The following is a 110,883-nucleotide window of genomic DNA, read 5'->3' as shown; positions in this document are numbered from 1 at the left end:
TTCACAATATAACAGTTTTTATCTTTAAGCCAGTCATAGATGTCTGCAGTTATAGACCAGTTTTCCTACTGTTGTGATTTTTAGTAGTCCCATAAACTCAGTTTTCCCTCCTTATTTCTCCAGTGGATACAACCTCTATCCTTAACCTAAATATTAACAGGATTATATGGATGTTTTTTGTTGCTTCAAGTGTTTCTGGAATATTCTGAGTTGCTTTGTGACGCTAGAATAAAGAATTTTTTAGCAGATCAGACCAAGGCAGCATTTGGAGAGAGTTCCCACGCGCGTGAACTGCTCTGCAGTAACCACACTTTTGGAACCAGCAGCTAAAGGACCTATTTTTTGGTCACAGTAGCTGTGTGTCGTGGCCACTTAGCCCTGGTTGTTCAGGGAAGAACTGTTACTAACTAACATTGTGCGAGGGAAAAACGCGCAGCACAGGATTGAAGAGCTTTCCCCACTCAGCAGGAGCGGGGCCTGCCCTCACGAGGTTGTGCAAAGACCATCTGCCGGTTGCCTTCCGAGCGCAAATACAATCTGTTACTTTGTCAAAATAAACAACAGATCCATCGGAGGAGCATTTACAGAGCGCTGACTGCCTGACTCCCCAGCTATGGGAAACCCAGCCTGTTTATGGCACCCTCATTTTGGGCCAGAAGCTGTTACATCTCAAACACTGTAATGAATATTTCATAGCTCTGGCACCAGGAGTTACAGCTTCACTCTCGCTCAGGCTGGCAGGTGTCCAGGGTCGCCCTGGCAGGGCAGGAACGTCAAGTGTTCCAGAAGCTCTGTTTCACGGGAGTATATAATCCAGGAATTTGATCAACCAGTGTAAGCGCTGCCCTGTCACTGGGATAACCAAACACGATCAAAGCTGATGTGTGTCAATATTGTGGCAGCAGAGCACAGATGTAATAACCAAGTTCTGCAAATACTCTGTACTTCTGTAAGGAGTTCTTTGAGCCCTTTTTAACCCTTCCTCCACCCTCCATACTGCTTATGGGGTTGTTATGCTGCTAGGTTGGGTACAATGAGCCAGAAAAGCTAAATCCCAACTTTCTGGAGAACTCTCTTTTAAGTAGCATTTTTTAAATTAGACCATCCCACATACTTCAGAATTTAACATTTTTGTGTGTGTCAGATTCTAGCATATGGTGTATAAAGTAGGCTCACTAGCTGCAGTCACAGATTAGTTATAATGTGTAAGCGATGAGAGAGGTCTTTCCTGCCCAAACACCAACTGATTCTAAAGGTTTAATGCTGGTTATTAGCTTAAAAAAATTATCAAAAATGCGTTTTCATCCTTGTTATTTAAAAACAGGTTTTAATCCTTGTTACTTGTCCTTAAATGCAGCAATGCAGACTGCAGAGATCATTGTCTTAATTATTCCTTAGTCATATAAGTAAAAATATTAATTGAATACTAATATCTGAGTCATGTTTAATCACAATAATCATGACCTTTTTTTTTTTTTTTGTCTAATGGAGATTTACAAATATATCTTTCAGAATTATGGAAACTCCAGATCTGTGCTGCAGGGGACATCCTTAGCAAACTGGCATTTCACATACGAAATATGTCATATTTCCCACTTCTCACAGTTGTTGCAAAGGGGTCTTATATCTGATTGATTTTTCTGTGCCAGCAGAGATGTCTGTCCCCTCGCAGTTACACTCTTTGGTGCAGTTTGGAGCAGTGACACACATTTCCTTTCTCCTCTGGTGGCACAAACAAGCACATCCTCTCCTTGGATGGGACCATTAAGCTCCAAGTTCTTTTCGGAGAAGCTTCACAGGTCAGGACTGCACAGCACTGCTTGTTTGTCTGCTTTCATAATTGATCCTGAGTTTGATTTAAAACAAGACAATTTACTTCATTAACTACTTTTCCTGCTAACTGCAGAGCCCTTAGGGGGGGGGAAAAAAAATCTCAACTGTGACATCTAAATAAATGAAAATGCCTTGAAACAAGCCTACCCTTGGGTCTGAGGCAGCACACAGCAAACCTCCAGAATGTTTATTTATTGCACCAGTGCAAGGTTTCACTACTCTCCCAGGGTACAGCAATACACATCCAGGAGCCATCATTTTTATAAAGCAAGAGTGACCTTGAAGCCTTCAGGAATGGTAAAAGCCATAAGTTTCAAACACATTCTCCATTCCAAGCTGGAGCATCGAAACATGTCCGTTTTCCTAAATAACTTGATGCATCAATCACTGCTAAACATCCAGATCCTTGAGGGTTTTGCCTTACGCTCCAAGGCCCACTGTATCTGTACCCAGAGGAGGTCAGGAGCAAAGCACACACTTTTGCTGTCTGCTCAGGAGCTAATGGTCATTCAGCACATGGCTTTCATTCCAAGGAACCACCACTGTGATCTGGGCTCACACAGATACACAGCCGGGCACACAGGAGAGCAGGAGGGGAGGGAGAGGATGTACACCTAAGCTGAGGGCAACGGAGAGATGGATGGACACCTTCTCTTTGGTTCTGTCTGCTTTGAGGAAAGACAGACAATACCCAGGGCTGATAATTATGATCATTTTAGAGTGGGCATGACTAGAGAGTCAGTCTCTACTTTCCTCTGGTCTTCCCTCTCTCCCCTCTTTGCCCTTGCCCTCTCAGTTCCACAATTAGTGTGGCTTTGTGTTTTATGACTGATTAATTAACACTGTAAGAGTGGGCTCCAGTAAAGCTGTTCATGCCATAGGAGGGCTCAGACTGCCTTTCTCCCAAGCACATTCCCCAGTGTCCAGCACTGTGTCTCAGCTGGGGTTGCTGCCTTTCCCTTTGCCCAGGCACTGGGAAGGACTCTGTCCTCTCTCCAGCTGTCCAGTTTCATAGTGACAACAGTACTTTGGAGAATTCTGCCCTGCTAAATCGGTTGACGTTTCCCACCGAGTTCCATAGTTCCCGGGCCTGATGGCAAACAGCAGATGGCGCGGTTGTCTCAGGAGATGAGCCTAAAACCCCAAATGGGAAGTGAATTCACCTGTATGTGCATTTATGGATTATGATCTGCATGTGGTGTCATTTACAAAAGACAGAAACTAGTTGTACATAAACAGGGATTTTTATAAAAGGGAGAAAAAGGTATGTACATCACAGGTAACAAATGCAGACTGTACTGGAATATGTATGTATGTATTTAATTTATAAATTAAAACAGAAACCTCACTAAAACATTGACACAAAGGAGTAAAGCTTCAACAGAAGGCACGGGCAATTCATCAGGCTCCTCTTGGAAAACAATAGGATGACACTTCACATATTATGTTTACCATTACAACAACTACCCAGCCAGAGACATTTTTCATTGCCTCCTGCTTGTTTTTTAGCCCTCCTTTGATTTTCCAAAAGTCCGTTCCCCAAACTAACTTGCTCCTGGAATCTTTGTTCTCCCGATGTCATTACTAGGCTGAGGTATTTAAAATAGCAACATACAGCTCTGCAGAGCAGTTTTTATCGCAGTGTAAACCAGCACCTCTGAACAACATCAGCACTAGTTTCTTTATCTGATAAATCACTCTACTGAGGAGTGATTCAGTGAGTCCTGTAAGTGTGCCCTTAGTTTCCAGGCCAGGTGTGGTTTCATTGAAATCACTGGATTAATTAATGGACACAGGAAATGGGTAACTGAAGCCCAGCATTTGTTCTGACATTAAAATTCCTAAGCTATTTTTCATTCATATGGATGGAAATCATTTACCTGAATCCCTTTCCTCATGTTGAGTGCTTAGTCCTTTAGTGTCTTTTTAATATTTTATCACACTGTGAAAAGATTTGCTTAAAAACTTAATAGTGGAAAAAATACTTACTAACAACCCCAAAATAGTTACAGTATTTCAATTCTGTTATGATCAGTAACTCCTTATGGCACAGCTATCTCTGTTTTTCTAAAATATTGCTAGAAATGGCCAATATGGAATTCAGAATTCCCAGGATTGAAAACCAAAACAAAAGAATGTTGTCATATTAACCAGGAAAAAGTGAAAGAAGAAAATCAAAAGCTCATTTTGGCTGAAGAAGCTCCTGCTGAGGTTGAAAAGCTTGTGGGAAAGAACAGCCCTTTGTTCTCTTCATTCTAGCAATTACTTAGTGTAGAATTGTCTGGAAGGCCAAAAAATTCCAAATAGCTAAACTATGTCAAAAGGAGTTGAAACAATGTCTTAGAAACAGCACAATGACAGTAAAAATTCCTGGTATCACAAAGTATACACAGCACACACATTAATGAATGCCAAATAACATTGGATATTCAATACATAGGCTGAAAAGTTCAATGTAAAAACAAAAAAAAAAGTGTAAAAAGTGTATTCAGATTTAAACATCTTAATTAATCAGTGTTTGTAAGAGAAACACAGAAACAATGCCCTGTCAAGGTCTACTCATAAATCATCACTTTACTACAGCTATAATAAATATTCTACAGTCTATGCCACCAAAGGGAAAACGAAAGTAAAATCTCTGTTGTAAAATTCAAGGAAACCAGATATGTAACAACATAAAGTTGCTTCAGAAATCATTCTCCTGCAGGGATTAGGTCAATTTGGTGTCCAGCTGATGTACAGATGAGAAACAGGAGCAGTGCCAATGACACAAGCATTCTAGGTGGAGTCAGGGAGGGGTTTTCCATTGCTCTGAGGACCCTGTCAAGGGGACAACAGCTTGACTTCTTGGTGAAGCAAACTGCCCTGGATGGGGGACACTCCCGCAAGCCAGGGCATCAGGAGCAATATCTCCACACACACAGTGGGAGTGTGGCCTGGAACTTGGGCACTGCCAGTGGGAGAGCCCATGACACCTGCAGGCCATCCCCCAGGATCAGGAACTCCCTCCAGTCCCTGCACTGCCCAACGTCTGCAGCAATGGTTCCTCCCCGCATCCAGGGGGTCATCTCAGTCCTTCTGGGGCTGGGCTGAACATGACCATGACAATGTTTTCTCTGCCTTTGACTGGTGAGGGAGAACAAGGAATAACACAGCGAAGGGAGTGGTAACGGGGCAGGTCGTGAGTGAATGGTGAGGGACGAGGCTCGGAGAAGGAGTCTCCTTATGATGGCCTGCTGCCTCTCTCCTTTTCATGGATATCAACCCACTGCAGAAAAGGCTGTGGAGTTTAGGAAGATGACACACTTCCTTTGGAAGGCTCAAAAAACAGGTGAAACTGCTCGGTCTGTGGCACTGCTGGCAGGGTGCAACATCAGAGTAAATGCAAATCTTTGCAGGAGAGCAAAAGGGAAGATTTACTGAAGCAACACTTTGAAACACAAATGTGGAAAAAAAACCCCAGTGGAATTATCACAAAATGGAATTTCACACTCCCAGCAAACCCCCACCAGAGACAACAGACCGACAAACGGTGTACAATGGAAAGCAAGCGTGTAAGCTGCACTCCACAGGCTCCACAACCAGTCCTCTCATACCTGTCAATAATGTCTTACCTACTAAACCTTGCAACAGCAGTTCAACAAACTCACGTTTTGCAGGAAAAACAAAAGTTTAGCAGGTTTTTCGTGAAAAAAAATTTTGCAATATTCGGACTCAGAATGAGTCTGTTAAAAAAAAACAAACAAAGATCATAAGAAAGCTACAAAGCTACACTGGTTTTGTTGCCGTGTGTTTTAAACAGTAGAAGCTTTACAGTCAACTCTTAAGAAATATCAACAAACATCTACAATCTTAATTCATGTTTTGCCATGATGTTCTCATCAGATCGAAATGTTTAACAAAGCAGGCCTACACGGAGGGCAGAAGGATAGCAGGAAGGATTGATAATAGAAGTGAGTGGAAAATGATCAAAATGTGACCAACAGAGATTTTCTGAAAATGTGTGTGTGGGGGGGAAACTACTTTGTCCAGGACAGAAACATCTGGAAGCAATAGGGACACAAACAAGAGAAGGGGGAAAAAAAACCACAAAAAAATATGGAAAAGAAGGGGAAACCCTCATCCAGTGAAGCATTTGCAGATAGGCTCAGGGTAAGCACAGCCTAAAGCTAAGCTTCAGCCTGAGTGTGTTGCTGGATTCCGAGGAGGGAAAACAATAACAAGAGACAGCAATACCGTAGCAGGTACCCTCCAAGAACTTGCCATCTTCAAATAAACGTGACTTTTTAATTTAATTTTAACGAGCTTTCTAGCCCAGCTGTAGAATGCAGCTGAAGGGGACACAGCGGCTCGTGCTAGACCAGCTGCCTCCCGACAGACCCCCGAGGTGGGAAGGGACCATTTCCAGTCGGCTGGTCCCTCACATAGCCCTTTTCATCTTTGTAAATGTAAATGGAGAGTGTGGAGAGAGCTGTTTTGTCTGGGAGAGGTCACTGCTACCTGGTGCCTCGGTGTGGCCTGTGGGAGTATGTTTATCCCCACTGAAAACTGGTTTGCCTGTGGAAAGCACCATTTTACTACTGAACTTAGGGAGAAAAAAAAAAAAAAAAAGACGATAGAAATGTCCTTAGGATGTTTTTGGTGAGGAACTTTTACACACTTATTCTAAAAGCCCATTAAAAATATAACTAGAAGAAAACACAACAGAGCAAACAAATTGCCCCCAAAAATCATTAATAAAAAGAACAGTAAAAGTAACATTATCAAATTATATATATAAATGTTTTCAATAAAAAAGAAGGAAAAAAGCACACCTACCGCCTGCAGTTCTGGTCAGGTTCTCCCTCCAACCCCCTCCCCCCCCCGAAAAAGTAAAAATAAAAAAATACAAATAAAATAAATTAACCTTTCCACCAGTCTAGTTCCTAACTGAAACACTTTCTTCCCCTGTTACTCTATGCACTAAATACATCTGTTAGAAGCTTTAAGAAAAAACCCTGCAATTCTTCAGATGAAACTGAAAGTAGGACTTTCCCCCCAATCTTTGTAAACCTGGAATTATTTTAACAGTAGACTTCCTGTGCGTTGGCAGGAGGAGGTGGGTGTCAGGTACAGGTGTCCTTATCAGAGGGTCAGGATGATTCCAGTGCTAACAAAGGGCGTTCGAATATGGGATTGCTCCGGTTTAAATACATCCCTTTGAGCCTGAAATCAGCTCTTTCTTTCTGAACTGTAACATGAATTGCTTATCGTTTAATTCTGCCTAATGACTCAGATAACATCATTCATTAGCTCTAATAACAATGACCCTGGCTCACCAGAGTACTTCAGTATGCAAATGGCATCATTTAGGCCAGCGGGAATCACAGGCTCAAAGTTAAATGTGTGTTTTAGTGCTTGGGCAAACGGGATTCCCAATGCACTCAGGGAAGTAGCAATGAGTCATGTTCATAAGATACATACTTAATTATTTATTTTAGGTTTGGGGGTTTTTTAATAAATTGCAAGAGCTGTGGTGGCAAGACACTAGAGCTTACATGTGAACAGAATTTAATCTTCAGCAGCAGGGGCTGAGGAAGGGATGCCAGGTTTGCAGTTGGTAGGAGGTATCCAGGATTGCATATTCTGCCCTTCAGGCAGCTGGGAAACATCCTCCGAAGCCCTCAGTACTTGGCCAAATCTTTATTTCCCTTCAGTGAATGTATTAAAACATGTAACAGTGGAATTGAACCTCTGTGATCCTTATTTTCCATCTGGAAGTACGTCTGCAGAGAGATACCCACAAAAGGGCCTTAATGGGCCAGCAGAAAACATTTCCGGAGGGCTCCAGACAAAGTACATCCAGTGTGTGCAGTGGAGACCAAAGCACAAGTACAGGAAGCAAAGGAATTAGTCAGTGAAACCAGACTTTTTCCACACTCCACAATTGCCTCCTTTGAACACACAGTTCACGCCTTCAAAATCCAGAGCAGTTAAAAAAAATACCCAAAAAACAATGTCATTTCCTCATAATTTCACAGGAGAAGAAAGTTTGTGATGAAAAGGTTAAAGATGGAATCATCAGTGATATACAGGTGGAAGTCTGTCACCTGGTAACCAGAAACAAAAGCAAAAAGTGTGATCGTGTCCTCTCTGAGCAGCACTCTGAGCTGAACACAGGGGGTTCTCTGCTTCTCCTAAAGAGAACCGTTCAAGAAAGATTTCTCTCAGATCAAAGGATCCCCCCCCACCCCAGAAATATTGTCTATGTCTTGCACTCATTTATGCAGCCGCTGCTGGAAAACGAGCCTAATTCTTCATCTGAAGAGTCTGACCACAAAAGTCGAATGAAGTGAAAATGACCAAAGGAAAAGAATATAAATGGTGTCATTTTCGACCCCTGCCTCTGGCCTCTGGGAGAAGGGAGAGCAAAGCAGAAAGCGCTGGCATGCCGAGCTCCCGCAGCCCCAAGCAGGCACATTCCTGGTGCGCAGCTCAACAACTCTTCCCAGGCTCCAGGGAGGCAACTTGCAAAACATCTCCAGCAAATCTTCAGGAAGGTCCTCCTTCTCCTTTCACTCTGCTGCCATTTCTCAAGCTTCTCCACCCTCAGACTCACTTTCTGGCTATCAGCCAAGGAGTTTGACCCTTGAAGTGGCAGACAAAGTGTTTCATGTGAAAACAGCCAGGCAGAATCAACAGTAATCAGGTTACAGGTTTTAGTAGGGACAGACCCTGAAAGGAAACTGTCACACTCAGGGTGGTGCAAACCCCGCTGCCACCGTTTGGGTTTCTCTTGACATGCAAAGTGCTCAGGTTTGGGAAGAGCAGCGGATCAGTGTGGTGTCACTGACCCTCGGTCTATCCCAGTGGCTGATGGGATTGTGTTAGTACGGGGGCTGTAGGAAGAGCAATCCAAAATGTTCACTCATCTACTTCAGTTAAAATCCCAGGCTGTGGCTGCAGCAACCACAGGGAACATTTGTCACCATGTTCCCGCCTTTAGGACGGGTGAGTGGGTGCCTTACACATTTCCCCCAGAAACAGGTAAGTCTTTGCTGACCCAAGTCAGGTACTTTCAAGAGTTCTGGCAACTACATTTCAAGGCCTCCTGCACCTCAGGCAAGAGCTTTCTCACAAATGTATCAGTCAAAAAACAGCTCAAGAAATAAAACAGGTACAGTATCACCTCAGAAGTCCTTGATCTTTCAGTAGCTGTGCCAGGGCAAGGTTACAGATGTGCACTTTGCTTTTGGATCAGATAAAACCAAGCAACAACAACCCCATGCAGTGCAATCACAAATACCAGCTACAAAACAAAAACACTCTACAGAGACCAAAGAGGACAGGAAGCATTGGCACATTCTCCTAGGGATCTGTAAGTTGTCGAGGATTAAGGATAGCCAGCATTTTTAGAAGGGGTGAAGCATTCAAACCTTCTACCTTGCAGCTGAATGCTTCAAGATCAGAGTAGAAATTCACTGCTGCTACGAACTCCCAAACCCAAAGTACCCCCAGTGTACCCATCTGGGTCTTTAGGAATTGCCTTGTTTAACAGGTGAGCAATTAAAACACGACTGGAACACTGGCTGTTCCAATTAGCTCAGCTCCACAGCTGCAAAGCCTTGTAACAGGGAGCTGGGGCTTATATTAATGATAGCTATTACTGAGAAAACCAACAAGAATCCCTCATGGCTCTGTGGTTCATTTTCCTTCTGTGCCATTTCAGCTCCAGAACCCCAAGCATCTCACGAAAACATCATGCATGGAAAAGTTCCATCCCAAAGACAATGTTGGCACGAGAAGAAATGGCTGTAAATACCATGAATTAGTTTAGGTTGAAAGTTGCAAGGAGTTTCCTAACCGCGAGAGCACTTGAGTCGGAACAGCCTGCGGGGTGGGGAGGGAGGGGACCTCACTGGTTTTTAGATGAAATTCAATAAATTTCTGAAAGGGTGAGGTGACAGATGGGTTGCAGCAGTCAGGGGCTGCACTGGGTTCCTTGGGCAGTCCCTGTGTACCAGGGAAGTTCATCCCTTATACCCCGTCACTTGACTCTGATGGTGCTAAAAGACTGTATGGAATCATCTGGAAAATAACTAACGAACGGTTTATGAACAGATGAATAATTGAGCAGCGTAGCCGAGTACAGAAGGGGTGGTGGTGGGGACCACTCCAGCTGGCACAGCTGCAGCCAGGAGAAGGCCAACTCCTGTCTCAGTGGCAGCATCATGCAAAGAGCAGGACTTGAGTGGATCAGGCTCACTAATGAACCACCACTCACGTTTCTCCCTTGGGATCGTTAAACATGGTGGCTTCCCCCTGAATCTCCCGGGTTGCCCACTGCCCTTCCCCCTACGTGAAGGGCCAATGCCAGTGGACATGTTTTAGGGAATGGATTTAGGCTTCCACTCGTTTTCTAAGGAAAGCATATTGCAATAGTCACTTTAGCCTGGCAGTACTTTCCTTTCTGGGTAGTTTAGACTTGAGACATCAACAAGGGTAGGTCAGGACGGATAATTAAGATGTACAGATGCAAATTGTAATGGCACACTGCAAATCTGCATGTGACCTTTGGTTAATGTTTTGAAAAGCCACGTGGATTGATTTCTCTAACAAGCATTCATTAGGATATCATCGAGGAATGCTGCGTTATGCTTAATTTTAAATGAGGTTTTCACTGAGCTACTTGCACGCCTACAATTTAGAAAGGGGTTAGAATTTCTTGCCAGCCAGGGCTCATTGTCATGAGCGTTATTCCAGCCCATAGGAGGATAATTATAAATCATGGAGTCTTTACGTTCCCAGTGCACGGTGACTACCAGTAGGTTTTTCAGCAACACTTTAATTCAGTCGCAACAAAACTGTTTATATTTCACTTTAATAAAAAATACATAATATTTTGAAATATTCTTGATTGACCCAGCTTGGAAAATGAAAATGACCTTTAAATCTATACAGGGCAGTTCCTTCGGGCATCTTTAATGCAATAATTTATTAAGTTCCTATATTCATCATGTGTGCACAAGTATCATGTAAATATTACAGCTGTACTCCATGACAAAACAAGCAAAATGCAGACATAGAATCATACGGAGAACTGACAAACAGGGGGGAAAAAATCTAGTATTTTCTGTACAAAAAAATATGCGGCTTTTTGATAATTTGTAAAAATGCATAACTTTTGGCATTTTGGAGAAGAACACTGTATAAAAATAAATATCCTATGTACAGTAACACACACAGGCCAGTCCAGGTTAGAATCATCACTGCAAAAGAAAACACAAACGAGTGTTAGTGACAACTCAATACCAAGTGTTAATGCCAGCTCACAAGGCGTGGAGGGAAGGACAGCATTAGGGAAGCTGGCTCCAGGAGGAAGAGCAATGGGAATCTCAGCAGGGATCCTTCCCACTTCCCTGAGTGAGGGCGGGAGGTTCAGCTTGGGCTCACTCTGCCTCCACCATCTTCCCACCATTGCAGCTTGAGGACCTGGCATTTACACCCACAACAGGTGCTGAAGGTGGGCCAGACCCCAGGGGGTCTGAGGGAATCCATGTGGAAATCTCATCTTTGTGCAAGGATTAGAGCACTTTGGGGCCAGGCAGCTCAAAGGCCACACATATAGTTCTCTCCTTTGTAGCAGATAGAGCTGTACCGTGATACGCAAACAAGGAGGAGTTTTGGTTGCTGCTTTTCAGGGGTTGTCCTAGTTAGAACAGCTGGGACCAGTTCATCACTGTATGGGTGTAACCCAAAACTGTGTATTCTAGAGCCTTCCATGCCATCTCCCAGAAACTGTTATCAATAGACCATTTACACCACCTGCCCAGAGCAGCCGTGACTCCTCAGGCTATAAACTGGGTGTTAAGAGGCCTGCGAGACAGGAGGATGCTCCTGTCCTCACACCCATTGTGGAACTCCCCGCCCTGAGGGATGTACTGGGCATTCCTGCCTGAACTGGAGGATATATAATCTTGGAGTCTTGGGACTCTTTTAACCACTCGTGGGATCCAGAGGAAGACTGCAGATCACCACTCAACTGGACTGCAATCACCACGCTTGACCAGACTGCAACAGCACCCCCACCAACAGGTTTTTCCCTCTCCTTTCACTTTGGACTCAGGGGGCCCAACGAACACCACTCTGTTCATGCCCCAGGGTGCTGGGTTATACATTTGGGTTTTGTGGGTTAAAACCAACTGTTTGTCTGTATAATCGTAGTTATTGCAGTATTTTATTAAATTGTTATTCTGATTTATAATCTCTCCTTTGAGTTGAGTTCATTTCCCCTGCCAGTTTACCTTTAAACCAGCACAGGGGTACAGTCCTGGAAATCCCATCCACGCCTCCACACCTCTTTTGCTCTTAACCAGACTCATTGGAAAACACTAGCAGAACACACGGCACTGCCAACTCAGCACAGCAGCATTTCCAAGATTATTTTACCTTATTCCAGCAGCCTTGAACTGGAAGCCCATCTTCCCCCTGAAAAAGAGATGGATGAAATAGCAGTTTAGACACAGACAGTAGGGCAGAGATGGAGGAAAAAAGGCGTGGGTTAACTATAACAGCTGCAACAAACAGTGTGAATCAGGGCTGGAGGAATAGTCTGAGATATTCCTCAGCCTTTTGGAGTGACCTGGACTTCTGGCTCAAAGAACCTGAAGCAAGGGCTGGGGCTGAAGAGGGCAGAGGCCTCAGGCTATGCAAGGGACTTACGCACATGAGATCTGTAGGCTTGTTCTCGTTCTTCCTCAAGGAATAGTTTATCCAGGCTTCCGTGAAGGAAGGAGGAAGGAAGGCAGTGGAAAGTGCGAGGTGGTGGGTCTGTGTCCTAATGCTTGGCTCTGTAGTGCTGAGGTTATAAGCAAACCCCAGAGTCAGCACTAACCTCTGATCCTGAGGAAGGTCTATAAAAAACCTCCATTTCCTTTCTGCCCTGTTTGCTAAAGGGTTTGCTTTGTCATGTGAGATCCTGCCCAGCTGTCCCCTCTTGCCTCTGAGGAGATCCCACTCCAGAGAAATTAAGAAGGCAAGCAGCTGGGCAGTGCCTGTGCTGGTTCAGGATGTCTCAGCTGACTCCCTGAAAAGGGTCTTGGGCTTCAATAACAGCAGTGGGATTTCCGTGAATATTCCCCAGCATCTCTGCAACCCCAATGTCTTGGGCTGCACAGCCCCAGGGGGGTGTGTTATTGTCATTATTATTTTTTAATTTTTGTTTAATGTTGAAGAAGGTTGGACACTTTAAGGGCCGTGCTACTAAAAGATGGAGACCCCATGGTTGGGAAAGGCTTTTGTGAGTGGCTGCCATTCATATCATCTCTGTGAAGCCCTGTTTGACAGGAGAAAACAGGATGTTATGTCAGTGCTAAGGTGCTCTTGAGCAGGAGGTGAAGTCAGAGGTAAGGAGATACATCTCTGACATGAGAAATCAAACACCTGTGCTGTGTCCATGTGGCCCATTTATAGGCTATCTCACTCTTCCCCAGGAAAACCAAAACCAATACAAACAGAAAAGCAAATGCACAGTAGTATACTGAGAAACAAACTATTTAACAGAGATGCACTTTCAGGGGCCTGATGAACTGAACATTGCCACAACAATATTGCTTTTCAAATGCATTTTTTGGACTGTGGTCTCCGTGTGCTGTCTCCTCCTCTTCCCTCCCCATGTGGAAATATGGAGTTACCAGTTAATTACTGGGCATATTGCGGTGTTCCCATTGGTACACTGATGGTGGTAAGAATGACTGGTGTAGTGCAGCGCAGGAGGAGATGGGAAGTTAGGTGTATGAAGGAATGGGAGGCCAGGGAGTTACAGCTTAGGGATCAAAGGAAGACCAGGGTCACGAGGAAGTGTTTGTTGCAGGCGAATGTGCTGAGAACGGAAACGTGACATGCGTATTAGCATCAAGGATCTCCTTCCACATATCTCAGATGTGCAAAGCGTTAGTTCACAGCCTCCATAAGTTACATACGTGGATGTGTCAGCTGGATGCTAAGCTTTTAACCTAGTTGGATCCAAAAACATGCTTATTCACGTTCCCAAGCTAGCTCGCATGCCAGAACACTATATATAAAAAAATAATGGCATCTGTATTTCATCAGATTTTCTGGCAAGTTTCCCTTAACAAAAATAGGAATGACAAGAAGTGTGTGTTCCAACATGGCCATGTGGGGTGAATCCTCATGGGGAGCAGTGACACAAACAGAGGGGTGGTCTGCCAGGCACCCGTGGAATCCTTACAGGGATTGGGAATCAGGTGCCTTACTCAGCCAAAACTTACTCCATAGAAACCTGGCTATGACCACCAGGAGGCAGAACACATGGCTCTGTGGTTTTCCTCCTTTCTGGGCAGGTCTGGTTTCACCTGTGGGACTGGCAGAAGTTTCTTTCTACTACCCAGAATTTACAGAGCAGCAACTGAGACTTCACCAGTGGCCACTGCTAGAGTCAATGCTCCAAAGAGGACACAGCAGTGCCCAATGGAGGGGGTGGTGGGAGGAAAACTGGTTAGCTCTTCACAAAGCTCAAATAACAAAGGCTTTTAATGGCAATTTCACAGCTTTTTTTTCTCCCCGGGAGAACTAAGAAAACCTTCCAAACTAAATGTGGCTTTTTGCTTTGGGAGCATTTTTCCAGCTAGCTGAACTAACAGACCTTCCATCCCTTGTAAATGGCATCAAACATCCTTAAGGGAGCTTAGACGGACCATCCTCAAGCAAACTTTGTCATGCCAAGTAGGCCAGAAGGGCAGTAGTTTCTGTGTATCATGGAGATGTTGAGACTGTTGTAGGGAGCAAAAACCTCACCTGAACGACACATCTCCAGAAAATCTCAGAGAAAATTAATAAATGGGTGATGTTTAGGGGGACACTTTGAAATCAGTTGAGATTAAGTGTTCCTGAAGACCTTTGACTTACAGCACTTGGGCTAGATCAGGCACTAGTACAATAATCATTTTATGACTTAAGTTGGATGTTGGGAAACACGCAAGTTTTTTTGCCACTATGAGTACAATTTGGACTTCTGGGGAGAGTCATAAATAGGAATTATCTCGCAGGGAGGCTAAGTGTCCCGTTAATATGTTTCACATGGGCTTGCTAACAGGATAACTATTATTTTCAGTCATCTTATTGTAGGGGGTGACTGAGGCAATACAGAGCCACATCAGGCCGTGCCTACCACACACAAGCACTTAGAGTTAATGAAGGACACGAGCATCACAGCTCCTCGCAAGGAAGCAAAGCCAGTGCAGAGCTGGGTCTGCATAGGCTGATTTAGTGGAAGTTGCCAAAGGGAAGGCAAAGGAAGAAGTGAAGCAGTTGTAAATAAATCTGCATTCCCACTGTTTTTCCTCATGCCACAAAGTAGTGCTGGCAGCAGCTGGGAATCACAGCATGAAGGGAAGGGCCTGGTTCTAACAGCAGCAATGTGAGGAAGGGAGGATGGAGACAGGTAAGGAAGGAGCTGCCAGGTGTTTCTAGGGCATGCAGCTATTTGGAGGTATCAGAAATAGCACCCAAGACCCAAAAAGCAAACGAGCATGCAGGAAAGGGAAGGTAGGCCATACCAATGGGCATGGGGCATCCAGGCCGTCCAGCCCAGGTAACCCCGGCTCACCCTTCTCGCCTTTAAAACCTCGGAGACCCTGTTCATGAAATCAACCACTGTTGTTATTTCAGTCACTGCCAGCTCCGTGTCACGGGGGGCGGCCGAGCCCCCACCGGGACCCTCACAGGGCACTCTGCTGCACACCCAGCACACGGCTGTCTGCACACTTAGATAATCAGCAGCACCAGCAGTTTCCTTTTGGGTTTTCCATGATCTGTGAGCCAGGAGATGCTTCTCTGAGCTGAAGCTGAGAGGATGGGAATGGCGTTTCCTCAGTTTCAGAATCGTCCCTTCCTCTGATCCTCACTAGGAAACCCAGCAGCTGGATTTCTAGCTGCGTGATCCACAGGTACTCCTGGGATTTGTGGCACTGATACAGATTTTTGGCAGAATTTGCTGCAGCATATGAGTTTAGATAAAAGTGTACACATATTCCTATATTCATTAATTTGCCTAGATTTATAGCCAATCTGTTTTGACAGACACACATCCCATTTAGGATAAGTGAGATTTGTTTTTCCTCTGGGTGCTGCAGCTCAAGTGCCCCGTGTGCTCTCAGGCCGTCCCATCAGCTGGCCGTTATTCCGAGGCAGGGGAACCAGCATTCCAGTTTTGCCATCTCGTAGACAGGATCACACTGACCATCTCAGAGAAGAGCTGCAACTGGCAGCAAAGGAGACAGGGCTCTATCCACAAAGGAGAAAGCCCTGGGTTTCCAGCACATGGGACACCCCCATGTACCCCAAACCTCAGTGGGCTCTGGAAGAGGAAGGAACATAACTGTGGTCACTCAGCAGATCAGGGGTTCTCCCCCTGGAGAAAGCAGCTTTGCCACAGGCTGAGGTGGGAACCCAGCCAGGCCTTATCCAAGTGTTGTACTTTTGCAAGACCACTATTTATGTTATGATTTCCTTCTGTCTTCCCCATCAACACATCTTAAAACAATACATTTGATGAAACAGAACATACCAACGGACAGGGTGCATCTAATCCAGGTGCTCCTTGGTCTCCCTTATCCCCTTTAGACCCTCTAGAGCCTTTCTTGCCCCTCTCCCCCTGTAAATAATAGTTTAGTCCGAGAAAAAAAGAATACACAAAAGCTTTAGGATCATCCATTTCAAATAAATGTCAGCGACAGTTTAAAAAAAAGATAAACATTTAGGAAACATTTTAAAAGAAGAAAAATCTCCATTTGAGATGTTAAGTGAAAAGCTGCTGAGCTGGAACTGAGCTGCATAAACACACTGGCTGTGGCTGCAGTCCCACATTGACAGACTGGGAGGGCTCAGCATCAAAGGGATCATCAGAGGACTTCTTGGGGCTTCCCACACTCCAGAGAGAGGTACATCAGGGAACATGCTGACCCCAGACACACAGGATGGGCAAACACCCCTCTGGCCAGCAGTGTGCCACCCCATCTCAATCTGCAGCTGGCTGGGAAGGTCCCTCCTCTGCCACTCCAGCTCGGGGATGGCACTAAGATGCTTTTCTTACCACTCTGAATTCTCATTCTTAATGAAAGTCTCACTCAGAGAACTCTCTGCCAGGGAATAAAGGAAGTACTCAGCCCTGAGAGTCCATACAACCTGGATGCCCCTTAGGATGCTCTGAGTGGTGTTCTCCCAAAAAACCTGTTAGACCAGGGACTAGCACAGCCACAGGGCAGCAGCTGCTCCCTGACCCTCTTACCTGGCAGCACAAGGGTATAGCATGGTATTTGCCAGTTACATCTATACCAAATCTTTCTGTATAACACAAAATCCTCAGAGCTGCTGAGCATGAAACAGGGGAAGGAGCTGCTGCACAGGGAACTGAACTCTGAACTTGTAGCGAGCACTTAAGGAATTAAGGGATAAAGTCAGACAGCATGGGATGCTGTTTCTTGGGGAAAAAAAAAAAAAAGGCATTAAACCCAAAGCAAGAGAAATGGATGGGAGAGGAGAGGCAATGAGGAGAAGTCACCCAGAGCCAAGAGCAGGAATGGAGAGGATAATCCAGGAAAAGTGCGCCATGGGTTGCTCTGGAGGAAGGAGGAAGGAACCAGGAAGAAAGGCGGAACAGGACGGAGGGATAAAGGGGACAAAGGTGGACCTGGAGGAGCAAGGAAGAGGCACATACACACAAGAAAAAAAAAAACCACACGCATTAAAATAAGAGTGAAGGCATCAGGTTGGCAGCATGAGTTCAGGGGTCCCACTTTTTCAGCTGGGTTACACAAAACTCTGCCTGTTCCCACCCCTACCCAGGGCACAACCACAGCCCGAGGCACGGCTACGCTCATCTCCCACTCGGAGCAGAGGGTAGCAGGAACATTTCTGGAGTTTAAAGAGCCCTGCTCTGCCTAAAGGAACAGGCAGGATTTTGGCAAATTGCCTGGGACTTTTGGAGGAGTAAGGGGAATCCCCTCTACTCAGTGGGAAAAGGGGTATTTTCTAGGATCCCATCTGCTAAAATATCACACTTGCCCATTTACACTCTCAAGTTTCTCACACTTTTTCATCATTGCAAATTATGGGTTGCAGTGATGCAAAGTGCATGCACATTTGAAGGGGCCAGCACAACCTCCCACTCGTGCTTTCAAACTCATCCTCTACAAGGAGTTGCAATTTCTCCCAGTTTCACTTGTTTTTATGCCAGAGCTCAGAAAAATTCCATCTACAGCTAATGACAGATCCTGCTGTAACTGAGACACCCAGTTTAAAAACCAACTGAAAAAGTCTAGGAATTAAAAGTTACTTTTTGTTTAGAAGCCACACAAATGAAACAAAACAAAACAAAACACATGTTAGGGAAGAGGAAGTTAAGAAGCAAAGCCAGAAATGCAATGATTAAAAAAGGGGAGAACTTTGGGGTTCCCTTGAACCTTTCTCCCCTAGTTTAAGATGCCAGTTGGCTGCTTCTTTACAAAACTGCCCTTTCTGTGCAAAGTAAGGTCAGAGATCCATTGCAGATGGAGGACTCACTATGTATCAAAAGCAAACCCATATAATGAAATCACCACATGGGCACATGCACTATCAAAATTTACGTTTTCAGATAAATTCAGGTGATACCAGAGTCATATGAAGAGTTGTGTGAGTACACACACTTGTACTATATTGAACTGCTTGACATTAAGACAATTGTTATCCTACAAAAACTCGAATCCAGAAGGCATTTGTATTTCTAAATATAAATTATATTCAACTATAGCTCTCAAGTGTCTTTATCAAAAAGATTCAGAGCTTTAACAGGCAAGAAAACCTGATGAAAAAGAAGGAGCTTCTCAACATACACTTCTTGGTAATATTTATCTTTCTATTAACACGGGTGGTACAATGGAAAGGCTGCCATTCATGTTACTGGTTTTGACCCAACTCTTCACCATCATATCTATCTATTCAGGGTAATCCCTGAAGAGATTTCATGTCTGACTCTTTAAGGCAGGCAAATTTAATTTATCTTTTCCAAATTTCCATCTTCCAAATTCTCTGGAGGAGTGTTTGCTAGAGGACAACCTTCTTTTTCATGCTTCAGGGGGAATTTAAAAGTACCAAAATAAGATTTGTGGCTGCACCTCAGCTAATTCTCACGGGAATTCACACACATCAGTAAGTAGATAAGTAGGATTTCCTAAAGCACACCACACTGGCCTAACTGAACTACACATGAAGTCCCATGCTTCGGTGAGAACAGAGCTGTGACAGCAATGAACACACTAGAAAATCCCTCCTTCAGCCTTCAGACAGATGTGCCACAATGTCCCAGGTGATGGGACAAGCTACAGGTATCACCTTCTAAAATCCAGGTATGCAAAGTCACTTGTGTGAAGGTCTAGCAGACAAACACATGCTGGCTACTAGAGGTGCTCAGAGTTAACTGGGCTGTCCCTGTGTAAAGGTGTTAGTAATTAAGTACAAGAAGTTTGCCTGGTAACTTACCCGGATTCCTTTGTCACCAGGCAGGCCTTGTAAACCCTGAAATGCATCAACATAAAATATTTTAAAACAAGTAGGTCCCACTGTTTTCCCACTCAAAAAGAAAAATGTGTGCTCAGGGGTTTGGGGTTTTTTCCACTTATGTTACAAACAAACAAAACTTTTCCAGCAGACAACCTCTGCTCCATCAGACCATCCAGGCTGTAACAGCACTACTCCTCTAAGGGTTCTTCAGATAAAAAACAAACTAGTTTAGAGAAGGCAGTCCTTGATAAAAGCAGCAAACTTCCTTTTTTGTGTTAACCACTAAAGCAGCTTCATGATTACATTACACTAGAGTTCCAACACTGGCCCCATTTTTCCAAAAGCAATCCCAAACAGTGGAATTTGTTAACCTCACTGGAGGCAGCTTTTGTCCCTGCAATGACAGGACAGGGCTCTCCCAGCCAGGCTGTGAAAGCAGATGTGCTCCAAAGCAGCATTTTGGACTAAAATACCTGTCCTGGGAGCCCCACTCAGCTTCTTTTGGTAGCTTGAAGACCAGGGTGAATTAACAATTTCCCTTCAGCTTCCTCCTCCTCCCCCCTCTGAGTCACTGCTCTTGAGCTCTTTCTGTCACTCCCCTGTTAGCAAAGGTTTGCAACTGGAGCTACACTCAACCCAGCTGTGATTGCAAACACTGGATTTCTGCAGCATCTTCAGCTGTCAGTGGTACAGGCTCTGTAGATAAATCCCTTGTATGCCCATACTTACAGGAAGCCCTGCTGGCCCCATTGGTCCCACAACTCCAGGATCTCCTTTACTGCCCTGAAATGGAGACAAAAGAGTAGAAATTGCTATGTTCCTACTCAGTACAAATAGGGAGCAAAGCACTGGAGAAGAAAAAGCAAAGGATGCAATTCAAAGCACCTAAAACCCCCAAGGATGAGGTACTCAAAGATCAAAGAGGTCCAGCTGAGAGTCTTGTATGCACAGGGAGAGGGCAGTTCCATCTCTGGAAAAGCCTAGATCTCCTCTATTCCTCAGAGCTGTCACATCTGCAGAGAAGTTACAGAACATCAGTCAGTTCTGAAGCAAACTCACCCTTTCTCCTTTTGGTCCTGCTGGTCCTGAAACCCCAATTGGTCCTGGAGTACCCTGCAGTTGTAGGAAGGAAAACACATCAGGATGCTTTTATTCAAGGGCCTCATTAAAGCCAGGACACACCGCTGCTCCCTGAGGAAAAGCACAGCTTGGAAGGACAGTCTGGTGGTGGAAGGCACCTTGCACCACTACAGCTTTCAGTGTTGGTGGTGATCTGAAGTTGTTGGTACAGGCAGTTTGAACAACATGGGAACTGCTAAGTTAGATCACACCAGCACCACTGTACAGAGCCTTATTTTTAATTTTGAAGCTTTCCTTGACAATTGTTTCAGCAGGCATTTCTACCAACTCCACAGACAGGATTTCTTTCTCTCTAGTTTATACCAGACAAGGCTGAAAGCTGTAGCAGAATAAAGGCCATTTAGAATTATGTTAGGCAATTCTCCTTTCCTTTATTTCCTTATTTTCCCTTTGCCCCCCCCGCCCTGAATCAGCAGAGTTGAGCAAAATGGAAAGCATCCGGTTATGTGGTGGCAGGCAGCCAGTGAGTTGTGCATGCAAGGTGACAGACCCCGTGGTGCAGCGAGGAATGCAGGGGTGCACAGGCAGAGATGTGAACTGAGGGGTACCCTTCAGTCCCTCTGTTCCCTCTATGCCATTCCTGTCACTCCACCAGGCTCCCAGTAGTGCCAATAGGAAAACCCAGTGGTGTTCCTAACCCTTTGACACAGGGGCCATCTCCCACCAGCATACCGAACTTCTTTCCCAGTGCTCCTGAAACTTGCTGGAGCTTTGGGAAATGAATCAGCCATAGCTGATCTTCAATGTGGGCAGTGCAGCAGTTCAGCAATAGTCCTTCTGGCTAAAACCAGGATTTGGGCACTTCCAACTTTTATAGACCCCTTGAACTCCATCCACACTTTGCTAACCACACAGGTATGGATCTACACTTCCATCATGGAGCCTCAATAAAGGGATACTTTTGAGGCATATTACCTGCCTCCTAAGAAGAACCAAGGCTTGAGAAGTCTTTTTCTAAAAGCCTTAAGGCAAAGGGGTTTGCATTTTTTAATGTCAGCCTGCAATCCTTAGTCACTGAAGTAACCCCTCCGATGTGAGCAGGATGATTCATGTGAATCAGGAGAGGTTTTCAGACAAGTTAAGATCCGCAGAATACAAGTGGAGGAGTAGCTCATGCAGCACACAACTTCAGTGCAGTGAAGGAAGTAAGAAAAATCAGGCTCTCCTTGAATTCATACAATCATGGAAATCTTAATTGCCTGCACTTCAGCATCACTCAGTGTCTTGGAATACACTGAGGTCTCCCTTGCACATCTATAAAATTAAATCTACAATATCCCCAAACAAGTGAGTGTATAAGCTGCCATTCAGGTTCTGTTCTGAAGTCAGAGCAGCTGACTCAAACGTTCCTGCTCACAGGACAGAACGCTCCGGCGTTATTACACCTCAGACAAAACTGAAGAGCTCCTGTTGTGTAAAGGCAGCAAGCAAGGCTACCATGGAGAACTACAGGACAGAGACCCCTCAGGACAGAGAGGACAGGAGAACAAGAACATCATGGAACCATGCAGAGGTTTCATTCATCTTGTTACTGAGGCAAAGTGGAACAAGGCAGCTGTGATCCCAGGATCCAGACAGACTCATAGCATCAAAAAAGACAAGTGTGTGACATCACTCCCCAGTCTAAGTTTAGCCACCCTCCCAAGCCTGCTTTGGAACAAATTAAGGTTATTCCTGGTGTAAACTAGAACTGGGCTGGAAGACACAAAACAAATCATGGAACTGGGGAGGAGGAACATAGGGCAATGGAGAAATGGAACTCACCGGTGGTCCAGGCCTGCCGTCTAAACCTGAAGCACCCTGAACAGACGGGGAGGGTTCACAAAAACAAGGCAGGAGGAGAGGGGAGGGGAGAGGTGAGTGAAGCAGTGACTTGAGACAAACATATGCTTGTAATTAACAAAAATTAAGATCTCAAGGACAGGTGATGGTACTTACAAGAAAACCAACAAAAACACAGAAACACTGAATACATATAACATTGACCTGCAACTTTTAGATCCTCTTAAAGTGGGTAAATTTCCTTTTCTCAATGCCACCAAGAAAACTCCTGGGGAAGCAGCTGTTCTGTGACAGATCGCAAAAAGGACAATGTGACAGCAGAGTTGGAACCTGCATTGCCATAGATCGCCCGCATGTTGCAGACAATCAGGGCTGAAATTCTGGCATCATGTCAAGCCCTTAGTCACAGAGGAAAAGGCAACAGATCCAGCTGCAGGATTTTACAGAGTCTGAAATAGTTCAGTACCTGTCTGGCACTGCATTTAGTTTTACAGGCTGAAGACACACAGGATCAGGCATGGCAAAGCTTAGGAACAGAGTTCAGTGGCTCTGAGGAGGGACACAAGGTCCACAGCGTCTGATCTTACCAGCAGCTCAGTAACTGTGCTTCCTGGTTGGCCAGCTGATAGTGCTGATCCAAACACAAAATATTTCCCAGAGGACACTTCTGAGCCTTCCCCCCTCCACAGCTCAGGAAGAGTGACACAAGAAGCCAAGGGACCCTGGGGACTAGTGGGGCTCTAGGAGAAGCAGCCAGCACATTCCCTGCCATGCTGGTGAGCTTCTCAGGACAATTGCTGGGGCATCTTCTTCTCAGACTGTCACAAGGATCTCCTTCCCCTGTCCAGATACCCCACAGCCTTGAGGGAATAACCATCTACACAGAAAGCTTCTGTTTCTATTTCTCATGGGACTGGGCTCTGCCTTCTCACTGCAGCACAATCCTCTGCATTTGATCATAGAATCACGGAATCAGCTGGGTTGGAAGGGACCTCCCAGACCATCAAGTCCAACCCTTGATCCACTACCACTGTGGTTCCCAGACCATGGCACTGATGCCACAGCCAGTCTCACCTTAAAAACCTCCAGGGATGGAGAATCTACCACTTCCCTTGGCAGCCATTCCAATGCCTGATTACCCTCTCTGTAAAGAATTTCTTCCTAATATCCAACCTAAACCTCCCCTGGCACAGCTTAAGACCATGCCCTCATGTCTTGCTGATCGCTGCGTGGGAGAAGAGACCAATCCCCACCTGGCTACAACCTCCTGTCAGGGAGCTGTAGAGTGATGAGGTCTCCCCTGAGTCTCCTCTTCTCCAGGCTCAACAACCCCACCTCCCTCGGTCTCTCCTCATAGGACTTGTGCTCAAGTCCCTTCCCCAGCCTCACTGCTGTTCTCTGAACGTGCTCCAGCCCCTCAATATCCTTCCTGAACTGGTGTGACCTCACCAGTGCTGAGTACTGGGGAAGAATCACTTCCCTGGACCTGTTGGCCACACTGTTCCTGATCCAGGCCAGGATGCCATTGGCCTTCTTGGCCACCTGGGCACACTGCTGGCTCATGTTCAGCTTCTTGTCAATCCAGATTCCCAGGTCCCTTTCTGCCTGGCTGCTCTCCAGCCACTCTGTCCCCAGCCTGTAGTGCTGCATGGGGTTGTTGTGGCCTTCCCAAAGTACTGCTTTCTCCCCACTGGCTCTGCCTGGAGCCACAGGAATACAGTCATGTGAGTTCACTTGGGGGCCTAGACTCAGTGGGGATGCATTCAGGCTTTGGAAGGGAATTGCTACAACACAACTAAAGGAGGAAAACATTTTACAAACAAAGACACGCACGTTTCAGCCAAAGTCAGGGACAAGGGATCTGGGTGTCAAACACAGGACAACAAAGTCACACAGTACATGAGATGCACTCTGCAGTGCTCATTCCAGGGCATTCAGGAAAGGGAGAGGGTGTACTGTGCCACCAGTGCTTTTTATGAGGAGAGGGCTTTGGGGCCAGTGGAGCAACTGGGTGGGACTAACTCATTATCAGCTGTCAGCTCACACAGCGGGCTTTAGCAGATGTGAGCCAAGAGCTTCACCAAGTCCCCAGGTTTGTATCTAAAGCTCCTGCAGTTTCTCTGTAATGTATTGAGCCACAATTCCTTTGGCTGCCAAGCAGTGCACTAACACAGGCTAAAAGGACTGAGTTCACACACAGCAGGGACACGCCAGGGCAGGGAAGGCACTGATTCCGCAGCAGAAGTGACAGGAATGTTTTGGCTATTGAAGAAGTTGGGTGCACTGAGAACCACCACGCTTTGTACAAAGCTTGGCCCAGGTGACAAGTGGCTGGGAAGGCATTTACTTTTCCACATCTCTGACTTCTGTTTCTGGCCTTGTCCCTTTGCCCTGAAGTGCAGAGAACCCCCCAGGAAAGTTACTGCTTGTTTTTCCCAATCCTCCCAGAAGCAGGAAGAAATAAAGTGATGGCTGATCTATTCAACAGATCTCAAAGTTGAAGGCTCTGTACAGAGTAAAGGCACAGTTATTTATAGACCATCTCTCTCTCTGTCTTTACATATCAAATCCCCGCATGCGTCTCCTATTGAGGGATCTTTTTACAGCTGACACAAGTTTGGCTCACAAAGTGCTGTTTGCTTCCTGGATACTTACGGGTAATCCCAGTGGCCCTCTGTCTCCTTTTTCACCCTGGGCACCCTTCTCTCCTTTCACTCCATCAATCCCTGCTTCCCCCTAAAGGAAGGATGGAGCAGAAAATAAACTCACCAAAACAGCACTTATATAACAAACATTCCTCCCTTCAGAGAGCCCCGGAGCAGCAGGGGGGATACAAGAGGCACCAGAGTAATGCTTTAGCCCAATTCTCAGCCCAATTTGAAGAAAACCACTGTCAGTCAAATTCCCCCTGTGTGAGCACCTGTTCTAAGTTAATGGCAGATGGGGGAGATTCAGGCCCTGTGAGTAAAGATGTTGAAAGGGGAACTGGGCTCACTCCTGTGCTGCTCTCCCTGCTGTTGTTGCTGTATATATATTTATAGACAAATAACCAGAAGTTATCTGATAGGGTGGGTTTACATTTTAAGATGTGGATTCATTGAAAGTGAATGAGAGGTGTCTACAAGCTTCAAAGAAAAATCATGCAGAAGTCATCTTTGTAAAGATTTTTGTAAATGTAAAGGCATCAGTTTAAACATTTGGGGAAAATAATTTCATCATTCCTTTCCCAACTATATTTTTAAAATTCTGTATTATGAACTATATAGCAATATTAAACAAAACACAATACATTAAATAATTTTTTTCTCACAAACTCGAAGTGTAACCCAAAGCTTCTTTCCCCTCATTCCTTTTCATGAGGCATTTTAAGACGTTATTTTGGCAGCATTTTGAGACAGAAGTGTCAGAAGAACCAAGTTTGCACAGTCTCTTACACAAGTCTCCCAGCCACCTGATAGCAGTGGCTACTGAGTTATAGACCAGACAGATTACTGTCTGTAATAACACCTGGAGGAAAGGAGAATCAGCATAAGGACACCATCCCCTTCAGCGCCCAAACAGTGCTGGTGGCCAAATTCTGAGGATAACCAGAAGAATTAAGATGTTTGCCACATTTTCCAATCTTTGCCCAGAATGTCAGAGGAAAGATGCAGCTCTCCTTAAACTATTTTTTGTCTAGGAGCTGTTTTACAGCAGGTAAAGCAATAGTGTGGGCTGAGCATTTAGACGGAGATTAAAAAGATTCTCACCACCAAGGACAGGGAAGTTCTCGAGTGCTTTACAGCAGAACGTACAGGGTAATTTTAAGGCTCCTTTCAAGCTACAGGTCAGTTACTTAGGGATGTATGATGTATGTTCATCCTGCTGTACAGATCTTGACCCTTCAGGTAAAGATTTCAACTGTGTTCTCATGGGAAGATTTCCACAGACCAGTGACTTCCCACTTCTCTGGGTGAAAACTGGAGGGAACGATCAGTCCTTTGGGCCCTAAAGTGAGAGCTTCTAATCCATTTCCTTCAAGAAAACATCCGGGATTTGTCCTCTTACAAAGATGGAAGAAAAGTACTATTTGAACACTAGGAAGTTGTTACTGAAGGGAATTCTAACACCTAGGACAACTTCAGTTAAATTTCAGGATGTAATATTTTGCAGCCTTACCTTAGGTCCTGGGAGGCCCTGAAGACCCTGTATTTGGGATGAGAGACAAGACATGAGTAACGTTTCAGGATGGGCTTTAAACTCCAGGAATCCCAGCTCAGTGTTCAGTACAGAGCTTTCGCTTTCTGAGGGCACAGAGGCCTCTTTATTTGTGTCACGGGCACTTCATGTACTGTTCTCATCTGGTAACAAGAAGGCTCTTGCCAAGCACACCCTGGCAGGGGGCCAGGTGTGCTATTAAGACCATTTCTGCAGTTGATCCCTTTAATCCCATCATCCCATCTTACTACTGTCTTCCCTTTCATCTGAGACTAACATAACCCCCTCTCTTTGCCCACCCAGCCCATCATAGCTCTGACCTACCCTGCGGGTGGGTTTGGAAGTGAAACTTGTTCCCATTTCAACAGTGCACTGGTTCTGCCTGTTTTCTCCACACAGAATCCCCCCCAGCCACTTCCCACTCTATCCCCCCCATTCCCAGTGCCTTGCTCCTGAGGTGAATCACTCAAAACTTACTGGAGGTCCAGGAGGACCTTGGGGTCCGGGGGGGCCAGATATCTAGAAAGCAAACCAGGAGAAGTCACCGTCAATGTGCTGCCCTAGAGACAAAGGCAGACAGGGCGCAAGGTGCAGCAGAGCTCTGCCAGGCTGGGAAACCTGGACTCCCCCTAAGGACTGCATTTGGAAGCAGCAGCAATCCAGGACAGAGTGACTGGGAAGCAGCAGCAGGACGCTGGGGAGGGTTATGCAGCAGTTGCAAATATTTAGGAGGAGAGAAAGCAGTGAGGTTTTTGCCAAAGAAACGTCCGCTTTCACTACTCTACCACAGTTCACGCAAGGAGGCACAGGGTCAAAGAGCAAAAGATAGGGAAGAAGGTGGCTGGCTCCACACATGTCAACAGCCTGTGGGACTCCTTGCTGCAGGACATTCTAAAACCTAGGGGTGAGTTCTGAGGGAAGAGTGGGCAAATTCAAGAACCCTAAAATCTACTGAAAAAAACCTAAACATATATGTGTGTGTATATATATATATATATGCAAGTATTGCTAGGAAACCCCTATACTGCAAATGCTGAGGAAAATATTTGTTACACTTTCCAAGATCATCTGTTCTACCCCAGGCAGTCCTTATTGACTGCTGGTTGTGAGATAGATTGTTCTTGTGTCAGCGAAAGGGGGGCATCAGGAGCTAGAGGTGGCTGGTGATCCAATCCCAAGAGATGAGGCCTTGCTGTCCTCAGTGAGGGGGTGTCACCAGAGGGTGGGACGTGCCTGTTTCCAGCAGCTCTGCTGACAAATCACCCCTCCCTGGCTGCCCAGATTGCAGAAAAAACATGAGAAAGGTGACCTACCGATTCTCCTGGATTTCCTTTGTCTCCATGTTCCCCAGGCTCACCCTTCTCTCCCTGCACACAACAACAGACCCTGTCACCACTGGCTGTGCTCTGGAGTCTCCCTCCATCAGAAGCCATCTGTGAACCACCCATGTGCTGGCCAGCAGCAGCTCCTTCAGGGAGGAGTGTGAGCAGACCATGTATTCCACATTCCCTGCCTGCTGCTGGAGACCAGAGGGACATTCTGTGACACCTAATTAAGGGCAGGGCTCTGAGTCTCCTGGGATACTCAGCACTTTGGGAAATGAACCCTTGTGTGCTGCTCTGTGCAGCTCTGTTTTCTCTTTACCAAGCAGGAAAGAGCAGTCTGTCTTTCCCATTCTTACTGTCAATCCTGGAAGTCCAATGGGACCTGGCAATCCTGACGGTCCTGGCATTCCTTGGTCACCTCGTTCGCCTTTCTCTCCAGTGGGGCCATCTAGACCCTATGGATCAAGAAAGATTTGTGGATTTTTTGCAAGACTAAGTCAGGCAGACACACAAGACATCATTGTAGGAGTCAAGACTGGCTCTGGCCATCCCAAGAGCTCCCTGAAAACCCCAGACATCTATCAGGTGCCCAGGGAAATGCTGGGCTTCACTAGTATTGGAAGTGGACAAGCAAATGCCTCCATGTTCTGCTCGTGGTTATGCAGTTTGCTGGAGTCCATGCTAGGAATCACTCCCCAACAGCCAGCTGTTGAGACAGCAGGAGTTTTATCCTAGTGATCTTATAGAGGCAGGAAGTCGTTGTCCTTGAGCAGTGCTGGGGACACAGAAGCTGTGACAGACAAGCTGGGAGCCAGGGCACTGTGCCCCTGTTAGTGGTCAGGATGTCAGGGTTACCCCATGCAGGTGCCCTCCCAGGATGGGGCGTACTGGTGCCTCAGCCTCCTTGCTCAGAGTCAGTGCCAGCAACGTGCCAGGCAGCAAGCTGAGGCAGTGACACAGGGCCCAGAGAGCAGGGCAGGCAGCGGGGACAGCACATCTGCCAGAGGCCAGGATCTCACTTCTGTAGTGTCACACTTCACACAGCAGTACCCACCTCAGAGGGGCTCCGAGGTGCCCAAGGAGTCCCAGGGCCTTGCCCATAACCTGGGTAGCCACCAGTAGTCTGGGAGGCCTTGGTTTACTCACCGGTGAGCCCGTTTGTCCTGGCTCTCCCTTATCGCCCTTCTCTCCTCTGACCCCGACATGGCCTGGTTCTCCCTTTATTCCAGGGGGTCCATCTTTTCCTGGCAGTCCGTGAGGGCCAGGGGGGCCCATTTCTCCAGGCTTGCCACGTGGTCCCTAAAAAAAAATTCACACAACGTAAAATGAAGTTTTTACAGATAAGAGAAAGTTTGCTCCTGCCTGGCCCAGAGCCTCTCCCAGCGCTCATCCTCTCCCTCATGGCTATGCCCTTTGGAGACAGGACAAAGTAGCATTGCCATGACAAATGTTAGGACATTGATAAACCATTAATGCTTACTTTTGTCAAGCAAAATACTGTTTTCCCCTGTGGGAAAAGCAACTGTGCTCTGTCGGTGACAGAGGTGGAACACACTGACTCCAGGTAAGGCCACTGAAGGGAAGAGCATCATGCCTTACCTTTTCTCCATCATGGCCTGGAGGACCTGGCAAGCCAATTTCACCCTGAAACACAGAATTGTTACTCTGGCAGTTTGAAAGTAGCTGTTGTGACTCCTTCATTGTGACAATGAAGGACAGGCATTGCAGAAATGACTGCAGGGACTAGTCACAGGAAAAAAGTGTGGGAAAATCTGGGGTTTTTATATTTTTTACAGAAAATAAAGCATGGAAGCCTCTGCTGAAACAATACATTGTGTGACTGTCTGAGCATTCCACGTCTTGTTGATCCTGACTGCCAGTTCACAGCCCCAGTACTGTAACACAGTCCCCAGCCGACACGATCCCACAGAATACAGTTCCCACAAGTTGCTCTCTGAAGGGGAGGGAAAGTAGAAAGGATCCTTCATCTTTCGGATAAGGCATTATCATTGTGGGAAAAGAGATTTTCAGGATATAGTGCATGAGGAGGAGTGGTAGAGGCCAGCAGGACAGTTCAAGAGTGCTGGACAGGGAGATAGGAGCACAGGGAAGAGTTGTGGGTGGGAATTCTTCCTGGGCTACTCCTGTGTTTCCTTAAGCTTTGCAAGTGCTAAACTGAGCCAGTACCTTCTGTCCTGGTGGCCCTGGAGGTCCAGCCACACCTGGAAGTCCTGGGGGCCCCTAGATAAAGAAAAAGTTCATTTTCATATTATCAACAGGGCTTTTATTTTTGTGTTTTGAAACCCAAAGGCTCTCTGGAGTTTAAAGGGAAATCACAGGGAATTTTTCAAGGGATTCCTAAAATCATATTTGGCTGGGAAGCCAAGCAGTGGAGAGTCCTCAGAGTTGCTCTTCCCTGCTCCTTCTGAGCACTCCCTGTTCTCAGCAGCATGTATTAAGTCTTAAAGCAAAGAGATCAAAGTCCTGATTAGAATTCAAGATCAGAAGGCAAGATGAGCTCCCCCTTCAGCTGTCAGCTGCCCCAGCTTTATCTCCCAAGAGCAAAGGCCAAACATTTTAGCTGCATCTAAATTGTCAGGCCTTCTGCCTAGGATGGGCATAAGGCTACTCGTGCAAAACCCCACAGCAAAGACCAGAACTCACCATCAAGGCCAAAGTTCTTATTTCCTAGGAAAATACAGGAAAAAAATAAAATTAAAAACCAAAACAGTTATCAGAAAACTAAGCTTTTTCCTGGAGGTAGTTTCTTCTCCACAATGTAACGCTGGCCTAAGTGAGCAAGGAACCTACAGAATTAACAAGAGCAAAAAACCCTTACTCTGAGTCCCACAGAGCTGTTATTCTACAATTTCCCCTTTTCCAAAGTGGAACGCAGGCTAACTCAGAGCTGAGCACAACCACTCACTCACTGCTCATCCTCAGTGCACACTTCCCAGGAAGCTTTGGTGACCTTCACTCACCACCTATCCCACACCATAGGCCACTCCTGAGGGGATTCACATGACCTCTACACCCACTGCTGTTAATCTATCAGCCCAGCAAGGTGCCCAGGTATTGATAAAAACACTACATGCAGGGAGCTGTGCGATGGAGGGGACTATGGCACATAGTCCAAGTGCTTCCCTTTGCTGCTACTGCTGAGGAAGCAGATCTACCTTGTTCCCAGCTATCCGCATCCCCTGGAAAATTGTAAAGCATCCAGTAGTCACCTCACAGGACAGGAGGGTAGTTGCTCACCTGGAGAGCTTCACTGATGTTCCCATCATAGTCCATCATTTCGTCCTTCCCAGGCTCTCCTTTGGGGCCCTGCAAAGTACCACCTCTTTAGCCAGGGGTTGGGACTGCCCTTCCCTTGGGGTGCTCAGAGCTGTGGTTCACCCTGAAAAAGGGGGCTCAGAGGGACCCATTTCATGAGTGTCCAGTTCTTCATTTATTACAGAAAGCTTCTGCAGGGTAGGAAACACTACAGAAGTGCAGTCAGCCCAGCCCAGATCACCATGCCTTGACCATCAAAGCTGGCAGGTCCGGGAAGAGGTGCAGTTGAAGCCAGAATCCAGGAACTGGATTTTTTGACGAGTTGTTGGACTCAGGCACACACCAAGCACCCTCTTGCTGCCCTTCTCTCATAGCCCAAGGGCCTGAGTTCAGACGGGGATGTCCAAACCCACCTCCTCCTACAAACGAGCCACCCTGAGATGGCTTGGAAGACTTTTTCCTTCTAATGTGGAGGTGGGACACGGAGTGGAGAAATAAATGGCCTGTCTCAAACTTAGCCATTGCCCAGCTATGAGCATTTTAGTGACAGGAAGACCCAATCTGGACTGTCAGTATGGCCCCACTATCCTCAGAACCCTCTGAAGGGCCCAAACTCCTCATTAGTGAAGGAACACCTACCCTTGGGCCCATGGGTCCCTGGTCTCCTGGTGAACCACGTTCCCCCTGTAACAAGAAGAACATGCTGTCAACAGAGCCTGCCCCTTCACTTACTCAAACTCCAGGAATCATTCTGTGCTGGTCCTTTGGAACAGTCTGGGCTTGACAGCTTAATTTAAAAATTCTCCTCTTCCAGTAAATTTTGTACATGTAGGAACAAACTTGCAGCTACTGAACCTCTGAACCTGGAGTTGGTTTATGCAGAAACTCTGTACCTTTTCTCCCTGTGACCCTGCAGCACCAGGCCGGCCAACATCACCAGCTTCTCCCTGGCAGAAAGAGAAAGGGAAAGGAATGGGTTTGTGTTGAGTGGACCAGGGGTGACTTGACTTTGGCTTTGCATTTCTAGGAGGAAGAACTGCACCAGCCAAGAGCCCCTGCTGTGCCCCCTTCTCCTTGGGAAGCCCAAATCTCCTGCCACAACTTCCCACCAGGAGCCCTTCTGTTCCACCCAGTGCAGAGGGATTGTTCAGACTGGTTTCTCACAGAGCCTAGAGGGGAGTTACTTGAGCACAAGGAGGGTATTTTCCTTCCAGAAACACAGTTCACAAATCACCTTCAGCATTTAGAACAACAGTACTAAAACACTCTGCAGCACCTGATATCCCTTCAGCAGGTAATCAGAGGTGGGCACAGATGAATGCAACCTTTGCTCCTTTCTACACACCTTTTGCTGGGCACAATCCCTCACAACACACAAGTCCCTGAAGGAAAAAAAAATAAAAAAATCACTCACCTTTGGTCCAGGGGGTCCAGGCAGACCTGGAGGGCCAGGTTCTCCTTTAGCTCCCACCAAGGCATTCTCAGCAATTCCCTTCTCTCCCTGTTTGCAAAGAAGAACAAGGCATGTGTCACAGATCAGATTCTTCACCTCTGTAATTTCACTTGCCAAACTGCTGGCTTCAAGAGCCATGGCCCAAGACAAGGTCCATCAGCTGGACTCTTGATAGCACAGAAAGGTACTGCTCCAGAAGCAGGAGCTGGCCAGGAACCAGGCCAGTCCTGCCAGGGGTCCATGTCAAGCCCTGCCAGCAGCCACAGGTATCCTCATCCCTGCAGTTGCTCAGCACTTGCTGCCCAGGGCCTGTGCACAGACCTCATCCCTGGCCTCCAGCCTGAACACAACTGTGTTGTATTGTTAAAACTGAGCTGGTAAAACCACCTGAGAGTGGCTTCCTTTGCAATGTCTCTCTCAGGAACTGTAGTCATTAGCCAGTCAGACCTGCACACCACATCCTTTGCACACAGCAGATAAAAAGGCAGCAACAGGAAACCTTTGCCATTACATCGCTTCCTGAAATGGCCACTGTCATTCCATGCACCGTCCCCTTGCCCAAAGGAAAAGCACTTTGTGAAAGTCTGATTTGAAAGGTGTGATTTCTATCTAGAAACCTCAGAGCACCGGGAAAAAGCCAGTTTGAAGGCTTAGCTTTAACTGACCTCTCCAAGCACAAGGCTACTCCTCCAACTCAGAGCACAGCAGTGCAGCTCCCAAAAAGCCCATCTCCTCATTACACAAGGACCTTGGAGCTGGAGGGAGGCTGAAATGCCACGTTACATCTGAGGTCATGCTTTTAACATGGAGTTACTGGAATGTGGTTCCACGGTCCCATTCCCAGGACCACAACCTCTCCCCCATGCATGAGCGCATGGAATTCCTCACCAAAAGGCATCCTTTGTGTGCCCCCTCACATCCCCGGGGCACGAACATCCAGCTGAGTGCTGTGGAACACGCTGCCACAGTCACCTAAGAGTGCGAGAGCTGCGCCACACAGGAGGGAGGAAGGAAAGGGGAGGAGAGTGGTCCCACCAAAAACAAAATATCAGGGAAGAGACAAACCTTTGGCCCAGGGAGTCCAGGAAGCCCAGGGTCACCAGCTCGTCCCTTCTCGCCCTGTTGGCAAAGCAGACACAGTCAGGGCTGCCCCTGCAGACTCTTCATCCTGGAGGAGCAGCCAAAGGGTGAACTGCTCCTGGGTTCAAACCCTCCTTCCCCTCCCCAGCCATTTTATTTTAGGCACAGCCAGGACATCCTCCAGCAGTGAATGTTTTCTTCTGTCCTGTTGACTATCTCTACACATCATTGTCATTTCTCTCCAAAGGAAGGCAAGTAGGAAAGGGATCCAGGGTCTCCCCGAGAATCTTCCTTATTGCTCTAGTCTGCTAAACCCATTTCCCTGACAGTTCTTCAGCCCAGGATCTCCCTGTTCTATACTTACAGAGAAGCTGTTGCCCAGGGCAAATTTTATTTGGCACACAGGACTTTCTCCATGCCTTGCTCCTCTTCCCTAGCTCCAAATCTCAGTCTCATCATGCTCTTACAAAAAACAGGCAGTGCAGCATCTCAGTTGGCAGCCAAGCTCTGTGACACACACTGGTCGTGAAAAGCAGTGAAGACAAGAGCGGCAAAAGTGGCTAAGACAGCAGCTGATGGTGTAAGATGATGCCTGGAGAGCAAGGGCTGCAGGCTGGGCCGTGTGAGGCACCACGGAGGATGCCACAGGCAGTGAACAATGGAGGGCACCCAGCACTCCCTTGGTGAAGTGGCTTTGCTTAGTTCACCGTGACAGCTGGGCCATATTTTCAATATTGGAACTCAATTAGTGGTCTTTATGCTGAAGTTAAGTTCTATTCAGCCCCATTCCATCCAGCTGCTAAATCCATGGTTTCCAGGCACAGTGTCCTGTTTGGGAGTGTGAATTTTGCCAGGACAGAGAGAGAGATCAGAAGTTTCTGTTACCCTGAAAAGATGTTTCAAATGCATCACCAGGGAAAGGTGTGTTCTTACCTTCAACCCTCACACCTCCAAGACTTAGCAACTTGTACAGATTACACAGAACAATTCAAACCCTCTTTCCCCCCACACATTGCCCAGCTCTCTCCACAATGGCTCCTGGAGCCCTGTCTCTGCCTGCAGAGGCTGGTGCTGCTTATCAGAACTCAAGGGCACCCATCTGACATGCAGGGGACTCAGTGAGACTCCTAGAGCATCAACGCTCCAGGAACAGACATGCACTGGTGGCTCCGTGGAAAATAATTAACTAGCAGCAATCTTTTTTTCAGGCAATCCTAGGGGTCCCAGTGACCCCTTTCTCCAAGGTAATTTGGCCTCCAGCCACCTGTAAGACCCCCACAGCTTCCTCCCCTGCTGGAACATGCACATTGCTGCCATAAATTAATGCTTCTATCCCTGGAAAGAGCAAAAACATTTGCAGAACCCAAAGAAAAGGCTGGGCATTTGGGGTTTTTGTAGAGATATAATGGCTAATCCTGTCCCAGGCCTCTGTGAATCCCCAATTCTGCCTCAGTATCCCACTTTTCATTCAAGGACTAATTTTGAATACACATGGCCATAAGGGCTACTGAAAACATCCTGTGCTGCCAGAACTAAGGTGCAAAACAGTAGATTTCTTGAGGAGGGAGGTCAGATTACTGAATCCCTCTGTAGAGTGTTATTTCTGGAGTCAAAAAGAGGCGGTACTGTCCTTAATCATTCCCAGGACAAGACTACATCCCAGGCATCTCATGCTGCCCTGCCTGCCACCAGCCCCCCACTCCTGCAAGCGGGAACATGCAAACACACTTCACCAAGGGGGTAAGAGCCAGCAAAGGACACATAATCCCCTGCAAGCACAATAATTCAAACACACAGCAGGCTCCCGCCAGCTCCCGCTCGCAGGGAACACAGCACGGCACTGCCAGGACACCCAGCCCAAACACACAATGTCCTACCCGCTGCCCCCTCTTCCCTGGCAAACCTGGGGGGCCCATCCTCCCTGGGACTCCAGGATCTCCCTTTGTGGGGAAGAAAAGAGACAGAGAATGTGTCTGTTACGTGGCTGTCACACAACCCAGCCAGCCTCAAACCAGAGGGGCCAGCTGCTCCCAAGCCAAAGTGGCTGCTGAGGGATGGAGAGCTCATGGATGAGGTACTTTTGTACTGTGCTTGCCCCAGGAACTCAAACCAGGTCAGGCTACACTGAGAACATGGGCAGACACTGCACAGCAGAACAGCCCCCTGAAGGGACAGGGGAAAGCTGCTGGTGGGATCAGAAGTCCTGGGAGGTAGAAGGGGATGGGGAAGGGACAGAGGGAACATATTCACTAAGCAAAGCGTGCTGTGCATATTTTGTGGAGTAGGGAGGAGAGGAGGAAGGCAGCTGGAGGAGGGTATTCCCATCCACACAGACAGAAGTGGGAGGGAGGGAATGTTTGCAATACAGTCCCTCTCTCACTTGGCATCCCTGTATCCTATTACCATTTTGCTTACACCAGCAGGTGCCATTTGGGTCTGGATTTGGGCACTGGGAAGTACAGAGCCATCCCTCAGCTGCTCCGGGAGGGAAAAAAAAAAATTAAGATACACAAACCAACTAGAAGTGCAGGCTCACAGTAAAGCCTTCTGAGAGTACCTTTTCTCCTGGAGTCCCAGGCTCGCCCTGGTGAGGAAGAGACAGAAAAATAAAGTGAAAAGCCAGAGGAGAGAGTACAAATCCTCCTAGAGCTATCAGAGTAGAGAAAAGAACCTTCATCTGTGGGGCCTTGGGGCTTGTAAATAAGGGCATAAGAATGCTTTAGGTGCAGACTTTTGTGCCTGGAGTTTGTTTTATCTTCATTAGCCAGTGTCCAGGCTGCTGGAAGAAACTAGCAAACTTGAGAGTAATGGCTTCTACAAAACTGAGTAATCACCTTGCAGTACTCCAAGAGGCTTACCAGGTACCAGGGAGCATAGTAAGACAAGACTCATCTCCTGGAATTTGCCTGCTCCCAGCTGTGCGTGCAGAGGGGCAGAGCAAGGCTGCGGGTGCAGCTGGGGCTGAGGGAGGTTGTGATGATCCGAGTTCACCAATCTCTGCGAGAGCAGTGCCGGGTAGCAGGGCTGCTGCTGGAGACAGGTCCAGTACCTCTGCCAAAGGCACGGCAGTTCTGATATTTCCCTTTAGTGGGAGCTCTCCGACCATTTTCCAGCGCCTTGCGCTCTCCCAGCCCCAGCCCGTGCCCTACTCAAGGCACTGCAGTGTAAAACTGACCTTCATCCCTGCAGCGGCCATCCCAGGAGCGCCCTGGCAGAGAAGAAAGACAGGAACACCTTGTTTGAAAATTAATCAGACACAAAATTTTAAAAAGCAAACCAGTATCAGTCAGGTGGAACTAAAAAGGCAAAAATCCACATCTTTTCCTTTCCACAACTCAGAAGTAATGCTGTAACACCACACAGCACACACTCTCCTTCCCTGCGCAGGTCATTCACCTATGGCAGTAGCTCTGCATTCCAGAAAGCTCCTCCAAAGCACAACCCAGTCAAGACAACCAGATTTCCACCCCCATCCTGGTTTTAGTCTTGCAAGTGAAGCAAAGGCCAACAAGATGAACAGTGTCAAACAACTGAGGAATGCAAAGACAGACCAAGGACCAAACCCCCAGTTCAGTGCTTGAGCCCAGACACATCAGCTCGAGCATCTCGAGAAAGGCCAGCTCGTACCCCAGAGCCTTGGCCTTGCTATTTCCCGTCATTCTGTTTTTATCACAGAAGACAAACCCTGCAGTAAAACATTTTCAGGAGAGCTCTGAAGCCACACATCTGCCGTTCAGGTGTCATTCTGCAGTGCAGAGTGAGGCACTGCCACAGGACAGTGGGGTCCAGCCTGCCCTGCCATCCCAGACAGGAGCCTCGGAGCCCCCGGTAGCTGCTCCCATAGGCACTGCCACATCGCCCTCGACAGCACTAATGCAAAAAGCAGGTCTCCCTATCAACCCTCTGCTCTGAAATCTCTGAATGCCCTGTATTAGTAGTAGTTAGGTCCTGGCAAAAAGGTCAAGCTACAAAAACAAATATGAGGGTCAGCTAAGGAGAGGGCAGGGAGTGAAGTGGTGTTAGAAGTCAGGAAACGTGAGGGATTGGGATGTAGCACAGGGCAGAGAGTAGGACTGGGAGCCAAGTTGAAAGTGAAAAGAGCTTGGAAAAGTTCAAACAAGGAGGAGTGGGGAGCCAGAGAGCAGCAGGATCATACCTCTCAGCTTTCTGAAACAGAAATCGGGGACAAAAGCTAAAAAACACAAGGACAGAAGATGGAGATCAGGGATTCTATGCAATAAACGGGGGGGGAAAAGCATTCCAGATTGTCTCAGAGTCAGTAGGTTTCAGTGAATACAGGCCAGAGCCATGAAAGGGATAACATGCAGCAAGTAGCTTTGGGTTAGGCTTTTGCAGTGCAGGTAGGATGCCTGTTCCTCACTCTTTGGCCTTCAGATGGCAGTGAGTGTGGATGAGGTTATTCTCTAGTACTTATCCTTAAACTGCAAGGCACAGACATGCAGGGTTGCTCACACACTGACCCTGATTCACCATTGCATTAGTCTGGGTTGGCCCTGCTGATCCCACATTTGCTGCAGTCACCTGGGACCCCCAATTTACAAAACACCAATTCCCTACTGGCACTGGCCGCTCTCACTGGCGTAAAGCATTAAGATCCTGATGCTGCAAGTCAGCCTTGGACTGGGCATGCCATTTGCTTGCTAAAACACTTCTTCCCCCACCATCCCAGGCCCTATATTTTGCAATTTAGAAGCAGAAATAATTCAGCTGAGGACAGTCACTAACTAACGGACACACACACAACTCCAGGCGATGCTTGTGCATCAGGGACAGGCGAGTGCTAAGGGTGAGATCAAGCAGACAAGCATCACTCCTCTGGTTACAAGGTACCTTAGAGCCATGTCTTCCTGGCAGCCCTGGCATGCCTCTCTCCCCCTGGAAGCAGAGCAAGACACACAGAGAAAGAGAGCAGGAGACAGGAGATGAGTCCTCTCAGGGCTCTGTGCAGAGTGCCCAGGGCACAGGTGATGAGAAACCCTCCTGGGTGAGATGAGACACGGCCCGTTCTCCCCACCTGACTCTCACCCAACCAACTGTCCTAACCAGAGACCTTTCCCTTCAGTGGCACCTCTCAAGCCTGTTGCTTATAGCATGACCAACCCCACTAGAGTGCCACAGTCTCTGTATCCTGCTGCCACATGGCATGGCATGCTGCAGGGGCACAGGGAGTCAGTCTGCAGTGACTACAGGATAAACAAACTTATCTGGAGAAGCAGAGAATCCAAGGCTTGCCTTCATACTGTTAACCTGAATTTTGTCTGGTGATAACTGGAAAATAAAACCTCTTCAGGCAATCTCCATGCTGTTGTTGTTTTGTTCTGGGTGTTTAGTCCTTGCTTGGAAAGACTATTCAGCAGGGATATATGTGTATGCTTTTTTAAAAAGCACTGTTTGTAATTGTGCCATCCTGTGAACTATATTTTGTAAAATACCTTCTAATATCATAATACACATAACTGAGGCAGTGTGAGCACCTCCTGCCCTACACAACATACTTAACTACCCTATTTTCAGCTGTAAAGCAATAATTATGAATGCTTTGTAATGGAAAATGGGGACCACTCTCTCACTCTCCTTCCCAATTATGCTCCCTGGTTTTTTTAAGTGAGACCAAGCAAAGAAGACCAATACTTTCTGCTGGGAGGCACCCACGCTGTTTGCAGAGACCATTCCCACAGGGCAGCCCTGGCTGTGACAGTAATTCCTCATCCCAGAGACTTTCCTGGAGAAACTGCCTGCATGAAGAGATGCTTAATTATTTAGCTCTGCACAAGCAAAGCCCCCTCAGCGAGAGGCAGTAGGGTAACGCCCCCCAGGGGGCAAGTTACAGAGCAACCACCCCACCCTGTGTTTTCTGAAGATGGCCTCAGCCCGCTGGCACTGCCCCGGCACCGGCAGGATCACACAGGCACTAGAGCTAATTAGAGAGTGGGAGCAGTAAACGTGACACTGCACCACTGAAGAGCAGAATGGAATCCCAGAGCCAGAGAAAAACATCTCCAAAACATCTTTAAACCCTTATGTGTTTGAAAGCCATTGTAGCGCAGCGAGCACCCGCTGGGCTGATCCCTCTGTGATCCCCCGGTGCCCTCCGAGCTGCACAGGGCGCTGTAGCCAGACAACAGCAGCCCATCAAAAGCAGCACTGGAACGGTGCAGCCAAGCCAAGAGCTCGGAAACATCACCAAAGGTGGGTACAAAAGGCAAAACACCCACCAGAAGTCCCCAGTAGGCTCCAGGAAGGCAATCAGCAGCATCTCTCAGCTCTCGCAAGCTTCACGCCGATTTAGGAAACACCTCCCCCACGTCTCCCGAAAAGTTAGGCTACACCTCTCTCCTCACACTCGCTTACCCTCCACCTGGTGTCGGCAGCTTTATCCCCACGGGGTGCCAGTGACGCCCCAGGCTGATTAGCTCGTTAGCTCCCAATTAAAGCAGACACCCTTCCTTATTGCTCCTTGAGGGGAGAGGCAGATTATGAGGGGGTTATATAGCAAGGCTGTGGGCACTTTATTTATTGCTCCTTCCTCAGAGCACAAAAAGCCTCATCGTACAGACCTTTCAGAAAAAAGAAAACATCAGTGAAACTGCATGTGACAGGCTGGGGGCAGTGAGTCAAATGCTCATTCAAGAGGCCCAGGTGATCACAATCACTGGCTAATGACCTTTATGGGACACAGATTTAGGTCCTTACATGATCAAAGTACGAATCGAATCGTGGCCATAGCTGAGAGAATCTAAGCTGTGCTGCATCTGTCACTGGGTGGGGAGAGGCGGTTAAATTAGCACCGGGTCTGTGTTATACTAGCAAACCTCTTCGGGCCTGAGATGGTCTTCACTGCCAGCCAAAGCAGTGATATCCCATGCAAAATTGGTCATGACAGCTAAACCATGAATAATAGCGTTTGTCCAGGGCTCCTCAAAGCTAAGAGAAGCTAGAATCTAGCCCAGATAATTGGATCCAACACTGGAAGCATTAAAAGTCTTCTAGAATCTAAATCAATCCTCTTAGGTGGGAGACAACAGAAAGAAGCAATTTCCGAAGACAACAAATGCACGTGCTGTCGGACGCTCAAGAGCTGCTACTGGGTGAGGTCTGGCTGCTGATTTAAGGGTACCTCTGCACTTCCCTTTCAACTCCTCTGAGCAAAAAGAAAGGAAGTCGAGAGAAAAGTGATCCTGACAATACCAAATTAAAGTCTGTGTGTGAAAGAAGATGCCACTTTGGGTCTGGGGAGGTGCCCCTTTGGAGCAGCAATTTAGTATCACAAAAAAGTGTCTCCGGTTTCATCTCTGCTCTTTGTGACATGGGATGAATAAGGAGCCAAGTAGAAAGAGTGTGTCTCCAGCATGACCCTGAGTGAGGGAAGGCTTTTGCCTGTGGATGGCCCTGAGACATCACTGTAATACCTGGAGACTTCCCTTTGCCAGAGATCTAGTGAAGGGCTGGTTAGATGTGCACAAGCAGAGCAAATGTCTGCTGGCAGTGAAACATGGCAGTATAAGCAGGGGTGAAACACGACTGCCCCTTCCTGCCTTTCCTTCCCCCCGGGCTACACTCAACTTCAGTCCTCCAGTTCTGCTTAACAGGAGAGATGAAAACAAACTCTGAGCCCCAAAACATCAGTTCTGGGTGCAATTTCACCTTTATTCACACTGGCACAAACAGGAGCGATGCCTTTGTGCTTGATGGAATTACACTGATGTGGAGATGGACACAGGGAGCCTTTGGACTGTACATGCATCTCAGTATTTCTGAGGAGGTATAGTTTTCTTGTAGGAAGACAATTGCTGTTGTTCTATTCAACTATGGACCCAGATCTTGCATTCCCTAAGAACATTTCTTTAAACTCCATGTTACACATCCCTGGTAACCTCTGAAGGGGCCTTTTCTCCCTTCAAACAATAATCCACCCAGATGGAAAAGATATAGAAAGTGTATGTGCTGCACGATAAATGAGCTGCATGCCACGCACTAGATACTTGAAATGTACGTGTCACAGCTAATGCTTTTCCAAGTATTACAGGACCGGTCTTTCCTCGTGATGTTTAAGATGTATGGAATGACACAGTGTGCTCTGACTGCCATGAACACTAGTCAATGTTGTAATGTTTTAAGCACAGCCTACATTGAGTAATATACTTTAAATATATGGGTACAGTAAATTTCAGTCAAATAGATAACATCTGGGCACAGACCATATGAGCCTGTAAAAAGTGTCCAGAAACAGACAGAAATGCCTGGTGCCAAACCTCAGCCTGAGTTGCAGAGTTTGAGCGGATTTGATGCGTCAGCTAACCAGATTTTATGAGGAAACCCCAACCTAGCCCATCAAATAGAGAGATGTAACAAATCACTAGCAAGCTTCATAGTCAGAGAAATGCCTTTGGTAAGAATCGAATTCCACCGAACGGATAAAGGCTGCTTTTATTGCCTGAGCTCAGAGTGCCTGTCTGTGGTTAATCAGAGCACAGATGTGCACTCCATTAAATACCCCACAGAGCTGCCTCGGACCCAACTTCCCCTTGCAATCCATCAGCCCAAGGAGCAGTATCTATCTCCCAGGTGATCTACCGCGCCTTAGAGAAACATATTCCTCATGCCTACCTTTATGCCAGCGTCCCCTTTTTCACCCTGCCCAGCAAAAGAGAGAGAAGGGGGGGGAAGAGAGAGAGGGACAGTGAACATAAAGAGAAACTGAGCAAGCAATCATAACAGTGAGGGACAGAGAGAAAGCAGCCAAAAGAGAGGTGTGATAATGCAACCCCAGGCCTCTGGTTCTCCCGAGAGCAACACGGTACCAGCCCAAGCACTGGCTGCAGCCCACCCCTCCCAGGGAATGCAAGGCAGTTTAGGTTTCTGGAGTAGATGCTGGAGGTCACCCATACTAATGTTCTTCCACATGATTTGGGTGTAGAAACCGTCAAAATGTTTCGTGGCTCATTCCCTCATTCCCTCAACCCTGGTGCAAAAGCCTCTAAAGGCTGGGTCAGTTTTATTCTATAATGAAGCCCTGTGCAGGTACTGGTTCAGATAGCATGAAGTCACCTTGGCCAACAATTGCCCAGGCTCCCCACTCAGGAGCAAGTGTTCCTGGTTACATGGCTCATTACAGGCTCTAGAGAACTGCCTCCAGTCCCCAGCCTTTGACATCCTTTAGTGTGTCTCTAGCCTTGTGGGCCAGTTATCTGCCCTTGGGAGATGCCCCCACTGACTCGAGTTTAAGGGTTACCTTGGGGCCAGAGGCTCCAGGGAGGCCACGGGCACCGGGCAGGCCTGACTCACCCACCTCACCCTGAGGAAGAGAAGAAAATGGAGGAAGGAGCAAACACAGCAGCAAGAAAAGGAATTGTGGGTTGCCAGGAAGATCAGCAGAGGTGTGAGAGGGATGTCCCACACTGAGGTGTCTCCCACACACCGACCTACCACCTGGGTCTCTCTGGGAGAGGAGCACCATTCTGCATCAAAAAAGATGTGTGTGAAATGTCGGGAAGGGAGTGGTCCCATATCCTGTATTATATCTGAGTTAACAATTTTCCCCTACATTTTACTTTCTTTTCCCTTTTCTTAGGATTTGCTCCCCTACTTTCATCTATTCCTTCCACCTTTCCCAGAGAAAGGTCACAACCTTGGGCTCATTCCTCCAAGATCAGTGCAGGCTCTTTGCTCGGAAGTAAATTAGCCAGACAAGTGGTTTTGTGTAAGAGGAGCTGGTAGCAGAGGCCCTCGCTGTGAGGTCGCTGCCGGGACCGCCCGCCCAGCGCACACAGAACAGGATGGGCTCCTAATGGAAAATCCAACGGTTCACCGGGAGAAGGGGCAATAAATTGTGTCTGTCTGCAGGAGTGGGCTGTGGTCTGCAGGGGCTATAATTTCCACTTCCTGACATAACAAAAACTTCTCAGTTTATACAGATCTAATTAAAAAGCTCTCAGGTCTTGCCATTTTACTCGCAGAGCACCCATAAAGCAAGGTGGAGATAACAGGGGACACAGGACTCCTGCCTGCTGGGAACGTTCACCTTCCCCTTCTCCAGCTAACATCTCTTTATTCTCTCTCTCCCCTTTGATCTTCCTTTGTGTCTTTCCCCTGTCTCTCTTTCTGTCTCTTCATTACACCCTCCGGCCTTGACAACCCTGCTGCTGATCAGCTGCTGCTGAAGGCATTCGGACGTGTCCAGCTTCTGCCTCTTAACCTGGAGGAGGTTAAGGACTCTTTCCTGTATTCCAGAAAGCAGTACACAGCCAGGGATTTGGCCCTTTCCAGCCTCCTGTTCAGGTCTGGATAAACAAGACCTGCATTTCAGCCTGGAAGTGGGTGTAGAGGGGCACACACACAGGGAGTCTGTTCCATAGCTGCTGGAGAGTTAAAGACACCTCTGGGCCCAGGCTCTCCTGATGTGGGTGACAGGAGGAGATCTGTGGGCCTGCCAGAGCCCCATGTCCAGTGGGAGCAGAGCTCCACAGAGGGCTCCAGAGTAGTCCACTGATTTGCAGCCATGATTCCACAGGGCATCAGTGCACTTAATTCATTTAACAGCACTGGAGCTCCCCTTCTTACCTTTCTGCCAGGGTATCCCTGAATCCCAGCCTCTCCCTGCAAAAGGCAAAAAGACAAAAGAAAGTGAGGCTTGGCCTGAGAAGGACAAATCTCTGCTCTTTTCCCTGAGTTACTGCTGGGATGGGAGGGCATTCCAGGGGAGGAAATTCCTCTTTTGCTCAGAGCAACTCCACTGAGCTCCTGACCCTTCAAACCTATGGGTCACCATTTCTTGCACTGGGCTGAGTCCTGGCAGGAAAGGCACAGTAAGCCCTGGCAGCCGGATAACACGTGCCAGCTCTGTGCCCCAGCTCCATGGTTCCCATCTCCTCACCCTGGCTACATATCTTAGATAAAAACTAATTAGGGTGGGTGGCTGCAGCTGAAAAACAACAACAACCACCCCCCTCCTCGCACTTTGGCAAGTGAATAAATGGGAACCCGTGGCGGAGTTAACAATAGCATTGCAAAATCCATTCCTGAAGCGCTGGGAAATGCTTTGAGAATGGAAGAAGCCAATAAAGCTGTGTGTGGCAAACAATTTTGCAAGAGGGGCTGATGAGGCGTGCCTGGCTCAGTCAAGATGCAACTCAGACGTGTCGCCTGGACAAAACCCATGAATCAGCACACGGGCTGGGCCCCAAAGGCAATGCTGAGCTGGGTCAGAAATCTTTCTCAGCGATTTGATGTAACCTCCTTTCCCCTCCTCCATCCGTCAAAATGTACACATCTGTCCTCACCAGGAGTATCCATCCCTGTTTATCACCATGCTACACCTCTAAATGAGGTGAGATGTCTCACCTTTGGTCCAGGAGGCCCAGGTAAGCCCTGTGGATAAAATCAAAACAGACACTGGGGTTGGCAAACGTAGACATTACATGGACTGCAGGGTGATGGGAGACGTTGGCTGCTTTGGTTTGAAATGAGATGATTTACAGGGATGATTTATGCTGGTGAGCTCAAACACCCCCAATCTATTCTTCATGTAGATGAATACTGTCTTAACCCATAGACTCAAATAAATCCATGTCTGTAGCGCTCCATCCCCCCGGGTTTGATCTAGCTGAATCTGAAAACCAAAGAGCTGCTTTGCCTTACGCTCTAGAACCTTTTGTGCTTCTCTGGCTTGCCTGGGAAATTTGTACCCACTGTGCAGCTCTGGAGTAAATCAGGCATTTGCAGCTTCCTCTGACAAGCTAAATAGAGAGAATATATTAACAAACAAACCACTCATGTCTTTAAATGAGAAATAACCAAACAATTTACCTGATATGAACCATGAAACATACTAGATATGTGTGTATGTAAATATAAATAAACAAAATATCAGTGGGAGAGCTGTATGTGAGTAGACAGAAGGGGGAAACTACTCTAGATATGCTCTGATGCCTATACCACCCTTGATGTTGCCTGCTTATGGCAATTCAAGTGTTCAGCCATCCTATCCTTGGCTCCTCAGAGCTCAGAGAGAAATAGGATGCTTACAGGATCCCTGACGCCGGTACTACGTGTGGAGAGGTGCTTTTGCCTCTGGGGAAAAGACCTGCTTGTCCTGCTAGCAGGCCTTGAAAACTCTTTGAGATGGAAACTCCTTTCATTCCGCAGAGGCTGCAGAGCCAGTGTGCCATGTCTCCCCCTGCAGCTCCCAGGAACGGAGCTGGTTCCTGGTACCCACCTTTCCATCTCTGCCAGGCTTCCCAGGTTCTCCCGCTCTGCCCTGTTACAAGAGAGAGGTACATTAGCAGGGTTTTCTGCCCTGTCCCCTGCCATTTAGCAATGGTATGACTTTATAAATGGTGCTTCTGTCCTCTCCCTCCTTGGCTGCTTGCTAGAGCAGGGACAGGACTTCAAAGGGGTGGCAGGGATTCTTATCAGTCAGGTTTCTGTTCTGAGCACAACAATTACACCCTTCGTGTTACTTCCTCTCCAGGGCCCCCTGCAGGGTCTGAGAAGGAGGAAATGAGCCTTGTGTGCCCAGATAGCAGCAGTGCCCTGTGCACACCTCCGCCTTCCCTCTCGTTCCCCTCCTTCCTGGGAACTTCATCCGCTCCACACATCCACATCCTCTGCAAGTCTCTTGTCCGTGACTATCTCAGCTTCAGCAGAGGCAAGAGAGGTCAGAGGAAATTGCCTGTGCCCCAGGGGAAGGGGAAGCAGAAGAATTTGTTTTTCAGTAATTGGACTTACAGGGGGTCCAGCTGGCCCAGGACGTCCTGGGGTTCCTTCAGGTCCAGCCGGTCCAGTGGGCCCTGGTGGTCCAGGGGGCCCCGGGGGACCTTGGATCCCCGCTTGTCCTTGTTCACCCTGTGGTTTGTAAAGCAAGAGGTTATCAGCTGGCAGAGCAAACCCTTCACACCGTCACCCCAAGGGCTCAAGGCAGACCAGCCTGGCTGAAGCAGATGAGGTAGAAGCAAGTCACAGGTTAGTGCCAGGAGAAGTTTCCAAGAGTGATGGAGAGCCCTGCTGAGGATGGCTGGGCTGCCTGGGTGGCAGGAGCCAGCACCCTACGGTTTGCAAAGACATCTGAAGCCGCCTGGTCAGACCTCTCTTCTAAAGGCATCTATAGATGACAGAGCAGTCCAAAGAGACCTTTTTCTTCATTGAGTCGGTCAAGTACAATATTTATGCGAAAGACCGACGTCTCTTGAGCCTCTGAGGAGGCTTTCCAAAGCACTTGACAGTCACATGTGAAGCAAAGCCTCCCATGACCACACTGGCACTTCCAGGCAAACCCGCAGTGTCTTACCTCAGCCTATTTTTTTCCCCCATGCTATATTTGTTGGACAACACTCCCTCTGTTTTGCCAAGGACCAAAAGTAGAAATGCCACAAACCCAAAAGAAAATAACACGATCATCATGGCATTTCTGGAGCCCACCCAAAGCAGGCCCACGTGCACCAGGCATAGCCAGTTTTTCTAAGATTTAACAAGGCAGTGCGTGCCGAGCCACCTGCCATTTTAAGCTCTCTGCCACGGGGCCGTTTGAGCCGGTTCCTCCCCAGGCCCTCAGTAGCCGTTCGGGGGCTGTGGCTCATGCCTCAGCAATGTCATCTGGCCCCAAGGACCTGGACGTGGGACCCAGCGGCGCTGAGGAGACAGTGGGTTGGAAGCGCCACGTTTGAATACCAGACTGCTGATCCATAATTGATGAATCCAGCGAGATCCTGAGGCACCGTGGCACCCGCGCTGCTCTGTTCGTCTCACAGGCTCCCCTCCCTGGATAAAGTATCATGACAGTGATCACTGTTAGTGATCCAATTTAAATTTGAAAAACGCTACTTGGTGGATCCATGGGAAGCCAGAAATCAAACATGGCTGTTTCTCAGTTAAAAATCACTAGGTGTGCAGTTGGGTCTCCACTGCATTTATCCTTTCTACAGCCTTATACACTGCAGGAGGATGCATGAAATCTGTCCCCTGCATGTGTTCCTACCAAGTGTGCTGTTTATCCTGGCTGCCTTTAGTAAAACATGCAGATACAGGGATGTTTGCTTTATTTAGAATGATAGATGAAAGTAATAAGCTGCAAATTTCATCCCTTCTTCCATGAGCTTTATTTGAAAGAAAATTTCCAACACGTGGGCCAGGCTCATAAGCTCAGTCATGTGTAGAGCCACAGCCCTTCTCCTGCTCCTCACCACTGGACCCACAGCCCACACTGGGAAGCCTGCTGGGCCAGGCAGGAGGGGCGTCCTCACTTTCCCCCATTTTTTAAGTGTATCCTATGACCCATGCAAGGGAACACAGGATCTTTCCTAAGCTTCACTATCCTCCACACTATTCAACTGTCCTGTAAATGGTCTCATAGCTTTTAAATGTGAAAGGTAATTTGGATCTAATGAAGATGTTGGGAGGATGCTGGAGTATATTCCTAGATTTCCTCATGCCTTGACCTCTCATTCCAACTTCAGAGACTTCCCTCCCACTCCATCTTACAGCATGGGTGCACCATGGGAAGGCAAAAGGGGCTTTTTGCCCATCTCACTTTGGCTCTCCCTCCTGTTCCCACCTCAGCTGCTCTCTGCCAGCCCAGTCCATGCTCCAGATTTAGGGCACTAAAATTCAGCATGGTGCTGGGAAGGGGTGCTGGCAGGGGACAAGGTGCTGGGAAGAGCAGCAGCCCTGCCCCAGCATGGGGAGCAGCTGGAAGGAGCTCACCCAAACTCCCATTCACATCACCCTTGCTTTGCTGTCTTAGAGCGTGTTTTGTTGAGGAGAGTGCCCGTCCACGCAGATCCCTAAACACACAAAGCATTATTACCACATCATTATAGTCTTATTAATGTGTTCAGCACAAAAGGACCCCCACAGAGCTAACCAGACAGTAAGTGGATACAGTAAGTGGGAGATCAGGTGTCATTTTCATCAGTTGTCATTCTATATTTTTAGCCATCGACTGTAGCCACTTTTCAGTTCTTTTAAACGCCAGGCAGCCACCCTGACTGTGCCCCAGCACTGCAATTCTTGCTCAGCCTCCTCACACAGGACCCTGCTCAGCCCCTCTCTCGGCTAAGCCCCAGCCCTTGGGCAGAGCACTCCTGCTGATGTGCTCAGAGGCAGGAGCATGGTTTTCCTCTCTTCCAGGCGCTGGCACTACATTCATTTTGCGGCCTCACTTTTTTTCTTAGTATTCATACGCTGGGCTCCTGGAATTGCCTGGTGCTGGCAGACCTGTAGGAGCAGATTACACTCTGTTGCACTTAGAGAACGAAACAGCAAAACAGATCATGGCAAAACTCTCCGGTGAAGTTAAAGCCTCTGCGGACAGAGGGAATTTGCAGCCCTGGCTGACGACAGGACGTAGGGCAGCTATTCAAGTTTCCCACTTCATCCTGGAGAGGAACTTCAGCTTTCAAAGCCTTCCCAAGAGGTCAGTCCTTGGCCTGGCTCTCCACACTGTCACTTTAAAGGGCAAACAGTGCAAGCCATGGGGCTCTGTGTGGTGCAAATGCTGAATCAATAGAAACTGAACTGAAAGCATAGGCTCAACTGGTCAGGTCAAGATTTGTCCAGTACTGGGCAAGGACCAGGCACCTCATGATAAAGGTCTCTAATTGCATCCTACAGTTCCCTGCTAGCATCCAACTGTCTAGACAGGCAGCAGGGTGACAAAACCCAGCAACTTAATAGAGTGCCCAGCACACTTCACGGGGTAAGTACAGCGGTTTGTCCACACGGAGAGTTAATCCCAATTGATGGAATGAGGGAGCTTAAAGTGGGCTCATTAAAAGCCACATGAACTCTGACTATGGACACTCTTACTCACTATTCATATGTCTGTAATTCACTTTATGAATTAATTCCCAAAATAAACTAAACATGAATTATGGTCCTGGAAACAAAAATAAATGTGTTTACACAAAGATTTAATGCAATTTAATGAAACCATTCTAAGAGCTTATTTAAACACATTTCCCAAGTGCCTCAGACTAGACTAGTCCTCAGAAGAAGCATTTGCCTATTCATTCATCTCAGTTAAATTTCACAGACATTAGCTGCATTTCAGCAAGAGGTTTCTAACCTTTTCTGGAGATTGAATATGCAGGAACTGACTCCTTTAGGGAGGAGGCTGCTTGTCGACAGCCCTAAGAACAGTTTCATGGCCCATTTCTTTCAGTTTAAAAAACTGGCTTCACTGCTTTTCTTTTTAGCAACATTATCACATCAAAGATTTCCTCTGCTTCAAAGAAAGTCCCTCAGCTCTGCCTGAAACTCTTGGAAACCCCTCTGTAGGGGAAGAAAGACAGGTAGCAAGCTGATTAATGGCAAGCATCAGGATAAGCTTAGAAACAGGCAATGAGGAGGAGAAGTCTACCTGGAAAGTGCGTCTCTTTATGACCGGAGGTGGAGCCAGCCGCACTGAATTGAGGAGAGGCAACAGCTGAAGAAGATCAAACCAGAAGGTCACAGGGCAAAGGAGGCCATTAGGGCACCGAGAGTCAGAGAGTAGCCAGGGGAGAGAACAGAGAAGAGGGGAACAGAGAGATTGCCATGAAAATAAAGCCCAGCATGAGCACAGCACAGGGACCTGTGGGCAGACCTCTGAGCTCCCCACGCTGCTCACAGAGGGACTGGCAGTGCCAGCCTGGCAGGTGCAGGGTGGCCACTCACCATCTTGGTGCTCCCACTGTACAGAGCTTTTACAGCTTCCTCTGCTCAGAAACAGAACTTACCCAGGGGTTTTTTAACTCAGCTCCACTGATATCCTTAGGCACTGTTCACTTCAAGACGTACCCCCACTGGCTCTGCTAACATGTGCAGTGCTGAAACTGTTTCTCTCAATTTCTCATCATCAGATTTGGGGCAACTATCCAAATGGCAGTTTTCTGCAGAAGGACATTGCCTTGGTAGCCAGTGCTTTGCTTTTTCTGCTCAACAGTATCACCCTCTGACTGCTTATAGCCAGGAATGCTGTCTTAGGGTACAAAGCTGACCCGGACACACAGAAATCAAATGCACTAAAGCTCAGGAGCATTTGTTCATCCTTCTGCTGTATCCAGTTTCCACTTGCATGCACACTGCTGTCAGCCTGGCACCCACCGTGCCGGCTCCAGGCCCAGGAATGCTCCTCTGGCCTGATCCACTTTCCTGTTGCTATCAGTTTTCCATTGAAGCTGCTCTTGATTTACACAGGGAGAGGCTTTCTGTGCTCAGACACAAAATCGTGCCCGCGTGCGCCATTCCCTGTGTGAGCTGTGCTCAGATCCCAGAGGTGTGCCCACGGGTCTCCCACCACAGCCACCGTACGCTTCCAAGCAGCGCACTTTATTCCCGTTGAACATTGTCCTTCTTGTGCGCAGTGAAAGCAAGGATCCAGTCCTGTTGCAAAGAGAAGAGGCAACCCAATATTGCAGCATTGTGATCAAGTGGTTGTGTTTGAATGCTTCGATCCAGACAGCCACAAGCTATCGCTCCAGAAGCAGTGCTGCTGGAAACTCAGCTGGGCTGATTTTATCCAAAGGCAATTCTATTCCTTTCTAAAAGACAGTGCAGGAGGCCCCATAGCTTAGGAGAGCCAGCTGAGCTGGCTTTGACTGGCTCCTCAAGTGCTGAAGGGTATCTGAAATATTATGCAGCTTACAGAGAAGCAGAAGGAGGATGCTGAAAAGGATAAGGAGGAAAAAAACAGAGGCAAGACAAGACCCAGCAATGGATTCAGGTGCAAGTGGGAGAGTTTAGTGAAGAAATCTGAAGGCTCTCCCACCCAGCTCCTGCCCTGCCTCCTCTGAGTCCCAATGGGAAGTTTTTTCAGAAGGCAATGTGCAATATTGGAGTCACATCCTCATGCCTTTGCTTCAGAACTGGGTCACATCAGACTATTACCCACAAACCTTCAGCGTAAGGATCTGGTTAGAGCGCAGGGCTGCAAGGGTGGTACTTAGGTATTCCTGGGGAACAGTGAAGACACGTGAGACAAACGGGGTCAGTTAGACACACACGGCATTTCTGAGAGCAGACAGAGCACAGCTCGTCCCCCCTTCCCCCAAGCAGCACTTCGAGCAGCTCGAGTGGCCATCTCACCCCACATGTGTAGCCCCAGTGCCTGGGCTCGTCCCTCACAGCAGTGCAGGCCATACAGACTTATACAGAAAAAAAAATAGGAAACTACAACAAGAGCCAAGGCATATAGCCTGACTTTGTATTTCCTTCCTACAAAAACAAAGATGAAACAAAACTGAAACAACATCCCTGGTTTTTCAGGATGCTGGTTTTCATTTCCTCACCCAGAACATCTGACAAAGAACCTTGTCAAACAGAAAAGCAAGAATAAATTGCAATTCAGTCAGCTGTGTAGCATTTTTACAACATCCTAATTTTCATTCAGGGAGGAAGAAAGAGAACTGCACCTCTGTTGACTGGTCTGTGCCTCTGGCTCCCTGAGCTTGCACAGTCTGTGACCAGAGCCTTCAGCACAGCCCATTCTTGAGTTGATCTGAGGACAGTCACCCTTTCCATGAGCATGTCTCTGCCTTGGAACAACTCATAGGCTTTTGAAAATGTTGAACTTGCTGCCTCATGCAACCAAAAGTATCTCCATGAGAGCCAAGGAAACACTGCTAAGATGTCAAGCTTTGCACCCACCCCTTTCCCGCTGTCACAGTCCTGCAGCGTGTCACCCTACAACCCTGGCCCACCAAACCAGCGTGCCTTTGCCCCCAAGCCCAAGCCTAGGCTACTTCCAGGGATGCAGCAGCTGCATCTCCCTTCCCAGTATTGCTTTGGGTCTGCCACTGCTTTTCACCTTGAGCGCTGGGGACGGTGGGAGCCAAGGGCTGTAACATGACCCAGGAGCTGCTCGGTGAACACTGTTGTTAGCTTCTTTTTAACATAACAATCTAGTGAGCCCGCTCGCTAAATAAACACAGCTGACCAGCTGTTATTGCACGGGGACTGGCACATACCCACAGCTCCCTTCTCCCTTGCTGCCAGCCAAGCTCTCTCTCCAGTGGCTCTGCTGCTCCGAGCATCCCAGCCCTGCTCCCTCGGGGCCAGGGACCAGAGCCCAGCTAATTATCCAGAGGCCCGTCAAAAATAAACAGAAAGCTCTTAAGCCTGTCTCCCTGTACACCCAGATTACAAATTCCAGCCACTTCATATGATGTCGTTCCAATGCATTTCCAGTGGATTTTCAGCACTCTGGTTGTTTTTAGAACTGGTTAAATCCTCTCAAACCCTATGATGTACTCTCTCTGCTCTTGGCTGTGGATGCCGGCCAGGCCAGGATGAGGGGGCAAGTGGGGCAACATCCTGGCTTTCATTAAATGGTTGCTGGCATCGACCCTCCCTCTCAGCCTCTTCTTTACAGGCAGAAAGTCCACCAGGCTTGGGGACCGGCACAGGGACCAGCCAGAGCACTGTGGGTGGGTCAGGGAGCACAGCCTCTTGCCTCTATGCAGGGGTGAAACCACCATGAGGGAGAAGAAAAAACAAAGGGATGATGATAGTTTCCCTCAGGTCTGCAAACCCCACACTGCTCCTGGCCACGCAACCACCGCAGAGGCTGTGGAAGGAGCACGGAGCTGGTGCAGCAGCACAAGATGTGAGTGACCCCTACTTCTCCAGAAACCTCAGGTTTCACTGGGTTTTGGGGTGAGGACACAGACCTTCCCTTCTCCAGCACAAATCTCCAGGAAGCAGCAATGACAGCAGATATCTAGGGGTCAGCCCCAGTGGGCAGGAACAGACCGGAGAACCAACATCCCTCCTGGAAAACGTTATCTGCTGCTTTTCTGTGAAACACATCAATCAGCCGAGCGCTGCCCTCAGGGCCCAGATGACGCATCTTGTTAATGAGACGATCTCTACTTACAACAAAAAGCCATTCAAACGAGGGAGGATTAACATGCAGGAAGGCACGGGACAGAGGATAATAACACTAATGACTTACCCTGTGCGGGTACTCTGCACACTGACCCTGTGAAAGAACAGGATTAAAAGGAAAGAGTTTAAACCACAAACAGAGGGGACTGAAATAGGCACACGGGGTCAGATCCGGAAGGTGTAAATCATTGTGACTATATCAAATTCAGTGCAGTTATACCAATTTTCACCCGACAAGCAGCCTGCCTCCTGTCACCTATCCCCTGAGCCCTCTGCTCTCGCTGTACTCCTCAGCCACTCAAAGTCAGACCGAGCAGCACCAAGTCCACTGAGTCCCTTCCGCTCTTTACATTTAATTCTTAACACGTCTCCCATTGAATTTACCTTTTCTCCTTTTTGTCCTGGGGGTCCCTATAAAAGAAAAGTGATGAAATAGGCCTCAGTAAATTAAAGAGTTCAGTGAATGCCAAGGGAGAGGGATTAGGGGGAGACATGGGATAGGGATGAGATGGGATACTTGGATACTTACAGGTTGTCCCCTGGGACCTGCAGCACCCTTTAAAGAAATACATATGTGAGCATGAGATGGTTTCCCATTTACAGTGACAAGAAGACAACAACTCTCAGTGTATGAAGTAGGTGAAAAACTCAGCTTTTAAAAACAATTGTGGAGAAAACTCCCAAAAGAAGTCTGGGCTCCCTTTGTTACTCTGGAGGAGTAAAAATGCACACATGTTCTGGCTGCACTGCAGGGGGGAATTATTAAAAGGAGAGGGGAAAAATCATCAGGAAAACACACCCTTATTGTTCCCAGGACCTCAGTTGACAGCGCGGCTCCTCGGCCGACGCACTGGGATGGAACCAGAAGCAGCCAGGACTGAAGCCTGAGCTAGGATTGCACAATGGGAGTGGGGAGCAGGGATCTTCAACATGTGCTTGCCAGAGGGTTGTACTGACACTTGGGCTCAAAAAACAGAATTAGCAGAAGAAAACATTCAGCACTCCAGTGAGCGAAGGTGACTACAGAGCTGCTAGCTCGGCATACTCATGTTTGGGATTTCATCATCAGAGATGTCAAGAGGAACAAGACCGCATTTGGGCTTCCATCAAGTGCAGCCTAAGTTTATCATTTTCAACCAAATGCATTTTAAGTATGATGCACATATGAAACAGAGCTTCAAGGGGGAGGAGGGGGAACACATTTAATACAAAAAATATGGGGGTTTTGGTTGTTGTTAGATAAGTTGAAAGCTGCCAGATGGGTTTTGAGAAATCTTTCCATCAACTTTTACTTTTGCTATGAGGCCAACCACGAAAAATGTCAGCTCCCAGAATATATTTAAAGAACATAATTGCTAAGTGCAAGGAAAACACATCCCAGGCATAACTAGAGAGTTGCTGTTGTGACATGATGAATCTGATAGCCATAATGTAAAAATTACAGCCGTGCATCCCAGCACTGCTATTATGAAGTTACAGAATTAGGGATGCAGCTCGTGCATCAGCTGAACGAAGATTGCTACCCTGCCTATGAGCTTGTTTCCAGCTGAGAGGCAACATCATTTCAAACCTACCCATCACCTGCAGACAAACATGTATATTTTTACCGTCTCTCCCTTCTGTCCAGGATGACCCTGCAAAAGAAAGAAAATATGCATCAGCTTCAGCCACCACAGTCACTAGAAGATGTTGATTTACCCCACTTCCCCCTTACCTTGGGAGGTACCTCCAAAGGGGGATGCAGCGCCGAGCTTTGCTCACACAACTAAGAGGACACCACTCCCTGCTACGCAGAATGCTCAGAACAAAGCTCTGGGGGCTGAATACAGGGTGAAAAGGCTCTGCAGGGCATGGTTGGGACAAAGTTCAGCCCCCCTCGGGCTGGCAGAGCAGCTTCTGCTGAGTGCAGTGTGTGCCCACAGAGCAGTACAAGAGAGAGGCTGCTCGGTCTCTCTTGGAGATCATGTTCCTCATGGCAAAAACAGGATCCTGCTGCAGGAACTTAGATACCAGAGGTATGAGCTACCAGCTCCTTTTCCATTGCAGCATGGCTAGAGGAAGTTGGTGGGGAACCTGGCTGTGTGGCTGCTACATGGAGCTGTGGGTTTCATATCTGCTGGGTTCATGGGGAAGTAGCTGTGTTTGCACCTGGCTCTACAAAGGATGGGAAGAACTTCAGTCTCTCTACTACAAAGCTGGTTATGAGGAGGCTCTAAGGAAAGCATGGAGGTCTCATGGAGACCTTTAGGATCCTTCCCTCTTCTACTGCAGCTCTTTTCAGCAAAGCAGTGAAGAGAAAGACGCTGTAGGGTCAATTTCAAAGGAAGCTGTTGGCTGAGGCAGAGGGCTGCTGCCTTGGGGACCTGCTCTGCCTGTCTGATTCGGGCTGAGAGTGCCTGCTAAGGCTTTCCCTGTGACGTGCTATTTTATACATCTGCCTAGAAGGGAAGAGGCCACACTCTGCCTTCCCGAGTTCTCCTGGCTCCTGCATCTCCCCCCAAGGCATCTGTGGTATCCTCCTACCTGCCAATCTCCTAATTTTCTTTTAATTCATGCACGTGCATGACTTTGCAAAATAATCCCCTTAAAAACATACTGTATAAGACACAGGTTGGCAGGGCAGTGGGACTTAGCAGGAGGCAGGACAGGAAGCCTGCAGAGAAGTTGTTTGCTTACCGGTTTGCCATCCAAGCCAATAGGGCCCTGAAATAAAAAAGGAAAAATGATGAGAAGTGCTTTTCCCGGGGTGTCTGTCCATCTGCCCTAGGAAGCACCATGTGCCACAAGACTGCACAGACTGGGGTGAGGTGAGGTGACTCCCCCTGCCCTCCGGCCAGGTCCTGGCAGGTCCCTGGCCCACTGAGTACAAGCCCAGATTCCCAATTGCTCCAGCAGGGACCTGCTCACTGTCAGCCCATTTCAGCAGCAATGCTGGACACAAGAAGGGAAGAGAGGAGGGATTCATAGGCAATTTGAAAAAAGCCCTCAGAATTTAAAATCCTACGGTGTCCGATAAACTAGTTGAAAATCAGCAGTTTTCTCAAGACTTCAACTTAAAAGGGCATACACATTTGGGCAAGAGGCATTTTTGCAAGTGATAGAATAATAAAAGTGTCCCCAGGAAGAGGTGACACACGGCTGAGCACATGCTGAAGGTAGTGTTTGATGAGAAACAGGCTCCACAGAGCGCTGTCCCACTCGGCACTTTCTCATGAGCTGGGTTGATTTGTTTTCTGCTCCTCCAAAAGCAAAAGACCACAACGGCCCGGAGAGATCTGCTTCTCCTCAGCCCCGGGGCAGCTCACAGCCCCCCTTTCCACACAGGGCAGAGCCACGGAGCGTGGTCAGACAGCTCAGAGGCTGCCAATTCCTCCCATTTTCCAGGCATGAGAGTCTCCCCCGCAGACCTGCTCTGGCACATCCAGTGTCCTGGAGCAGCAGCTGAGCTGCCTGGCAGGAGCAGGGATGTGGGGGGTGTTTGCCTTAGGCTCCCTAGTTGTCCAGGATAAATGCATATGAATAAATAGCAATCGTTTGAGTTCTCCAGCAGCCTCAGTGCTTCAGAAAGTGTTGCCAGCAGCTGTAGGATTGAAATGAAATTTGCTTTGTCCTCTCCTGGGCTTGTTCTCTGTTCCCTTGCCCATCTGCAACAGTGTTTCAGAAGAATTCCCTCTCATGTTTTATGTACTCTCCCTTTGGCATGACCAGGGTGTTCAGCCCAGGACAGTCCCCAGCTGACCCTCACCATGTAGGGCCCCCTTTGGATCCCAGGCACTTCCTGCTATTGGAATATCACCTAAAAGCTCAATTAAGGTTGGAATTTCATCTACCTAGGGGTTATTTTCTTTTTTGGGGGATATTTCTTAGGACGGTTTTCTTTTATCGAACAGATCTGGCTTCACCTATGTTATTTTAACACTTGGGGTTTTTTTTAAAATTAATTTCCTTCTGGAGTTGTGTGGTTTGGAGTTTTTTCCCCCCTAAGTATCACTTAAAAGGAAAAAAAAAAGAAAAACAAGTGAAGAAAGAATTACTTTTTCCAGTGATATCAGATCAGGTAATTGGTTTCAGGAAGAAATGATGAGATACAGCAGGCACTAATGAGGCTTCCTAGTAACATCACACACTCGTACCTCATAAATTAACAGTTACACTTACCGGGAATCCAGGAAAACCTCTTGTTCCAGGCTGTCCCTGGGAAGGATGAAACAGAGACAGCAGTTTAGAGGAACTGAAATGAATTTTGATAGACCCTAAGTCCTCTCTACAGAGCCTTTTCTCCAGCCTCTGACCAATTATCCTAGGACTCTCTGAAGAGACACCTAATTCTCCTCCAAAGGGAAAGTGTCTTGGGAAGGAAGGGAAATCTCTCATCCCCACTCCAGCTTGTATAGGGCCAAGAAAATGCTGGAGCAGCTCCATTTTGGACTGCAAGCAGTTTCCTTGAAGTTTTTACATTAATTAAATGGGTGTCCCTAGCCCATATGCTAGGCTTTTGGAGTATATTCCAGAGGCTGAGCTCATTTTATGGCAATTCTTGCTGCCATAAACCAGAGGCGTTTAATGCAGGGTGCTGCTCTGTGCAAGACAAGCCTCACAGATCACTGCTGTCTAAACACAACCATCCCCCTTCTCCTTCTCCCCTAATCTCAAGTCCCAGCACATTCATTTTCCTCACAAATAATTCTGGAGAAGAGATGATTTTTTTCTTTTCTGGTTTGTTTGTTTGGGGTTTTTTTGTTTGTTTTGGTTTGTTTTTTTTTTTCTGGTCCTCTGAAAGCTAAGAGAAAAAGTAGAGTTAGGCAGTGTGATGAGAGGAACATGAGCACCAAGTCTTTTTCCCGCCTCTTGCTAGCTAGCCAGAATTGGCTACCAGTTTGGGATCAGGTACAGCAAACACTGGCTTGGGATGTGTTTGGCAGCTTCTTCATCACCCACTTAAAAACACCAAAAAAAAAAAGAAAATGTCCTGGCTGTTAATTTTTCCCAGTTCTTCAGTTTTTGGGACCTGTGACACCCCAGGTCACAGTGACCGTAGATTTGTGGGTGTCCAGTAAAGATACCACTTCACTTAGGGATTTTCAATCTCAAATTAAAAAAAAAAAAAATTAAAAAATGTGTGAGCCAAGTCAGGAAGCTTATGGTCCATATTGTCCAGACTTCAGCAGATTTTGAAGCACTCATGTAGATGGAAGCAGCAGGATGAGGTAAATCCTGTACCATGCTCATCAGGTGACCACTGCGGGGTCCTGCCTACCCTGAAAGCTATGCTACAATGCCAAAAAGCCCAGGTTCCTTATATACTCTCCCATTCTGGGGAAGAAAATGCTTTCTTCAGCAATTTGAGACACCATGACTGGACTGTTTGAGTCCCACAAGGGTTTCCCAGGAAAGAGCTATAAACAAGGGTGCAACTGCCTTAACCAGAGTGATCCCGTGTGGTGCTGAGGGAAGGGAAGGGGAAGGAGGGGACAGGCCTGCTGGGCTGTGAGGCTGAGGTTTGCCACAGTGAAGCAATAAGAATCCTTTGGGAGAGACCTGGGGGTTAAACATGGGTCAAACAGTCTGATGGGGCCAAACAGTCCTTTTGCAGGGTTTGAGGGATGTGCCAGTTCCACAAAATGCCTCATGTTGCACTGGCAGTTCTGGTTTTGTACACAATGCTAGCAGGAACTTATCACATTTGCACTGGCTTTTTAGTTCTGCAGAGTTGAACTTGGTCAGCTTTGCTTTGCAAGATACATAGAAAACCACCTGGTCCTGTTGGCCAGTGACCAGGAGGGAAGATAGGCTATAAATTAGAGGATCTGTCCACCGCTGGCTTCTGAAAAGGCAAGAAGCAAGAAGAGCCTAGCCACAATTCATTAGTTTTGGTTCCCGGTTGGACACTTCCCCGGACAAGAAGTGCTAAAAAAAGAATTAGAGAGAAAAACCTGGAAATGGTGCAATTTGGCTTCCTCTGTAGACTACAGACTGTTGCCTCTTTCTCTGGAGGACAGCAGCGTGATTTGCACAGTATCACGCCAAGACAACAGTTCAGCAGTGAGTGATTCCAAGAGACTGTTTTTGTTGGGTGGCTGCTTTTCCTTGTCTTCTTTTTAAAATGTTGATTGTATGAAGAATGTAATCCTGGGAGCTGCCAAATCATGGAGACTGTCTGTTTCTGCCACTATCGCTGCACTGTCCCTCTCTGGCCAGAAGTTAAGCAGCTCTGAGCTTGAGCAAAAACTTCAACCTCCAAACAAAAATCTGGAAACTATTTGTCATCCCACATCTTTCTGAGTGGCCCCTTGGCCAGGGTTTCCGTGTTTGTCTTCAGTGCTCAGCCATCCTTTTGACCTATCACCAGCTCCCCAGGAAACTGGATCATCTTCACAGTAGGCTTTGCAGCGGGAAAAGTGTGGAATTGTGCCAGTCCTGGCATATGAGGGCTTTGACTGGTGTAGGCAAAACCCCATTTTAGGTACCATTTGCCATCTAAATTTTCTGCTGCTTTGAAGATGCAACGTGTTCTGCACTTTCCCAAACCACAGCAGTAGCACCAAGGCAGACATTAAAAACTGTCCTGCAAACCAGGCATGTGTCCTTCAAGAAATCAGTGACGCCTGTCTCTCTCTGCAGGACCTACATGGACAGGGACTGATGACTTTTCTCTCCAGTTATTGTAACTACACTGTCCAGAAGGCTGTGACTTTTCTCTCCAGTTATTGTAACTACACTGTCCAGAAGGCTGAGAGCCACAGCCTGGGAGAAACAGCAAAATCCACAGGACGCTTACCCTCCAAAATCTGCTGTTTGTGGAGCAGGGTGGTCTTGCTCAGATCTTGGCATTGAGAGACCTGCCAGCTGTTCCTCCTTGCCTGGACATATGGCCAGGGACCATCTGCTGGGCATATTGTTTGGGTCCTGAGTTTTGGTTCTGTCACTTCTCAAACTCCAGCATCCCAGGCAGGTGGGTCTGGGAACCGGTAAAGCTGTTTGTTATTAGAAACACTTGCCATGGGGCTTTTGGAAAGTTAATTGGAAAGCCAGATGTAGCCAAGTGTTCTCACTGCCTAGGTCTCTCTCACTTGACCTCTGCTGTGAAACAAAGGCTCCAGCGGCCCATCCTCTCTGCAGGTCAAGGATGGTGCTCTTCACAGGTTAATCAAAATCGGAAGTGCCCACTGGGAGGGAGAGAATTGAATCTCCAGGTCTTTTTTTCATGGAAATCTCTGGTGGAGGCTGTGCAGGGATGGAGTGGAGAGGACTGGCTGCACCCTCACAAAAGCAGAGGCTTGCCGGCTGAACCGCAGTGTAAGAAACATCCAGTGTTTAGGGCACGTAAACACACTCCAACCCTTCAACTTGGTCTTTTTTTTATGACCTTATCCTTGCAAAAGCTTTGTCTGGCTGACTCGTTGCACCTTGCAGGGACACTTTTGCTGGAACAGGATGTATAATCCTGCCTGCACTTTCCTCATCGCCCCAGACAGCTAAGGGACCGCCCAGATAGCACTAAATGTGCTGACAAGGAGTTTCCAAGATTTTGGGTACTTGACAAGACCTCCAAACTACTCGTCTTCGTGAGTTCGCCACTCATCAGCTTAGCTCTGATCCTGCTCCTTCATCAAAACCAGGGAGTTTGTCCCCTGCTGAAGAAACCAAGTTTGAGATCAGCCAGGTAAAGGGCGTATTTTCTGCAAAAGTGGTAGCAGCCCTGTTGTGAGAAGAAAGGATGCTTCTTCCTTTTAAATGCAGGAATATGGTTTCCTTGCAAGGAAAGGCTTCCTTATTTGTTCTGGAGAATGAGCTGTAATTTCATTATATATAGTATATAATAGCAGTATAAAGCCAAGGCTGGCTCAGTATGGGAACCACATTATACAGGGTTTTTGCTCTTTCCAGCTGATGCTGTGTCTTAGTGCCTCTCCTCAGTCTTTCCCAGTAACCTGCCCACATCCTGCATCAGCCAAAAATAGAGAGAAAAAGCCACTTACAGGCGGACCACGGGGCCCGATGATAGACATGCCGGCTTCTCCTGGAGCACCCTGCAGAGACACGAGGGAGAGGAAGAGGAGTGAGCAAAGGAGGAAAGGAAAATACAAAGACAATGATACTCCTGTCAAGACTGGGGTTAAATGAGGGTGCCTCAGGTGTGAGACCTTCAGGGCTTATGGGGCAGCTGCCGTTCTGGCCTCCCCCAGCTCTTGCCTCACACTTTAGGAGAAAAGAGATGTCATTTGTAGCTGCTCAGAAGTGCCAGAAAATGGAAGCTGCACAGCAAGGAGAACTATAAACACACAAAACACTTTCTGGCAAAACAGAGGTTCTGCCCCATTGCAAGTGTGAAAGATGGCCTGAAACCCTTGCTGTTTCCTTACTGTGAGTCCAGGAGGACTGTGTCCTGCAGAAGAAAGAAAAGGAGGAGGGATGTACTGGGCTTCAGGGAAATTGGAGCTGTGGGCAGCTTGTGTACTTCTCAAACTCAGCTGAGATGTGGATGAAAACAGAGCAAAGTGCTTGCTGGAAAAGAAAACAGCTGCCTCTCCAGCTCCTTGCCACCCACGGCGTGCGATGGGCAAGACATGTCCCTCTCTCTGGAAAACAGTGTACTCCTGAGAGGCAGCTCCAGAAGTGCCCAGGGCTGGGGACCTTTGGGATGGAGCATCCCATAAACCAAGCAGCCTGCAAGCAAGCAGAGCTCTCTGCAAAACAAAGCTGTTGCCTGCCAAGGACCTAGGGCTCTCACAGAGGGCTTTGGGGAAGCAGGGACAATGGATTTTTTCCACAGTTTGTTTGTATGTATCTGCTGTCCCTTCATGTTGAAAACTTTGGCCAGAGAAAAATGCAAGGACATGCAGAGAAAAAACAGGATGGCTTCAGGTGGGGAAATCTTAGTCTGTTGGATAATGTTGGTTGGCTCCAATGAGCAAGCAGTGAAAGCAAGGAAGGAGAATCTCTCTCCTACCTTACCCTTCCTTGTTGTATTTTTCTCTCTATCTACTGTGAAGAGGAGCAAATAGGCCTGGTATGGTAGTGCACAGGTGATATCCCTGTCAGGTGAATATTCATCCCTTTCCTAATTCCTACACATTGTTACTCAGTTATTCACACACCCCAAACACCTCCATTTCCCTATTCTCATGGGTGGGAAGTACTCACAGCTCTGGGGAAAATACACTAACACTGAAATGTCAAAACAGGGACCAGCAGTAGGGTGCTTTGCAAACCACCAGTTCTTTGTGGGCGCAAAACACCAACTCATTACACAGCAAGCAGTCTTTGAGATGGTGTCCCACTGTGTCAGAAATAGAAGCATGCTGTGCCATTTTCCTCCTTGCTCCTGCTTGCACCAGGGATCAGGCTAACCTGGGAGGTGGAGGGGAGCTGCAGGTTGATTAGGTCAAGCAGAGCTGCCAGTGGGGAAGAAAGTCAATGGTTAAAACCCAGGAAGCCTGGAGGGAAGCCCTGCGTGTGCCCGCTGGCTCTTATGCTGTTAGTAAATTGTCATAAACAAGAAACGCAGCGTCTTCAGAGGCTGAGTAGCCTGGAAGGAATTTGGGAAATATACTTGCACTGACACGGAAGATGGGGCAGCCTGGGGGTGTGGAAGCCCAAAGCTGGCTGCAGTGGCCACGACTGTGACCAGGGAGCTTGGGCTGGCCCTAGAGGAGGCCCTAGAGTCTGGGGGTGCTACAGGCTACGAGAAGCTGACTCACCTTCTCTCCAGATTGCCCTTTTAGTCCCTGGGTCAGTGGCACCCACCGCAGCCACATGCAAGAGGGTGCAGGGAAGAGAGAGAGAGAGAGAGACAAACACAGGCGTCAGCGGCAGGGGCACGCTCTCCCACCCCAAAACCCTGGCTATGGGGTTGGGATGAGCAGGGTGGCCTCAGCTCCTGCCCCACTCCTCCTCCCCATCCTCATCATGGGATGCCCAAGCAAGGAGCAGTTCCAAAATACAGCCCTGAGTCAGGCAGGGGATGGTTCCCTTCACTCAGGGCAGAATTATCTGGAAAGGGCAGCTGCTGGTGGCAGGCAGGGGTGCGTGTTAGCAAGCCCACAGTTAGCAAGCCTGGCCAGCGCACAAGGTGGAGCAGGAGGCACCCAACCAGGGGGATGCTGAACCAGAGGAGGACCTGGATAGCACAGCAGAGGGAATGGAAACACCCCTCCTGGCATGTGTGTGGCTTGCAGGGCTGGTCACCCTGCTGTAACAAGGGGAGCCCCTCAGGTGTGGGGCTCAGAGAGAACACTGACACCTGCCAAGGACCATCCTCAAAGCTCCCCCCGCCAAATCCTGGGGGTTGGAAGAGAATGGGGAGGATAAGGCACACACAAGAGGTTTTGACTTACCGGCCGCCCAGGGATCCCCATCGCACCTTTGTCTCCCTGGCAATTAAGGCAAAATAGAGGCAATTGGTAACTAACCAAAAGCAAGGTTATAAAACAGCACAAATGAAGTGTGCCACAGCAGCAGCTTTGTGATGTGGTGCAAGTGTCGAGGGATTTTGAGGGGTAGAAAGAAAGTTAAAGAGAGGAAAGTGCATTTGCGTGTGCCCAAACCTGTCTTTAAGAACATGTGTGAGCCACGAGTTCATGTGTATATATGACAAACCAGCAAATCTCACAACAGAAATCACACATTGCAATTTAGGCGGCAAAAGAAGGACAAGAGTCTCCAGTCAAACAAAGTGTAATCCCAATTTCCAACACTTCATAAAATCCAGGTCCTGGGAACTGGCTTCCTGAAGTAGCCAACTGTCACGTTTTTCTCTTTCTTGACCGAAGTCAGCTGGGTGTTAGCTACTTATTTATAGAGTTATCACTTTGAAACACAATTCTCTTAGACTTGAAAATACAGGGCTGTCCAGAAGCAATAGAAAAATGTGAGAACACAAGCTGACACAGGAAAAAGCATGTCTGGAAGAAGACATATGAGCAGCTGTGTTCAGTGTCCTCTACCCCTTTGAGTTACTTCCCAGTGCGTTGTCAGGGTGTGAACGATCCCAACAGTGGTTTTGGGAATGACTGTGGGTCAGGAGACACTGGACAGAGCCTCGTAAACACATGAACACAGTATTGGTGGCAGTTTTCTTCAGCCACTTACCTACAAGGCAGTTTGCTGCCCCTTGCAGTTAAATTTAACTATGCAATTAAAAAAAAAACAAACCACCCCCCTCTGCATTCCTGGTCACCAAAACTGAAGGCTGTGCAGATCTGGAAGACAGCAGCTCATTGCTAAAGGATCTTGATGATTATGGCTTCAGCAGTCATGCAGCTTCTGCTCTATATTTTGCAAAAATGACATGATAATAATCTCTCAGTTCTGTTTCCAGCAATGTTTGGGGTTTCCTTATGTAAAACAGAGTTTTCCTGCCCATGGCTGACTGTGTCTGTGGGCACAAACCTGGTTTTCTGGTTTCTGCAGCTGGAGACACCAGCCTCATCGGTGCCACCTCTTCGTGCCTTCCCCCACATTCAGCCCCGGCGCGTGTGAACGTACTCTGAAATCTCTGGAAAGGGAAGGCACTTCACTATATTCGTTTTTCCGGGTGTACACAAAGGCTCTTCTGGTTGTACAACCCAAACTCCGACATTATTGCCTGGGATCAAACCGTTCCTTGGTGGAAGTTTAGCCACTTCCCTCTGTGGAGCTGTTCGGCGTGGGGAGCATTCCTTCCCATGCAGCCCATGTTTTGATAAATTGAAGAGCAATACATGCTTTGCAAAAGCATCCCTTGCAGATGGATCAAACGCTAAACAGCTGCTTGATTTTAAATTTTGTCCATGATATATTATGGGAAACTGCTTTTTTCCAAGGTTTTAGGCAGGTTCTCAGTCCTGCTAATATTTGCCTATCTCTGTGTGCCAGCAGCGAGCAAAACTCCTGGTGTCAGCATCTTGCCCTGGGATTCCTTTGTGGCTGCTGGAAAACGAAACGCCGAGCTTTCCTCTGCTTTTAGTCCCTTAAATGCTGCTTTCCTCCACAGCTGAGCCCAGGCTGATCTCCCTCGTGGTTTGAGGTAAAAGCTGAGTTCATTTCTCCTGGCTCTGCTGTGGCTGGTGCCTGAACAGGAAAAGCCCAAGGTCGGGGCTGAGCCGTGTCAGGTCTCCCGTGAGTACCTGGTGTCGGAGTGGTACATGACGGCACCGTATCTGGTATGTGACTGCACAGCATTACAGCCCTCTGAGGAACAACAGCAAAGGGGGAGCTCCCAGTAGGACAGCAAATAAATGCCAGATGTTTATAAGGAAAGGTTGTCTGTGACAGGGAGCCAGGAAAGAGCACTCGTGGGTGGATGATACCATGTAGGTTGGTTACAAAGTCATGCAAAGCCGCCTGAAGCTCCCCCATTGGAGCTAGAGGAGCACAAAAGGCAACAAGCAGCCTCTGTCCTGAGTCAGGGGAGAGCCAGCAGCACAGTTTGCATTTCCTTCATTAGGAAACTGCCTGTTGCAACTCGTGCAGTCTCCAGGTGAGCAGCAGCCTGGGGAGCAGGGAGCCATCACCAGGAAAGCACACAGCTCTAACTCCAAAACCCACACTCCTTCCTCACTCACTCAGTGAGTGACTAACTCAGATGCAGATACTGTTATTACAGACTTTTGCATTTGTCCCAGAGTGACTTAGGCCTTCTAAATCCTACTGCAACTAGCAAGTCCCATCAGCAAGAATACTGCACACCCTGCCTCTTCGACCAGACTCTTAAGCTGACAAAGGTATCTTCAAAAGTAGTGTTTCCCACACATAGGAGGGCTCATGGGGATTATGTTACCCTCAGGTTTGGTCCTACAAAGTTCCTGCAGTCCCTGTTCTGTATGAGCCATGTCCTGTTTGCTCTGTTCCACAGCACATTTTCTATGCCAGACTTCCTTCTCCCAGTTTACGAATGCTGGAGGCCTCCTGATCAAAGTACTGCCAGACAGAGAGAATGAGGGGATGAGATGGAAAACCTACTGGGAGCCCAGGCCTTTCTGTGAGGCCCTGGGACAAATACACAGAAACAGCAAAAACTACCTTCAAACTCTGAAGGGAGGGCTTGATAAAGAGATGAAATCACATGGAAGGGTTTAGGAAACAGAATGGTTAAAAAACTCTCCACAGCTCCTTGACCATCAGCTCTGATTGCTTTGGTTTCCTAATCTCCTGCTTGTGAAGTTTTCTCTCCTTTCGCCGTGGCTCTGCCCACAGCTCTCTGCACAGGCTCTGAAGGTATCTGCAACTCCATGGAGAACAAGCTAATTACAGGGCTTTGACTTTCTTCCTTACTTTCCATCTGCTAAATATTATTTTTTCATGTATGGAATTGCTGCAGTTGCCACAGAAATGTTGCATGATCAGAAATGGGAGAGAAAATGTTCATGAGAGGATCTTCTGCTTCGGATGTGGTCCAGACAGTGAAAGAGTCTGGAAACCTCTGGACTATTGCACGATTTCATAATTTCCTTCCCTCCTTTGCCCCTTTTAGTCTTAATCTCACCAAATATCTTACGTGACTGCGGGTTGCCCTTGCCTTCACCAGAGCCTCAACTGACTTCACAAATAAGGGGGGGAGCATCAGTTGGGCAAGAGGAGAGCATGGAGACCCCTTCTGCTGCTGTGGTGTTGCTCATCCACTTCCCTGGCTTTTCTCCTCCTTGTCCTAGACTACAAGCAGGGCCCAGTGCATTTCTAGTGAGAATTTCTGCCCACCTCCACACTCAAGCCAACACCTGCACTGAGAGCTAAGCCCTGCCACACTGCATGCTGTGTTTTGCAAGATGGAAAACAAAAACAGGAGAGAGATGTGAGGTGGTCAGCACTTTGGGGTTGCTCTCCAGAACAATGCATATGACAGTCAGCCAGGCAGGAGCCCAGGTCTGTTTGCTCAAAAAACCATTGCCATTTTAATCACAAGAAATACGAGGGGGAAAATATTTCCTATGGTGACATGGAGGATTCCATTTGGCTCTCAGAGGTGAACTTTCGCTCACAGTGGTTTCGCTCACCAGCCATCAGAAACCCAAGAGGTCCTAAATGAGATGAGGGTGCTGCTATCCCAGGACAAATTCCACCTTGGCTAACGACACTCAGTCTGCCTGACTTCCTCTTATTATTTCCATTGGCTGTAGCACTCCTCATGGCCTGTCCTGGAAGTCTGCATGCGGAGGCAGGTTCAGGGGTCACAATAAGCCAGGATACAGTAGCAAATAATGTCAGCACTTCTCTGGTGGTCTCATGTGTTTCTGCCAGGCTTCAATCTCTCATTACAATATTAGGTTTCTAACCCTTAGTGCTGCAGAGGAAGCCTGGAGCGCGCGTCTTCCTCACCCCACAAGGCACCGACTGCTCTCTAGGAGATGTCAGTGCTGAGCTATTCATTTCTCTTTAATTTCTCACAGCAATAATGGACGTACCAACACCACTACCAATTTTGTGCCCGCCCCATCTATTTAATGCCAACGTCTGGCTGCCCAGGCTGGAGTAGGAGGGACAGCCATGGATGGACTCCACTTGCAGCCCCCTCCAAAACAGTGCTTTCTTCCCAAAACCCCACAGCTAATGCTGAAATACCTCCACTTCTGTCCTCATCCTCAAAGCCCCTGGGATAAGCTGAAGGTTTGTGTGGATCAGGGCTTCCAGCTGTGAAACACTTTCAGACCTTTTGGCCTAGAAGGTGCAACTTTTTGGAAGACTGTTGTCATTAAATACGTCTGTGTTCGTATATCTGGGGGAGTTCAGCCTATAGCATTTCAGCTTGATGAAACGGGAAAGAAAATAGGTTGTGCACAGCAACTACTTCTCCTCAGAACGTCATCTGCAAACTGTTTAAGACATTTTTGCATGAACAGACAAAAGATGACTACCGTATGTTTAACTTCTCATGTTCCTCCACAGAAACCCACTATAGTCACTCTATTGTACACGAATATAAACCATTTCCCCTGGAAGGACTGTGCTAGAGACAATATAGTGTTTCTTTATAATCCTGAGAGATACATGGCCTCAGTCCTTGCATTGCTGCTGCTGGTTCACTGTGGGTCTCTTAATAGCTACAAGAAAATTTCTGCAATAACCTAGCTATTTTCCTGAAGCCTAAATCATCTGCACTGAGGTTTTACATTAGCTAACATTTGAAAAGGAAGCTGTCAACACAATTTTTCCTTGGAAATTGATAGCTGTGCAGCTATACTTGAGAGCCCAGCAGTTCAGCCAGCCTGGGTGAAGTAGCAGGGAACAAGTCCCTCCAGCTCAGCTCCTGCCATATGTTTGTGATCTATCTTTCTCTTTTTTGCACACACGTCTTGTTCAGTGTGTGGCACCCAGTGCATGTGAAGCACATGCAGGCGGTTCCCCCGGACTACGTGGGGCCAACTGGTAACACACAGACACCTGTACCACATGGTTTTGCTGTGTCCCCATCCCCGGCTCACTCTATCTCCCCCTCACAGGCTGAATTGCAGGGAAGAGCAAACCCACTCCAATATGGGTCCTGACAACCCACAGTACTTGCTGTTTGGGAGATCTCAGGGTACCGGGACTGCAAAGTTGGCTACCACACCAGACACCACAGACAGGAGACTGTGCCAGTTCATGCCCCACAAACTCTGTGTCAACAGCTTCTAGAACCATAGAGGTTTGGTACTTACAGGCGGACCTGAAAGAGAGGAAAAAAATTAACAATCATTAATTATTTTAATATAATAAATGCTAACCAGAAGGACTAGATAAAAACATTGCACCATCTTTTGGGGTTGATCCTGAGGCTGCTCCCATTTGCTGATGCACTTTCGCCAACTCTCTGCTTGTTAATTAGGGTATCCCCACAATTAGCAGCTGCTAATAATCACTGAGTGCAGGGCAGCCTCTGACAGACCTGTGTCGGGAAGGCCATGCAAGTCAGGCTCTTGACACTGTTACACACAGCACACGAGTGGGGGTCTTGTTACTTGTGTGACTCCACCTCACATCTCTGCCACCCCTGGGGACTGAAAAAGTTGAATCTAGGGAGGCAAGAGCCCCTTTGCTGCTAAAATTCCTATGCCCTTCCCACCAGCATTGGTGATCTTGCAAAGGTGTGAAAAGGTAATTAGGAAACTACAGCTATTAAACGTATCAGGTATCTTTTCTCTTTAATACAAGCAAATTTTCCCCTTTGCTTCTGCCTATGTTCCAACAGAAGCCAATCTGCCCTCTTGGAAGAAATTCCCTGAAATCCTTTGGGTTTCTTTTATTTTGGAAAGCTTTTTGGAACCTGCCAGTGTGGAGTGCTGCAACTCCCTTGTACAGAACAGTTGTGCAGTATATATCAGGGCTTAAAGAGCACGCTTCTTTCATCAGTTCCCAGAAAATTCCTCAAAATCTTGACAGATATTGTGTGTGTGGAAAGAAACCCCTGGACTCACTATTTTGTGGTTTCCTCTCTGTGGGAGAAGCAAGACACACCATACAACTGTCAGGGGCTTCTACATTTTCCATACTTTATAGATACTCTTGTTTTCGTTTTTTTTCTCTATACAGAGTGCCAAGAACTAAGGCTAAGCAGTATAACAGGCGAGCTGACAGATAACAGGCAGCAGCCTCCTCCTTGCACGGGAGGCGGATGTCACAGTGAGCACCTGCGGAATACGTCGTCATCCTGAAAATGCCCCTGGCTGAAAGTCCATAAAAGAAACCGGAGACTCTGGATGAACAAACGTTTTCCACATTGGAAATCTCTCACTTAGCATGACTCTTTCATACCAGGGGCTTCAGCAAATGGTTTGGCTATCAAGCTTTGGTGACCTAAAACTGCCCTGTCAAATGCCACTGTTAGACACAGCTTTCATCGTGGTTCATTTAGAAGAGGTTACCTCTAAAGGGTACCTTTGGGTTAAAAAATAATAAAGCTTAGCACCTTCGTGATGACTGACAGAGCAAGCTAAGGTCAACACTCACAGCCAGAAGGCTCAACAACTTCACTCCAATCAAATTTAGGACAGGATCTCAGGGGCGACCCAGATTTGGTTGGTCTGGCAATTGCCTCGCAACCAGTGTTGATGCTGAGGTCAGTGTCCTACTTGGTACATCAAGTCTAAACAACAAAAGGGTTCCCCATCAGAGAGTTCATTTTTGGAGGGCAAGGTCAGACTCACATCCAGGAATCCTAATTTATGCCAGACTGGGAGAAAAAAAAAAAAAAAAAGAAAGTTTTCTGAGTCTGGCTTGGATGACAATGAAGTTCTGTGAGAGAACTGTTCTGAAGAGATTTTGTTTCAGAGTGAGCGCCCTGTCACAAGGTCAATGCTTATGGCTTGCCAATACACGGACTTTATTTCCATTAGTAACACTGCAGACCCTTAATAACCCGCCTACCTGTCTGCGTGGGCTTGGGGCACTCACGACTTGCATGAGCCAAACCACTGAGCTAATATTAAAAGAAAAACTTAAAGACGAGCAAACCCTGAGCCATCCCTGCCCTTCTAGCCCCAACACACCCAGCCAGCAGCACAGCCTGTAACGGTATTGCTATTACCACTGCGAGAAAACATAAGCTCTTGTTTGCTCCAGAAGCTCTGTCCACAGAGCGGAGTAAATCAGCACTGCCGGCAGCTCTGGGCCCACCAGGCCACGCACCCCACACAGATCAAAGGCAGGAGGCATAGTGGAGGCCCATCTCTGTTATATGCCCTCTATAAAATTAATGGTTCTGTGAAGGGGGGACTGCACAGTCTTGTGTAAACACACATCAGGGAGCTGCAGGGACAGAGTCTTGGCTGCAATAAGTCAATTGGTAGAGACCATCCAGGGACTGGGCTTCAAATGCCGGGATCGTCCATGTGACCCAGGAGAAAGCGAAGCCTCCAGACAGAGTCATTTCCAAAAGCAACATCATCTTACATGGGCTGGAGGAGGAGGAAATGGGAGAGGAGGAGGAGGCAAGATGTCTCAAAGACAGTGGGGAGGGAGGAGGTGTTGCTGGATAAGCTGTTGCAAAGCACTGGGGATTTTACAAAGCAAAATAAAGCTTCAGCAAAATGCACTGGTCATATTCTGTCCCAGTGATAAACAAGAAGGTGGAGCAGAGGTTCTAAAGTGTATTCTTAACAAAACAAGTAGTAAAGGCACATTAGAGGAAAGAGCTGGCAAAGGAGGACAGGGATACGTGCACCTCCACTCCCAACTGCTCCAACCATTGGTGGCCAGGTTGAGCCAGCCTCTCCTGGGCAGTGCACTGGACTTGCCCCTGGCCAGAGGTCTGGCCTGGTCAGGGGCGCTGACAACTCTGTAAGCCAAGGGGGCAAACCCACAAGTCCACCAGGCTGCATGGGAGCCTGCACAAAAGCCACCTGAACTGCAACAGAGTCACCACAACACCACTGCACGTTGTCCCTCATGTCACCAGTGTTCTGCATTCCCAGCCAGACTGGGGCAGCTGTGTTGAAACAGGCCTGCTTGCCCTCACGTGGGCCAGCTCTTGATGGTGGTGAACTCCAAAGAGCTCCACAAACAACCAGGAGCCAATATTATCAACAGCCACAAGTACAAATCACACCTCTGGGCGTTCCTCCTCTCCCTACAGCAGGCTCTTTTGGGGTGAGATAGAGGTGGTGCTGCACAGAAGAGCTAGATCCCCTTTCCATACAAACAGTCAACAGAGAAGGGACAATGAGTCAACAGAGCAGAGATCAAAGCTACCGCAAATGTTTCTAAGCCCATTCCATAGCTAAGCCCGGGCAGCAGATAGACCCAGAGCTCCCAGACCACCAAATCCCTCAGCCGTGCACAGACAGAGAACCCCCATTTGTAATTAGCACCTCCAGATGCCGTGTGTTTTGAACCTGATCTTGCTGGGCCTGGAGCGATGCTGGCGCTGGCACGCGGGCTGAGCACGGCCGTCCGCCCACGACGGGCAGCTCAGGAAGCCTCTCTCCGTGCCGGCGCCTTGCTGGAAGGCACCGGAGGGCTGTAAGCACTGGATCGCTGTTTATCCAGCTGCAGGGCTCGGCGAGCAGCGGGGGACGGAGGAGGGGACGGAGCAAACGTGTCGGGAGTGGATGAGTGGGAGGAAGCAGCGGTCTCCTGCAAAGAGGAGACCCCCAGAGCACCTTTGAAACTGAACATTGAGAAAACAAAGAATTCTTGTAGGGGTACCCGGGGTCCCTCCAAACATATGGCCTCTGGAAATTAGCACCATCTGCACTGTCCCTTCTCAGCTGCTCTGGTTTTTATGCAGACAAGCTTTCCTTAAAGTAGCTCTGCCTTCCCTGTAGCCCAAATGAGTAAATGGGCAGCCACGGTCTGCAGATAGGCTAAACCCACCTTACTGCAGATACAGAAGGGACACACCTGCGATGAACAGCAAGGCCATGCCACAGAGCCCTCTCCTCACCTGACCTTCCACATGGCCCATTCAACCAGTGACTAACGAAAACAGAACTAGAAGAAACCCTTTGCTCTCACCCACGCAGAGAGATAAAAAGCCACCCTCCATGCTGTACCCTCTTCAGCCTCACAAGAGGGGATGCTTAGTTTTGTTAAGTGGGTCATATTTATCCTAATCTGGAAAGTCCCATGTTCCAAAATAGCAGATGTTAAAAGATGGACGTATTGGAGCAGGTCAGTTTGGTAAGAGACCTTCCGCTGATGGCAGAGATATCCTCCAGCTTGAGAGACAGCAATGCTCTCTGGACCAAAAGGATCATTGAAATGATCCCATCCATTTAAGGGCATTTCCTGCTGTCTGGAAAAATGTCCATTCTAAAAAGGCTCTCAGATGCTGGAGCTTTTTTTTTTTCTCTCTAATTTCTGGATTCAGGCAGTACAGTGCCTGCAATGTGGGTGTCTTCCAGCCTTCTCCAAAAGCTCACACACAAGGGATTTTTTTTCCCCCTCTATAGCTTACACAAGATGAGGAGGACAGAGAGAGAACATGAAGACATTATTGTTGCTTACTTGGGTCATCCGCACTACACACTCTGGCAGCAGGGAAGATGTAAACATGTAATCCATCCCTGTGAGGAAATCCAGCCATTTCACAGACCCAGAAGGCAGCCTTAGCGAGTTAGAGAGATACAGTTACTTCCTGACATTCAGGACTATGTTAATTGATAATAAGATAGCTGTGGCCAGGCAATTAGTTATGAAATGCTGATTAAAATGTCAGTGGCCTGAGCATGACCTTATCCAGGGTGGCCTGGATCCCCTCGTTCCTGGCTCCATGGGTGTCCAGTGCAGAGTGATCCCATTTTGGAGCAGGCAGACCCCAGTTGGGTGCATGGAGCCCAAATGGTGGCTTGGGCCTGTTTTAGAGACTGGCCACGCTGCAGTTTTCAAACAACACACCCACAGTACTCATAGCCCTGAAGAGCCATTTTCCCCATCTCCAGCCGGGGACAAATGATACAAGGGGAGGCAGAGGGACGTTAACTCAGAGAGCTTCATTATTAGCTGCAGGGGAAATTAAAGACAAGAAAAATCTTGAAAATAATAAGAAAAATTTTAAGCAACAGTGACAACCCAAAGCACAACCTCCAGAAATTCTGTTTCAGGTGTTGTCAGCAGTAGAAGCCAATCTGAGTTTATAACCCACTCCAGAGAGTGTGAACCCCTTGCAAAGGCCAGGCCCCTCCGTCCCCAGAACACTCCCCTCTCGGCTACACCCTTGCAGAGTGGCAAGAGGTTCTTCAAAGGATCGCAGCAATGTTGGACGGCAAAAGGGCTATCAGGATTTCACTGCCAAAAAATCTGACCAACGCTAAGCTGAGGCACCAGGTTATGCCAGTCATTCAAGCTCGCCTCCGAAATCAAACCCATGACATCACCGAGACTCGGCAGTTAATATCAGCAGCTGTTGAGGACAAAAGTCGCTGCTCAGGCACTCTGAGCATCCCGGCACACCATCACCACCACCAGCCCAAACCAAGGAGAAGGCCACAAGCAGAGCACCGAGAGAAGTCCAAAGGATACCGTGAACAAAGTGAACACCGAGGTGGAGCCTCATAGCAAAATTAACATGATTAAGCAGCAGTCTCAAAAATAAGAGAGAGGGTCTGATAGTGGAATTTAGTTTAGATTCCAAGTGCATCTCCAAGCATCTCTGCTTGTTTTAAGAAATGTCTGTAAGGACAATGGGAGCCAGTGGGCCTCCAGAGCCAGAAGAATCTGATGAGGATAACTGGGGCCATTGGCATAACAGCAGGCAGCCCATTAGGCAGATTAAAGTGCTCAAAGACAAGGGTTCAATAATAGGCAAGCAGAAATAGTCTGACAAACATTTGGGAGAGCTCCTTGTGAAAACAAAGGACAGGAAAGGGTCAAGAACAGATGGCCCACACAGCGCTGGCTGCACCACAAGCACAGCACCCACCAGGACGAGCACAGCACCTCCGGCACTGCCAGGGGAGAGATGCTGGGATGGCCAGGGCTGGGCAGCAATGCTCGTTTTGGGCAGGCATCCGTGGGTCAGCGAGCTCTTTCCAAGCAGCAAACAATCGCGTTTGTCCCTGCCATGCTGAAGCACTTAGCGTCACAGAAAACAGAGAAGGACCCCCGGGGTCAGCTCCCCCAGTGGGTTTTCATGCTTGGAGGCCCCCTCAAGGTTTTCCAGTAGCGGTGCGGACCCCTGGACAGTAAATTGAAACCTTATGGTGGCAGACTCATTCCGCTACACCACCTTCTGCCGAAGAGCCCACGTGCCCCCAGGCTACAGCAAACCACCAGCCCAAAACTGCTGCTCTTGACTATCCCCTTTCTCTTCCCCTTCTGCCTCCCCTGAGCAAACCAAACAGAGATTAAAGGATTCCTGTGGAATGACAGTGACACGAAATCGAGGAGGGAACATCTTCAAAGCAACCAAAGGAATAAAAAGTCTCTACCTAGCCCATTTGGGCAAATATTTCTCTAACCTGTTGCTGTCCTCTGGGGATGATGACATCACATGCTTCCCTAGTGATCCAGTCCAGGCGATACCCAAGCCCTGATTCATAAGGCCATATTTATTATCTTTCTTAGAGACTACCCAAAATTTCCAGTGTTGTTGTTTAAGTCAGTCAGTGACCTCTGATGCACAGCAAACTTGAAGAACAGACTTTTTTATTTCCCTCCTTCTCGCGGTTACCTCTTATGCGTTTGAAGTCTGCTGTCCTGTTCCCCACAGTCTTCTCTTGCCTTTAGACTAAACAAAACCTAATTCTTTCAGTCTCTCTGCAGAAGCCATGTTTTCTGGACCTCTGGTTGTTCTCGTTGCTCCCCGTCAGTGGCCCATTTGCACCTTGAAGTGTAGTTCTCAAACAGTAACCTGGTCTCTGGCTCACTGCAGGAGTCAACAGCACACAACGTGGTGAAGGCAGAAGACACACTATTTACTTAATCTGCAGGGTCTTACAGAGGGACACAAAGTTCCTCCCTGTCACCACCTCTCCCTTCCCCTTATGTTCTGACATGTCACTTGTCCTTCACAAGCCCTCAAAGGCTCAGAGACTTCTTCAGGAAGTTGGTGTCCTTGTTGTCTGGTGTGACTGGCATTCATGCTCTAGTGAGGAGGAAGGTCTCCTTCTCACTCACAATGAACAACTCTAGCATTTTCTTGAGTGTCATTCACAGTCCCACCTGACCCTGGGCTCTCAGATTTTCATCTTGCATACCCATACATTTTAAATCCTTTCAGCTTTACTTTTCTCCTGTCTTGAATTTCAGCTTGCTGAGGAGTTCGTTATTTTCTTTAGCTGATCCCTTCCTGTAGCTCCTCATGCTTCCAACAGTTTCCCTGCCAGGTTGCTGAGTTTCCTCAACTTCTTCCCCAGCTCCTGCTCTCCAGGGGCACTACCCCACCAATTCTCCAGCTCCTTCTGTGTTTTTGAAATCCACCTCAAATACCTGGACATTTCCAGAAGCACCTCACAACTCTTAGCTTGAAGACACACGTGCCAGTGCAGCAAGCTACCACTCCAACAAAACCCTACTCTTGGCAGAGTAGATGTTTGATAATCTCTCTGCAGTTCCCACCCTACATTCGCTAACACATCCTATTCCATGGCAGGACTAAAAAGGTGGTGTCTGAAAACTCTGGAGATCCAAACCAGTTTGAAAACTGCAGTTGGTTATTCAGGAGGAGTCTGACATTCCTCCATCGAGGAGCTGGCCACTTCTTCAGCACTCAGCCAGGCCCTGTACAAGTCCTACTCCTCAGAGAGCCTCAGAATTAGGAAGGAACAACAGGGGAAAACCGGCCAAAGTAAATCATGACTGGGTAAAGCAAAAACCAAAATCCATGGCGTTTTTACTTCCTGCTGAAAATTGAAATCTCTCTCATAATGTGGTTGTCTGGGAAAAGTAGAAAGTTGGACCTTACTATATCTAATAATTATCTAAATAAATTCCCCGATCATGCACTTAAAATGCAAATGACATGTTTTATTTACTTGTCAAATTGCATAATTCTTTTTCGTCCTATATCATTTTTGCAATTAGCAGCTGATTTTAATAACTAGTGCGCTGTTACTTTTTTCTCCCCCGAATTCTTGTTATTCTTCCCTCTTTTCCATCTGCTAACTCTTTTCTTCTTCCTTCCTCCTTCTAAAATACTTTGCAATTTTTATAACAGCAAATTCTGTCACCTACCCAGGGACGAACAAAAGGCCATTGTGTTCAATTTATCTTTTAATAGACTCCTTCCTCAAATACCTCATGGACTGCCAGTACTGTCTTCCAGACCCTGTCTCACACCCTTTTGAGTTATGAAAATGTTTGGGAGGGTCTTTCCTTTCGCCCAGACATTTTTCCACCCAAGATGATTGATAGCTCCCAGTTACCACTAATTACCCTATCAGCAGTTGGACATGAGCCTAAGCCACAGCACTCTTCCTCCAGAGGCCAGCAATGCATCCCTGTCGCTCGTTATCCTCTTCTTCAAGGATGGAACAAACTGACTAATTAGAGACACCATAAATTCTTCCTTCAGGCTCCTTCCTGATGCACTGCCTTGCTTCCAAACAGAGCATGTGGAGGAGAGTGGGGCTGGTGCTAGTCCCTTCAAAAGGAAAAATGTGATGGGGTTTACGAGCCTAAGTGGGTTTGCTCAGCGTGTTTTATGGCGCAGGAAGAGGAGAGTATTCATTCATTCATCCAAATCTAGCTGATGCTTTCTTAGCACGTCTCGAACTCGGGGAGGCTGGCTTCGCTTGGCTACTCCAGCGCTGGGCTCTGCCTGGTGGGAGCCAGGCTGGGACAGCTGCACATATGGAGACAACCCGCACTGGCTCACAGGGACGAGGGACTCACGGCTTCCCTTACCTAGAATGAACTGAGCGTGCAGATCCCTTCCCTGCCGCCCCCAGTGCCAAAACCAGATGCTCTGCAGAGCACACACTGTGGAGAGAGCCATCGAACTGGAAAGGCAAAAAATAACCCCAACCAATGCTGTCTCCCTCGGAGCACAGTCTGGAAGGCACCTGTATTCTCTCATCTTCTCAACATGGCAAATTTGACTCAATAAGTTTGCTAAACTCTGTCAGAACCTCCATCTTGTTTGAGACTAAAAGATTTTTCTTATTTAGGCATATAAGTTGTTAGTTTTTAAGGTAGTGAGAGATCCCATTATAATCTCAAAAAGAAAAGAGAGCACAATGAAAATGGAAAAGACATATTTTCCCCTCTCCCCGCAGCAGAGCAAAAATAACTTGGAAGAAACTCAAGCAAGTTTAGAAACTAGTTACTCTGAAGCTCTTCCTCCCAGACAAAAGGAAAGGCCCTGAGGGCATAAGGGGAAAAGGGCATTACATTTAGAGAAAAACTTCTCCAATGTACATGGGGTGTGTGTTACACCTGGTAAATAACTGTTGAGGCTTCTCAGCCACCACTAAAGAGGTCCAAGTTGTACCGAAACAGGAAATCCTCACTGTTCTAGAAACAAAAGAGACCAAAGAGGAGGAATGAGGACTTGAGGTCTGCAGCAGTTTGCTGCAGGGGAAAGGCACATTGAGAAACCCATGTAGAGGAAGGGGGAATGGCTGAAGGCATGCTAAACCACGTGGGGCTGGGGATAGTGCATGCACCACACCAGCCCCCAGTCCAAGAGTCACATGTTTGTAGCTTCCCTTCCTACAGGACTTGAGAGGCGCTTCCCATCACTGTCCCAAGAAACTCCAGGACCCTGCCCATTAAGATAGGGGTTAGTGCAATAACAGAGCATCCAGGATGGCTTTGGAATTCAAGGAGAGAACTATTCACAACCGCACCTGATAACTCCCATTTCCTCCTTTTTTCTCAGAAAAAAAGCATTTTCCATAAGCACTCAGGTCATCCATAAGCAAAAGATCCCTAGACACATTGGGATAAACTAAAAAACATGAGGCTACATCTTCCAAAAAAAGATGGGGGTTTTTCCCCCCTCTCCTTTCTTTCTGTTTTTAAGCCCACATTAGATCCCATTGCACAGAGGGGATGGCAAACAGCCTTGCCATACCACAGCTTTTCCCTGGGTTTGTGACAGGTCTGAGCCAGGTACTTCACTTCCTGGTGAGCAGAAAGCTGAGACATGGCTCCCTCGCTGTGGCCAGGGCAGTGCCAAAGACCCATAAGCTCTGTGGGCTGCTTTTGAGGTTTCAACCCCTCTTTCATCTGTATGGCACTTGTATATAGTAGGGTTTAAGGGGAAGTTAATCTGTAGGTAATGACTGCCTTTTTGGGAGACATAATTACTCCCTCTTTGCTGCCAAAATTACTCTAATAAGAAGTACTTTTTATTTAATATTTAAAAACTAAATAAAAAAGGATTAAAAAAATCCCAGCCCATTGTGTGCTTCAGCTTAGGGACGAGGCCAACACACAACTCCCAGCAGCTGCCACTGCCTCCAGCAACATCTCCTCCCTTGGACAGCAGTGGCAGATGACAGAGGCGAAGGCCAAGAAAGGAGCAGCCACCAGGATCTGGCCACATCCACCCAGTGCCACATTCCAGAATCAGATTTGGCCTCTGTAAGACCCCTTCCCAAAGGCAAAGCAGCCCCATGGTCCTCTACCTGCTGCTGGTTGAGCCGCATGGCAAGGGGAGCCTGGTGTGGCTGGGATAGCTGGGTGGTCCCCAGTGAGGCACACACACTGCCCGGAGCAACACCAAATCATAATAAACAAGTCCCTCGCACAAAGTCAGTTCAGATTCCAGTTCAGCTGATATAATCTTCATCTTCCCCTTGAAAGAAGGGAAAAAAGAAAAGCAAAAAGAAAAAAACCAGACATCCTAAGGGAGAGGAGTGAGGCAAGCGATGGATTGATACTGCTGCCCGTGTGTGTCTCAGCCCCCCCGGCGTGGGGAAAATGTGCTGTTAATCAGCCTCCCCTCCCTGGGGAATACGCTGATTTAATTACCTCCTGCTTGCACAGTCTGTCTGTGATGCTGCTCACCCAAGACATCACATGAGGAAGAAACGGACACTGAGTTGCAGCAGCCAGGCTGGAACAGGATGGACAAGCAGAGCAGGAATCATTGCGGTCCTGGTGGGAGGAGTGAGGGGGTGAATTGGTCCAGGGAGCCTATGCGAGCGGGCTGCCTCCCAGTCCCACATGTACAAGAGCCAGATAGCATCAAAGGGCATCACTGCCCCCCTGGAGCCACAGGCACTGCAGAGGGGATGGATGCACCGAGGAGTCACCTTTCCTCTATCTGAAACACAAGCTTATTTTGGAGGCAAAATCAAAGACATGCAATGGGCAACAAGGGGGTTTTCATACAGGAAAGGGGAGAAATAGCCAGATGAAATGGAAATGCCCAGTTAGCAGGTGTCATGCTACAGCCCCCCTCCCCTCACCAGCTGCATGGCACAGACTCCTCATGTGAGCACATCTCTCCAACCCTCTGGTTGTCATGCTGCTGGCATTCTGCAACATTAATCTGGGAGCATTGCTCTAATGCAGACAAATATTTTCCAGGCTTCTCTTTTACTATGCTTATGAATGTCAGTGAGGCAGGGCCCAGAGAGGTAGAGACCTGGTCCAGCTCCTGCAAGGGGAGAGCTGCATCAACTGCATCCACTCTCAAAGTGACGCACTGGACAGTCACTTTGAAGAGCCTTCAGCAGAAGACATGGGTTTCTGCTCTCCCACCTGGGATCAGCCGGGATGTTCAATAATTAATGGCTGCACACTCGCCTGCAAAGGTCGGTGAGAAAAGCGTTGCTGCGTCTTTAACAGCTGCCAGCGATGGGAAACTCATTGGAGTGTGTGTTCAGAGGGGAAGAAGGTTAAGATGATTAACTGGTGCTAACAAGTTTAGGATGTGGAAGAAGTATTTTCTTGGACGTCCATCAAAGAGAGGATTGAATGTTCCCTGGCGGAGGGGGGGCGGTATGTGTTTAACAGATGAGGTTTCTGCCTCCCAAAGCCTGCCCAGCCCCACATGACGCAACCTCTCCCTTTTTAAGGCTGCCTCTGCCCCTGTACCGTCAGCGTACCTGTGGCCTCAGCTTGGCACGAGGGCTGAAAGACAATCCGGGGGAAGGAAAGCTGCTCCTCCACTCTTCCTGTTGATCTGCGTCCCGGGACACCCTTGGGCACTAGGGGATCAGCCTGGTCCTTGGTCCCCACAGGGAAAAGGTGTGGGCAGATGCCCGGAAGAGCCAAGAGGGCATCGGGTATCACCACACTGAAACCACACACCCTGGAGAGGAGGATTCTTCACGAGCCTCTCTACCCCACTGTAAAGCCCCTCTCTGCCCCACCACAGGGACACCTAACAGAGCCATCCTGCCACTGGCTAGGCCAGCAGCCCACCTTTTACTTCCCCGTTGCCCTCAAGCACATGGCAGCATGTCCCACTGGCGCTGGCACGAAGTCCCCTCACAAGCAACTTTGGAGTGAGCCACTTGGCACCTGCGACGTCCCCCTTGGCCCATGCCGGGTATTTTCGGTGCTCCTCGCCGGCTGGCGGGCGCCCACGCTTTGCGCAAGGGGCTTGGCCGCCACCGGGCGCCGCGCCCGCCGCCGCGCTTGGCGGCCAGTACGGCTCGCCCTCATTCCCCCGGCCGCCGCAGCGCTGCCAGCATGGGCAGCACACGCGAGGCCCGCGTCGCGGGGCCCGGACGTGCGTCAGCGGCTGACGCAAACCAGCCCGGCCATGTGCACACAGCCCAGGCCTGGGAAAAATCCTCCACCCCGGTAGCACGCTCGTGCTCAATCAAAGCCGTCGCCGTACAGTAGCAGCGAATGTGCTCCTCGGGTTTCCTCAGCCAGCTGGGATGTTTTTGCCTTGCTTTGTCAAGGCGCTGATTTATGCCCATATGTACCATATACATTGTAAGCACAAAGCACGCAATGGTGTAAACACTTCTACCAAACATCTGTACACAAACCCGTCAAATATGCAGAAGCTCCCTGCTGCAGCCCTTGACATGCATCCCGGCTGCCCCACAGGCAACCTGTCAGGCCCTGGTCTGCAGGCGGGATGCCATGTGCCACTGAATCTGTTACTCGGACATAGCTGGACAGGGACAGTAAAGGTCACAGTGGGACCATTACCTGATAAAAATCAGCACAACCACAATGCTTTTCTCCTGCCTCAATCTGTGCTTCCGGCTGGAGCCCATTGCGGTGGGTATCTGCTCGGAAATCTCCTTCCCGTGCATTTAATCCTCAATGTCTTTCTCTGCACCATACCCTTGCCTAGAGAAGAGGTTAGTTTATCTATGGTTTTGCATAGATGGCTGTACTGAACAACCAAGGTTTATACAGGGCTGGGATATAACACCTGGGCTATAATATACAAGCACCGTTGCACACCTGAACATAAAGGTTCACCTGTTTGCACCTTTGGGCAGAGCTCAGCCTCCAGAGAAAAAGTCCCACAGCAATTCTGTGTGTTTGGAGCAAACTCCTCCCACCTTCCAGTCAGTTTAAAATAATAAAAACTAAAATAAAAAGTTTAAAATAAGAAGACACACAGAAGGACAAAGAGAGGAGCCCTGGGGTGTCCCAGACACAGGCCTGAGAACGGCAAGAGGGAATCATACCAACAAGCAGACGAGTGTGAATAAACAGGCCGCTCTCTTGCTGAGCACTTGTGCCCATTACTGTGCCTCAGAGCCCACCCTTTTCAATTCATTGGCTGTTTGTAACCATACTTTGGATAAATAGGGAGAGGCCGAGGTTTTTGCCATCCAAACTCCATCAGCATGGTAGCACCACAGGGCTGTTCTAAGTCCTCCAGCCCAGGCCATGCTCACAGCTGTAGTAATGGCATATGCAAGCCCTCCTAGTCTGCACTCAGACAACAACAGCAGGTTCATTAACATCAATTAAACACTCCTTAATAAAGTCAGCTTAAATCCCATACACAGACTAAGCTGGATGAGATGGTGCTTAGAGGCATAAGGAGTATCCTGACTTCCTCTTCCTTGCTGTCCCTCACCCATGGATATGGCAACCTCCAGGTGACGAGAGCCACGGTGGGGGTGACTCCTCGAGTTGCTCCAGGCAGTTGTGCAAGAGCACAGCAGCCACCATGTTCAGAGAAAGAGAATTAAGTGACCAAGCAAACTATTTGTTTGGTTTTTTTCCTGAATTGTTCATCCTCATCTATTCATAACTGCTCACAGAATCCGTGGAATTCATTGTGTGGTTTGCATCTTCAAAACAAATGAAACAACAGTATGTCTAAACCAAACAAACCCCTACCCAAAAATACAGCCAGCAGGCCAGGGCGCATGAACAACCTTCCAGGCTGAAGTGTGTGTATACTCTGGAGGGCCCAAAATATGTGGATGGGGGAATATATTTAAATTTCAGGGAATTCCCAGGGAGATGTCTTACAAAGGGGGGGAAAAAGGAGGAGTACTATTTAAGCAACGATTATGCTGCAATTTTTCTCCCAGCTGTGCCCTAAGGATGGCGTGCCAGAGAACCACATTTTCTGACACAGCACCATGCTGCTGTGGCTGCGGTGGTGCCGCAGCAGCCCACGCACTGCTCCCTCCAGATCCCGGCTCTCCAGCCAGCCTGGCCATGAGGGCTTTGCCAGTGCATTCAAGGGAAAACAGGCAAATCAGAAAGCTCAGAGCTTTTGGCAAGGAGTGGCTGCTTGAGATAAAAGTCCTCTTCTCCAATTTTTTTTGTTAGCACTTGTCAAAAAGCTGTGTTCAGACACTTTTAAAGCTGAAAACACCTTTTGCACAGTCAGCATAGGAAGCCACATTGATTTACCATCCTGAAAAGGGGTCAAACACAAAACTGTATCATTTCAATTAGTTCACTGCACCTCCTGACAGGAGGGCCATGGGGATGGGTGTTTCATTGCATCCTCCCACCTCATGCTCCTCATGGCTCTGAGCCAGAGCTTCCGACACGGCTCATGGCTGCTGGTGTTTAAATAGCTCCCACACCCTTGTCCCATGCCAGGGATCCCAAACGCCTTCTCCACCTCTCAGTGCTCACCAGAGCATTCAGGCTTTTCATCTCATGGGACCCCCTGAGAAGCATTAAGACACTGGCACAGGTTGCCCGGAGAAGCTGTGGATGCCCCATCCCTGGAAGTATTCAAGGCCAGGCTGGATAGGGCTTGGAGCAATCTGGTCTAGTGGAAGACGTCCCTGCCCACAGCAGTTGGAAGGAGATGATTTTTTAGGTCCCTCACAACCTAAACCAGTCTATGATTCTATCATCTGTCAAAGCAGCCCCAGCAAGCTGAAAAAGGATCATGTCAAACATGACAACAAGAAAATATAAAAGCCATGAAAACAACGTGTCAAGGGAGGAGCATGTCAGCTGGGATGTGGGGAGCAGGCAGGACTCAGTCACTGTCCCCTTTTTTGGCTCATCTCCACAGAGACATTTGGGGAGAAGATATGAATCCCAAGGGAGAAACAGATGCATCTACCTGGACGCAATGTTCTGCCTGCGTGCTGCGGAGCTGAGGCTCAGCCCATGCTGCCCAGGGGTCCACCCCTGCTTCAGCCATCCCCACCACCCCTAATCCTGCCTTTCCCAGCGTTTTTTCCTCCCTCTGCAGCTGCCTATGGGGCCAGGCAGGGGTCAGGATACGTCTCTAATCCTGCGGCCTCCCGTCAGCTGGCCCTGCTGGCTCTGGGTGACACATCCTGGGTGGGAGCCAGAGCCCCACCGCAGCCCTACACTGTTTCTTGCTGGGCTCCTCCAGCAGCTGCCAGTGTGCCGAGGGGTCAGGACAGCATGGACGGGGGGGTGCCCAAGGGGGAGACCAGAATGCCTGGACCGAGTGTGCACAGCATGTGGCACTTGTCTCCCGGGTGCAACTGGGGCCACCACTGCACCTTGACTTCTGCAGGCCTCCCTGCAAGAAGGGGAACAGCAGCAACATTTTTGAGTTGCAGTATCTCCTGCTATAATTTCTGTAAGGTCAATTGCAGCTGAAGAGTGGCCAAGCACCTTTCCCTGCGCTCCAGGCTGGGGCAGATAGGGAACGTGGGTGGAATTTTGTAGAAGAAATGCCTAGGGGACATTCCTTTGTAAAGTCTCACAGACGTTCCCGAGAATACCCCAGTTCCCATTCAGTGCCAAAATCCTTGCGGCTGCCCCACACCATCCTCCAAGCCCCTGTAACAGCAAAAGGTACGCTGGTTTGTGGCGGGGTTGTGCAACCTCCCTCTGACTGCCAGTCCCAGTTCCCGGGAGCTGCCTCCTCCTGCAGCCGAGGTCCCTCCTCTGCCCGCGAGCGCTGCCACAGGGAGAGATGGAAAAGTCATTCGGCATCCCTCCGAGCTGCTTCCCTGCTTGCATGGCTGACCGCCTCCAGCACCGCAGGCTCCTGACCTGCCCAAGAAGAAACTGGACCAAAACAAGCATTGTGGGGGTAGACAGAAAGCAGCCAGGGATATTGAAGACTGGAGCAGAGAGCCAGCAGAGTGAAAAACAGCCACGTGGGGACTGTGAAAATCAGAGCTGAAGAGAGGATGATGGGAAAGGTCTAATAAAAAGTCACAGTACACAAAATACACAAGCACCCACCTCCGCCAGGACGGCTGTGGGAACGGATTTTGGTGTAATCTCTGGCTATTGAGGCTGTCCAGGCAGACACAGTCTGGATATGTAACTGGATCAGGATTAGACCTGATTTAAGAAAAAATCTAAGGAAATCTTGGATTAGACATAATATAAGAAAAAACCTAAGGAAATCTTAGATTAGACCTGATCTACAGAAAGCTTAGATTTTTTTGCTCTGTCAACTTGAAAGACAATGCTTTCCCTCACAGTGTTTTGTTACTACGTGGAAGAAATCAAGGGAGGCCAGTTGGCTGTAAGAGGATCCTCCAGCCTCAGGTAGCTCTCAACCACATCCACATACCATATGGAAAAGCATCTGCTCAGCCCCAGAAAACCTCCCCCAGTCTCATCCTAGCATGCAAAAACCTCAGACCAAACCTGTGCTGAGTTCCCTCCCCACACTTGGCCCCAGCACGGCACAGGCTCTGGGGGTGGTGAATAGCTACAGTCATTACTGCCATTGAGCCTTAGGGTCTCCTTCCCAACCTGTGCAAAGTTGTCCCAAGTCAGTCTGGCAGACAGTGGGGACAGAAGGAATCACGTAGGTTACCTATCAGACAGAGGGAACCGAGTCATTAATTACCCAGAAAGGTTGTGCTAAACTTGGAGGCTGTGTCCTCCCCACCAAGACACTGCTGGAAAAGCCCACTGTGACCCCTGAGCTCAAAAAACTCAATGCCAAGGAGCGACGCGTCACAGGTAGCCACACCCACCCCCAGCCAAAGTGATCTGAAGTAGCAGCTTCCCAGTCAAAGGAAACTTATATTTCCTTATCGTTTGCTATAAATACAGCTGTGCTGTTTTCCTGACCGTGTTATTCCTACAGTCCTTATCACACACACTCAGATATCCACAGTGCAGTCACACACTTCACAACCTTCTTGCTCTCCTATTCCCAGCGTTTCCAAACCATTTACGTTCACAGCCCCCTGTGTTCTGAAGCTCTTCTATGGCAACGGGTGACACTGCCCTGGACCTCCACATCCGCACTGAACAGGTCAGCAAATGAACTTGTCTTCCTTTTCCCCTTCTCTGCCATGCAGGGACCTGGCTCGCAGCTCGGGATGAACTCAAATGTCACTTCTGATAAACATTTATTTTTGCTGAGGAGTACGATGTGTTTATAGGCAGTGAAGTGGGCCAGTGAGAAGCAACGGGCATGCGCCAAGTCTTGCAACATCTTGACGCTTCTGAATACCTTGGTCTCCCGCAAAAGTCATGTTGTCTGGTCCCTGGGGCATTTTAAACACAAGGGGGAAAATGCACTGGGGAAAAGGATTCCCAAGGTCTCGGGCTGGAAGAGAGACCACGTTGAAACAGCGCGACAGTGCGTTCAGGTGGCCTGTGTTGCATCGGCCTGGAGACCAAAGGGAAATACCCTGGAGCAAATGGTCTGAGAAGAGACAGCAGCTGGCTGAAGGTGCCTTCATTTCTGCACTGCTCCAAGACAATCAAGACCTCACCTGCCACAACATCAGCTTTAGACCGTGGTCTCATTTCCCTCGATAGATTAGGTGACAGGGTGGGGAGAAAATTTACATATAGTACCCGTGTCTGTAGAATATTTGATGAAGATGAGCACGTTTAACAGGTAAAAAGGCAGCCTGAACCTTTATGAGACGATACTACTCTCCTCCTGAATCAAAGCTGTCATTCAGCAATACTATGAGCTTAACTGGATGAGTGGGCACCCAAGTGCTAGGAGAAATCCATCACCAACTGCTGCCAAGCCTTCCCACGGGATATGGGTATCTGTAACCAAGTATTATGACCTTGATGCTGAAATACTTGGGCGATTCATCTATCACATGCCTGGTGCGGGGGGTCACATTCAGATGGCCTCAAAAATCAGTGAATCTCTTTTTTCTCTGCTCTGCATTCAAGTTCTAAGTTTCCTTCTCCAAGCTGGCTCAGAAACACCAGGAGGATATTCATTCCTGTGGTTTTATGGCATTTATATGTCGAGTCTAGGCAAGAACTTGAAAATGGAGTAGGGCTATGATTTGTGTTCCCATTGGAGGAAAAAGTTTGACATTTAAAAACAGTTGAGCTCAGTTTTGATCTGTTCTTTAGAGAATAGATACTTAGAAGAATAGACACTTAGAAGACATTTCATTTGTACTATCTTTTAAATTTAAACTAAAATAGCTCCAGTTGTTTCTTTCTGGGACTAAAAAGGAAGTCCAACAGTCCTGATCCAGAGTAGTCAAATCAGGCTTTTTCCAATGTTCTACAAGTCTGGATCCTGGATTTTAGTTCTTTTCCATCATAAACCTGTACAACTTTACTTCTTGCTTTTACAAGCTGCCACCTTGCAAATCCATTTTAATGTGGCAAGAGACTGCCTCCTATGTCTCTACACAGGTCTAAATACAATGATTTTGAGACATTACTTACAGCAAGGACAACCCCCCATAATTTCCACCATTATCCCACTGCTGACCATATTTGAATACACTTTGATATGTGTACCACCAGACACTGTCAAACACCTCACGTTGGGCACCAAAGAGAACCAAAGGAGAAACCACAGAAAATAGAAATGCTGCTTGCATATGCTCGTCCAGACACGACTTCCCCTGCCTCTTTCTTTGCAAAATGAGCTTCAGATACCCAGTTTGGATATACAAATTCAAACTCTCCCAAAAATTCAGCTGAGGATGTGAGTGGTAGCTGGCACTTCTCTGGTTTTTTTTCTACACAGTTCGATACATCAAAAGACAATGAGGAAGGCTGGATGATTCATAGTCATGGAATGAAATGCCATTCACAAATGTTTTTTCCATAGCAATTTGTCACTTATTGTATTGAAACCACTTCAGAAGATGTGTCTCAAAGAGCCTTTTGATATTAGCATGATTAAAAACATAATGCAATTAAGCAATCCCATAATATTTCTGTATGTTATACAAGTAGGACCTCGAGTGACCACTTCATTGAACCCCCTCACAAATGAACAGTTCTAGCAGAAGGCTGTTATTCTGCAAGATCCCTCAGATAGTGGTACAACACCAAGGAATTCAAATCTTCTCATCCGAGAGGCATTCTGGCTCACCAAAATCCATCTGTTCAGCTTTGGTGTTGGGTCTAGCCTACATATCTCAAACTTTACAAAACCAGCCAAGAAAGACGTACCTCCCAAGAGCCACTCTGCCCACTTCAACACTGATGTCTAAAATCACTGGGAATATTTGCCCTCTAGATGTTATCTTTCTCTCTTTATTTCTGTCTAGAATCTATCTGGACTTTTGACACTTGCCCCGTTGTTCCTGTCACCTGTTGGTATTTAGGCACATACCAAACTTGTTGCACATCCCTCCACATCAAATTCCCATATCTAGAGCACACTATGATGCAAACATGCACAACTTTGCACTCATACATGACACAGCATTAAAAAAGCCTTCAGTGAGACGTAGACAAAAAAGGTCCTTCCAAAGTGCCAGCTGTGCCCACATCCCTACCTGCCGGGCAGTTGCATGGCTGGTGTGTGTCTCGAACTTCTCGATGTCTCGGCAAGTGAAACTTCAATTTCTGTCAAGAGAGGAGAAACAGGAAAAGGATTAATTTATACCATCGAAACCAAAGCCTCAAATTCTTGGAAAAGTGGGAGTTGGGGGTGGTGTGCCCAAGAGATGGGAAAGACAGGGCAGAACAGTTTGGGAATGAAGAAAGGCATTAAAGTTCACAGTATTTAACTAGAAATGTGGGGTTTGATTAAAAGCAGGCCGAGGGAGTTTCGTAACGGCCTCCAAATGTGGTCCTTACAGGCATTACAAAACCAAGAGCTGGCACTGGCAAATAAATTGGTGACTGTGTCCTTGTGAAAAAGCTGTATTTCTCAGCAGACAAAACTGAAGATCTGAAGCAGGTACTCTTCCCCCCTGTGGCTCGTTATGCTCATGGAGACACCTGGAGGGACAGGAGGGTCCCACCAAAAAACTGTGGCTGAAGGTGAACTGAGAACAGCAACAGCATCTCCTGAAACCTTCTGAGGCTGTGAAACTTAACTTTTCTCCAAGTGCAGAACAGAACAAAACCTATCAAGAGCTTCCACAATGTCGAATTGCATCAGGATGTTCATTTCCCATGAGTTTGGATTTCTAATGGTGCCAGCATGTCAGTCTCCTGCTCTCTGGGCCCACCTGTGTATCTCTTAAAGGGCAAATAGAGTCCACCTGAGGTCACTGAATCTTCCCTCACTGGAAATGTCATTAAACTTAACCCATGTCCTGAGCCAAATGTGCTTTAGAGACAGCATCCCCACCACCCCTCATAGGCTGTATTAAAATAGCTGTAATTTATTAAAGAAAATGCAAATCAACCCAAAGAAGTTATTCATTAATGCCTGCAAAGTACACTTGGTTAATGATTTGAGATGATCTGAGAAGGCTGAGCTGCTGGGCTGCCTGTGCTAATGAGTCACTCCCTGTTCCCTTCTAATCCTCAAGCCCAGCTTCCCATCCCAGTTACACCTTCCTATTGTTTGACCTACTTCACAATGGGGCCAACATTCCAAAAGAAATATTGGGTGCAACAGAAGCCCATGCCCAGGATCATACAGAAATGACTTTATTTTCACAAGTAATCGAGCACCTTCCTGAAAGAAGGCATCAGTTAGGGGGAAATTCCTTTTAGAGAGGAAAAAAGTAAAGCAACTTGGTTCTGCCTGGATGAGGGAAGGCAGAACTGGCTGGAACACTTCTATTTTTTCACTTCGAAATGACTGGCTTCCTTATTGCAAGTCAAAAGCAGTAAGGGTTGTTGTGACTGACTAGAAATTGGGTATTTTCAGTGTTGAAACATTCTGATAGAGAGTTGATTTGATATCAGGGTGAGGAGGGGGTTTCAGGTGAGAACTGCCAGTTCCCATAGAGCATTTTTATCTGTGTTTATCTTCTCAGTTTAAAAGCACTGATATGTGAATCTTTGCATTTGAGCACATTCCCATCTAGCTGCCACCTCCCCGATGGCACAGTTCTGCTCTGCAGCACTGAATCACTTTGTGCTAATGGTCAAACATGGGCACAAACAGGACAGAGGAGCCTTTATTTGGATACTCACACTGGTATGTAGGCATACACGTTCCCATTTCCATCTACACACATGCCAACCAAAATGTCTCAACATCAGACCGCCACATTTGGGTGGCTTTCCCATGTTTGGGAATTGGCCTCAGCACAAGGGAGGGATGATGGGTTGCAAAGGCAGGAGCAGAAAGCCATTTCCTAACCAGTAAGGATCCAAACACCCTGGCTGCAGCAGGACCCTTTGTAGGACAGAAATCTGCAAGGAAACCTGGAACAGATCGCTGCCCCATTGAGTGCAGAGGCACTGGAGGGGGTAAGGGGAAAGGGCCAAGTTTGGGTGGGCTGCAAGAAGCCTTGTCTGGGTTGCTGTGCCAGCACAGAAGGACAAGAGCAGCAATTGGACTTGTCAGGGAAGTGATGACCCAGCAGGACTTCAGCATAACCGGGAACGGAACCGGAGCAATAACATTTCCCCAAGACTTTATCTGCAGGGTCAGGGTCCTGGAAAGACCTGGGACTACTGAAATAGCCTTCTCAAGGATGGGGGGGCCCTCAGGAGGAAGGTGCAGGAGCTGCTGGGCAGGGATGGGAGCACAGCCCTGTGCACCATGACCATCAGCCATCAGGCACTCACTGGCATTTGGCATTTTCCCCATCCTAGGTGCCTCCCTTGAGCCCAAGAGCTCTGCACATCCCTGGGGAATACAAAGGGCAGTGGTGCCGTGGGATTGCTCCCCTTCAGTGGGAGGCAAACCCTACCAGGAATTTAGCAGCGCCTGGAGTTCAGTTTTCTGCACAGTCTATTAAACACGAACTGAAACATAGAAAAAAATCCTTGGCTTCTGGAGACCTCAATTCAACTTTAAGTTGAGATGGTGAAACAAAACAATTTTCTGTCCTTTTCTGCTTCCTTCATACCACTGTACAAAATATCGTCTGGTCCAACACAAGCAGCTGCCTTTGCTCAGGACAGCAAAACAAATGGGCTTCCCTCTAAAAATGGTGTTTTCAAGGGAAAACTTTCATTCCCAGGCAACACAAAACCATTCAATTTTAGGGCAAGGTTGACTTGTGTAAGCAAAATTAAAAGAAGGTGGGGCTCTGGAAGTCTAGGCTTTGTGATCTCCTTCCTGGGAACTGGGGTTTGCTTTTTCACCTGAGGGATACCTGGAGCATGTAACACCAAGAGCAGCAACTGGCTCCCTCTTGCCTTGGCAGAAACGCTGAAAACACTTCCTCTGGAGAGGACTGCCTTGTCAGCAGAGCCAGCTTGCTCTTGCCTGTCATGTTTTCCAGTGACATAACAGCTGCACCTTCCCTCTGCACATAGGAACGTGGTTGAAAAAGCCTTCGCCAGCGCTGGAGCCAGAGCTGACCAGCTCCGACTGGGCACCCCTGTGTGTTCAGGGAGCTATCACACATCAATGAGCATCAAGGAAAGGGGGAAACCCTCTGTCTGCAAGGAGGGCTGGGCTGACACACGTGTTGGGAATGGCAGTAAAGCCAGCATGGGGTTTTCCCATGGGTGAACTTACTGCAAGCATGACAGGACAGGGCTGACAAGGGCGGACAGAGAAGAGAAAGCAAGAACTCTTCTGGCATTAAAGGACCATGGCTGTGGTCTCCTAAACCTTGCAAGTGCCTGTCTGTTTTGGAGGGGCACTTGAGATCAGGGGAGAGGGAGGGCACTTCTTCAAAGGGGGCAGATTAATAGCTCTTTAGCATTCCCAGTTGTTTGCAGTCACCCGGGGAAGGTGAAATCATTTCCCACCACTATCTCCAACAGCTAAAAGAAACACATCTTAAATAGATAATCTATTACAACCATCAGGGGGATTTCAAGGGTGGGTGGTTTTGTTAACTCTTATTGTTTTATCTCCAATTTCACTGTTTTTTCTTAAAGGCCCAGCTCCTGGAATCCCCGGACCATGTGGCCCAGAGCAAAAGCAAGCAGGGAGTCCTCCCAGATAGAGCAAAAAGCTTGGAAATAACACCATCTAGGTGCAGGGATTGCAAGCAGCCGAAAGGAAGCAGGACTTAGCTACCAGAGAAGTTGGAAGGAAAAAATAGATCTGGTATTTTGGGATGGAAAACACTAAGCTGAAGATGGAGGCCAGGTTGAGAACAAGCTTGCAGACACTGGGAAGCAGAATTGAGCAGTGTGCTTTGAGATACCGAATAAGAGCAGAAGAAAAAAAGCTTTAAGTCGGGAGGGAAAGGGAGTTTTCAGCTGTCCCTCCTTTGCTTGCACAAGTAAGGAAAGAATCCCAGTGAAATGAGACTATTGGGAAAGCAGTGAGGATCGATGCTCCCTCCCCATTCACGGGCACAGTCCCTGAATCCCTTCAGCATCACTAAAGCCACAACAAATACCTTCAACACAAACCCCTGAGAAGCTGAGCATGCTCAGCACGGTGCAGAGGGGCAGCTGATCTTCCTCCAGGCTGCACAGGATACCTGCTGTTGTGTTACACATACACACTTCTATCCCTACAAGCTCACAAATTCAGGGATTGTTTTTCCTAGCAGCAGCACTGAATCCATCCTGTTCTCCACCCTGATGAGCTTTCGGCAAATGAAGTAGTACCAAATGTTACCCAGCGTGGGAAAGGACCTTGTTTTCTTCTTTGGAAAGCTTTGCCTCTCCTGCAAATATGAGTTTATTTGTGTTCTTTGTATGATTTTATGATGTCCCATAAGTGCAGAGGAATTCCTACGTGAAGGTAAAGTTTCCCCGAACTACCTATTTCTGGCCCATTCTGCACAGATGTTCTTATAGGAAAAGCCAGTCAATTTGTGTCTGGTAGAAATTCCCCTCAGGTATTCGCCTACACCAGGCAAGAGGTTTACACAGTAGCAAGTGAAGCACTGGTCAGGCTGCCTCTGGGAAAGCATCTGCCGCCCTCTCCTTGCTCCTCCTGAACTGAGATGGAAACACTGACACAGCACCCAGTGATGCTCAAAAACCAGGCTCCAAGATCAGGAAAACACCCCCACCAACTGCCTTAAAATTAACATTTTAAGCAAACCAACCCAGCTCCTCTCCCTGCCAGTTTGCTTTCTTTTTGCATGTCTAGAAGAAAGGCACCTAACAGAGCTTTGGCATTTTGCACTTTTCACTGTAATCTGTATGATGTCCCTCACAGACCCTTGGGAACATCCAGGGCACACCTGGGCACAGACTGGAGAGCATTACACACTCCAGCCTGGTGTACAAAACAGTACCGGTTTTGAGCAAAACCTTAGAGTTCCTCTATATTAGCCCTTACAGACTTGGCTTCTTCATTTTTCTCTAGCTGATCTTCACAGCCATCAGAGCTAGGAATGTGCTCCTGTGTCGTGGCTCCCCTTACCTCCCACCTCCCTGCCTGCCTCAGACCAGGTTTTTCCAAAGCTGGGGTTCCTTTAAGCTTTGCTGTTTTATTTTGTGATGGATAACACTGAGCTGGCAGCTGTGAAACCCATTAAGGTCGAAACACCAGAAAACTCTGTGAGGATGTGGCAATGAGAGGCAGCGAGGGTCTGAGCAGGGGGGAATGAATTTCACGTCCATCATGGCAGCCCATTCACAGCCCCTCTCCTCCAGTCATGCTCAGAACAGTCTTTTGCCTTCCTTATTTTTTTTCTCCCATCGTTTTCCTGCTCTCCTTTATCTTCCCTGTTTTTCTCCATCCTTGCCCCTTGCCAGCCAGACCTATCCCACTTAGCCCCACTTCAGACGCAATGAAAAGGAGGACCAGGGGGATTTGTTTTTCTTTCCTAGGCAAAAGCCCCATATGCCATCTCACCATCTGTCCACCAGCAGACCCCCACCCTGGACCTCGAGCCGCTTGGCCCATGACAGTGCTTCTGGCTGAGTGTGGAGACCTGAGGTTTAGGAGCCTAGGGGAAGTGGGCAGTGGAGCTGGGGAAGGTCTCCTGCCCAGGGGGCACAGCTCTCCTCTCTCCATTGGCAGCAGCCCTTCCCAGGTGTAAAGGGACAGGAGACCTGGGCCAGGCATCCCTGCTCCTCCACAGGCTCCGGCACTTTTTTCCAAGCTCTTTTGGAAGCTGTGAGCCAGCATGGAGCTGTTAACCCTGGTTGTACCCAGGAGCAAGTGCTGGCCCCTCAAGCCATCGCTCCTGTTCCACGGCTGCTCCCCACGCTGGCTGCGAGGGACACTGTGCCATGCCCAGGGGCACAGGAGGGGCTGCTCAGAAAACAGGGGCGCTGCCTGGCACACGGGCACCATGAGAGCCCCATTTCCTCGCTAAGCCGAGCTATAAAAAGGCAGAAAGGTGCCGTGGCCAGCAGAGCCCGCAGGACACAGGGGGCCATCCGGCCTCGGGCACTGCTCCCGGCAGGCATCCTGTAGCACTTCTCAAATCACTTGGTAGAGATAAACTGCGACTTCCCAGCAGACTCACGCCAGCAGCAACAGGGGCATTGCTGGATGTTATCCCCTGCCTGGTAGTGGGGAAGGAGTTCCTGCTCAAGAGCGCAACTCTTCCAGCAATGCTTCTGTTTCCCCAAAAACCTTCTTTTAAGTGGGGTACTACCCCATGGACCCTATCTTCCCCTTATTCCTCATCCAAAGAGACAACTCAAAACCAAATCCTTCAGCTCCTGCAGTGTTTGCTAACTCGAGGTTCGCAGCTTTTGGCTGCAAACCCCAGCCGATCCAGGGACTGCTCTCACAAGACTCATAAACAGAAGCCGAGCCTGTCAGCTGCAGGTTTAAACTCCTCACCACAGACCTTTGCTGCTCCTGGAAAGCAGGAGGGGGGCCGAGGTCACCCCAGGTACCAGGCAGCACTGCCCAAGGCAGGTCCCTATAGCCACCACTCGGATCATTCCATTCCTCACCTCGTTTGGCAGTAGCAGCACAAGAGGGGTTTTTTTCAGACACAAACAGTTTTTGGGCTAGCCCCAGGGATCTCTCCAGCATGACTCAAGCCAAAGCTGGAGTAAACAGAGAAAATGAGAGGTGGGTGGAAACAGCTCCAGCCCTGAATTTCAGCCCCAAGCCTCCCCCAGAGCTGTGGGAACAGGTCAGTGTGGACCCATCTGAAGAGTTCAGAGACATGAACCACCATCTGCTCCCAGACGTGTCAACACTGCTTCAAAGCCCAACAAGGCAAGGAATACTGTAGGATACTCATCCCGCACAGGGTAGAGAAGCCCAGACAGCCCCCAGCAGCACCAACAGAGTAAAGGGTGTCACCAACAAAAATCTGCTTCTTTATTGACCTGCTGAAGCCAGCACCAGCATTCCCCCATCCTCAGAGGAGAACCCACAGGGTCCAGTGGAGCTTGGATGGGGCTCAAGCAGGCATAACACGGGCATATGCTCTGCACTGATGCTCTGGCAGTACCAGAAGCCATCCTGGCAATGCCAGTGTGCCTCATTTTCCTGAGCCAGGAGCTGTGGAAGGGGTCAAGGCTGGCACAGCAGCAAAGCCAGCCCATCATAACACTGGGGTGTTTGCAATTACCTCCTCCCATAGAAGCCCTAGCTGCAATGTGCCATGCCTCTCCCTCTCCTGGGGCTCAGACACACACTGAATCCCCAGGTTTAACCTCTAGCTCAAATTCTTTCAGCAGACAACACTACCAGATGGAGAAGGCTGGAGGTTCTTCCCTCCCTGCCAGGACCAGGGATGAGGTTTTCCTCTTTGCAAAGTGCAGTGTTCAGCCACAGTGTGGGCTAGGGAAGAGAGAAGCAAACACCAGATGAGTTTGAGAGGTGGGAGGGACCTGGAGACACAGGGAGTTCAACCTAGAAGCAGCATCACTTGTGCAGAGATAGGTTTTTAAGGCAGGGGGAAAAAAAACGGATAACACAACTATGCAAGCATGCACGTGCCTAAAATCTACAGCACTGCAAACTATACATGCAAAATGAAAGGACACCGACCTCATCAAGCAGTTGGTCAACTCTTCCCAAAATAGCCGTCTCCATTTGGTCTGCTGAGAGCCAGGCAGGGAGCTGTGTGGGTCTGTCCGCTTCCAAGTGGGACACCCGGGACTGCAGATCGGAGGTCCGAAAGTACAGCAGGAGGCTCAGCACCAGAGAAAGCAGGGAGACGCCGGGCAGCCCCGAGCCCAGCAGGAGAGGGAGGCGGCAGCATCTCTCCCCATCGCCGGTCCTGGGGGGAGTCACACACCCCCTGTCAAAAGCTGCTTCGTCGACGCCTTTCCAGCTCTTCTCCTCCAACATTCCCTCCCTGTCCTGAGAAACAATAAATAAATAAATAGAATAAAGAAAGCCTCACTCCTACTCCAAGAAGCACAATCCAGAAGGCACAGAAAAAGAGCATCCAAGAGGATCCCAGTGCCAGCAAATGACAAATGACAGCAATAATGACAAAAGTGGATGGGGGGGGTGGGGGGTCTTTAAAAAAATAAAAACAAACCACACACACATAAAAGAGGTGCAGAAAAAAGAGATCCAACTGCAGCAAAGAGTGCGAGGGGGAAAAATAATCTGATCAAGATTTTTGTTTTTCCTCCTGTGTTTCTGTCTTTTGGTTCGCTGGGGGGTTTTTGATTCCTTCTAAGCCGCCCGTTTCAGTTCCTTCGCAAACTGGCCAGGAGCTTGCACATGAAAGTCCCCATTAGAGAGAGGTAATTCTCAGCTGCTCTGGCGACGTTGTGCTCTGGCTGATCGTGGCTCCCCTGTAACATGACACACTCCCTTCGAACTACGGGGCTGGGATGAGCGAGCTGCGCGGCTTCCCAAAGTAACCTCCTCTGCTCGCCCTCTCTCTCCACCTCTCCCTTGCTGCATGATTTATTTATTTATGCAAAGCGCCGGGGTGGGATCGGGCAGTGGGACGCCCCTGTCCCGCTCGGTCCCCAAAGCACCTCTCCGCCGCCAGCCCTTCCTTTGAAGTGACTCTCGCCGAGGTTATTTATAGTGGCAGGAAAGAGATTGTAAAGCAGAGGCTGGGCTCACACCAGCCTGCGTCTTCCTTTCCTCCCCGCAGCCGAGAGCACTTTATGGGATGGTGCAAAAGCCTTGTCGCGTCCCCCACGCAGATCCTGGGGCATCCCTGAGGCACCAGCGGCGGTGTATTTTGACCCTGATATTTTGAGGAGATCAGCCAGGCAGGGTGAGAAACAGAGGGAAACATTTGGAAACAAGAGCTGGCAGCTGAGGGCTCTGCAAGAAACAAGCGAAAGGGCAACAGGGAGAAACACCCCAGGCAGGCAAGCTGCAGTGCAAGGGGGGAACTTTTGGGGCTTGATTTGGGGGTACAGCCTGCCAAGGGCGTTCAGAGGAAATAATCTGCTGAGGCCCTCTAGTGAAGCAGAGCTTCTCGTCGTCTCCTCCGTGTCCCGGCGGGCGCAGGGCACCAGACAGACAACCCTCTTTGGCAGGGAGCAGTCTCCCTAAAACGTGCTGTAGGGCAGCTCCGAGCCACGCGTCTGGGAAACAAAGTCTCTTTCTGTTCTTCAGGAGCAAGGGAGGCCCACCTCTCCCAATTTTTCTGAGCATAACATACAATATTTTATCCTCCAGGGTGACATGCAGGCTCTGCTGAGCCCCTGCCTGCTTGTCTGTCCATTCTTTGATCCCTTCCTTGAGCACGCTCAGCAGCAAAGCAGCACAGGGCTCACCATGGTGCACAGTCCTTAAAACCCAGGCAGCAAATTGGTCTCTTAAAATCTGGCTCCCTTGTGGCTCTTTCGCTGTCATTTACACGTTTTAAATGAAGATTTTGCGTGCAGTCTGTGCTGGAAATTACTGGCAGAGAAAACTCATATTCATCTCTGGCCCGGTCTCTGTTTCAGAGGGCTGGAAGAAATAGACCTTCTGGGAGCAGGTTAACGCGAGCACGAGCTGTTTCTCCTCCACCAGACAAACCCTTGGAGGACCCGGTAGCACACAGCCCCAATTCTTTGAATGGCCTCATGTCTTTCACAGCCACTCGCTTCCCAAAATGGGGCTTTAGTGTCTGCAAGGCAGGAAATCCTTTCTTTATTTCTTTTAGCAGGTTTCTTGTCATCTCGCTGCTCCAATTTGCGCTGCTGTTCCGGCACGCATGGAAAACACCTCTCTGCTGGCTGCAGCCTTTCAACAGTTTCTCATATGAGCAGGGCAGAAACGTGTTACCCACAGACCTGGCGCACACTGGGTGTCTGTTTGGAAGGCGCAGCCACCCCCGTCTCCTACCCCCTGCTCGGTCTCTTCCCTGTGTTAGCAGCCAATTTCTTTGCAAAAGGAAAAGGAGTCCCTGAGGCTGTGGCTTTTCCAGAGATAAACCATGGTCCATGGAGTTACCAAAGATACCATCTGCAATCACAGAAAATAAGCAGACAGCAAGAAATGGAGATGCTTAGAGGCTGATGATGCAGTGTTTGGGAAGCAGAGATCAGGGAAATGTCAGTTGGCAACTGGGGTGCTGAGCATCCTAGAGAGTGCTGAAGTACACTAAGACTGAGGTTGAACTACTGATGACTGCAGCTACCTGCCTGTGTTATACATTGTTTCACCTCAGGCTGTGTCTCTCTATCTCCCCTTCATACCAGTCTAAGCACTAAAATCACAAAAAGCCACCCTCTAAGCTGAAAACGGAAATCTGCTGGGTGTCTACATTTCATTTCCCCACACTGGCTGAGGAGAGGTCTCTGCTCTTTCGCTCTTATTTGTGATAGAGACCCTGCTGTCCAGACACAAGCATCGGCTGAATGACTCTGTAAGTGCCTTTTCCTGCCTCCCCGCCAGCCCCTCTCCAGCTGATCAGCTCATTTAGGGGATATGTCATGGATGCCGCAGGCTGGAGAGCCGCACTCAGCCGGGTTTCACACGGAAGCCTTAGTTGCAGATGTGCAGGAGGGCAACTTTTCTATCCATGAGGCATTAAGGAGCCCTGTCATCCCATGCCAATACAAATGGACTAATTTAGCTACAAACCTGAGCCAACTGCGCATGTCGCGTCTGCAGCGCTGCTCGACAAATGAGCTGCCTCCAGAGACGGGCCCCAGCATGTGGAGTCATCGCTCCATGAGGTGAGCACAGCTCAGCCTTCAGCTCTCCCCACAGCACCTGAGGGGGTGGGTGCCAGCCTGAAACCTCCTGCAAGTTTGTGTCTCTTGAGGCTCATTGAGTAGAAGCAGATGCTCCGTTACAATGAGGAGTGATTTCACTGACCGGTGACTCTTAGACCGCCCTCGATATGCTGAGCTTGAGGCTGTATCCCTCTCTCCTCAGGGAGGTTGATGCAATTCTTTACAAGGACAGTAACCACACCCTTCCACCACTTCTAGGAGGTCCTCTGGGGCGGTTATGGACCTCAGCACAAACATGCAATGATATCTGGAGCAAATATAACCATGTATACCTCCCAAAGCAGCTGAATTCCTCTGTTCAGCGAAAGAGTTTCCCATCTAGCACATGGCACTGGGGCAATTGATCAGTGACAAAGAGTTTGGCAAGCCTCCGGCTTGCTCAGTCTGCTGCTGGCACTGTCAGTTCAGCTTTCTAGGGGGCATTGGTATGTGGGCAAAGCTTGCCCATCACTGCTCTGCAACGGACACCCAATGCTCATAAAGGGGCACAATGTGTAAGGCAGGGCACAATGTGGTATCATTGCAGCAGACCCTCTTTGACCCAAGGTAGGCACTATGGATATGAACCGCTCCATGCCACAGGCCAGAAATAGAAGAGCTGCACATGGATGAGGTTCTTGCTTCTATAAGCACAGTTCAAGCCTGCCAGGTGTCTACAGCTCATCTTCACTTGGCCTGGAAAGGGGCGGATAATAGCAGCAGGCTTTCCTCACCTTCCTTCACTTTAAGCACAACCTTTCCTTAAAGAAATAATGTGCCCTTCCCGTCACTTAACTGGAAGTTGAAGCCAACTGCATGGAAATGGCTGTGTGCTCAATCCCATCAGCGACCTCCAAAACTGTCTGAGGAGAACTTCCCCTTTTCAGGTCATTTACTAGGGAGGAAAAACCCCACCCCAGTTCTCTTTTTCCTTTCTGTTCTTGTCCTCCCCCCGCCCAGGAAACGTGGGGGTCTTAGTGTGCTCGATGAGCCATTAACTAGCAGCCGACATCTCCAGCTATTGTAAATATATTAACTCAAGGCCTTTCGCTGCGTTTATTAGATTCAAGAACAACATCTGGAAACAGATGTTTTCTGAGTGCAAAGGCGAGGAGGGAGGAGAGTAAAAAAACGAGGCCAGGGGAGGACTCTCGCAAGTGGAAGTGCATGGCCTGCAGACCGTCCCTTTGCACAATGCTGCTCAGATGGAGCACTGCAAGGGGCCGAGGCGAGCGCAGCCATGTCCCTCCCAGGCAAGGCAGTGAGAGTAGGATGTCTGAGGGGGGCTGCTTGAGAGAAACAGCAGTGGGGGAATAGAAAAACTCACATCAGTTTTCAAGGCCCTTGTGAGGAACAGCTATAGTGCTCTCACACAAATAGGATACTGAGGCAGAGAGATTTGGGTTTCTTTTTTTCCCTTCCTGGTCACAGACCTTCCCTCGTCCTAAGCTGCTCTATGTCCCAGAGACTGCCAGGCTTACGGTGGGGTAACGTCACCTCCACAACAATTTGGCAGCACCTGCCACTGGTCTAGGGTCCCCATGGGGCACCACCAGTGTCCTATCTGCCCCAAGCAGCTCTTTCTCAAAGGGCAAGCAGAGTGGAAACCTCCCATCCCAAGGACTGTGAAGGTCCTGCTCTGATGAAGAGTCTTGATGTCATGGCTCAAGTTTAGACAATATTTAGAGAATTACAAAGTGTTAACTAGGGACAAAAAGCAAGCAGGCAAATGCAAGCTTAAAAATACATCCTATAGCATTATTGTGAAATTCAACTAGATAGATTTTAGCTTAGGTAGCAGAGATGCCCAAGTTACAATAGAGGTCTGAGATCAAAGCTTCCATGCATTTCTTTTGTGGGAAATGCAGCTGAACACACACCCTTGTTTCTTATAAAAATAAAATAAAAAAATTAGCCAACAAACAACTCAAAAAAAAAAAACCAAACCGAAAAAAAAAACAAAAACAAAAACAAAAACAAAAAAAAAGAAACAACCCAACAGCAACAAAAAAGAAACACCCACAACCAGTATTTTGTCATCTTTAGCCCTTGGTTCACAATAGGTATTTCCACCCTGGTCTCTCTAATGGGCAGCTACACATACTTTGCTAGGAAGGTCAGTAATATTGAGTGTTACCTACCCAATTTGGCATTTGTTTATAGGAAGTATTAAGTAGCCTATGGAGCAGAACAATTCCCGCCCGAGGAGCTGCTCTAACCCATTGTAGAGTTATAGAATAAAGACACATTTGATCCTTTGGGAAAAGAGTTATGAAAATACATGGAAAAAATGTACTGTCCACGCATAGTAATATCATGGCTGTTTTCAATCACTTGGTTTCCTACAAAACAAAGGGGCTCACTGCACAATATGAACTCCTAGCATTGGTAGCAGCAAGGAAAGTAGGGAAGAAACAGAGTTAGTAGTATCTGGTTGGGGGTTTATATTTTCATAACCCTGAAATGCCTGAGCTCATTGCTGCCTCCCTCCCATCAAAGCCAAACTGGCTTCGTGCAGCCGCAGTGGTGGGAACCTGTCCCCGGAGTTGTGTGAGAACAACTGAGCAGAGCTGGGCTGCGTCAGGGGTGGGAATGCAGCCACCAGCAGCTCCTGCAGAGGCTGGCTCAGAGCCTCCAAGGGAGGGTGAAGCAAACCCGGGTTGTGCACGGTTTGGGGCCAATCCTTCTGAAAGGCCACCCCTTCTCCCGCACCCCCCGCAGAGGGAAGGCTTTGCAGGAGGACAGTGAGGCAGCAAGTGGTGGACACACAGTTAAGTTGCCCACGCTTCTCCCTGTGTTTTCAACTAACCTCTCACCTTTTGTTCAGATGACGAGGGGAATGGCTCCGAGCAAACCAGGCTCTGCACCCTTCTTCATGGAGGAAGGAACTTTTTTCTCACAGAAAAAGCATTTCACAGCCAAGAAGCATTTCACATGGAGATGTTTTACTTCTTTTCAGCAGTGGTTTGGGGTTTTTTGTTTGTTGCTGGTTTTTTTCCCCCGTGTTTGGAGCTGATTTTTAATGGGTTGTGTTCAGTGCTGCTGCAGTCTGCAGAGAAGGTCATCTCTTCTAGCCTGTTTTTCGCTGTTATCTTGGTTCCTGCAGAGCCTGGGTGGGAAAGAGATGGTAAATTAAAAGGAACAACATTGCTACAAATAAGACAAGAAAAAGCCTCCACCCTTACAGTACTATTCTCCAATATGTTGCAAGCTTAAAAATTCCCACAGCAGCCTGTGGGAGATGCGTTTTGCTCAGAACTGAGATGTGCCTACACTGGGAAAGATGCTTTGAAAACTCTTGGTGAAGCTGGGAAACCCCTGGTGCAGAGCACCACTACAGGCTCTCAGCACAGCTAGAGCAGTACAAAGCATTAGCTGTAGCAAAGAGGTTCTCAGACTGAACACTCAAAATCTGCTCAGCCAGGTGGAAAAATAAGGGTGAGATTTTCAGGCATGAAATCAGTAGGGCACAATGTTCTCCAGGACAAGGCTGGGACTCTGGAGAAAAGCTCCTCTGTTCCCAACAGCAACTCCCCCTCAGCTCCTTGCTGAGCAGAAAACCTCCCTCTGGTAAGGCCAAGCTCAGGCATTGTGTGCTCAGTTAGTTACTGGTGCACCGAGGTGCTCCCTGCGGTGCATTGGCACGCGAGGGACTGATAAGCCAGAGCACTGATTTGCATTTGGATTTACCATTAAACAGCTTGGTGTGAAGCTACTGCTGAATGCCTCTAGCCTCACTGCACAGCTGGGCTATCCTGCCTCCCCCTCACCTCTGCCAGGTACAGAGTTCCATTAATCCTCCACTGCCCGTTTCCACACACATCGCTAAAATAACCCTTCACCTTTGACAGATGCAGATCAGGCTCAAGCTGCCACCCGCCTGGGACAACCAGCCCACACGTGGGGTGAACACGCTATAGGGTGATCTGGAAACCCCAAAATCCTGCCCAGGGCAGACCAGATGCCACATGCATGTGCAGAGGCTGGCAGAGTTGTGTCACAGCTCTGTCTAGGAAAACCAAGCCCTACAGAGCCGGGGCAGGCGGGGATCCCTGTGCAAGCAGCCGGGGAACCCGCAGCAGCTTTGTATGGACTTTGAAGTTAATGAATCAGAGCTGGGAGGATTGGGAAACCCAGCCTAAGTGTCAACTGCACTAGGGGAAGCAAAAATAATGAAGCGAGGCTCCCCTAGAAGACTGATTGTTTTGGAGTCCAGAAGTGAAGGAGAATGGATACAGCAAGCTCAGGAAATTGAAAACAACTTTGGGTAAATACTTCCTCTCACTCCAGCACTTGGTCTTTTATCAAAGCTGATTCAGACCCTGACAGCAGCGCACAAAGCAGTTCTGCTCCATCCTAATGCAAAAGACAGGCCCAGCGGACAGGAGGTTAGTGGCTAATGGAGCGGAGTCGGGTTCAATTTCCCTGGAAATTGGTTGCAGAGGAAAGCCAGGAGACAAGGAGCACTGCTAATGTCCTTCTGCAACACCAGTGCTTCCCCTGCACGGGGCAAAGCCCTCACTTGTGCCCTCTGCCTCCCACGCCGCAGCTCCCTGCAGATCCCCCCAGCACTCCAGTGTGAGGGAGAGCAAAGCCAAAGCAAAGTAGGAAGGACATGAGCTGCCATCCCTGGAAGCAGATTGATGTTGCTAGGAAGCAGCATGGCTCCCACCACAGTTGCTTTCTCAGCACCTGATGTAAACCCTCCTGGCAGGGTAGTTAACCTGCTTTATTCAAAGCAGCTCTATCAGTAAACCTTCAGCCACCTATGGAGTCTCTTCCAGCTTGTTGGGATTTTACCTGCCACCAGGGGCTTGTCTCCTTTTAGCAGCATTGCAAGGGGACTATGGAAAGATGCTTTTCCATCCCTAAGGTACACTTGGAAAGACCAGTTCACACAATGGCTGCAGTGCTCCAGGATGTGCAGTGTCAATGCTCTGCATCCCCATCAGGCTCGGCACCCAAGGGACATGTCTGAAGCTGAGTGCCAATAAATGAACTTGTTTTAAGAGAAAGGGTCCAGTTCTTCTCGCTTGGGACTCATTAAAGTCAATGGAAAAAAGCTCTTTTTAGCCTCCTTAGTCTTTGGCACTTAGGTCTCACGGCAGCTTGACGTCAGTGTGGTCACTCCAGATTTATGCCAGTCCAGAAAAAGGGAATCCATTGTGACAGATCCCAATGAGAAGAGGGGAGAGCTAGGTCCTCTGGCCACAAAACTCAGTCTCTACATGGCAAAGCCAAGCCCCCCATTTTTACCACAGGCATCTGAAACTGCATCTTGATGCATTGTAACATTCTTCCTCTTTCTCCTCAATAAACCAGTGCTATCCACTTTGTGCGAGGGCTTCATACCTGCTTCAAATTTGAGAGGCCTGTTGCTGATTTCAAACAGCAGGGAGTAAAGCATATATACTTAGTAGACCAATATTAAGTAGTAAACACATCTTGCAATGGTCCTTGAAGGATTCACCTGAAATGGTGGTTCACTTCCTTCAGGCTCAAAATATTATTTTTTTTTTAATTTGGCCATACGCTGCTATCAGTGCAGTGAATAAAATACACCTCTCTGTTTAAAAGGGGTCAGCGGGGAGAGAGCATGGAACCCCTTCTTTAGAGGCATTGCTGCCCACCACCCACCTTGCGAATCACAGAATCATTTAGGTTGGAAAAGAATTCCAGGATCATTGAGTCGAACCTATGACCAATCTCCACCTTGTCCAGCTAAACCACAGCACTAAGTGCGTGTCCAGTCGTTCCTTGAACACCTCCAGGAATGGGATCACCAGCTCCCTGGGCAGCCCGTTCCAATGCTTGACAACCCTTTCGGTGAAGACATTCTTCCTGAAATGCCCATCCTGCCCATGTCAGTGGATGTTGCAATGGATCAGGGCAAAGCTGCCACAGCCCATGTGATCCGCAGAGGTTTGCCTTTCCTGAGGGCTCTGCTGTGCGTCAGCAAGGAAAGAGCTGCCTCTCACAGGCACACCGGAGAACGCTGCTGGGCTGAGCACACAACTGTCCCTGCACATTTGGAGCATGGGGGGTTAGCGTGGAGGCTGAAATATCACGCCTATCAGTAGGGCCCTGCGGACAGAAAATAGCAGAGGATCTGGTGGCAGTTTCCTTTCAAGACGTACAGGAATAGCAGCACACATCTCTGCCGGATCATATGGACTGAATTCCTCAGTCCAGCTCTTTCGGCTTTGAATTCTTCTGCAAACCATTTTTTTCCCCTCTTGGCTTGTTTGTTGTTTCGGGGCCACTAAATTACCAAGAATGGTTTATATTATATAACCACCCTGTCCTTATTGCATTTCAGGGAGGAGACAGATCTGATTTGTACTTTAAATTGGCTTCTGGGTCATGCCTTCCAGATGGAAAACCCAGTTGCACTCACCAGCAGATATCCCAGTGCATTCAGGTCCCAAGTCATGCCCTGGCATACAATTTGGTTTTTTACAGCTAATGGTCACTTCAGTTCCTGGTGAGGCAGCATCGCTTTCCATCACCTGTACCACTTCAGCTTTCAGCCCTGCCTCGCTGTCCTGTTGTTTTTCCTAGAAGTCTATTTGACAGCTGCAGCAGCTTTGTAACTGCCAGATTAGGGATTGGTCTCCCTGGGAAAGTCCTTTCAGGTTGCCTTTTTCAAGAGTGACTCTCTCTGCTGGGCTTGCTCAACCTGTTTTAACACCAACCCAAATCAGAAACAATTTTAAGAAAGCAAACACCATGCTGCTTTTGCATTTGAATAGCACAAGATCCTCTTGTCTCCTGCCAGAGCGGAATCAAGGATACATTCAACCCTGGTTTAGGTTACAGCCAGGGTCTGGCCAGTGGCACGTTACACACGGGACACTCACATTGCTGACAGCCACAGGGTGTTAAAATGCTGCCATTGACAGCGACAAGCCTGAGCTATCATTTGCTTCATTGAGGGCTAGTGAGGTGAGGTGGCAAGCGCCTTGAGGCAGCCCCCAAATGTGGCTGGGAGCAGGTATCTGAGCTGCCCTGTTCCATGTGTGCAATTTGGGGAGCTGCTGGGAAAAGCAGCTCAGGCTGAGATAAACAAACTTTGTCTCAGAGGCAGGTGCAATGCCAGGGGCTGACCGCTTGTAGGGAAATGGCATTGGAAGATACCCGTCATCTGCAGCAGTGGCTGGTGTAAGCTCACACAAGAGCTCAGATAGACAGTCTGGGGCTTCCTCTCAGCCCCCATGACATTTTTTGTCCTTTTAGCCTTTCTGTTACAAGGCACATATAATTCTAGGGCTGTGTGGCCTGATGGATAGGCAACTTGGCGTTTTTCCCACGTATGCCACTCTGCTGCTTGGTGGCCTTTGGTGACCAACGAATGCCTTTCATTGAGTCTTCCTTCCTTTCCTCTGCAGGGAAACAAGGCTACTATAAGTTGCTTTAAGATAAACTGCTGACCAGGATCAAGGAAAAAAAAGAAGATGAATAAACCGTCAACCACAAAGAGTTTCAAGCCAGAGTTATCAAACCCTTACCTTGCAAGTCTTGAACCTCATGGCACCCACAAACACATCCTCCTCATCATCTGGAAAGGCTCCTGTCACCAGGACAGTATTTAAAAGCTTGCTCGTGTTCAACTCACACCTCCAAGAGACATGTGCCATGTGTCGTCCAGGGAAAGGCAGTGAGTGGTGCTGAGGGAGACCTGAGAAGCCCATAGGGACACTAATGAGTAAGCCTCCCTCACTTTTAATGCTCTGAAGCTGATAGAAGAACAACCATCCCATTGCAATGCCCCTGTGCCAGAGCTTGCAAAGAAGATCAGATGAATGTCAGTCATGCTGTGGATGGGCAAGATCATTCCTGGAAGACTTTGTGAAGCCCACACCTAAAAGCCAGTGCTGCAGCTAAGAGCATTTGGGTGGACTCAGGCCTGATTGGCCTCACAGCGAGCACTGCATTACACAAGAACAGGACCACAGTGGCTGGCTTGGATGGAGAGGCTCAGCCAGGCACATTTCTTGTGTGGGAGAGCCAAGGTGTTGAGCAACACCCAGCAGAGACCGGCAGATCTGCTGCCAGGTCTCCACTACACAGCCTAACAGTGCCCACGCATCTCCCGAGTCTCCATTTCCCAGTACCTCTTGTAGGGACACACATTTAGCAAAGAAGTGTAAACCACCATCAAATCTGAGTGGTTGCACTTTACAGCCACTTCAGCTCCGGCCCAAACAATTACACAGAGTCCACAGTAGCAAAGACCAGGGCCATATATTACTTTAAAGGAGTAGTTTGTTTTGGTTTCACTCCCCTGCCCACATCTCTCTGAAACTGCCCTCTGTTTGTTTGGGATATTCGCAGGCATGCAATGTTTTCCTGGCTGACTTTGCAAGGGACACTGTGGTCCTAACAGGCTCTGCCTTGGACTCCTGTGCTACTGTGGCCAAGTCCTTGGACTTTTCTGCAGAGTAAATCAAATAATGTGTGCAAAAGCAGACATGAAAAAAATAACATATGCAGAAGGAATGACATGTTAAACTATGAGCAATCACTGCAGGTGTGCAAGAGAGTTCCAGGGCTGATACTCAATTGCTGCACTGGATTAAATTAGAAAACTGAAAAGTCTGAAGGACTAGGCAGCTATACAGTAAGATCCAAGCCAAACTCAGGCGATTCTCCCCAAAAACTAGCATTTTGGAAAGTGTGGAAACTGCAGCACAGTGAACCCAAAACCGGTCCTGAAAACTCTCAGATTGTAAACAGCTCCTCCCAGGCCCTGTCCCCTTTGATGCTCCCCTGACACAGGCCTGGGAGGCCTAGCAGCAGGGACTAGCAAGAACTGGTTTCTGAAAATACGGAAAACAAGTTTCCTGAGGGAAAAGAAAACTCGGACTTGTTTCACTTTAAAGGCTTGTTTGTTTGGTGCCTTTGGAAAAATGAAAGAAAACAGTGATGGTTTTGATAAAAAAAAATGCCCAAGTGCAGAAAGAAATAATGAAAAATAAAGTATGTTTTATTGACAAAAGCATATTGGCCAGCCATGCTGCTGTGTCTACGTCAAATGTGTCTCAGCACCAGCAAGAGTCCTCACAGCCCACTGCTGGTAACAGTCACTGAAAAATCCCAGCCTGGCTTGGAGTTCACACCTCCACTATTTATATTAATTGTCTGCAATTTCTGTCAATGGTATCCTCTCGGTAGCAGGCATATTTATCAATCTGTTAATGCTGAGCTGTTGCCTGCCACACACCAGCTCTCTCTTCTTGCTCTGCCTTCATATAGACAGAGCCAGGTTTGCAGCAGCAGTCTAATACCTTTTTCCACTCCATGTCAAGAAGCATCCGTTGTGGATCAAAAGCTCCTTCTCTCAGGGAATTTATTTCATAAATATCCTCATCTGACTGATTTCTTGGGGCTACCCTACCAAACAAGGGTTGTTGTGTGGAGCGGTGTTTGGAAGTGCATAGAGTCACAGAATGAATCCTACAATTGTTTGGATTGGAAGGAACCTTAAAGATCATCTCATTCCACCCCCTGCCATGGGCAGGGGCACTTTCCACTATTCCAGGTTGCTCCAAGCCCTGTCCAACCTGGCCTTGGACACTTCCAGGGATGGGACAGCCACAGCTTCTCTTGGCAACCTGTCCCAAGGCCTCACCACCCTCACAGGGAAGAATTTCTTCCTAATACCTAATCTAAATCTCTCCTCTTTCAGTTTGAAGCCAGCCAGTAAGCAGTTAAATATTGTTTCTGGTGAAAAGCCATGGCTGTGCTAACAGCAAATCAGTCCATCAAGCTGCCTCATTCTCCCACCCTCCCAAGGACAAAACCACAATGAATGATCCAAAGTAGTAGTCTTCAATATCCCCTTTTAGTCCTAAACTGGCTAAACTGCACATTCATAAACTATATGTGAGATTACAATATACCAGAGGGAGGGATACCTTTCTTGGCAGAGCTGTGTCTCAGTTTACATCACAATAGCAATAAAATTATCTTATCTTCATTTAACTTTGCACAAATCTATCAAATCTAGCCTATAGTCAAAACCGGTTGTCTCACAAAATACATTATCAGTTGCAAGTGCCAAAGCAACTTTTCTTCCTCCTTACGTAGACAAAACACATTCTTGCCCCAGAAAATGAACACATTATGGGGGTTTTTTACATGAAAAGAGAAACCTCTGAGCTTCAGCACTAAACCTGGGTTGTCATCTAGTGCCATGAAACTGAAAACCCACACAAACACTTCCCCTAATACTCTTTCAGTGAGGAAACCGAACTAACAGCCTTGCATGGACTCAGCAGCATGAGCTAGTGTCCACTAGGGCTCGAGCTGACACCTCAGGGTTTGTCATTTGAACCCACAGCCATACAGATGAAACTCACAGTTCTGGGCTTGTTTTCCTCCTTTTCCTCACATAAATGACATGAGCCAAGCTCAGGCTGTGCTGTGTTAGTGGTGCTCAGCTGTCACCCACACATCGCCTCAGCACAACAGGGAGATAATGGCGGGCACAGACCTGCCCCTTCATGGCATCTCCACAGGAGGCAGGGGAGGACCACCACCTCCTCCTCCACCCCCCAGTGCTCACTGGGCTGTTCCTCACTTTTCTCCCCCTTATTCCTCTCCGTTTTCCAGCATTTTCTCCCTTTTTTACCTCAATTTCCCCAAGGCACCACACCAACAGGCTGTGAGGGCTGCGCAGCCGCCAGAACCAGCTGGAACTGGCCGTTCCTGAGGCAGTTCCCGCCATCCCCCACAAAGACCACTCAATACTGTTTCCATCCCTGAGCAGTTTCCACATCTCCTCACAGAGACCCCCTCAGCCCCTTTGCCATCCTCAGGCAGTTCCCACCTCTTTTCACAAAGACCCCTCAACCTCACTGTTGCCCCCAGGCAGTTCTCACCTCCCTTCACAGAGACCCCTCAACCTCACTATCATCCCTGGGCATTCCTGCCTTTCCTCAAAGATCTCTCAGCCCCACTGACAGCCCTGGGCAGAGGGCACATGCTCACCCTTGGTGGTCTGGATACTTGGGATAAACTGGTGACTGTGCTCAAGTAGCAGCCCCAGTTCTTCACAGGAACCACTGAGGGCTGTGGCGCTTTGCCTCAGACAAAGCCGCCATCTTCTGAGCGTCTCACCCTGTGCACATGAACACTCGATGCTCGATACACCGCCCTCCCTGCCTCAACCCAAGTTTCCCGAAATGACAGAAATTAAGTTGTAAAGGCTGCCTTTCATTTCCCCCCAACCTCCATGTGTTTTCACTTCAGCCAAACACCAAAAATATTTCCTGGCAGCTGTCTTCAATTGAGGGCAGGGAGGGAGGTGAGCTGGTGGAGAGGAGAGCTACGGAAGGGACCCGTGCTCTTTGAGCCTCTTCA

General features: G+C 48.3%; 1 protein-coding gene and 1 long non-coding RNA gene across 16 annotated transcripts; both read right to left on the bottom strand.

Moving 5' to 3' along the window:
* Positions 1-10,641: 10,641 nt before the first annotated feature.
* COL13A1 (collagen type XIII alpha 1 chain) lies at positions 10,642-97,342 on the bottom strand. Of its 15 annotated transcripts, none has more exons than XM_032694372.1 (45): positions 96,889-97,342; positions 96,383-96,692; positions 88,920-88,989; positions 69,120-69,127; positions 63,843-63,878; positions 63,207-63,233; positions 61,485-61,535; positions 57,664-57,699; positions 56,182-56,208; positions 55,113-55,139; positions 54,035-54,061; positions 53,890-53,916; positions 53,573-53,599; positions 50,000-50,065; positions 46,372-46,488; positions 45,860-45,901; positions 44,986-45,012; positions 44,206-44,241; positions 42,878-42,940; positions 42,253-42,279; positions 38,476-38,520; positions 36,800-36,832; positions 36,182-36,208; positions 35,502-35,564; positions 33,610-33,663; positions 32,506-32,592; positions 31,985-32,038; positions 31,731-31,775; positions 31,074-31,142; positions 30,480-30,503; positions 30,003-30,056; positions 29,415-29,459; positions 28,962-29,114; positions 28,172-28,270; positions 27,804-27,857; positions 26,968-27,009; positions 26,452-26,478; positions 24,949-25,029; positions 22,276-22,311; positions 20,431-20,484; positions 20,101-20,154; positions 19,351-19,386; positions 16,400-16,486; positions 12,262-12,300; positions 10,642-11,081 (listed from the first exon to the last, which is right to left on the bottom strand). In XM_032694372.1, the coding sequence occupies exons 2-45, from the start codon at positions 96,683-96,685 to the stop codon at positions 11,079-11,081; spliced, it is 2,409 nt and encodes an 802-aa protein (XP_032550263.1). In that variant the 5' UTR covers positions 96,686-96,692; positions 96,889-97,342; the 3' UTR covers positions 10,642-11,078. The 15 variants fall into 15 exon arrangements, with proteins under 15 accessions (XP_032550263.1, XP_032550262.1, XP_032550261.1 ...); XM_032694371.1 differs by having other exon boundaries at positions 96,383-96,697; positions 96,891-97,342; XM_032694370.1 differs by lacking the exon at positions 50,000-50,065 and adding an exon at positions 51,516-51,572 and having other exon boundaries at positions 96,891-97,342.
* Positions 97,343-102,496: 5,154 nt separating this feature from the next.
* Positions 102,497-109,944, bottom strand: LOC116789988. Its single transcript, XR_004358218.1, has 3 exons — positions 109,881-109,944; positions 107,028-107,197; positions 102,497-102,628 (listed from the first exon to the last, which is right to left on the bottom strand). It is a non-coding gene; the product is annotated as an uncharacterized LOC116789988 (long non-coding RNA).
* Positions 109,945-110,883: the final 939 nt, after the last annotated feature.

The sequence above is a fragment of the Chiroxiphia lanceolata genome, chromosome 8, assembly GCF_009829145.1.
Source record: "Chiroxiphia lanceolata isolate bChiLan1 chromosome 8, bChiLan1.pri, whole genome shotgun sequence".
NCBI classification, from domain to species: Eukaryota; Metazoa; Chordata; class Aves; order Passeriformes; family Pipridae; genus Chiroxiphia; species Chiroxiphia lanceolata.
The sequence above is the reverse complement of the archived record's forward strand: the minus strand, read 5'-3'. Positions and strand labels throughout refer to the sequence as shown.

Bases quoted from the DNA above. Each gene is read 5' to 3' on its own strand.
- COL13A1 (XM_032694372.1), bottom strand. From the start codon at position 96,685: ATGTTGGAGGAGAAGAGCTGGAAAGGCGTCGACGAAGCAGCTTTTGAC. The intron at 54,062-55,112 runs GTAAAAATATAC...ATTTCTTTAAAG, and splicing joins CTGGACAGAAGGGAGAGACG to GGTGCTGCAGGTCCCAGGGG. The intron at 46,489-49,999 runs GTAGACTTCTCC...TACAAACCACAG, and splicing joins TAAAGAGACGCACTTTCCAG to GGTGAACAAGGACAAGCGGG.